Source organism: Colias eurytheme, chromosome 32, assembly GCF_061535395.1.
Source record: "Colias eurytheme isolate Ceu_HAF_F1 chromosome 32, ilColEury1 Martin Lab GWU primary, whole genome shotgun sequence".
NCBI lineage: Eukaryota > Metazoa > Arthropoda > Insecta > Lepidoptera > Pieridae > Colias > Colias eurytheme.
The window spans coordinates 677,973-822,151 of record NC_143011.1 but is presented as its reverse complement, the minus strand read 5'-3'; the positions used below and the strand labels follow the sequence as shown (position 1 = coordinate 822,151).

The following is a 144,179-nucleotide window of genomic DNA, read 5'->3' as shown; positions in this document are numbered from 1 at the left end:
GTTCACCTTCGAGGCTGCGCGGTGCGCGGGCAGCAAGCAGCCCGCGGCGCCGTCTTGCCGTTGCTATTCAATCACCCTTCCAACTATGGAAATTTCCATACAAAATTTTCGAAAAAAAAAAATTTCGCGTTTTACCAAAACTTCTTATATCCCTGGAAGCGGACCTGGTTTTGAAGCATTTTTTACTTCGGCGACCCCGACCTACCTGCCACCGGTTCAGAGAGCCGTTGAATTTCGTGATGTATGGAAAATGGAAACCGAGGGTCGGAGAGAAATTCTGAGTATGCAGTTTTGTAAATCTGGCCGATTAGAGCATAGAAGTCAATTTTCAGACCGATCGTAAAGTAACCGGCGCCACCATCTTGCTTTGAAAAATTGGCCATTTTTGAAAAAAAAAATGGCGTCCAATTTTTAATTTCTCCATTGCCCTGGTAGCGCCCCATGTTTCTGATCATTTTTTAGTTCTACACCCCCCACCTATCTGGCGCCGTTTCGGAGAGCCGTCGAATTTCGCGTTGTATGAAACTCGGAAACCAGCGATGGAAACTCGATGATGAGTATTCCAACGTAATGTGAGGCTCGATTAAAGCCCCTGTGCCAAGTTTCAGCGTGATGGGACCAGCGATGGCCGTTTTAGCATTTGTATGGCGGCGGCCATTTTTTACGCCATTTTGAATTTTTTTCACTATCTGTGGTAATTGCTCGAGGTCTACTACAAGTTTAGTTTGAGCACCCTAGATGTATCTGCTACCGTTTGCGCGGGCCGTTGACCGTCTCCGCGGGCTGTGAGAAAGTTCAAAATTTCGGATTTTTCTGGATATCCTGGGAGCTGGGCGAGTATGAATACATCATTGGTGTGTTTCTCCGTTGCGCCACCTCGTCTAAATTTACGTTTTTATGTTTGCGCCAAAAATGGAAAAATTCCAAAATCGAGCGACCCACTATGGCTCCCTGGTAGCGTCCCAAGGTGGTGATCATTTTTAGTTCCGACACCCCCCACCCAACTCGCACCGTTTCCGCGGGCCGTTGGATTTTCCAATGTATGAAAGTCGGAAACGGGAGCCCGGAGCCACTCGAACGGGGCACCGATCGATTCGCCGGCTCGAACAGAGCACGTGTGCCAAATTTGAGACGTAAGGATTCATAAACGGCGATTTTGGCAAAGTACGGCGGCCATCTTGTTTTCGCGAAAATCGCCATTTTTCCACCACCCCTGGTAATCGCCACCAGTTCCGAGCATTTTTTGTTCAGACACCCCCCCTCCAGGTATCACCGTTTTTGCGCACCTCCAGGGGTCCACTCGGTTTTCGAAGGTGATCGAGATCGCTATATTTTTCCTCTGGTCACTCGGCGCACCTCTACACGATCACGTCATTATCCCCCCCACTTTCCGCGTAGTTTCCGAGAAAACCGATGTCAGTCAGTCAGTGAGTCAGTGGTAGTGTAGCTTTATATATTATAACTAGCTGGTGCGTTGTGCGCGGGCTGCAAGCAGCCCGCGAGCCCCTTTTGCCCCTGGGTTGAAGCAATAGGGCAGTCATTAGAATATGTGTTAGAATTCCAAGTCCATTTATAATTTTCTGCTAACAGCGATTCCACAGTCAATCGGAAGTGCTTATAAATTTCCCATTCAAATATTTTCTATTCCGGGGGGCTGTCTACCTTCGAGGGTGCGTGGTGCGCGAGCTGCAAGCAGCTCGCGGCTCATCCCAGGGCAGAAATCTTCAGTCAGTTGAAAATGCATAAAAATTCCCCGTCAATTTGTTAATATCTGCTAACAGCGATTCCACAGTCAATCGGAAGTGCTTATAAATTTCCCATTCAAATATTTTCTATTCCGGGAGGCTGTCCACCTTCGAGGGAGCGTGGTGCGCGGGCTGCAAGCAGCCCGCGAAGCATCCCAGGGCAGAAATCTTCAGTCATTTGAAAATGCATTAAAATTCCCCGTCAATTTGCTATTATCTGCTAACAGCGATTCCACAGTCAATCGGAAGTGCTTATAAATTTCCCATTCAAATATTTTCTATTCCGGGGGGCTGTCTACCTTCGAGGGTGCGTGGTGCGCGAGCTGCAAGCAGCTCGCGGCTCATCCCAGGGCAGAAATCTTCAGTCATTTGAAAATGCATTTGAATTTCCTGTCCATTTGTTACATCTGCTAACAGCGATTCTACAGTCAGTCGAAACTGTTTATAAATTACTTATTGAAATATTGGTTAAATTATTGAAACGTGATCCCCGAATTTCATTATTTTGAGGTGTCTAATCGATAGCGGGCAGTGACTTTTCATAATAAACTGTTCAAGAGTTTACTTAACACGCTCGTCGCTTCGCTCCTCGCTACCTATTTGAATATTTACGCCGGCCGCTGACGTGACTTGCTCGCTTCGCTCGCTTGGCTAGTGCGGTAGTTCAAAAGTTAACCTAACTGGCTCGTCGCTTCGCTCCTCGCTACTTCTTTGAGTATTTACGCCGGCCGCTGACGTGACTTGCTCGCTTCGCTCGCTTCGCTCGCTTCGCTCGCTTGGCTAGTGCGGTAGTTCAAAAGTTAACCTTACTCGCTCGTCGCTTCGCTCCTCGCTACTTCTTTAAATATTTACGCCAGCCGCTGACGTGACTTGCTCGCTTCGCTCGCTTGGCTAGTGCAGTAGTTCAAAAGTTAACCTAACTCGCTCGTCGCTTCGCTCCTCGCTACTTCTTTGAATATTTACGCCGGCCGCTGACGTGACTGGCTCGCTTCGCTCGCTTGGCTAGTGCGGTAGTTCAAAAGTTAACCTAACTCGCTCGTCGCTTCACTCCTCGCTACCAATTTGAATATTTACGCCAGCCGCTGCCGTGATTCGCTCGCTTCGCTCGCTTGGCTCGTGCGGTAGTTCAAAAGTTAATAAATATTTTCTACTCCGGGAGGCTGTCGACCTTCGAGGTTGCGCGGTGCGCGGGCAGCAAGCAGCCCGCGGTGCCATCTTTTTCCGTTGCTATATTCCTATTACCCTTCCTACTATGGAAATTTCCATACAAAATTTTCGAAAAAAAAAATTTCGCTTTTTACCAAAAATTTTTATATGCCTGGAAGCGGACCAGGTTTTGAAGCATTTTTTACTTCGGCGACCCCGACCTACCTGCCACCGGTTCAGAGAGCCGTTGAATTTCGTGATGTATGGAAAATGGAAACCGAGGGTCGGAGAGAAATTCTGAGTATGCAGTTTTGTAAATCTGGCCGATTAGAGCATAGAAGTCAATTTTCAGACCGATCGTAAAGTAACCGGCGCCACCATCTTGCTTTGAAAAATTGGCCATTTTTGAAAAAAAAATTGCGTCCAATTTGAAATTTCTCCATTGCCCTGGTAGCGCCCCATCTTCCTGATCATTTTTTAGTTCTACACCCCCCACCTATCTGGCGCCGTTTCGGAGAGCCGTCGAATTTCGCGTTGTATGAAACTCGGAAACCAGCGATGGAAACTCGATGATGAGTATTCCAACGTAATGTGAGGCTCGATTAAAGCCCCTGTGCCAAGTTTCAGCGTGATGGGACCAGCGATGGCCGTTTTAGCATTTGTATGGCGGCGGCCATTTTTTACGCCATTTTGAATTTTTTTCACTATCTGTGGTAATTGCTCGAGGTCTACTACAAGTTTAGTTTGAGCACCCTAGATGTAGCTGCTACCGTTTGCGCGGGCCGTTGACCGTCTCCGCGGGCTGTGAGAAAGTTGAAAATTTCGGATTTTTCTGGATATCCTGGGAGCTGGGCGAGTATGAATACATCATTGGTGTGTTTCTCCGTTGCGCCACCTCGTCTAAATTTACGTTTTTATGTTTGCGCCAAAAATGGAAAAATTCCAAAATCGAGCGACCCACTATGGCTCCCTGGTAGCGTCCCAAGGTGGTGATCATTTTTAGTTCCGACACCCCCCACCCAACTCGCACCGTTTCCGCGGGCCGTTGGATTTTCCAATGTATGAAAGTCGGAAACGGGAGCCCGGAGCCACTCGAACGGGGCACCGATCGATTCGCCGGCTCGAACAGAGCACGTGTGCCAAATTTGAGACGTAAGGATTCATAAACGGCGATTTTGGCAAAGTACGGCGGCCATCTTGTTTTCGCGAAAATCGCCATTTTTCCACCACCCCTGGTAATCGCCACCAGTTCCGAGCATTTTTTGTTCCGACACCCCCCCTCCAGGTGGCACCGTTTCTGCGCACCACCAGGGGTCCACTCGGTATTCGAAGATGATCGAGATCGCTATATTTTTACTCTGGTCACTCGGCGCACCTCTACACGATCACGTCGTTATCCCCCCCACTTTCCGCGTAGTTTCCGAGAAAACCGATGTCAGTGAGTCAGTGAGTGGTAGTGTAGCTTTATATATATATGACTAGCTGGTGCGTTGTGCGCGGGCTGCAAGCAGCCCGCGAGCCCCTTTTGCCCCTGGGTTGAAGCAATAGGGCAGTCATTAGAATATGTGTTAGAATTCCAAGTCCATTTATAATTTTCTGCTAACAGCGATTCCACAGTCAATCGGAAGTGCTTATAAATTTCCCATTCAAATATTTTCTATTCCGGGGGGCTGTCTACCTTCGAGGGTGCGTGGTGCGCGAGCTGCAAGCAGCTCGCGGCTCATCCCAGGGCAGAAATCTTCAGTCAGTTGAAAATGCATAAAAATTCCCCGTCAATTTGTTAATATCTGCTAACAGCGATTCCACAGTCAATCGGAAGTGCTTATAAATTTCCCATTCAAATATTTTCTATTCCGGGAGGCTGTCCACCTTCGAGGGAGCGTGGTGCGCGGGCTGCAAGCAGCCCGCGAAGCATCCCAGGGCAGAAATCTTCAGTCATTTGAAAATGCATTAAAATTCCCCGTCAATTTGCTATTATCTGCTAACAGCGATTCCACAGTCAATCGGAAGTGCTTATAAATTTCCCATTCAAATATTTTCTATTCCGGGGGGCTGTCTACCTTCGAGGGTGCGTGGTGCGCGAGCTGCAAGCAGCTCGCGGCTCATCCCAGGGCAGAAATCTTCAGTCATTTGAAAATGCATTTGAATTTCCTGTCCATTTGTTACATCTGCTAACAGCGATTCTACAGTCAGTCGAAACTGTTTATAAATTACTTATTGAAATATTGGTTAAATTATTGAAACGTGATCCCCGAATTTCATTATTTTGAGGTGTCTAATCGATAGCGGGCAGTGACTTTTCATAATAAACTGTTCAAGAGTTTACTTAACACGCTCGTCGCTTCGCTCCTCGCTACCTATTTGAATATTTACGCCGGCCGCTGACGTGACTTGCTCGCTTCGCTCGCTTGGCTAGTGCGGTAGTTCAAAAGTTAACCTAACTGGCTCGTCGCTTCGCTCCTCGCTACTTCTTTGAGTATTTACGCCGGCCGCTGACGTGACTTGCTCGCTTCGCTCGCTTGGCTAGTGCGGTAGTTCAAAAGTTAACCTAACTTGCTCGTCGCTTCGCTCCTCGCTACTTCTTTGAATATTTACGCCGGCCGCTGACGTGACTTGCTCGCTTCGCTCGCTTGGCTAGTACGGTAGTTCAAAAATAACCTAACTCGCTCGTCGCTTCGCTCCTCGCTACTTCTTTGAATATTTACGCAGGCCGCTGACGTGACTTGCTCGCTTCGCTCGCTTGGCTAGTGCGATAGTTCAAAAGTTAACCTAACTCGCTCGTCGCTTCGCTCCTCGCTACTTCTTTGAATATTAACGCCGGCCGCTGACGTGACTTGCTCGCTTCGCTCGCTTGGCTAGTGCAGTAGTTCAAAAGTTAACTCGCTCGTCGCTTCGCTCCTCGCTACTTCTTTGAATATTTACGCCGGCCGCTGACGTGACTTGCTCGCTTCGCTCGCTTGGCTAGTGCGGTAGTTCAAAAGTTAACCTAACTCGCTCGTCGCTTCGCTCCTCGCTACCTATTTGAATATTTACGCCAGCCGCTGCCATGATTCGCTCGCTTCGCTCGCTTGGCTCGTGCGGTAGTTCAAAAGTTAATAAATATTTTCTACTCCGGGAGGCTGTCGACCTTCGAGATTGCGCGGTGCGCGGGCAGCAAGCAGCCCGCGGCACCGTCTTTTGCCGTTGCTATTCAATTACCCTTCCTACTATGGAAATTTCCATACAAAATTTTCGAAAAAAAAATTTCGCTTTTTACCAAAAATTTTTATATGCCTGGAAGCGGACCAGGTTTTGAAGCATTTTTTACTTCGGCGACCCCGACCTACCTACCACCGGTTCAGAGAGCCGTTGAATTTCGTGATGTATGGAAAATGGAAACCGAGGGTCGGAGAGAAATTCTGAGTATGCAGTTTTGTAAATCTGGCCGATTAGAGCACAGAAATCAATTTTCAGACAGATCGTAAAGTAATCGGCGCCACCATCTTGCTTTGAAAAATTGGCCATTTTTGAAAAAAAAATTGCGTCCAATTTGAAATTTCTCGATTGCCCTGGTAGCGCCCCATGTTTCTGATCATTTTTTAGTTCTACACCCCCCACCTATCTGACGCTGTTTCGGAGAGCCGTCGAATTTCGCGTTGTATGAAACTCGGAAACCAGAGGTGGAAACTCGATGATGAGTATGCCAACTTAATGTGCGTCTCGATTAAAGCCCCTGTGCCAAGTTTCAGCGCGATCGGACCAGCGATGGCCGTTTTAGCATTTGTATGGCGGCGGCCATTTTTTCCGCCATTTTGAATTTTTTTCACTATCTGTGGTAATTGCTCGAGGTCTACTACAAGTTTAGTTCGAGCACCCCAGATGTAGCTGCTACCGTTTGCGCGGGCCGTTGACCGTCTTCGCGAGATGAGGGAAAGTTTAAGATTTCGTATTTTTCTGGATATCCTGGGAGCTGGGCGAGTACGAACATGGTGTGAGTGTATTTCCGCGATGCGCCACCTCGGCTATATGCACCTTTTTATGTTTGCGCCAAAAATGGAAAAATTCCAAAATCGAGCGACCCACTATGGCTCCCTGGTAGCGTCCCAGGGTGGTGATCATTTTTAGTTCCGACACCCCCCACCCAACTCGCACCGTTTCCGCGGGCCGTTGGATTTTATGTTGTATGGAAGTTGGAAACTGGGGCCCGGAGCCACTCGAACGGGGCACCGATCGATTCGCCGGCTCGAACAGAGCACGTGTGCCAAATTTGAGACGTAAGGATTCATAAACGGCGATTTTGGCAAAGTACGGCGGCCATCTTGTTTTCGCGAAAATCCCCATTTTTCCACCACCCCTGGTAATCGCCACCAGTTCCGAGCATTTTTTGTTCTGACACCCCCCCTCCAGGTATCACCGTTTTTGCGCACCTCCAGGGGTCCACTCGGTTTTCGAAGATGATCGAGATCGCTATATTTTTCCTCTGGTCACTCGGCGCACCTCTACACGATCACGTCAAAATCCCCCCCACTTTCCACGTAGTTTCCGAGAAAACCGATGTCAGTCAGTGAGTCAGTCAGTGGTAGTGTAGCTTTATATATTATAACTAGCTGGTGCGTTGTGCGCGGGCTGCAAGCAGCCCGCGAGCCCCTTTTGCCCCTGGGTTGAAGCAATAGGGCAGTCATTAGAAAATGTGTTAGAATTCCAAGTCCATTTATAATTTTCTGCTAACTGCGATTCCACAGTCAATCGGAAGTGCTTATAAATTCCCAATTCATAAATTTTCTATTCTGGAATGGTGTCGACCTTCGAGGGTGCGTGGTGCGCGGGCTGCAAGCAGCCCGCGAGCCTCTTTTGCCTCTGGGTTGAAGCAATAGGGCAGTCATTTGAAAATGCATTCGAATTTTCTGTCCATTTGTTACATCTGCTAACAGCGAATCTACAGTCAGCCGGTAATGCTTATAAATTCCCCATTCAAGTATTTTCCACTCCGGGAGGCTGTCCACCTTAGAGGGAGCGTGGTGCGGAAGCATCCCAGGGCAGAAATCTTCAGTCATTTGAAAATGCATTAAAATTCCCCGTCAATTTGTTATTATCTGCTAACAGCGATTCCACAGTCAATCGGAAGTGCTTATAAATTTCCCATTCAAATATTTTCTATTCCGGGGGGGCTGTCTACCTTCGAGGGTGCGTGGTGCGCGAGCTGCAAGCAGCTCGCGGCTCATCCCAGGGCAGAAATCTTCAGTCATTTGAAAATGCATTTGAATTTCCTGTCCATTTGTTACATCTGCTAACAGCGATTCTACAGTCAGTCGAAACTGTTTATAAATTACTTATTCAAATATTGGTTAAATTCTTGAAACGTGATCCCCGAATTTCATCATTTTGAGGTGTCTAATCGATAGCGGGCAGTGACTTTTCATAATAAACTGTTAAAGAGTTTACTTAACACGCTCATCGCTTCGCTCCTCGCTACCTATTTGAATATTTACGCCGGCCGCTGACGTGACTTGCTCGCTTCGCTCGCTTGGCTAGTGCGGTAGTTCAAAAGTAAACTAACTCGCTCGTCGCTTCGCTCCTCGCTACTTCTTTGAGTATTTACGCCGGCCGCTGACGTGAGTTGCTCGCTTCGCTCGCTTGGCTAGTGCGGTAGTTCAAAAGTTAACCTAACTCGCTCGTCGCTTCGCTCCTCGCTACTTCTTTGAATATTTACGCCGGCCGCTGACGTGACTTGCTCGCTTCGCTCGCTTGGCTAGTGCGGTAGTTCAAAAGTAACCTAACTCGCTCGTCGCTTCGCTCCTCGCTACTTCTTTGAATATTTACGCCGGCCGCTGACGTGACTCGCTCGCTTCGCTCGCTTGGCTAGTGCGGTAGTTCAAAAGTAACCTAACTCGCTCGTCGCTTCGCTCCTCGCTACTTCTTTGAATATTTACGCCGGCCGCTGACGTGACTCGCTCGCTTCGCTCGCTTGGCTAGTGCGGTAGTTCAAAAGTTAATCTAACTCGCTCGTCGCTTCGCTCCTCGCTACTTCTTTGAATATTTACGCCGGCCGCTGACGTGACTTGCTCGCTTCGCTCGCTTGGCTAGTGCGGTAGTTCAAAAGTTAACCTAACTCGCTCGTCGCTTCGCTCCTCGCTACCTATTTGAATATTTAAGCCAGCCGCTGCCGTGATTCGCTCGCTTCGCTCGCTTGGCTCGTGCGGTAGTTCAAAAGTTAATAAATATTTTCTACTCCGGGAGGCTGTCGACCTTCGCGGTTGCGCCGTGTGCGGGCAGCAAGCAGCCCGCGGCGCCGTCTTTTGCTATTGCTATGCGATTACCCTTCCTACTATGGAAATTTCCATACAAAATTTTCGAAAAAAAAAAATTTCGCTTTTTACCAAAAATTTTTATATGCCTGGAAGCGGACCAGGTTTTGAAGCATTTTTTACTTCGGCGACCCCGACCTACCTGCCACCGGTTCAGAGAGCCGTTGAATTTCGCGATGTATGGAAAATGGAAACCGGGGGTCGGAGAGAAATTCTGAGTTTGCAGTTTTGTAAATATGGCCGATTAGAGCACAGAAGTCAATTTTCAGACCGATCGTAAAGTAACCGGCGCCACCATCTTGCTTTGAAAAATTGGCCATTTTTGAAAAAAAAATTGCGTCCAATTTGAAATTTCTCGATTGCCCTGGTAGCGCCCCATCTTCTTGATCATTTTTTAGTTCTACACCCCCCACCTATCTCGCGCCGTTTCGGAGAGCCGTCGAATTTCGCGTTGTATGAAACTCGGAAACCAGCGGTGAAAACTCGATTATCAGTATGCCAACTTAATGTGCGGCTCGATTAAAGACCCTGTGCCAAGTTTCAGCGCGATCGGACCAGCGATGGCCGTTTTAGCATTTGTATGGCGGCGGCCATTTTTTCGGCCATTTTGAATTTTTTTCACTATTTGTGGTAATTGCTCGAGGTCTACTACAAGTTTAGTTTGAGCACCCCAGATGTAGCTGATACCGTTTGCGCGGGCCGTTGACCGTCTCCGCGGGCTGTGAGAAAGTTCAAAATTTCGGATTTTTCTGGATATCCTGGGAGCTGGACGAGTACGATCGCGGTGTGAGTGTGTTTCCGCGATGCGCCACCTCGTCTAAATTTACGTTTTTATGTTTGCGCCAAAAATGGAAAAATTCCAAAATCGAGCGTCCCACTATGGCTCCCTGGTAGCGTCCCAGGGTGGTGATCATTTTTAGTTCCGGGACCCCCCACCCAACTCGCACCGTTTCCGCGGGCCGTTGGATTTTCCATTGTATGAAAGTCGGAAACTGGGGCCCGGAGCCACTCGAACGGGGCACCGATCGATTTGCCGGCTCGCACAGAGCACGTGTGCCAAATTTAAGACGTAAGGATTCATAAACGGCGATTTTGGCAAAGTACGGCGGCCATCTTGTTTTCGCGAAAATCCCCATTTTTCCACCCCCCCTGGTAATCGCCACCAGTTCCGAGCATTTTTTGTTCAGACACCCCTCCTCCAGGTACCACCGTTTTTGCGCACCTCCAGGGGTCCACTCTCTTATCCAGGGTGTTGGAGATGTCAATATTTTTCCGGTGGTCACTGGGAGCACCTCTACACGTCCACGTCGAAATCCCCCCAACTTTCCCCGTAGTTTCCGAGAAACCCGATGTCAGTGAGTCAGTCAGTGGTAGTGTAGCTTTATATATTATAACTAGCTGGTGCGTTGTGCGCGGGCTGCAAGCAGCCCGCGAGCCCCTTTTGCCCCTGGGTTGAAGCAATAGGGCAGTCATTAGAATATGTGTTAGAATTCCAAGTCCATTTATAATTTTCTGCTAACAGCGATTCCACAGTCAATCGGAAGTGCTTATAAATTTCCCATTCAAATATTTTCTATTCCGGGGGGCTGTCTACCTTCGAGGGTGCGTGGTGCGCGAGCTGCAAGCAGCTCGCGGCTCATCCCAGGGCAGAAATCTTCAGTCAGTTGAAAATGCATAAAAATTCCCCGTCAATTTGTTAATATCTGCTAACAGCGATTCCACAGTCAATCGGAAGTGCTTATAAATTTCCCATTCAAATATTTTCTATTCCGGGAGGCTGTCCACCTTCGAGGGAGCGTGGTGCGCGGGCTGCAAGCAGCCCGCGAAGCATCCCAGGGCAGAAATCTTCAGTCATTTGAAAATGCATTAAAATTCCCCGTCAATTTGCTATTATCTGCTAACAGCGATTCCACAGTCAATCGGAAGTGCTTATAAATTTCCCATTCAAATATTTTCTATTCCGGGGGGCTGTCTACCTTCGAGGGTGCGTGGTGCGCGAGCTGCAAGCAGCTCGCGGCTCATCCCAGGGCAGAAATCTTCAGTCATTTGAAAATGCATTTGAATTTCCTGTCCATTTGTTACATCTGCTAACAGCGATTCTACAGTCAGTCGAAACTGTTTATAAATTACTTATTGAAATATTGGTTAAATTATTGAAACGTGATCCCCGAATTTCATTATTTTGAGGTGTCTAATCGATAGCGGGCAGTGACTTTTCATAATAAACTGTTCAAGAGTTTACTTAACACGCTCGTCGCTTCGCTCCTCGCTACCTATTTGAATATTTACGCCGGCCGCTGACGTGACTTGCTCGCTTCGCTCGCTTGGCTAGTGCGGTAGTTCAAAAGTTAACCTAACTGGCTCGTCGCTTCGCTCCTCGCTACTTCTTTGAGTATTTACGCCGGCCGCTGACGTGACTTGCTCGCTTCGCTCGCTTGGCTAGTGCAGTAGTTCAAAAGTTAACCTAACTCGCTCGTCGCTTCGCTCCTCGCTACTTCTTTGAATATTTACGCCGGCCGCTGACGTGACTGGCTCGCTTCGCTCGCTTGGCTAGTGCGGTAGTTCAAAAGTTAATAAATATTTTCTACTCCGGGAGGCTGTCGACCTTCGAGGTTGCGCGGTGCGCGGGCAGCAAGCAGCCCGCGGTGCCATCTTTTTCCGTTGCTATATTCCTATTACCCTTCCTACTATGGAAATTTCCATACAAAATTTTCGAAAAAAAAAATTTCGCTTTTTACCAAAAATTTTTATATGCCTGGAAGCGGACCAGGTTTTGAAGCATTTTTTACTTCGGCGACCCCGACCTACCTGCCACCGGTTCAGAGAGCCGTTGAATTTCGTGATGTATGGAAAATGGAAACCGAGGGTCGGAGAGAAATTCTGAGTATGCAGTTTTGTAAATCTGGCCGATTAGAGCATAGAAGTCAATTTTCAGACCGATCGTAAAGTAACCGGCGCCACCATCTTGCTTTGAAAAATTGGCCATTTTTGAAAAAAAAATTGCGTCCAATTTGAAATTTCTCCATTGCCCTGGTAGCGCCCCATCTTCCTGATCATTTTTTAGTTCTACACCCCCCACCTATCTGGCGCCGTTTCGGAGAGCCGTCGAATTTCGCGTTGTATGAAACTCGGAAACCAGCGATGGAAACTCGATGATGAGTATTCCAACGTAATGTGAGGCTCGATTAAAGCCCCTGTGCCAAGTTTCAGCGTGATGGGACCAGCGATGGCCGTTTTAGCATTTGTATGGCGGCGGCCATTTTTTACGCCATTTTGAATTTTTTTCACTATCTGTGGTAATTGCTCGAGGTCTACTACAAGTTTAGTTTGAGCACCCTAGATGTAGCTGCTACCGTTTGCGCGGGCCGTTGACCGTCTCCGCGGGCTGTGAGAAAGTTCAAAATTTCGGATTTTTCTGGATATCCTGGGAGCTGGGCGAGTATGAATACATCATTGGTGTGTTTCTCCGTTGCGCCACCTCGTCTAAATTTACGTTTTTATGTTTGCGCCAAAAATGGAAAAATTCCAAAATCGAGCGACCCACTATGGCTCCCTGGTAGCGTCCCAAGGTGGTGATCATTTTTAGTTCCGACACCCCCCACCCAACTCGCACCGTTTCCGCGGGCCGTTGGATTTTCCAATGTATGAAAGTCGGAAACGGGAGCCCGGAGCCACTCGAACGGGGCACCGATCGATTCGCCGGCTCGAACAGAGCACGTGTGCCAAATTTGAGACGTAAGGATTCATAAACGGCGATTTTGGCAAAGTACGGCGGCCATCTTGTTTTCGCGAAAATCGCCATTTTTCCACCACCCCTGGTAATCGCCACCAGTTCCGAGCATTTTTTGTTCCGACACCCCCCCTCCAGGTGGCACCGTTTCTGCGCACCACCAGGGGTCCACTCGGTATTCGAAGATGATCGAGATCGCTATATTTTTCCTCTGGTCACTCGGCGCACCTCTACACGATCACGTCGTTATCCCCCCCACTTTCCGCGTAGTTTCCGAGAAAACCGATGTCAGTGAGTCAGTGAGTGGTAGTGTAGCTTTATATATATATGACTAGCTGGTGCGTTGTGCGCGGGCTGCAAGCAGCCCGCGAGCCCCTTTTGCCCCTGGGTTGAAGCAATAGGGCAGTCATTTGAAAATGCATCAAAATCCCCCGTCAATTTGTTATTATTTGCCAACAGCGATTCCACAGTCAATCGGAAGTGCTTATAAATTCCCAATTCAAATATTTTCTATTTTGAAATGCTGTCGACCTTCGAGGGTAGGTGGTGCGCGGGCTGCAAGCAGCCCGCGAGCCTCTTTTGCCTCTGGGTTGAAGCAATAGGAAAGTCATTTGAAAATGCATTCGAATTTCCTGTCCATTTGTTACATCTGCTAACAGCGATTCTACAGTCAGTCGGTAATGCTTATAAATTCTCCATTCAAGTTTTTTCCACTTCGGGAGGCTGCCCACCTTCGAGGGTGCGTGGTGCGCGGGCTGCAAGCAGCCCGCGAAGCATCCCAGGGCAGAAATCTTCAGTCAGTGGAAAATGCATAAAAATTCCCCGTCAATTTGTTAATATCTGCTAACAGCGATTCCACAGTCAATCGGAAGTGCTTATAAATTTCCCATTCAAACATTTTCTATTCCGGGGGGCTGTCTACCTTCGAGGGTGCGTGGTGCGCGAGCTGCAAGCAGCTCGCGGCTCATCCCAGGGCAGAAATCTTCAGTCATTTGAAAATGCATTTGAATTTCCTGTCCATTTGTTACATCTGCTAACAGCGATTCTACAGTCAGTCGAAACTGTTTATAAATTACTTATTCAAATATTGGTTAAATTCTTGAAACGTGATCCCCGAATTTCATCATTTTGAGGTGTCTAATCGATAGTGGGCAGTGACTTTTCATAATAAACTGTTAAAGAGTTTACTTAACACGCTCGTCGCTTCGCTCCTCGCTACCTATTTGAATATTTACGCCGGCCACTGACGTGACTTGCTCGCTTCGCTCGCTTGGCTAGTGCGGTAGTTCAAAAGTAACCTAACTCGCTCGTCACTTCGCTCCTCGCTACTTCTTTGAGTATTTACGCCGGCCGCTGACGTGACTTGCTCGCTTCGCTCGCTTGGTTAGTGCGGTAGTTCAAAAGTAACCTAACTCGCTCGTCGCTTCGCTCCTCGCTACTTCTTTGAATATTTACGCCGGCCGCTGACGTGACTTGCTCGCTTCGCTCGCTTGGCTAGTGCGGTAGTTCAAAAGTAACCTAACTCGCTCGTCGCTTCGCTCCTCGCTACTTCTTTGAATATTTACGCAGGCCGCTGACGTGACTTGCTCGCTTCGCTCGCTTGGCTAGTGCGGTAGTTCAGAAGTTAACCTAACTCGCTCGTCGCTTCGCTCCTCGCTACTTCTTTGAATATTTACGCCGGCCGCTGACGTGACTTGCTCGCTTCGCTCGCTTGGCTAGTGCGGTAGTTCAAAAGTTAACCTAACTCGCTCGTCGCTTCGCTCCTCGCTACCTATTTGAATATTTACGCCAGCCGCTGCCGTGATTCGCTCGCTTCGCTCGCTTGGCTCGTGCGATAGTTCAAAAGTTAATAAATATTTTCTACTCCGGGAGGCTGTCGACCTTCGGATTTGCGCGGTGCGCGGGCAGCAAGCAGCCCGCGGTGCCGTCTTTTTCAGTTGCTATTCCTGTTACCCTTCCTACTATGGAAATTTCCATACAAAATTTTCGAAAAAAAAAATTTCGCTTTTTAACAAAAAAAATTATATGCCTGGAAGCGGACCAATATTTGAAGCATTTTTTACTTCGGCGACCCCGACCTAAGTGCTACTGGTTCAGAGAGCCGTTGAATTTCGTGATGTATGGAAAATGGAAACCAGGGTTCGGAGAGAAATTCTGAGTATGCAGTTTTGTAAATATGGCCGATGAGAGCACAGAAGTCAATTTTCAGACCGATCGCAAAGTAACCGGCGCCACCATCTTGCTTTGAAAAATTGGCCATTTTTGAAAAAAAAATGGCATCCAATTTGCAATTTCTCAATTGCCCTGGTAGCGCCCCATCTTCCTGATCATTTTTTAGTTCTACACCCCCCACCTATCTCGCGCCGTTTCGGAGAGCCGTCGAATTTCGCGTTGTATGAAACTCGGAAACCAGCGGTGGAAATTCAATTATGAGTATCCCACCTTTATGTGCGGCTCGATTAAAGCCCCTGTGCCAAGTTTCAGCGCGATCGGACCAGCGATGGCCGTTTTAGAATTTGTATGGCGGCGGCCATTTTTTCCGCCATTTTGAATTTTTTTCACTATCTGTGGTAATTGATCGAAGTCTACTCCAAGTTTAGTTCGAGCACCCCAGATGTAGCTGCTACCGTTTGCGCGGGCCGTTGACCGTCTTCGAGAGATGAGGGAAAGTTTAAGATTTCGTATTTTTCTGGATATCCTGGGAGCTGGGCGAGTACGAATGCATCATTGGAGTATTTCTCCGTTGCGCCACCTCGTCTAAATTTACGTTTTTATGTTTGCGCCAAAAATGGAAAAATTCCAAAATCGAGCGACCCACTATGGCTCCCTGGTAGCGTCCCAGGGTGGTGATCATTTTTAGTTCCTGGACCCCCCACCCAGCTCGCACCGTTTCCGCGGGCCGTTGGATTTTACGTTGTATGGAAGTTGGAAACTGGGGCCCGGAGCCACTCGAACGGGGCACCGATCGATTCGCCGGCTCGAACAGAGCACGTGTGCCAAATTTGAGACGTAAGGATTCATAAACGGCGATTTTGGCAAAGTACGGCGGCCATCTTGTTTTCGCGAAAATCGCCATTTTTCCACCACCCCTGGTAATCGCCACCAGTTCTGAGCATTTTTTGTTCAGACACCCCCCCTCCAGGTATCACCGTTTTTGCGCACCTCCAGGGGTCCACTCGGTTTTCGAAGATGATCGAGATCGCTATATTTTTCCTCTGGTCACTCGGCGCACCTCTACACGATCACGTCAAAATCCCCCCCACTTTCCGCGTAGTTTCCGAGAAAACCGATGTCAGTCAGTCAGTGAGTGAGTGGTAGTGTAGCTTTATATATTATAATAATAATAATAACTAGCTGGTGCGTTGTGCGCGGGCTGCAAGCAGCCCGCGAGCCCCTTTTGCCCCTGGGTTGAAGCAATAGGGCAGTCATTTGAAAATGCATCAAAATCCCCCGTCAATTTGTTATTTGCCAACAGCGATTCCACAGTCAATCGGAAGTGCTTATAAATTCCCAATTCAAATATTTTCTATTTTGAAATGCTGTCGACCTTCGAGGGTGCGTGGTGCGCGGGCTGCAAGCAGCCCGCGAGCCTCTTTTGCCTCTGGGTTGAAGCAATAGGGCAGTCATTTGAAAATGCATTCGAATTTCCTGTCCATTTGTTACATCTGCTAACAGCGATTCTACAGTCAGTCGGTAATGCTTATAAATTCTCCATTCAAGTATTTTCCACTTCGGGAGGCTGCCCACCTTCGAGGGTGCGTGGTGCGCGGGCTGCAAGCAGCCCGCGAAGCATCCCAGGGCAGAAATCTTCAGTCAGTTGAAAATGCATAAAAATTCCCCGTCAATTTGTTAATATCTGCTAACAGCGATTCCACAGTCAATCGGAAGTGTTTATAAATTTCCCATTCAAATATTTTCTATTCCGGGGGGCTGTCTACCTTCGAGGGTGCGTGGTGCGTGAGCTGCAAGCAGCTCGCGGCTCATCCCAGGGCAGAAATCTTCAGTCATTTGAAAATGCATTTGAATTTCCTGTCCATTTGTTACATCTGCTAACAGCGATTCTACAGTCAGTCGAAACTGTTTATAAATTACTTATTCAAATATTGGTTAAATTCTTGAAACGTGATCCCCGAATTTCATCATTTTGAGGTGTCTAATCGATAGCGGGCAGTGACTTTTCATAATAAACTGTTAAAGAGTTTACTTAAAACGCTCGTCGCTTCGCTCCTCGCTACCTATTTGAATATTTACGCCGGTCGCTGACGTGACTTGCTCGCTTCGCTCGCTTGGCTAGTGTGGTAGTTCAAAAGTAACCTAACTCGCTCGTCGCTTCGCTCCTCGCTACTTCTTTAAATATTTACGCCGGCCGCTGACGTGACTTGCTCGCTTCGCTCGCTTGGCTAGTGCGGTAGTTCAAAAGTTAACCTAACTCGCTCGTCGCTTCGCTCCTCGCTACTTCTTTGAATATTTACGCCGGCCGCTGACGTGACTTGCTCGCTTCGCTCGCTTGGCTAGTGCTGTAGTTCAAAAGTTAACCTAACTCGCTCGTCGCTTCGCTCCTCGCTACTTCTTTGAATATTTACGCCGGCTGCTGACGTGACTTGCTCGCTTCGCTCGCTTGGCTAGTGCGGTAGTTCAAAAGTTAACCTAACTCGCTCGTCGCTTCGCTCCTCGCTACCTATTTGAATATTTACGCCAGCCGCTGCCGTGATTCGCTCGCTTCGCTCGCTTGGCTCGTGCGGTAGTTCAAAAGTTAATAAATATTTTATACTCCGGGAGGCTGTCGACCTTCGCGGTTGCGCCGTGTGCGGGCAGCAAGCAGCCCGCGGCGCCGTCCTTTGCCGTTGCTATTCAATTTCCCTTCCTACTATGGAAATTTCCGTACAAAATTTTCGAAAAAAAAATTTCGCTTTTTACCAAAAATTTTTATGTGCCTGGAAGCGGACCAAGTTTTGAAGCATTTTTTACTTCGGCGACCCTGACCTACCTGCCACCGGTTCAGAGAACCATTGAATTTCGTGATGTATGGAAAATGGAAACCGGGGGTCGGAGAGAAATTCTGAGTATGCAGATTTGTATATTTGGCCGATTGGAGCACAGAAGTCAATTTTCAGACCGATCGTAAAGTAACCGGCGCCACCATCTTGCTTTGAAAAATTGGCCATTTTTGAAAAAAAAAATGGCGTCCAATTTTTAATTTCTCCATTGCCCTGGTAGCGCCCCATGTTTGTGATCATTTTTTAGTTCTACACTCCCCACCTATCTGGCGCCGTTTCGGAGAGCCGTCGAATTTCGCGTTGTATGAAACTCGGAAACCAGCGATGGAAACTCGATTATGAGTATGCCAACTTAATGTGCGGCTCGATTAAAGCCCCTGTGCCAAGTTTCAGCGCGATCGGACCAGCGATGGCCGTTTTAGCATTTGTATGGCGGCGGCCATTTTTTCCGCCATTTTGAATTTTTTTCACTATCTGTGGTAATTGCTCGAGGTCTACTACACATTTAGTTTGAGCACCCCAGATGTAGCTGCTACCGTTTGCGCGGGCCGTTGACCGTCTCCACGGGCTGTGAAAAAGTTCAAAATTTCGGATTTTTCCTGATATCCTGGGAGCTGGGCGAGTATGAATGCATCATTGGTGTGTTTCTCCGTCGTGCCACCTTGGCTAAATTTACGTTTTTATGTTTGCGCCAAAAATGGAAAAATTCCAAAATCGAGCGTCCCACTATGGCTCCCTGGTAGCGTCCTTGGGTGGTGATCATTTTTAGTTCCGGCACCCCCCACCCAACTCGCACCGTTTCCGCGGGCCGTTGGATTTTGCGTTGTATGAAAGTTGGAAACCGGGGCCCGGAGCCACTCGAACGGGGCACCGATCGATTCGCCGGCTCGAACAGAGCACGTGTGCCAAATTTGAGACGTAAGGATTCATAAACGGCGATTTTGGCAAAGTACGGCGGCCATCTTGTTTTCGCGAAAATCCCCATTTTTCCACCCCCCCTGGTAATCGCCACCAGTTCTGAGCATTTTTTGTTCAGACACCCCCCCTCCAGGTACCACCGTTTTTGCGCACCTCCAGGGGTCCACTCGGTTTTCGAAGATGATCGAGATCGCTATATTTTTCCTCTGCTCACTCGGCGCACCTCTACACGATCACATAATTATCCCCCCCACTTTCCGCGTAGTTTCCGAGAAAACCGATGTCAGTCAGTGAGTGAGTGGTAGTGTAGCTTTATATATTATAACTAGCTGGTGCGTTGTGCGCGGGCTGCAAGCAGCCCGCGAGCCCCTTTTGCCCCTGGGTTGAAGCAATAGGGCAGTCATTTGAAAATGCATCAAAATCCCCCGTCAATTTGTTATTATTTGCCAACAGCGTTTCCACAGTCAATCGGAAGTGCTTATAAATTCCCAATTCAAATATTTTCTATTTTGAAATGCTGTCGACCTTCGAAAGTGCGTGGTGCGCGGGCTGCAAGCAGCCCGCGAGCCTCTTTTGCCTCTGGGTTGAAGCAATAGGGCAGTCATTTGAAAATGCATTCGAATTTCCTGTCCATTTGTTACATCTGCTAACAGCGATTCTACAGTCAGTCGGTAATGCTTATAAATTCTCCATTCAAGTATTTTCCACTTCGGGAGGCTGCCCACCTTCGAGGGTGCGTGGTGCGCGGGCTGCAAGCAGCCCGCGAAGCATCCCAGGGCAGTAATCTTCAGTCAGTTGAAAATGCATAAAAATTCCCCGTCAATTTGTTAATATCTGCTAACAGCGATTCCACAGTCAATCGGAAGTGCTTATAAATTTCCCATTCAAATATTTTCTATTCCGGGGGGCTGTATACCTTCGAGGGTGCGTGGTGCGCGAGCTGCAAGCAGCTCGCGGCTCATCCAAGGGCAGAAATCTTCAGTCATTTGAAAATGCATTTGAATTTCGTGTCCATTTGTTACATCTGCTAACAGCGATTCTACAGTCAGTCGAAACTGTTTATAAATTACTTATTCAAATATTGGTTTAATTCTTGAAACGTGATCCCCGAATTTCATCATTTTGAGGTGTCTAATCGATAGCGGGCAGTAAATTTTCATAATAAACTGTTAAAGAGTTTACTTAACACGCTCGTCGCTTCGCTCCTCGCTACCTATTTGAATATTTACGCCGGCCGCTGACGTGACTTGCTCGCTTCGCTCGCTTGGCTAGTGCGGTAGTTCAAAAGTAACCTAACTCGCTCGTCGCTTCGCTCCTCGCTACTTCTTTGAGTATTTACGCCGGCCGCTGACGTGACTTGCTCGCTTCGCTCGCTTGGCTAGTGCGGTAGTTCAAAAGTTAACCTAACTGGCTCGTCGCTTCGCTCCTCGCTACTTCTTTGAATATTTACGCCGGCCGCTGACGTGACTTGCTCGCTTCGCTCGCTTGGCTAGTGCGGTAGTTCAAAAGTAACCTAACTCGCTCGTCGCTTCGCTCCTCGCTACTTCTTTGAATATTTACGCAGGCCGCTGACGTGACTTGCTCGCTTCGCTCGCTTGGCTAGTGCGGTAGTTCAAAAGTTAACCTAACTCGCTCGTCGCTTCGCTCCTCGCTACTTCTTTGAATATTTACGCCGGCCGCTGACGTGACTTGCTCGCTTCGCTCGCTTGGCTAGTGCGGTAGTTCAAAAGTTAACCTAACTCGCTCGTCGCTTCGCTCCTCGCTACCTATTTGAATATTTACGCCAGCCGCTGCCGTGATTCGCTCGCTTCGCTCGCTTGGCTCGTGCGGTAGTTCAAAAGTTAATAAATATTTTCTACTCCGGGAGGCTGTCGACCTTCGAGGTTGCGCGGTGCGCGGGCAGCAAGCAGCCCGCGGCGCCGTCTTTTGCCGTTGCTATTCAATTACCCTTCCTACTATGGAAATTTCCATACAAAATTTTCGAAAAAAAAAATTTCGCTTTTTACCAAAAATTTTTATATTCCTGGAAGCGGACCAGGTTTTGAAGCATTTTTTACTTTGGCGACCCCGACCTACCTGCCACCGGTTCAGAGAGCCGTTGAATTTCGTGATGTATGGAAAATGGAAACCGAGGGTCGGAGAGAAATTCTGAGTATGCAGTTTTGTAAATCTGGCCGATTAGAGCACAGAAATCAATTTTCAGACCGATCGTAAAGTAACCGGCGCCACCATCTTGCTTTGAAAAATTGGCCATTTTTGAAAAAAAAATTGCGTCCAATTTGAAATTTCTCGATTGCCCTGGTAGCGCCCCATGTTTCTGATCATTTTTTAGTTCTACACCCCCCACCTATCTGGCGCCGTTTCGGAGAGCCGTCGAATTTCGCGTTGTATGAAACTCGGAGACCAGCGATGGAAACTCGATTATGAGTATGCCAACTTAATGTGCGGCTCGATTAAAGCCCCTGTGCCAAGTTTCAGCGCGATCGGACCAGCGATGGCCATTTTAGCATTTGTATGGCGGCGGCCATTTTTTCCGCCATTTTGAATTTTTTTCACTATCTGTGGTAATTGCTCGAGGTCTACTACAAGTTTAGTTCGAGCACCCCAGATGTAGCTGCTACCGTTTGCGCGGGCCGTTGACCGTCTTCGAGAGATGAGGGAAAGTTTAAGATTTCGTATTTTTCTGGATATCCTGGGAGCTGGGCGAGTACGAATGCATCATTGGTGTATTTCTCCGTTGCGCCACCTCGTCTAAATTTACGTTTTTATGTTTGCGCCAAAAATGGAAAAATTCCAAAATCGAGCGACCCACTATAGCTCCCTGGTAGCGTCCCAGGGTGGTGATCATTTTTAGTTCCGGGACCCTCCACCCAACTCGCACCGTTTCCGCGGGCCGTTGGATTTTACGTTGTATGGAAGTCGGAAACTGGGGCCCGGAGCCACTCGAACGGGGCACCGATCGATTCGCCGGCTCGAACAGAGCACGTGTGCCAAATTTGAGACGTAAGGATTCATAAACGGCGATTTTGGCAAAGTACGGCGGCCATCTTGTTTTCGCGAAAATCCCCATTTTTCCACCACCCCTGGTAATCGCCACCAGTTCCGAGCATTTTTTGTTCAGACACCCCCCCTCCAGGTAGCACCGTTTCTGCGCACCACCAGGGGTCCACTCGGTATTCGAAGGTGATCGAGATCGCTATATTTTTCCTCTGGTCGCTCGGCGCACCTCTACACGATCACGTCGTTATCCCCCCCACTTTCCGCATAGTTTCCGAGAAAACCGATGTCAGTCAGTCAGTGGTAGTGTAGCTTTATATATATATAATAACTAGCTGGTGCGTTGTGCGCGGGCTGCAAGCAGCCCGCGAGCCCCTTTTGCCCCTGGGTTGAAGCAATAGGGCAGTCATTAGAAAATGTGTTAGAATTCCAAGTCCATTTATAATTTTCTGCTAACTGCGATTCCACAGCCAATCGGAAGTGCTTATAAATTCCCAATTCATAAATTTTCTATTCTGGAATGCTGTCGACCTTCGAGGGAGCGTTGTGCGCGGGCTGCAAGCAGCCCGCGAGCCCCTTTTGCCCCTGGGTTGAAGCAATAGGGCAGTCATTTGAAAATGTATTCGAATTTTCTGTCCATTTGTTACATCTGCTAACAGCGAATCTACAGTCAGTCGGTAATGCTTATAAATTCCCCATTCAAGTATTTTCCTCTCCGGGAGGCTGTCCACCTTCGAAGGAGCATAGTGCGGAAGCATCCCTGGGCAGAAATCTTCAGTCATTTGAAAATGCTTTAAAATTCCCCGTCAATTTGTTATTATCTGCTAACAGCGATTCCACAGTCAATAGGAAGTGCTTATAAATTTCCTATTCAAATATTTTCTATTCCGGGGGGCTGTCCACCTTCGAGGGTGCGTGGTGCGCGAGCTGCAAGCAGCTCGCGGCTCATCCAAGGGCAGGAATCTTCAGTCATTTGAAAATGCATTCGAATTTCCTGTCCATTTGTTACATCTGCTAACAGCGATTCTACAGTCAGTCGAAACTGCTTATAAATTACTTATTCAAATATTGGTTAAATTTTTGAAACGTGAATCCGAATTTCATTTATTTGAGGTGTCTTATCAATAGCGGTGACTTTTCATAATAAACTGTTCAAGACAATAAATGTGTGAAAATGTATAAAACATATTGAAAACTTCAAGTCTTTTTAGTAGTGTCGTTTAAAATCAAATTCATTATGCTTTCGGCACTAAAAATATCTAAGCGAAAGCCATAGGACTACAGTCAAAGGGTGTATGGAATAAAATATCGTTACACTATAAAAATAACTACTTCAAAAACGGAAAAGTAAAAAATAATTAATTACTACATATTATTTAGTTGTGTTATTCACTATATAGGTTTGAAGTCGGTGCCAAGCACTAAGCACTAATTCAACTACGCTATTTTTTGATACAAGAACTACGATTATTTCGATACAAGAACTACCTACTTGCAATTCAATTACATTATTCGCAATACAAAACATTGGCTATTTTCGATATAAAAACTACACTACTCTTGGTGTAAGTCCTACGCTTATAAATCATCTCATTCACTCAATAAATGTGTGAAGATGTGTATATTATTACGTATTGAAAACTTCATTAGTAGCTTCGTTTAAAATCAAATTCAGTATGCTTTCGGCACTAAAAATAAGAACCTACTTTTCCGTTTTTGAAGTCGGTTTTTTTAATGTAGTTTTAATAGTTTTTAACTTACGTAGTTTTTTTGTTTGACTGGGAATCGCTCTAAAGTCGCTCGTCGTTCAAGAGTTTACTTAACACGCTCGTCGCTTCGCTCCTCGCTACCTATTTGAATATTTACGCCGGCCGCAGACGTGAATTGCTCGCTTCGCTCGCTTGGCTAGTGCGGTAGTTCAAAAGTTAACCTAACTCGCTCGTCGCTTCGCTCCTCGCTACTTCTTTGAATATTTACGCCGGCCGCTGACGTGACTGGCTCGCTTCGCTCGCTTGGCTAGTGCGGTAGTTCAAAAGTTAACATAACTCGCTCGTCGCTTCGCTCCTCGCTACTTCTTTGAATATTTACGCCGGTCGCGGACGTGACTTGCTCGCTTCGCTCGCTTGGCTAGTGCAGTAGTTTAAAAGTTAACCTAACTCGCTCGTCGCTTCGCTCCTCGCTACTTCTTTGAATATTTACGCCGGCCGCGGACGTGACTTGCTCGCTTCGGTCGCTTGGCTAGTGCAGTAGTTTAAAAGTTAACCTAACTCGCTCGTCGCTTCGCTCCTCGCTACTTCTTTGAATATTTACGCCGGCCGCTAACGTGACTGGCTCGCTTCGCTCGCTTGGCTTGTGCGGTAGTTCAAAAGTTAATCTAACTCGCTCGTCGCTTCGCTCCTCGCTACCAATTTGAATATTTACGCCAGCCGCTGCCGTGATTCGCTCGCTTCGCTCGCTTGGCTCGTGCGGTAGTTCAAAAGTTAATAAAAATTTTCTACTCCGGGAGGCTGTCGACCTTCGAGGTTGCGCGGTGCGCGGGCAGCAAGCAGCCCGCGGTGCCGTCTTTTTCCGTTGCTATATTCCTATTATCCTTCCTACTATGGAATTTCCATACAAAATTTTCGAAAAAAAAAATTCCGCTTTTTACCAAAAATTTTTATATGCCTCGAAGCGGACCAGGTTTTGAAGCATTTTTTACTTCGGCGACCCCGACCTACCTGCCACCGGTTCAGAGAGCCGTTGAATTTCGTAATGTATGGAAAATGGAAACCAGGGGTCGGAGTGAGATTCTGAGTATGTAGTTTTGTAAATCTGGCCGATTAGAGCACAGAAGTCAATTTTCAGACCGATCGTAAAATAACCGGCGCCACCATCTTGCCTCGAAAAATCGGCCATTTTTGAAAAAAAAATTACGTCCAATTTGAAATATCTCAATTGCCCTGGTAGCACCCCATCTTCCTGATCATTTTTTAGTTCTACACCCCCCGGCTATCTGGCGCCGTTTCGGAGAGCCGTCGAATTTTGCGTTGTATGAAACTCGGAAACCAGCGATGGAAACTCGATGATGAGTATGCCAACGTAATGTGAGGCTCGATTAAAGGCCCTGTGCCAAGTTTCAGCGTGATCGGACCAGCGATGGCCGTTTTAGCATTTGTATGGCAGCGGCCATTTTTTCGGCCATTTTTAATTTTTTTCACTATCTGTGGTAATTGCTCGAGGTCTACTACAAGTTTAGTTCGAGCACCCCAGATGTAGCTGCTACCGTTTGCGCGGGCCGTTGACCGTCTCCGTGGGCTGTGAAAAAGTTCAAAATTTCGGATTTTTCTGGATATCCTGGGAGCTGGGCGAGTACGAATGCATCATTGGTATATTTCTCCGTTACGCCACCTCGTCTAAATTTACGTTTTTATGTTTGCGCCAAAAATGGAAAAATTCCAAAATCGAGCTACCCACTATGGCTCCCTGGTAGCGTCCCAGGGTGGTGATCATTTTTAGTTCCGACACCCCCAACCCAACTCGCACCGTTTCCGCGGGCCGTTGGATTTTACGTTGTATGGAAGTTGGAAACTGGGGCCCGGAGCCACTCGAACGGGGCACCGATCGATTCGCCGGCTCGAACAGAGCACGTGTGCCAAATTTGAGACGTAAGGATTCATAAACGGCGATTTTGGCAAAGTACGGCGGCCATCTTGTTTTCGCGAAAATCGCCATTTTTCCACCACCCCTGGTAATCGCCACCAGTTCCGAGCATTTTTTGTTCCGACACCCCCCCTCCAGGTGGCACCGTTTCTGCGCACCACCAGGGGTCCACTCGGTATTCGAAGGTGATCGAGATCGCTATATTTTTCCTCTGGTCGCTCGGCGCACCTCTACACGATCACGTCGTTATCCCCCCCACTTTCTGCATAGTTTCCGAGAAAAGCGATGTCAGTGAGTCAGTGGTAGTGTAGCTTTATATATTATAATAACTAGCTGGTGCGTTGTGCGCGGGCTGCAAGCAGCCCGCGAGCCCCTTTTGCCCCTGGGTTGAAGCAATAGGGCAGTCATTTGCAAATGCATTCGAATTTCCTGTCCATTTGTTACATCTGCTAACAGCGATTCTACAGTCAGTCGGTAATGCTTATAAATTCCCCATTCAAGTATTTTCCACTCCGGGAGGCTGTCCACCTTCGAGAGTGCGTGGTGCGCGGGCTGCAAGCAGCCCGCGAGCCCCTTTTGCCCCTGGGTTGAAGCAATAGGGCAGTCATTTGAAAATGCATTCGAATTTCCTGTCCATTTGTTACATCTCCTAACAGCGATTCTACAGTCAGTCGGTAATGCCTATAAATTCCCCATTTAAGTATTTTCCACTTCGGGAGGCTGTCCATCTTCGAGGGTGCGTGGTGCGCGGGCTGCAAGCAGCCCGCGAAGCATCCCAGGGCAGAAATCTTCAGTCATTTGAAAATGCATTAAAATTCCCCGTCAATTTGTTATTATCTGCTAACAGCGATTCCATAGTCAATCGGAAGTGCTTATAAATTCCCCATTAAAATATTTTCTATTCCGTGGGGGGCTGTCCACCTTCGAAGGTGTGTGGTGCGCGAGCTGCAAGCAGCTCGCGGCTCATCCCAGGGCAGAAATCTTCAGTCATTTGAAAATGCATTAAAATTCTCCGTCAATTTGCTATTATCTGCAAACAGCGATTCCACAGTCAATCGGAAGTGCTTATAAATTTCCCATTCAAATATTTTCTATTCCGGGGGGCTGTCTACCTTCGAGGGTGCGTGGTGCGCGAGCTGCAAGCAGCTCGCGGCTCGTCCCAGGGCAGAAATCTTCAGTCATTTGAAAATGCATTCGAATTTCCTGTCTATTTGTTACATCTGCTAACAGCGATTCTATAGTCAGTCGAAACTGCTTATAAATTACTTATTCAAATATTGGTTAAATTTTTGAAACGTGATCCCCTAATTTCATTATTTTGAGGTGTCTAATCGATAGCGGGCAGTGGTTTAATGCTCTAAGGCGGGCAGTGACTTCATAATTTTATTTTTATTTTATTTTATTTATTAAAAAAGGTTCATCAATAGTTGTTACATACGTATCTTTCGCGTTAAACAGTTAAAATTAGATTTATAACTTATTATTATGCACAACAATTACAGATGAACACAACATTCACAGAATCTAATAATAAATTAGGCGATATCTATACACAATATATCTATACAATTAATTAGACAAAAAGAAATGTGTGTGCTCTTATGATAAACAAGTTCAGATTGAAATGATTTAATACAACAGGCGATATTAAAAATAATAAACTGTTCAAGAGTTAACCTAACACGCTCGTCGCTTCGCTCCTCGCTACCTATTTGAATATTTACGCCGGCCGCTGCCGCGACTCGCTCGCTTCGCTCGCTTGGCTCGTGCGGTAGGTAGTTCAAAAGTTAACCTAAGACGCTCGTCGCTTCGCTCCTCGCTACCTATTTGAATATTTACGCCGGCCGCTGCCGCGACTCGCTCGCTTCGCTCGCTTGGCTCGTGCGGTAGGTAGTTCAAAAGTTAACCTAAGACGCTCGTCGCAATTCGCTCCTCGCTACCTATTTCAATATTTACGCCGGCCGCTGCCGCGACTCGCTCGCTTCGCTCGCTTGGCTCGTGCGGTAGGTACTTCAAAATTTAACCTAAGACGCTCGTCGCTTCGCTCCTCGCTACCTATTTCAATATTTACGCCGGCCGCTGCCACGACTCGCTCGCTTCGCTCGCTTGGCTCGTGCGGTAGGTAGTTCAAAAGTTAACCTAAGACGCTCGTCGCTTCGCTCCTCGCTACCTATTTGAATATTTACGCCGGCCGCTGCCGCGACTCGCTCGCTTCGCTCGCTTGGTTCGTGTGGTAGTTCAAAAGTTAAACTTACACGCTCGTCGCTTCGCTCCTCGCTACCTATTTGAATATTTACGCCGGCCGCTGCCGTGACTCGCTCGCTTCGCTCGCTTGGCTCGTGCGGTAGTTCAAAAGTTAATAAATATTTTCTACTCCGGGAGGCTGTCGACCTTCGAGGTTGCGCGGTGCGCGGGCAGCAAGCAGCCCGCGGTACCACCTTTTGCCGTTGCTATTCAATCATCCTTCCTACTATGGAAATTTCCATACAAAATTTTCGAAAAAAAAAATTTCGCATTTTACCAAAACTTTTTACATCCCTGGAAGCGGACCAGGTTTTGAAGCATTTTTTACTTCGGCGACCCCAACCTACCTGCCACCGGTTCAGAGAGCCGTTGAATTTCGTGATGTATGGAAAATGGAAACCGGAGGTCGTAGAGAAATTCTGAGTATGCAGTTTTGTAAATATGGCCGATTAGAGCACAGAAGTCAATTTTCAGACCGATCGTAAAGTAACCGGCGCCACCATCTTGCTTTGAAAAATTGGCCATTTTTGAAAAAAAAATTGCGTCCAATTTGAAATTTCTCGATTGCCCTGGTAGCGCCCCATGTTTTTGATCATTTTTTAGTTCTACACCCCCCGGCTATCTAGCGCCGTTTCGGAGAGCCGTCCAATTTCACGTTGTATGAAACTTGGAAACCAGCGGTGGAAACTCGATAATGAGTATGCCATCTTAATGTGAGGCTCAATTAAAGCCCCTGTGCCAAGTTTCAGCGCAATCGGACGAACGATGGCCGTTTTAGAATTTGTATGGCGGCGGCCATTTTTTCCGCCATTTTGAATTTTTTTCACTATCTGTGGTAATTGCTCGAGGTCTACTACAAATTTAGTTTGAGCACCCCAGATGTAGCTGCTACCGTTTGCGAAGGCCGTTGACCGTCTTCGAGAGATGAGGGAAAGTTTAAGATTTCGTATTTTTCTGGATATCCTGGGAGCTGGGCGAGTACGAATGCATCATTGGTGTATTTCTCCGTTGCGCCACCTCGTCTAAATTTACGTTTTTATGTTTGCGCCAAAAATGGAAAAATTCCAAAATCGAGCGACCCACTATGGCTCCCTGGTAGCGTCCCAGGGTGGTGATCATTTTTAGTTCCGACACCCCCCACCCAACTCGCACCGTTTCCGCGGGCCGTTGGAGTTTACGTTGTATGGAAGTTGGAAACGGGGGCCCGGAGCCACTCGAACGGGGCACCGATCGATTCGCCGGCTCGAACAGAGCACGTGTGCCAAATTTGAGACGTAAGGATTCATAAACGGCGATTTTGGCAAAGTACGGCGGCCATCTTGTTTTCGCGAAAATCGCCATTTTTCCACCCCCCCTGGTAATTGCCACCAGTTCTGAGCATTTTTTGTTCCGACACCCCCCCTCCAGGTGTCACCGTTTTTGCGCACCTCCAGGGGTCCACTCGGTTTTCGAAGATGATCGAGATCGCTATATTTTTCCTCTGGTCGCTCGGCGCACCTCTACACGTTCACGTCATTATCCCCCCCACTTTCCCCGTAGTTTCCGAGAAAACCGATGTCAGTGAGTGAGTCAGTGGTAGTGTAGCTTTATATATTATAACTAGCTGGTGCGTTGTGCGCGGGCTGCAAGCAGCCCGCGAGCTCCTTTTGCCCCTGGGTTGAAGCAATAGGGCAGTCATTAGAAAATGTGTTAGAATTCCAAGTCCATTTATAATTTTCTGCTAACTGCGATTCCACAGTCAATCGGAAGGGCTTATAAATTCCCAATTCATAAATTTTTTTATTCTGGAATGCTGTCGACCTTCGAGGGAGCGTTGTGCGCGGGCTGCAAGCAGCCCGCGAGCCCCTTTTGCCCCTGGGTTGAAGCAATAGGGCAGTCATTTGAAAAGGCATTCGAATTTTCTGTCCATTTGTTACATCTGCTAACAGCGATTCTACAGTCAGTCGGTAATGCTTATAAATTCCCCATTCAAGTATTTTCCACTTCGGGAGGCTATCCACCTTCGAGGGAGCGTGGTGCGGAAGCATCCCAGGGCAGATATCTTCAGTCATTTGAAAATGCATTAAAATTCCCCGTCAATTTGTTATTATTTGCTAACAGCGATTCCGCAGTCAATCGTAAGTGCTTATAAATTTCCCATTCAAATATTTTCTATTCCGGGGGGCTGTCCACCTTCGAGGGCGCGTGGTGCGCGAGCTGCAAGCAGCTCGCGGCTCATCCCAGGGCAGAAATCTTCAGTCATTTGAAAATGCATTCGAATTTCCTGTCCATTTGTTACATCTGCTAACAGCGATTCTACAGTCAGTCGAAACTGCTTATAAATTACATTATTCAAATATTGGTTAAATTTTTGAAACGTGATCCCGAATTTCATTTATTTGAGGTGTCTAATCAATAGCGGTGACTTTTCATAATAAACTGTTCAAGACAATAAATGTGTGAAGATGTATAAAACATATTGAAAACTTCAAGTCTTTTTAGTAGCGTCGTTTAAAATCAAATTCATTATGCTTTCGGCACTAAAAATATCTAAGTGAAAGCCATAGGACTACTGTCAAAGGGTGTATCGATTAAGATATCGTTACACTATAAAAATAACTACTTTAAAAAAACCGAGTTCAAAAACGGAAAAGTAAAAAATTATTAATTACTACATATTATTGTTAGTGTTATTCACTACATAGGTTTGAAGTCGGTGCCAAGCACTAAGCACTTATTAAACTACGCTATTTTTTGATACAAGAACTACCTATGTACTTGCAATTCAATTAAATTATTCGCAATACAAAAAATTGGCTATTTTTGATACAAAAACTACACTACTCTTGGTGTAAGTTCTACGCTTATAAAGCGTGAACGATTGGCTCATTCACTCAACAAATGTGTGAAGATGTGTATATTATTACGTATTGAAAACTTCAGTATTTTTAGTAGCTTCGTTTAAAATCAAATTCATTATGCTTTCGGCACTAAAAATAAGAACCTACTTTTCCGTTTTTAAAGTCGGTTTTTTTAACGTAGTTTTAATAGTTTTTAACCTACGTACAGGTAAATTAGCTTGGAGAAATTTTTGCGTTTGTAGTAGTGTATGGTCAGCAAATAAAATAAAACAACATTTTATTTTTAGTTTTTATTTTATACAGGGTTACTTGTAAAACACCAGCAACCTCGCAGGACAAGATAAAACAAGGATTTTAAATTAAACTATATGTGTTTCTCCTCTGTAAAAGATGAGACTTTATTTTAATATTTGCACATTTAACATACATATAACTTTTACATTAACAATGTTACTAAAATGAAAAATTTACTAACCTGAAAAAGAAACGACATTTAAAGTTTAATTCTTTAGTTTGAGAAGTCAAAGGCTTGCCTCGACCATGTTTTAACACTGGAGCCATATTGAATTAACAATATAAAGTTACAACACTTACACACAAATTAAACACTAGTTATGGCCCTGCCTTCATACAAAACTGCTGAATACGCCGTTCGCACGGGAATAGAATGTGGATGCGATTTCCCTTAGTTAGCATCCAAGCTTACGTCTTTATAATTATTAAACTGTATAAATTCATTCTTTAACTCCGGTCTGCATCGTGCAGACATGGGTGTAAAAGTCTCATTTTAGCTATTAAATGTAGTTTTTAAGTACATCTGAGTTTTCATTTGGGGCCTCCGGCTGCGGGACATGTAATTCACTTCAACAAATATTATAACAATAATAACAAATAATAACAACAATCAACAAATACAAAATTTATCAATTAAACTACGTACATAATAATTATAATTTTTGAATGAAATGTGCTTTATGTTCTAACGGTACCAAACGACTGCACGTGGCACCTGCGGACAGCGTAAACTGGTTTATTCTGGTTTTGTGCGTGTTTCCACTTTCCACTATCAAGTGACGATTTATTTATTTGTTTTGTTTCGTAATTATTATGGTCAAATATTAATTATGAAACAAATTATTATGGACACGATATTTTATTGTTTCACGGTAGTCGCCTTGTCGTTTGCTCAAGGACGTAAAATTGAATGATATATTTTTTTTATAAAGTCAAAACCATTTTCTTTCAAATAAAAACTTGTTTTTATTGAAAACAAAAGTGTTGCTAGGAATAAGTATAAAATTAAATAGTAATGTTAGGATATCGAAACATTTTTGTATAGGCCAGAACGATATAGTGGAAACGCGCTCTAAGATCTGAGTAATATACACACCACTACATATGCAAAAATTTCTCCAAGCTAATTTACCTGTATAACAGCGATTCTACAGTCAGTCGAAAATGCTTATAAATTACTTATTCAAATATTGGTTAAATTTTTGAAACGTGATCCCGAATTTCATTTATTTGAGGTGTTTGTCTAAGATTCCAGAAAGTTATTAGTATTATTAATATTGAATAACTCAGACTGATTGACCCATTGATGGTATTATATTATAGATGAAAAATAGTAATAAAGTGTATAAATTTCAATTTGAATAACCATGATATCTCTGAAAACTTGATAGCTATTGCTACTGTACATTTTATACTTCTTACTATAATATACAGAATATACCTAATAAGTGAAAGCCGTCTACATTTTAAACAACATTGTTTGCTATAAGAAAAAAGGAACCGAGTATAATAATTTGGCCATACTCTTTATCAATTTTAATTCACCAAACATCATAAATTTAATATATTATTTAACCAAAAAATATCTTTCAAGAACAATGTAACTCGGGATCCCTGCAGAAGTCTTGACAAAAATATGAAATAAAAGTTACTGTATCATTAAAATATTAATTTAAACATAGTACCTATACCTACACCAATTCATGTTTATAATTAAAATTAAATAAATAGTTATCATATGGTTTGGATATTATGTTTTCAGTGTAAATATATTATAATGAAAACTTTTTAATGTGTTTCATTTTCTTATTAATCTAGTGTCTCTTAGTAATATTCATAAAGTAGAAAAAAATAATTTAAATTGCTTTCATATAATTTTTTAAAATACCTTTATTTTAATGTTAGATAACTTTGCATATAGCATGTAAGTATGTTAAAGTAAACTGTATTGATTTATAAAATTCTCATTGAATGCTTGTTGATTATGAATTTTTATTATTCCAATTTGATTTGAAATCATATACTTAAATATTTGAAGAGGGTGGGTAGGTACATTTTATTCACACTGAATTTTTATCACAACATTGGTGAAAGCTAAATGAAATAAAAAATCAGTATAAATAATTATTAATAGATAAATACTTATTACTATACATGTTTAATGTGATAGTATAGGTTCCACACTTATTCTACAGATCTTGAATATTAATGATTTAAAAATTTATAATTAAAAATAAAAATGTTCTATTCTTAAGAATCTGTACCCAAAGGGTAAAAAGGGGACCCTATGGGGACTGGCTGACTGTTTGTCCATCTGCCACCAGGCTGTATCTCATGAACCTTGATACCTACATTTGAAAATTTCAGAGATCATAATGTCGATGTCGCTTCAACAACAAAAATAATAAAAACCGTAGATTAGCAATCTTGGCAAGGTCTTATATTTAAGTTTCATACTTATACGGAAACCTTAGTGTTGTGTGAGAACCGTCCGTAGAGAATCTGTATAAAAATATGGTTGTTTAACCTCGATTTTTTACAATTTGTTTTAATAACATCAATAGAAATTACTCATCTCGGTTCGTTACCTATATTATTATATTATTATTCACAACTATGCGGATTCTTCAACTACGCTGGCGCGCGGAGAGCTAGTACAAAAATATATAGGTACAAAAATATATAGTTTTTTCAAGTTTCATTAAAACTTTTGATGTAAGTAACAATATAGGTAGGCAGGTCTATATTGATATCATCATCATCAAAAATTAACTAAGAAATTTCCTAATTGGCTAATTTTTTTTTAGGAAGTCGGATTATAATTTCCCAAGGTCGAATTGGTTCAAAATTTGGAATTGTGTCTGTATCGTATTGAATTTGAATAGCCTTTGTAGATATCTAACTACTTATTGGCTTAAATACCTATCTACAAATCTTCAGTCATTTGAAAATGCATTAGAATTTCCTGTTCATATTTTGTTACTATCTGCTAAAAGTGATCCACAGTCAGTCCGAAATGCTTATAAATTCCCTATTCAAGTTTTTTTTCTATTCCGGGAGGCCATCTTCCACCGAAGTTGCGTGGTGCGCGGGCAGCAAGCAGCCCGCGGCGCGTCCCAGGGCAGTAATCTTCAGTCATTTGAAAATGTATTACAATTCCCTGTCTATTTGCTTGATCTGCCATCAGCGATTCCACAGTCAGTTTGAACTGCCTATAAATTACTTATTCAAATATTTTCTACTCTGAGGCGCTGTCGACCTTCGAGGGTGCGCGATGCGCGGGCAGCAAGCAGCCCGCGGCGCCGTCTTTTGCCGTTGCTATTCAATTTCCCTTCCTACTATGGAAATTTCCATACAAAATTTTCGAAAAAAAAAATTTCGCTTTTTACCAAAAATTTTTATGTGCCTGGAAGCGGACCAGGTTTTGAAGCATTTTTTACTTCGGCGACCCCGACCTACCTGCCACCGGTTCAGAGAGCCGTTGAATTTCGTGATGTATGGAAAATGGAAACCGGGGGTCGGAGAGAAATTCTGAGTATGCAGTTTTGTAAATATGGCCGATTAGAGCACAGAAGTCAATTTTTAGACCCATCGTAAAGTAACCGGCGCCACCATCTTGCTTTGAAAAATTGGCCATTTTTGAAAAAAAAATTGCGTCCAAATTGAAATTTCTCGATTGCCCTGGTAGCGCCCCATGTTCCTGATCATTTTTTAGTTCTACACCCCCCGGCTATCTAGCGCCGTTTCGGAGAGCCGTCCAATTTCACGTTGTATGAAACTTGGAAACCAGCGGTGGAAACTCAATAATGAGTATGCCATCTTAATGTGAGGCTCAATTAAAGCCCCTGTGCCAAGTTTCAGCGCAATCGGACGAACGATGGCCGTTTTAGAATTTGTATGGCGGCGGCCATTTTTTCCGCCATTTTGAATTTTTTTTACTATCTGTGGTAATTGCTTGAGGTCTACTCCAAGTTTAGTTCGAGCACCCCAGATGTAGCTGCTACCGTTTGCGCGGGCCGTTGACCGTCTTCGCGGGCTGTGAGAAAGTTCAGGGTTTCATATTTTTCTGGATATCCTGGGAGCTGGGCGAGTATGAATGCGTCATTGGTGTGTTTCTCCATTGCACCACCTCGGCTATATGCACCTTTTTATGTTTGCGCCAAAAATGGAAAAAATCCAAAATCGAGCGTCCCACTATGGCTCCCTGGTAGCGTCCCAGGGTGGTGATCATTTTTAGTTCCGGGACCCCCAACCCAACTCGCACCGTTTCCGCGGGCCGTTGGATTTTACGTTGTATGGAAGTTGGAAACGGGGGCCCGGAGCCACTCGAACGGTGCACCGATCGATTCGCCGGCTCGAACAGAGCACGTGTGCCAAATTTGAGACGTAAGGATTCATAAACGGCGATTTTGGCAAAGTACGGCGGCCATCTTGTTTTCGCGAAAATCCCCATTTTTCCACCACCCCTGGTAATCGCCACCAGTTCCGAGCATTTTTTGTTCAGACACCCCCCCTCCAGGTATCACCGTTTTTGCGCACCTCCAGGGGTCCACTCGGTTTTCGAAGGTGATCGAGATCGCTATATTTTTCCGGTGGTCACTCGGCGCACCTCTACACGATCACGTCGTTATCCCCCCCACTTTCCCCGTAGTTTCCGAGAAAACCGATGTCAGTCAGTGAGTGAGTGAGTGGTAGTGTAGCTTTATATATTATAATAATAACTAGCTGGTGCGTTGTGCGCGGGCTGCAAGCAGCCCGCGAGCTCCTTTTGCCCCTGGGTTGAAGCAATAGGGCAGTCATTAGAAAATGTGTTAGAATTCCAAGTCCATTTATAATTTTCTGCTAACTGCGATTCCACAGTCAATCGGAAGGGCTTATAAATTCCCAATTCATAAATTTTCTATTCTGGAATGCTGTCGACCTTCGAGGGAGCGTTGTGCGCGGGCTGCAAGCAGCCCGCGAGCCCCTTTTGCCCCTGGGTTGAAGCAATAGGGCAGTCATTTGAAAAGGCATTCGAATTTTCTGTCCATTTGTTACATCTGCTAACAGCGATTCTACAGTCAGTCGGTAATGCTTATAAATTCCCCATTCAAGTATTTTCCACTTCGGGAGGCTATCCACCTTCGAGGGAGCGTGGTGCGGAAGCATCCCAGGGCAGATATCTTCAGTCATTTGAAAATGCATTAAAATTCCCCGTCAATTTGTTATTATTTGCTAACAGCGATTCCGCAGTCAATCGTAAGTGCTTATAAATTTCCCATTCAAATATTTTCTATTCCGGGGGGCTGTCCACCTTCGAGGGCGCGTGGTGCGCGAGCTGCAAGCAGCTCGCGGCTCATCCCAGGGCAGAAATCTTCAGTCATTTGAAAATGCATTCGAATTTCCTGTCCATTTGTTACATCTGCTAACAGCGATTCTACAGTCAGTCGAAACTGCTTATAAATTACATTATTCAAATATTGGTTAAATTTTTGAAACGTGATCCCGAATTTCATTTATTTGAGGTGTCTAATCAATAGCGGTGACTTTTCATAATAAACTGTTCAAGACAATAAATGTGTGAAGATGTATAAAACATATTGAAAACTTCAAGTCTTTTTAGTAGCGTCGTTTAAAATCAAATTCATTATGCTTTCGGCACTAAAAATATCTAAGTGAAAGCCATAGGACTACTGTCAAAGGGTGTATCGATTAAGATATCGTTACACTATAAAAATAACTACTTTAAAAAAACCGAGTTCAAAAACGGAAAAGTAAAAAATTATTAATTACTACATATTATTGTTAGTGTTATTCACTACATAGGTTTGAAGTCGGTGCCAAGCACTAAGCACTTATTAAACTACGCTATTTTTTGATACAAGAACTACCTATGTACTTGCAATTCAATTAAATTATTCGCAATACAAAAAATTGGCTATTTTTGATACAAAAACTACACTACTCTTGGTGTAAGTTCTACGCTTATAAAGCGTGAACGATTGGCTCATTCACTCAACAAATGTGTGAAGATGTGTATATTATTACGTATTGAAAACTTCAGTATTTTTAGTAGCTTCGTTTAAAATCAAATTCATTATGCTTTCGGCACTAAAAATAAGAACCTACTTTTCCGTTTTTAAAGTCGGTTTTTTTAACGTAGTTTTAATAGTTTTTAACCTACGTACAGGTAAATTAGCTTGGAGAAATTTTTGCGTTTGTAGTAGTGTATGGTCAGCAAATAAAATAAAACAACATTTTATTTTTAGTTTTTATTTTATACAGGGTTACTTGTAAAACACCAGCAACCTCGCAGGACAAGATAAAACAAGGATTTTAAATTAAACTATATGTGTTTCTCCTCTGTAAAAGATGAGACTTTATTTTAATATTTGCACATTTAACATACATATAACTTTTACATTAACAATGTTACTAAAATGAAAAATTTACTAACCTGAAAAAGAAACGACATTTAAAGTTTAATTCTTTAGTTTGAGAAGTCAAAGGCTTGCCTCGACCATGTTTTAACACTGGAGCCATATTGAATTAACAATATAAAGTTACAACACTTACACACAAATTAAACACTAGTTATGGCCCTGCCTTCATACAAAACTGCTGAATACGCCGTTCGCACGGGAATAGAATGTGGATGCGATTTCCCTTAGTTAGCATCCAAGCTTACGTCTTTATAATTATTAAACTGTATAAATTCATTCTTTAACTCCGGTCTGCATCGTGCAGACATGGGTGTAAAAGTCTCATTTTAGCTATTAAATGTAGTTTTTAAGTACATCTGAGTTTTCATTTGAAAGAAGAAGAAAGAAAGAAAAGAAAGAAAAAACATTTATTCCAACACACACAACACACATATAAAATAGCATTGTAAATTTTAAATAATATGTAATAGAAGACATAAATATATGTGTGGTTGCATGCGCTAAAAAAGGAAGCCACTCAGGATACCTGAGGCATAATACCTCAGCACTGATTTTCAGTGACCCCTTATGACATCCAGAATGTCAGCTGCTTTAAGTTCTGGATAATAATAAAAAATAAGGACAAAGTGATAAATAAATATAATTCGTGGAGTACACAAATAAGATACCATAATGCTTTAATGAATACGCTAATATTTTAATAAATAAACTTACATGTAATAAAAGATATGAATGGATATGTAATATGTAATAAAATATATGAATTAATATATATATGAATATATAATATGAATTAATCTAAGTAATCAAAATGGATACTTAGGTACTATTAGTTTATTCGTTACAGACGCATCGAAAGCTGTGGAACTTGCTGTTTCAAAACAAATTGCCTATATTTTAACCGGAAAGTAGTGACGGTTTTTGTTTCCCGCAGAGGAGGTGGTAAATTGTTCCAACATTTCGTTGCGCTGTAACGAAAACTGCCTCTAAAAGCTGCGGTATGATGTTTTGGTACAGATAATTTGACAAATGTGTTTCTGGTCCTATAAGTTGAATCTGAGTCACCTAACCAAGAAAGTTTATCATACAGATAGATGGGAACCCTGGAACGTATAACCGAGAACAGCAAAACCGCAAAGTGTAACTTCCGACGACTCTCCATGTTCAGCACCTTGGCATCATTTAGGTAAGGCGTAATGTGACTCCTCGCAGGAATGTTCCAGCAATAGCGAGCGCACGCGTTTTGAACACGCTGGATTGCATTCCTTGAGCGCGCAAGCATTCGCTGACCATATACGACATCACCATAATTAAATTTCGATAATACTAAGGTATCGCACAGCCTTACCCTTAGTGATGGTGCAATGTGATCTCTTATGCGATATAGTACTTTCAGTCGATAAAAGCAATTAGATATTGTTTTGTTTATATGTTTCTCGAATCTGAGAGACTCATCAAAAATAATGCCAAGGTTACGGGCTTCTCTTACACGCTCCAACGATCTTCCCTTTATAGCTACCGGTTGAAGCAAAAATTCTACTCTATTTATAAGAAGAGGAGTGCCAAGAATCATATACTTAGTCTTTCCCGGATTCAGCAACAAACCGTTCTGCTCGGACCAATCAGCTATCCGATCAAGGTCCGAGTTAAGTCTATCAATAGCCAGTTGCGTGTCTCCAGGATGGAAAGAAATATACAATTGGATATCGTCAGCATAAAGATGGTATTTACAGTTAAGTATACAATTTGTAATGTCCGACGTATAGAGAATAAAGAGCAGCGGTCCCAGAATGGAACCCTGAGGAACGCCTCGGGTAAGCCGTTTGCGTTGCGAATAACGCGCTTTGCCATCCTCTCCATTGACTACTACAGACTGATATCTTTTGCTAAAATAACTTTCAAACCACAGTACTGCTTGCGGACTAAAACCATAATGAACTAGTTTGGAAAGTAAAAGCTGTACATTAATGGTATCAAATGCCCGTGAGTAGTCGAGTAAGACTAAAATTGTGGCTTGACCCTGGTCTTGTAAGGCCAGCACATTATCAACAACATCGGCTAAGGCTGTTGTTGTACTTCGTCCTTTTCGAAATCCTGACTGCAGATGAGGCAATATATTTTCTGCTTCCAAGAACACAGTAATCTGTTGATGTACAATTTTCTCAACTATTTTAGAGAGACAGGGTAGCAGACTAATTGGACGAAGCCCCGTATAATCAACAGGATTACTGGTTTTCTTTATCGGTCGAACGATCGCCTCTTGCCACAGCTCAGGAAATGTACTTGTGCTAAAAGAAGTGTTGATTATTTGTACCATTCCTGGTATAATTATGGGCAATATTAGCTTTACCATATCCAACGATATACCATCGACACCCATTGCATTCGAATGAAGCGCCTTCAGTGCTTGAATAACGTTTTCTTCCGATATATTAGTGAAATGAAACATCGCATCACTGTCCTGATAGCGTTTTGCAATGAAATTATCGATAATATTCCGCTGGATATCTCCATTACCCGGTACATTAAGAAAATGGTTATTAATTTCATCAGGATCGCAAATATTTAATGGCAGATCAGCGTCATTGCTTTCCTTAATATTAACTTGATCTTTTATGTGCTTCCATAGAATCTTAGGATAATCAAAATTGGAATTAATGTATTTGTCGAAATATACATTTTTTTCTCTTACAATAGCCTCTTTCACATATTTCTTTAGCTCATTATAATATGTCCTATACTCAGCGCCTTGTCTAGCCCTGGCATGTGCTTCATCACGCCGCCTCATCATCAGTTTAATATTATATGTTATCCAGGGATAGCTTTTTTCTTTTAAATATTTAGTTTTATTAGGAGCATAGTAATCAAAAATGGAAAGTGTTAAATTTGTTAAAGCATTTACCATTTCATTAACATTTGATAGACAACGTATGAAATCCAAGTTTATATTGGAGACGAACCGGTTGAACTCCACAAAGTCTATATCCTTGAGAGGTCTGAAAGTAATCCATCTGGGTACTGGTTTCTCCTTTTTGACATTTATAACAGAACATATAAAAGCGTGATGACTGAGACTCGGAATATAGTCAACTATAACTTCTTTTATAGGAGAGTTACTACAAACTAGATCCAGTAGTGTTTGGGTTTCATCAACAAAATGAGTAGGTTCTGTAACATACTGATTAAGATTCATAGTATCTAAAAAATGTAATAACTTTTTTGAATTAGAAGTTTGTGTATTTAAATAATTGATATTGAAATCACCCAATAATATTACCTTATCGGACCACACAAACGAGGCCAGAGATTCGCTGATAGCGTCAAAAAATGTATCGCTATCCAACCAAGGCGGTCTATAGGCAGTACCAATAACAAGGATCTTGCCCCGGACAGCTAACTTAATCCACATCTGTTCCACAAGATCATTGGGGGGATGGGAGAGCAACGCGACTGCTAGACCTCGCTTGATATAAAACCCAACTCCACCTCCCCGATTTCGTATAGAAGCTGGTCGAGGGATGTGCTTGAGCCGATAGCCAGGCATTCGCGGCGCTCGCCCCTCCTCTCCCGCACGCAGCCAGGTCTCATTAAGTGCCAGAATATCTACATTATGCCGCCCTACGGCAACGATAAACTCTTCATGCCCCGTTCCCAGTGAACCCGGATTGAGAAAACCAATTTTCAAATTATTCCCATTCATCATTAAATAAATATAGATATATAAATGTAACTAAGATATAATAAGCAGTACATAAATATAATACTTTTAAAACCGCATTTTTAATATTTATAAATACGGGGGAAATACAAATATATTTATTGAAAGTATTTGGGGGGGCTTTCATAAAGGCAAACCGGCACACGACCACACATATTACGCTACAGACGATTAAACTATGACTACTAGGTAAGTTAGAATGACAAATCTTGTAATTGAATCTATTGTTACATGAGGGCACAACATACAAGTTTCCAACCAAAGTTTCTAAGTTAAAATACAGAATATGGCATATAAATTCAATTTTAAAATTACCAAAATATTTTTGTGCACAAAATATGTGATTACAAAAACAATACTTAAAAATATTTAGACAGTAAAATAACACTATTTTTATTATTTTGCTTAAAAAAATAAAAGTAATACATAACATTTTAACATCTATTACATGTTTTTCAATTTCAATAGAAAAATCTAATTGGAAAACGAGGAAAAAACCTTGCGCAGTTCAGTTTCAGACCGTATCCAATGGGATGACGATTTCGCATCGCGTCTCACAAAAATGCGTCCACCTCGCGTCCAGATGAAGCGCCAATTTTTAATATTCGCTTCTTCCCTAGCAAGGTAAAATAGGCGCCGATTAATGGAGGTCAAACGTTCGTTTACATAAAACCGCCTTGTCTCTCCTGGTATATCGGTCCCGGATGTGTCTGCCCCGCGTCGTACCCGTGCTGCCTTCAATAGTTCGTCGCGCAAGCTGCGCCGCACGAAACGCACAACAAGAGGTCTAGGACGTGCGGGGGCGGGGGTGGCGCCTTGCCCGTCCACGTGGGATGTGCGATCGCGCCTACCTCCAGCACGATGGGCGCTCATGATATCTCGCTCGTCAACATTTATTCCTAGTTTTTGCGAAAGAGTCATGATCAGGTGTGATGGATTTTCAGACGCACTTTCTGGCACGCCTGAAATTTCTAAATCGTTAAGTAATTGTGCTTGCTCACTTTCGTTTATCTGAATTTTAAGTGTTTCAACCGCATCGAAGATCTCGGCCTGTTCCGGGCGGCATTGTTCCAACTTCACAACTCTTTCCTCCACAGTGTCAAGCCTAGTATTAAAATCGCTGACAAGAGTTGTGAGTCGCGACAATTCCAGACGGAATGCCGATAGTTCCGTTCGAAGAAGATGGATCTCTTGTGCAAGGATGGGCGATTGGTTTACCGATTCGGAGACACAAGCATCCTCAGAAACGTCTCCACACTCATTTCTGTCCGTGCAAACTGTAGCAGGCGCCTTTGAAAATTTTATCTTACATGTTTTGCATTGCCAGTTCATATTAACTTTACTTTGCGGGCTTATGTTATTACACGCTTTATGAAATACTATATTGCATTTGGTACATTTGGCGCCATCTGTTGTCGAGAAGAATTTACCGCAACACGAACACTTGTTTGCCATGTCTACAACGGTAATCAATGCGGTTAATATATTGGTTTCACGTGCCAACGCTAGATGGCGTTAATTAAAATTTCATTCAAGACACGGAGAACTAAAAACAAATATTCAGTTTGTTTTAAATGTTTATATTATAAATAGATTGACCGCTACAATTCTTTATTTATTAGTATCTCATTGAGATTTGAGAGTTTAATATCCGTCTTTTATTAATTTTAACGTTTATAGTAACTTTTTATAGTGTGGGTACTTGCGTATAATGTGTCCATCAGCTGATCGTCAGCTGTGTGCTGTTTTAATTGATTGTTTATTTCACTTGGCACATAGAATTACTTGTGAGAACACTGTGACACACGCGACGTGTGGGCCTCCGGCTGCGGGACATGTAATTCACTTCAACAAATATTATAACAATAATAACAAATAATAACAACAATCAACAAATACAAAATTTATCAATTAAACTACGTACATAATAATTATAATTTTTGAATGAAATGTGCTTTATGTTCTAACGGTACCAAACGACTGCACGTGGCACCTGCGGACAGCGTAAACTGGTTTATTCTGGTTTTGTGCGTGTTTCCACTTTCCACTATCAAGTGACGATTTATTTATTTGTTTTGTTTCGTAATTATTATGGTCAAATATTAATTATGAAACAAATTATTATGGACACGATATTTTATTGTTTCACGGTAGTCGCCTTGTCGTTTGCTCAAGGACGTAAAATTGAATGATATATTTTTTTTATAAAGTCAAAACCATTTTCTTTCAAATAAAAACTTGTTTTTATTGAAAACAAAAGTGTTGCTAGGAATAAGTATAAAATTAAATAGTAATGTTAGGATATCGAAACATTTTTGTATAGGCCAGAACGATATAGTGGAAACGCGCTCTAAGATCTGAGTAATATACACACCACTACATATGCAAAAATTTCTCCAAGCTAATTTACCTGTATAACAGCGATTCTACAGTCAGTCGAAAATGCTTATAAATTACTTATTCAAATATTGGTTAAATTTTTGAAACGTGATCCCGAATTTCATTTATTTGAGGTGTTTGTCTAAGATTCCAGAAAGTTATTAGTATTATTAATATTGAATAACTCAGACTGATTGACCCATTGATGGTATTATATTATAGATGAAAAATAGTAATAAAGTGTATAAATTTCAATTTGAATAACCATGATATCTCTGAAAACTTGATAGCTATTGCTACTGTACATTTTATACTTCTTACTATAATATACAGAATATACCTAATAAGTGAAAGCCGTCTACATTTTAAACAACATTGTTTGCTATAAGAAAAAAGGAACCGAGTATAATAATTTGGCCATACTCTTTATCAATTTTAATTCACCAAACATCATAAATTTAATATATTATTTAACCAAAAAATATCTTTCAAGAACAATGTAACTCGGGATCCCTGCAGAAGTCTTGACAAAAATATGAAATAAAAGTTACTGTATCATTAAAATATTAATTTAAACATAGTACCTATACCTACACCAATTCATGTTTATAATTAAAATTAAATAAATAGTTATCATATGTATAAATTTATAAAGAATAGAAAAAATTCGATCACGAGGCGGGACTCGAACCCGCATCCTTCGCGCCATTCCGGGGCGGATGCCTCACCAACTCAGCCACTCGTGACCCGCCCGAGTGATCGAATTTATTCTATTCTTTCAGTTTTATGTGTCTGAAGGGACACACCGCGCGCCATCTATTGAGATGATTAACAACCATTTCAACCAATATGAAGCACTTTTCAGTGAATACAATATTGTAACGATGGAACACGACCTTTTTTGTTGAATTTATATTTTTGGTTTTATGGCATTCAAATGCTTTATAAATATAAATTTATAAAGAATAGAAAAAATTCGATCACGAGGCGGGACTCGAACCCGCATCCTTCGCGCCATTCCGGGGCGGATGCCTCACCAACTCAGCCACTCGTGACCCGCCCGAGTGATCGAATTTATTCTATTCTTTCAGTTTTATGTGTCTGAAGGGACACACCGCGCGCCATCTATTGAGATGATTAACAACCATTTCAACCAATATGAAGCACTTTTCAGTGAATACAATATTGTAACGATGGAACACGACCTTTTTTGTTGAATTTATATTTTTGGTTTTATGGCATTCAAATGCTTTATAAATATAAATTTATAAAGAATAGAAAAAATTCGATCACGAGGCGGGACTCGAACCCGCATCCTTCGCGCCATTCCGGGGCGGATGCCTCACCAACTCAGCCACTCGTGATCGAATTTTTTCTATTCTTTATAAATTTATATTTATAAAGCATTTGAATGCCATAAAACCAAAAATATAGTTATCATATGGTTTGGATATTATGTTTTCAGTGTAAATATATTATAATGAAAACTTTTTAATGTGTTTCATTTTCTTATTAATCTAGTGTCTCTTAGTAATATTCATAAAGTAGAAAAAAATAATTTAAATTGCTTTCATATAATTTTTAAAATACCTTTATTTTAATGTTAGATAACTTTGCATATAGCATGTAAGTATGTTAAAGTAAACTGTATTGATTTATAAAATTCTCATTGAATGCTTGTTGATTATGAATTTTTATTATTCCAATTTGATTTGAAATCATATACTTAAATATTTGAAGAGGGTGGGTAGGTACATTTTATTCACACTGAATTTTTATCACAACATTGGTGAAAGCTAAATGAAATAAAAAATCAGTATAAATAATTATTAATAGATAAATACTTATTACTATACATGTTTAATGTGATAGTATAGGTTCCACACTTATTCTACAGATCTTGAATATTAATGATTTAAAAATTTATAATTAAAAATAAAAATGTTCTATTCTTAAGAATCTGTACCCAAAGGGTAAAAAGGGGACCCTATGGGGACTGGCTGACTGTTTGTCCATCTGCCACCAGGCTGTATCTCATGAACCTTGATACCTACATTTGAAAATTTCAGAGATCATAATGTCGATGTCGCTTCAACAACAAAAATAATAAAAACCGTAGATTAGCAATCTTGGCAAGGTCTTATATTTAAGTTTCATACTTATACGGAAACCTTAGTGTTGTGTGAGAACCGTCCGTAGAGAATCTGTATAAAAATATGGTTGTTTAACCTCGATTTTTTACAATTTGTTTTAATAACATCAATAGAAATTACTCATCTCGGTTCGTTACCTATATTATTATATTATTATTCACAACTATGCGGATTCTTCAACTACGCTGGCGCGCGGAGAGCTAGTACAAAAATATATAGGTACAAAAATATATAGTTTTTTCAAGTTTCATTAAAACTTTTGATGTAAGTAACAATATAGGTAGGCAGGTCTATATTGATATCATCATCATCAAAAATTAACTAAGAAATTTCCTAATTGGCTAATTTTTTTTTAGGAAGTCGGATTATAATTTCCCAAGGTCGAATTGGTTCAAAATTTGGAATTGTGTCTGTATCGTATTGAATTTGAATAGCCTTTGTAGATATCTAACTACTTATTGGCTTAAATACCTATCTACAAATCTTCAGTCATTTGAAAATGCATTAGAATTTCCTGTTCATATTTTGTTACTATCTGCTAAAAGTGATCCACAGTCAGTCCGAAATGCTTATAAATTCCCTATTCAAGTTTTTTTTCTATTCCGGGAGGCCATCTTCCACCGAAGTTGCGTGGTGCGCGGGCAGCAAGCAGCCCGCGGCGCGTCCCAGGGCAGTAATCTTCAGTCATTTGAAAATGTATTACAATTCCCTGTCTATTTGCTTGATCTGCCATCAGCGATTCCACAGTCAGTTTGAACTGCCTATAAATTACTTATTCAAATATTTTCTACTCTGAGGCGCTGTCGACCTTCGAGGGTGCGCGATGCGCGGGCAGCAAGCAGCCCGCGGCGCCGTCTTTTGCCGTTGCTATTCAATTTCCCTTCCTACTATGGAAATTTCCATACAAAATTTTCGAAAAAAAAAATTTCGCTTTTTACCAAAAATTTTTATGTGCCTGGAAGCGGACCAGGTTTTGAAGCATTTTTTACTTCGGCGACCCCGACCTACCTGCCACCGGTTCAGAGAGCCGTTGAATTTCGTGATGTATGGAAAATGGAAACCGGGGGTCGGAGAGAAATTCTGAGTATGCAGTTTTGTAAATATGGCCGATTAGAGCACAGAAGTCAATTTTTAGACCCATCGTAAAGTAACCGGCGCCACCATCTTGCTTTGAAAAATTGGCCATTTTTGAAAAAAAAATTGCGTCCAAATTGAAATTTCTCGATTGCCCTGGTAGCGCCCCATGTTCCTGATCATTTTTTAGTTCTACACCCCCCGGCTATCTAGCGCCGTTTCGGAGAGCCGTCCAATTTCACGTTGTATGAAACTTGGAAACCAGCGGTGGAAACTCAATAATGAGTATGCCATCTTAATGTGAGGCTCAATTAAAGCCCCTGTGCCAAGTTTCAGCGCAATCGGACGAACGATGGCCGTTTTAGAATTTGTATGGCGGCGGCCATTTTTTCCGCCATTTTGAATTTTTTTTACTATCTGTGGTAATTGCTTGAGGTCTACTCCAAGTTTAGTTCGAGCACCCCAGATGTAGCTGCTACCGTTTGCGCGGGCCGTTGACCGTCTTCGCGGGCTGTGAGAAAGTTCAGGGTTTCATATTTTTCTGGATATCCTGGGAGCTGGGCGAGTATGAATGCGTCATTGGTGTGTTTCTCCATTGCACCACCTCGGCTATATGCACCTTTTTATGTTTGCGCCAAAAATGGAAAAAATCCAAAATCGAGCGTCCCACTATGGCTCCCTGGTAGCGTCCCAGGGTGGTGATCATTTTTAGTTCCGGGACCCCCAACCCAACTCGCACCGTTTCCGCGGGCCGTTGGATTTTACGTTGTATGGAAGTTGGAAACGGGGGCCCGGAGCCACTCGAACGGGGCACCGATCGATTCGCCGGCTCGAACAGAGCACGTGTGCCAAATTTGAGACGTAAGGATTCATAAACGGCGATTTTGGCAAAGTACGGCGGCCATCTTGTTTTCGCGAAAATCCCCATTTTTCCACCACCCCTGGTAATCGCCACCAGTTCCGAGCATTTTTTGTTCAGACACCCCCCCTCCAGGTATCACCGTTTTTGCGCACCTCCAGGGGTCCACTCGGTTTTCGAAGGTGATCGAGATCGCTATATTTTTCCGGTGGTCACTCGGCGCACCTCTACACGATCACGTCGTTATCCCCCCCACTTTCCCCGTAGTTTCCGAGAAAACCGATGTCAGTCAGTGAGTGAGTGAGTGGTAGTGTAGCTTTATATATTATAACTAGCTGGTGCGTTGTGCGCGGGCTGCAAGCAGCCCGCGAGCCCCTTTTGCCCCTGGGTTGAAGCAATAGGGCAGTCATTTGAAAATGCATCAAAATCCCCCGTCAATTTGTTATTATTTGCCAACAGCGATTCCACAGTCAATCGGAAGTGCTTATAAAGTCCCAATTCAAATATTTTCTATTTTGAAATGCTGTCGACCTTCGAGGGTGCGTGGTGCGCGGGCTGCAAGCAGCCCGCGAGCCTCTTTTGCCTCTGGGTTGAAGCAATAGGGCAGTCATTTGAAAATGCATTCGAATTTCCTGTCCATTTGTTACATCTGCTAACAGCGATTCTAAAGTCAGTCGGTAATGCTTATAAATTCTCCATTCAAGTATTTTTCACTTCGGGAGGCTGCCCACCTTCGAGGGTGCGTGGTGCGCGGGCTGCAAGCAGCCCGCGAAGCATCCCAGGGAAGAAATCTTCAGTCAGTTGAAAATGCATAAAAATTCCCCGTCAATTTGTTTATATCTGCTAACAGCGATTCCACAGTCAATCGGAAGTGCTTATAAATTTCCCATTCAAATATTTTCTATTCCGGGGGGCTGTATACCTTCGAGGGTGCGTGGTGCGCGAGCTGCAAGCAGCTCGCGGCTCATCCCAGGACAGAAATCTTCAGTCATTTGAAAATGCATTTGAATTTCCTGTCCATTTGTTACATCTGCTAACAGCGATTCTACAGTCAATCGAAACTGTTTATAAATTAACTACTTATTCAAATATTGGTTAAATTCTTGAAACGTGATCCCCGAATTTCATCATTTTGAGGTGTCTAATCGATAGCGGGCAGTGTCTTTTCATAATAAACTGTTAAAGAGTTTACTTAACACGCTCGTCGCTTCGCTCCTCGCTACCTATTTGAATATTATTTACGCTGGCCTCTGACGTGACTTGCTCGCTTCGCTCGCTTGGCTAGTGCGGTAGTTCAAAAGTAACCTAACTCGCTCGTCGCTTCGCTCCTCGCTACTTCTTTGAGTATTTACGCCGGCCGCTGACGTGACTTGCTCGCTTCGCTCGCTTGGCTAGTGCGGTAGTTCAAAAGTTGACCTAACTGGCTCGTCGCTTCGCTCCTCGCTACTTCTTTGAATATTTACGGCGGCCGCTGACGTGACTTGCTCGCTTCGCTCGCTTGGCTAGTGCGGTAGTTCAAAAGTAACCTAACTCGCTCGTCGCTTCGCTCCTCGCTACTTCTTTGAATATTTACGCAGGCCGCTGACGTGACTTGCTCGCTTCGCTCGCTTGGCTAGTGCGGTAGTTCAAAAGTTAACCTAACTCGCTCGTCGCTTCGCTCCTCGCTACTTCTTTGAATATTTACGCCGGCCGCTGACGTGACTTGCTCGCTTCGCTCGCTTGGCTAGTGCGGTAGTTCAAAAGTTAATCTAACTCGCTCGTCGCTTCGCTCCTCGCTACCTATTTGAATATTTACGCCAGCCGCTGCCGTGATTCGCTCGCTTCGCTCGCTTGGTTCGTGCGGTAGTTCAAAAGTTAATAAATATTTTCTACTCCGGGAGGCTGTCGACCTTCGAGGTTGCGCGGTGCGCGGGCAGCAAGCAGCCCGCGGCGCCGTCTTTTGCCGTTGCTATTCAATTACCCTTCCTACTATGGAAATTTTCATACAAAATTTTCGAAAAAAAAAATTTCGCTTTCTACCAAAAATTTTTATATGCCTGGAAGCGGACCAGGTTTTGAAGCATTTTTTACTTTGGCAACCCCGACCTACCTGCCACCGGTTCAGAGAGCCGTTGAATTTCGTGATGTATGGAAAATGGAAACCGAGGGTCGGAGAGAAATTCTGAGTATGCAGTTTTGTAAATCTGGCCGATTAGAGCACAGAAATCAATTTTCAGACCGATCGTAAAGTAACCGGCGCCACCATCTTGCTTTGAAAAATTGGCCATTTTTGAAAAAAAAATTGCGTCCAATTTGAAATTTCTCGATTGCCCTGGTAGCGCCCCATGTTTCTGATCATTTTTTAGTTCTACACCCCCCACCTATCTGGCGCCGTTTCGGAGAGCCGTCGAATTTCGCGTTGTATGAAACTCGGAGACCAGCGATGGAAACTCGATTATGAGTATGCCAACTTAATGTGCGGCTCGATTAAAGCCCCTGTGCCAAGTTTCAGCGCGATCGGACCAGCGATGGCCATTTTAGCATTTGTATGGCGGCGGCCATTTTTTCCGTCATTTTGAATTTTTTTCACTATCTTTGGTAATTGCTCGAGGTCTACTACACATTTAGTTTGAGCACCCCAGATGTAGCTGCTACCGTTTGCGCGGGCCGTTGACCGTCTCCGCGGGCTGTGAGAAAGTTCAAAATTTCGGATTTTTCTGGATATCCTGGGAGCTGGGCGAGTATGAATGCATCATTGGTGTGTTTCTCCGTTGCGCCACCTCGTCTAAATTTACGTTTTTATGTTTGCGCCAAAAATGGAAAAATTCCAAAATCGAGCGACCCACTATGGCTCCCTGGTAGCGTCCCAGGGTGGTGATCATTTTTAGTTCCGGGACCCCCCACCCAACTCGCACCGTTTCCGCGGGCCGTTGGATTTTCCAATGTATGAAAGTCGGAAACGGGGGCCCGGAGCCACTCGAACGGGGCACCGATCGATTCGCCGGCTCGAACAGAGCACGTGTGCCAAATTTGAGACGTAAGGATTCATAAACGCCGATTTTGGCAAAGTACGGCGGCCATATTGTTTTCGCGAAAATCCCCATTTTTCCACCCCCCCTGGTAATCGCCACCAGTTCTGAGCATTTTTTGTTCCGACACCCCCCCTCCAGGTGTCACCGTTTCTGCGCACCACCAGGGGTCCACTCTCTTGTCCAGGGTGTTGGAGATGTCAATATTTTTCCGGTGGTCACTGGGAGCACCTCTACACGTCCACGTCGAAATCCCCCCAACTTTCCCCGTAGTTTCCGAGAAACCCGATGTCAGTGAGTCAGTCAGTGGTAGTGTAGCTTTATATATTATAACTAGCTGGTGCGTTGTGCGCGGGCTGCAAGCAGCCCGCGAGCTTCCGTGTGCTCTAAGAGTTTTAATAAACGATGTTGTTTTTTTATCTATAATAATTATTCTAGCTATCATCAGCTCTTGGACTATAGCAATATAATTTCTAATTTTTATTTTGTCAGAAAAAAAAGTCCAAGACAACACTTACTCAATTAAACAAACAAGTACTTAATCGCAATTCATCGTTTCATAATCATAAAATATATATATATACATGTTTATATAGGGTATATTATGACAAAAAACGCTAAGAGATCATTGATGTAAAAAAAATACACCGAAATTGTACGTTTTTTCTATTATAATCATTATACAATTATACATGTTTCAACAACAGAATGTAATTGGCAATGTAATTTGTGTATTTTTGTTGTATGTACATACTTATAGTTGTACCAACTAAAAAGAAAATAACAAACTGACACATTTAAGTTAATTAAATGTAATACCTGTATATTTATACTGTGTTACATCAATCTTTAATATTGTTATTATGTTTCATAAACAAAAATTAGGCCAAAAATATAATTAACATACTTAACTGGTGATTCCATTTTGTACTGATACAAAGCCTGTTTTATATATACATATTATATATTGAAGAATAATAATTGAAAAAATAATGTTTAAAAATCTTACACCACCATACTTCATAATTTGATCGATATTCATTAATCATATAATATGTACTATGTACTACCCTATTTTTCTTATTTAATTAAAAGTATAAAAAAGCGAAATATAAGAAAAAATAAATAAATCAATGCTCAGTTTTCGAGCAGCCTAGTCTCTAAGATCCCAGCCGATAAATTACTTGTCTTTAAATATATATATTAAACATTATAATACAAAATTTAAATATCACTAATTTCTCTTTCAGTTTTGAACGACTTCGATAGTATAGAAAGCGATTGTTTTTAACAGAAGCAATAATGAAAATAGAAGATTGAAATTATTTAATGAAAAAATGATCTTGGCAAAACGTGTTTTTAAAAGATACAATACAAAATAAGATACCTAAATAATGTGTTTTAATTTCATTGAACATATTCATATACCTACAAATAATGATTACCTCTTGTCTTGTTTAAAAACTAACAAAAAACTGAATTATATAAACAAGTACTCCTGTGGAGTGTAGCTGATATTAAAATTAAATGTTAAGTAGGTAGGTAGGTAGTTCGTTATGTAAAACCTCGAAATAATAGTTTGTTATCGTTATTTTTTCTTATCTAGTTACATTAAATTGATTTGTTGATTTTTAATTGAAGTTGTTTTCTCAATATTTCTAGTCCCTTAGGTATTTTAGTAATTTAGCTGCAAGCCAATAATTTAAATAGTAGTTAGGACCAATAATATTACTTAGTTAAAATCTTAAAATTTTCATTTGTCAATATCATTCATCAGTGTTTTTTTTTTTTTTAATTCTATCATTTTATAATCCTCGTAGTGCCTTTTTTAATTTATGTACCTACCTACTGAATTAGGTGTTAGGAAGTTATACCTAAGTTTATTATAAAAAGATAAAAATATAGTTATTTATATCAGTTCCATCTGTCGGTTTGCAATGATTAATTTGTTAAGTTCTTCATACACTGTTTATTGAATCGAACATGTGAATAATGATTTTAGTAGTTCATTTCTATGTGTTTCTATGGCAAGTACTAAACATTGTCTTGTGTAGTAGATGATAGGCAATTTATCTAAACAAAACTTTAATTATTTCAATAATAAAACAGCTATCTTCATAGATTATTTACATATTATATCAAAATTTAGTTTCATAAAATCAATAATCATAATTATTTTTGAATTGCGAATAAAACAACAATAATTGAAACTAAAATGGTTTTATTAACATAACTATATTATTCAACTAATGGTAACAGTAATACATTTTTTCATACAACTTAAATAAAATCTATACATAAAAAAAACGTAGGAAAATACACTTGAATATTTTTTGGGTGCGATTTACAAAATAATAATCGAAGCAAAAAATATGCTACCCCGGGCTAGACGTAAACAGTAGTGCATGGATAAACTTAAAATTTTGAATAAATATTATAAAAACAGGTCGGATCAATATATTAAAGGCTAAACATAATATAATATAACATCTTGCTAAGACCAATAGGAGCGTAACAATGCGGATCTTCCACGGAGCACGATGGTGGTCTGTTTCGTGCTTTCACGTGTTTCTTCTTAGTGACGCTGCTTTGAGCACCTGGCGCGTCTGGCTGAAATTGTTTAAAATATGAATACATATTTTTGTTATCCTTTTTCACATGCATGAGTATGAGTATCAATCAAAAATCAAGAATAGTCCATAATAAAAATTAGATTGAAATTCAATTTATGAATAGATATAATATGAATTCTTGAAAGTCACAACTTTGGTTTTTAACAGCGATGTTTATTATAAAACTTATTGTTTGTGACGAGAGTTTTATAGTTAGAAATTAAAGATTTTAATGTATTTTACAACAAATATAGTTAAGTAATACTTAATAGTATGTATAAATTTATAAAAAAATATATTTTGTTCTAATAGTAACAGAGGTTGCATTGAGGAAACTATTTTTGATCAATACTTTATGTAGTTTGATCGTTTCATAAACAAAAATTAGGCCAAAAATATAATTAACATACTTAACTGGTGATTCCATTTTGTACTGATACAAAGCCTGTTTTATATATGTACAATATTTTGACTTCAATTATTCCTTTTATTTGTTGTGTCATTCCTCCTCTTGATGAAACTGTCTTTATGTTATAGAGTAATTTGTGGCATTTCTGAAAAAAAAAACCACATTTAATGAAAACCTTCAATTTGTCAAAACTAAATCAAATAATTGGGACCACCACATTGCAGGCAGCTTTCAAATAAAAAAAAAGAATTCTCAAAATCGGTTTTCCCAGTGAAAAATTATGATGTAACAAAGCGAAAAAGAGAATAAGTCCAATTTCGAAGTCGATTAAAATGTAAATTTAATCATGATGTGTTATTTATTATATTTATGCAGTTTAAATGTTTCACAAACAGGAATTAATTAGGTCAATAAATATATTATGTACTTAACTTGCTATTTTTTCTCATCAAAATTCTTCATCAAAACTTTATATGTACTTAATATGTAAAATATTTTGCCCTCAAGTCCTTTTATTGGTAAAATAAGTAGTATCTTTCTTCCTATGGATGAAACTGGTCTTTTATATTTTCCTATTTCAACTGGGATTCAATTGTGGCGTTTCTGAAAAAAAAAAAACATTAATCAAGATATTATGTTATTTTAATGCTCCTTTTTAGACAAACAGGAATTATGCCAAACAAATATAATATACTTAACTTGTGATTTAATGTTGTCATATTAAACCTATTCTTTTGTGTTGTTTGTCCGTCTTCTGCGATCTGGAAAATATGAAATATATAAGTTGTATCATAAATTTAGAAACATAATAAGAAGATTATAAAAGATAATATAAACCTATGACAAATATCCGCAAAAAGGAACACTGTTTTCAATTTTTTTGACTGGCAGCGAGGTGTTTCACATCATACTGAGCAAATTATATCTGAAACTTTCTGTATTAATGCAAAACTACCACCTCCTCCTTTATCCAGGCTTGGGACTGGCTGCGATGAGGTAGAATAAAATAATCTCATAAAATTTATTCTATTCACCCTCAAACACAGGCGGAGTTACCTAACTACCGTCTAAGTACTCGATATACACTAATTACTACTATTATACTTAACTATAAAAGAAATAAAAATTGTAAAGTGTGTTTATGATTGACACGTGTTTAAGTAAAGCGTTATGCGTGTAATAAAATAAAATTAAATAAATATAACCATGATTCTATCAAAAATACATACTTAGGTATACACGTAAATAAAATGTATGAATAAAATATCTACATTCTACATCAATAATTTACACGATCTAAATTAATTTACTCTAGTTTACTCTAGTCTATATACCTATAAACTAAACTTAATTGATTTTATGTACATAAAAATATAGTTTGTGTTGTGCATGTAAGTTTATGTTAAAAAACAAAATTGATTGATCTACATAGAAAATTGAAGCATAGCGAGACAAAATATTTAAATATTACTGTAAAATGCGCTCAGCGAATGTAAAAGTACGATATTAGAAGTAATGATGTAGCGCGTTGTACTGTAAATATACGTCGGACGTGATGCAATTTATAAAAATGAAATGATAGCCCTTCGAATATAGAATAACGATGGATCATGAAAGACGATAGCGGGCGCTTTTAGTCCAACGGAAGGAATGGATCCGCGGACGGTACCGGGCCGGTGTCGGGCGGAGCTGCGCGCGAGCGGCCTCGCTCGGCGGCGAGACGTGGCCGGGCCGGCGCGCGCCGCGGCGGGCGCAGGAGCGGCTCTGTCGCAGAGGTGAGTGCGGTGCGGTGAGGTGAGTGCGGTCGCTTTGCATTGGCGCTGCGTCGCGCCTGCAGTGATGGCGGTGGCTAGATGTAGACAGTGTCGAAACAATAGAATATTACGATTGATAATGCGGGGCGTTTCTCTCAAGTTGTGTGTATTAATATTTATATTACATTACATCTCATATAATATGTCATAATTGTGCTAACCTAACCAAAATATTTGCGTATTTGAAAAAAAAAATGGACAGATCACGGATACACAAAATAAAAACAATTTTATGTTCTTATAAATAATAGTTATTTATTCTAAGTATCAAATTTGATAAATGTTGAGTTATTATTTTATTAATATACCGTGAAATATTCACAAAACGAAAGATGTCGTTTACTTAAGTCAAAGCAGTATCATGAAAGGTCGGGAACCTTCAGAGGCTGGGAAACGTTGCCCAGGCTTTTTTTTCTCTTTTTCCTATAAATCGCATTTTACTTTTCCAAAAAGCTGGTAAATCTCAGTAAAATGAGCATTCTTTCGATTTCTTTTGCTGCAAAGATTTCGTAGTGGGATTATGTTGTAGGCAATAAAAAGACAAAAAGCAAAACAGAATATTGTTCATTGACAATTAAATAAAAATAATCATATTTTTACATTTAAGTTGTGCTTAAAATTCAGTGATTTAACTTTATTTACCATGGTTATTTCCGAGATACCAAATTAGGCTTATTTTTCCGAAATTAACCGAATAGAAATAATATTTATTAACTATCAAATTATGTGGTAATATAAAATGTGCTAACCCTAAGCTTTTTTTGATGCTGAGCAATGTTGTAAAATATAGATCGCTACATTATTAGGAAATTTTGCCCACCATTGTAACTCTTGTATAAAACAACCTTCAGTGGTAGTTATAATATTTCAAACGTTATTTAATAACATATTATGAGTAACCTGTGTTTTTGCCATCATGCACAAACATCAACTTGAATTTTCACTATTTTTGCCCGCGAAATCACACATGATATTCGACGAGTTACAACAAGTTGCTAATTTAAGTTAGCGACACATACGGCATGAGTGTTGTCAGATATAATGTTGCCAGTGTGAAGGTATTTTTGCAATTTAAAAATTTGCATATGAATTGATCTTCGGGCAAAGATATCCTTGGTAAAAAAATCACAATAAGACACTATGCATTTTCGAAGTAATTATGATATTGATTAATTGTTTTTGATAATATAGTTTTTTTTTTTGCGTTGAATTTTATATATATAAATATTCAAGAATATGGTTATCATACTAACAAAAGATGTTTTCAATTCTTAGAGTATTTCATACATTTTACATTGTCTTACTAAAATATTGTAAATAACAAAAACTTATAGGTGATACGTAAACATAAAAGTTCTACTTATGTATCTAAGAAAAACAAAAATTATATTTTATAGATATATTATATGCATGTGAAAAAAGCAATTGATTGTAGTTTACTAACAATTCTTCAGTCCTCGATTTAGGTTTGGAGTTTGTACGATAACAGTACTTACTACATAGTCACTTTAATTATTTTAAGCAAGCAAGCAATGAAATGTTACAAATTACAAAATAAATAACCAGTCGACCAGTTGTATTCCTACATTAGGTACATTAAGATGAAATGTATTTTACATAATGATAGTATGTAGGTACTCTATATACAATGAGTTCTTAATATTACAGGTTAACGTTGCCTTTTTTTAAATTACATAGTATAAACTATAACGTATTAAGAAGAATTTAGAGAAGATATAAAGAAGAGAAAAAAGAATAGGCACAGTGGTGTAATTAAATAACACGAAACGAAAAGGGCGAGTTACATAAGAAGGTATAGCGAAAAAATAGAAGAGTTGCCTGATACTTTAATTCAATAAAGTTTCTCTCAAAGAAGAGAAGGCAGAGTAAAAGTAAGGAAGAAAGTTTTTATTTTTGCAATACGAATTACAATATTATAACTTTAAAATTTATTGTAAAATAACTGTTGACAACGTAATTTGGGAATGTATGTTAATATTTTTTTTCTCATAAGTACTTACATAATAATCGACAACCAACATTTGTTTTAAACTTTTGTTCCATTTAAAACGAGATAAAAGAATAAATTTATACGAATACATTTTTTAATACTTAATTACTTATATAATAAATCTTGATCTTGCTTGATTGAGGTGATTCAAAATACTGGAATTACTAATTATACGCTATTCACATATCGAACTATTCCACCATACTTCAATACTGAATACAGTCAAGTATTTTTATGTAAATTAAAATTCATTAACTCCACTCGCTTGCAGGATCCGTGCGATCAACCCCACCGGGTGAGACCCTTTTGGGAAGCCCAGCGAGTGCGATCAGCAACCGGATAGAATTCATGTTCTTGTTTGGATGTCGTTTCAGAAAATATTATCATACAAATCAATCATAAAAGCATAGCCTTCAGTGTTTTATTTGATGTCGTTAATATTAGGATTTTAGTTTCATGTTCGTTCGGTTATAATTTGCACTTCAGTTTAGTTCCAAAACTATGTGACCTCACATTAAACGACGGCAACTGGATCATAATGCCATTTTGATGATTTCATGTTTGTTTGGCTATTGCGTCTGACCAATGTTTTCATTGTTCTCATTTCTACATATATTTCAGTACGAGACCGTATGACTGTTTATTATAATAGTAAAATGGCTATTTTAATTATATAACGTATGTAATTCCAGTATTTGTTTCTTGTTTCGTTGATGCGGCAAATATATTCTTGATGTTCTATCATAATTATTTTTTTCGTTTTTTTTTTTTTGGTATTTTTTTGTTTTTGTTCTTTTTTTTTGGCTTTTTTATATTTTTTGTTTTCTGATATTTTTTATGTATTTTTTTTGGTAGCTTTTGCTGTACAATTTGCTGTTTTAAATATAATTATTAAAAATATATTTAAATTTATACAAATTAAAGGCATACGAAATAATCTAAGAAGTGAAACTGCCACCCTATTATTTACGTTAGTAACAAATGCTTGAATTTATTCGATGTGATGAATAACCATATTCTTGTGACAATATTTTTTACATAAAATACTCGTAAGTGCATATGCATGCTTTGCGCAGGTGTGATTATTATAATACATAATCTGTAATCAAAGTTTCAATTTATGAGGATTCGGGTATAATTTACAATTTAAGTATTGAAAATGTGATGATTGGTGTACAATGGGTCATCAGCTTTGCTTTGAAGAACACTTCAAGCAAATTTTTATATTGCTAAAGTACCTTCATACTTCATACATTCAAAGTATTTGGTGTAAAATAGTTGGTTAATATGTCTGACAACACCGCCTATTGAGTGTGTCGCTAACTTAAATCAGCAACTTGTTGAAACTCGTGTGATTTCGCGGGCAAAGAATGGTGAAAGTTCAAGTGATAGTTTGATGGCTAGTTCAAGTGATGAAAACACAGGTTGCTTTTACTCATAATATGTTTTTTGATGCGACCATCGTTGATCTTAAGGCCCCAAAGATTTTCTATCGGGTTGAGGTCCGGCGATCTTGAGGGCCACTGAATTACCCTTACGTCAGTGTGTGAACGAAACCAGGCTCTTACGATCCTCGCATTATGAATTGAACAATTATCTTGAACAAAATCAAATTGTGGCACTTCGTTCTCCGGGTAAACATTACGGACTGTCGGTAGCATTGCATTCTGAAGCACGTCGATATAATTTACAGCCGTCGCTCGAGGAGGTAGAGAACACAATTCTCCTACACCATCCGCACTCATAAATATTTTCGGAAATTCGACCTGATTCTCTATTTGGGATTACATGATCATCTTTATACCGCGTTGAATTATCGCCAAAGGTGAAGACGTCCATGCTGACTGGATTTAAACGTTTTTTCATCACAAAACACTGTATTAGACCAATCAAACTCTAAGCGCTCTCTGGCGAAGTTCAGACGAGCAAGTCTGTGAGCATCCGTCAAATATATTTTCTTGACGTAATGCCTGTGGTGCAACCCCATGTAATGTAGATGATTCCATATTGTTTGGGCACTCACATCGAACATCTCCGCAAAATGTTTTGTGGGCTCTTCTCGTTCTCTATCGTTATTGGAGAGTGCAGGCCGGCGACCACTTCTTCTGTGATCCAACAAACTTCCCTCCTGTCCTTCACGATGAATCCAAAAGCGGACAGAATGCCTCGATATATTCAAATTCCGGGATATCGCACTGATACTGCTTCCCTCATTAAATTGGGCAATTATTTGTGCTCTTTCGGCAATGGTCAAGTTGGCAGGCATTGAGATGATTTTATATGCAGTTGATTGAAAAATAACACGGAAAATATATCGATTTTTTGCACATTTTTGCATATACATATTTGACAAAATGTCAATTGTCAGTTTTCTTTTTCAAATGGAATTCGGTTGTCTATTTAAATAGTTTTTATTACTTTTGTTTGGAAACATTTCAATTATTGCTTTGTAGAAAGTAATGTCCTTTTCATTTATACTAAAGGTTAAAATGTCATGTACTTATATGTGACATATGACGTATGAATACTAAATACATAGGTTTACGTCATGATAATGTTGTCTCTTTCAGTAATATCTTTTTATAACGAACCTTGTTGTAATTTTCGATAACCGGGAAACTAAATCAAAACTGGTACACCACTTTCTTGGATGACCGTACAATGATGGGCAAAATTACCTAATAATTATACAGTATAGTATATTAATAAACATGTCCATTTAAATTTTGTTTACATGATAGTGATAAAATTCACTCAACATTTTATCAAATTTGATACTTCGAATTAATAACAATTTATAGGAACATAAAATTAAAATTGTTTTTATTTTGTGTATCCATTTTTTTTCAAATACGTAAATATTTTGGTTAGGTGAGCACAATTATGACATATTATATGAGATGTAATATAAATATTAATACATACAACTTGAGAGAAACGCCCCGCATTATCAATCGTAATATTCTATTGTTTCGACACTGTCTACATCTAGTCACCGCCATCACTGCAGGCGCGACGCAGCGCCAATGCAAAGCGACTTAGGGCACCGCACTCACCTCTGCGACAGAGTCGCTCCTGCGCCTCCCACGGCCGGCCGCCGGCTCCGGAACTCACGACCTACCGCCTTGCAGAGGACTCTCGACACGCATTTCCACCTGTCACCGAGCCGATAAGGTCCAATCAAATCCATTTAAATTCCTATGAACCAAGCAGCTGCTATGACTTACGTATCCATGGCATTATTAAATATAAGAAAAGTTCAGTCAATTTTATAAATTACTGTCACCGCCACTGACATATAAATACTCGACAATACGCATACAACCTTAAAACCAATAACAAACTTATACATTCGCTCTCGCATTTTACTTTAATACAAATAATTTGTTACACAGTGTTTCAACTTTAACGTAGAATCAATTCGTTTTTTAATGTTAGCGTCGTGATGATAAGAGTTCATAAAAAAATACGCACAATGTAAACGTTGGCAACATGATTTGATTTTAATAATTGATTTCTGATATAGAACGGAGGTGAACAATTTCATTCCAGGAAGCCGAGTGTGTAATGCTTGCAAGTGTAACTCGTCAATCTACCAAGCAAAGTGAATAGTGTAATGCATGGTGGGAAATCCCTAAAGTAACTGTGGAATGACGACGTTATTAACGTAAGGTTTACCGTCTATTAATTTTTCCCTATGTACAAGAAGCATTAAATCGTTCCTATCCCGTACGCGACCTAATGCCACGTACAACTGTCCGTGACTGAAGACATCCGATCTTAAATCAATGCCAACCCTATTAATGGTTTGGCCTTGACTCTTGTGAATGGTCATTGCATAGCACACCTGAAGGGGAAATTGCAATCGACACATTTCTATCGGACTATTATGATCAATGGGGGCTTTGAACATGATTCGCGGTATAAAAAACAATTCGGCTATTCCCGGTTTCTGAACTGTTATCAATCGAGGTGAAGTCCCTACGATTATAACTTTCGTACCATTAACTAAATGATCCGAAAAACTAAGGTTACGTATTATCATGCAAATGCATCCTACTTTTAATGTGAGATCGTGTTCTGGTATACCTTTAGGGTGCATACCATTCAACACGTCCACGCCTAAATACAATTCGTCAGTGTCATCCGTGGCCGTTTTATCTACTGAATAGAAATGTAAAAGATCGCCTGGCAAACGGTCTAATACAGTTCTATTTATTTCCCTAATATTAGAATTGTGAGTTGAAAGAATGGCTCTACCTATGCAAACTTCTGGCTCGTGTTCTAATAGGAAATCCGAAAAAACAAAATTAATTAACTCATTTAAATCTGTAGTAAATGATAAAAGTGAAAGGTCTATTAAATTTTGACAAGATCTGCCGACCTTTACCGAATGTAAAGGCAAATTGTTAGAACCTATTTGAAGCAAAAAATCGGAAAATACACTATCTTCACTACACCTCTGAGGTGTAGTTAGTGAAAAAGTCTTTAAACTCTGCCATAAGGGCGATGATTTTACTGAGGCATTAAATATATCGGAATGACACTTGGCATTGGTAACTACTGGTGGAATCTGACGAAAGTCTCCGGCAAAGATGATAACCTTTCCCCCGAAACTTTTATTAGACTTTGTCAAGTCTTGCAAAGACCTATCTAACAAATGAATGAGGTACTTGTGTACCATCGGCGCTTCGTCGTAAATAATTAAATCGGAGTGTAGTATGAGTTCAGCTCTCTGGGTTCCGTTTGTTACATACCAATACCCTAAATCGTCAATAGCGCTCAACGGATACCTAAACATACTGTGCGCGGTCATACCGCCTACATAGTTCTGCGCGGCAATACCTGAACTCGCAGTGCACAAAACTACACCGTTTAGTACGCCCCTCACGTACGCTGCTATCGTATTTAAAAGCAACGTTTTACCAGTGCCTGCCGGACCGTCTATATAAATAGCACTTTCGTTACTATTGCGAAAAACATCATCAGTTAGCAAATTTTGCACATATTCGAACACTTGCCGCTGGTCATGAGACAGCTTGGGTGTCCAAATATCTACAAATTCGCGTAACCCGTCTGCATCGTGTAGAGCCTTCTCACGGCCTAATTCGGTAGTGTCATCGCGCGCGTCAGGCAAACCCTGCTCTAACAAACACGTACCATGTTTTCGCAATAGACGGTCAATTTGAACCAAGGCCTGGGTGTACGCTCTATCCGGATCGTTATCTACGCGGTTAAGGATGTCTTCAGCCAGCTCATTTTTAAATTTTTCCCACAGTGTCGCTACTGCTACCCCGTTAACAGCCAATAATACGAAAAAGTTACGCAGGCGTGGTCCGGTCAAAAAACATGAAGCTTCCTGCATAGCTATCTCGTATTCGGCTTCATCGTTGGCGATCCCAACGGCTTTAGCGGCTTCCTGGAATGTGTTACAATTTGGACCACCCAAATTATAAAGATCCCTGTAACTACGGCAGGGGTGTAAAGCTAACAGTAATCTTAAATAAAATTGTTCACCTCTGTTGGGCGCGACCCAAAATAAACGCGTCACTATTTCTCCCCTCTGTCTTTTAGTCAAAAATTTTCCGTTATTCATTTCGTAAATGATTGTATTTTTTGTTGAGGGGCGGCTTGAATGAACTATGTACCTCTCGTAAAAATCTAAATATGTTAACCTATCAAATTCTTCACCGAGGGGACGATTAAAATACGTGATGAGATCTGAATCTGAATTTTTAACCGCACGTTCTTCATTTCCCGCCTTAAAAAAAACAGACTGGTGATTTTCTAAATGAACATCTAACATTTTTACAGTAGGCTCACGTCCCGTGACGTCAAACTCAAAAACTCTCCAAGCAGCCTCACCAGAACCGATGTATCGTTTTGTGACGTACTGTTCTATTTCGTTATTTTTGTGTTCATCTGGAACAATGGCGACTCGAGCCTCGTCTGGACCTTTGGTCATATATTTGAAAAGATATTTAATTACAGTTCGAGTGGACACTGATTCTAAATTTAAATGACAATCGTATCTAAGGAGAAGGGCAGCGTTGTATGGTACTATCCACAAATCACTAATTTCTACATCCCTCCCTCTGTATTTAATGGTGGCTGTATTTTTACTATTACGCTTTAAATTTATAAACCCTTTATCATTACAGTGTGTGACCTCTGTCTCTGGTTTTGGGAAATAGCTTGTACATTTTTTTTTTTCACTATCCCAACATTTTAAATCTGTCCTATGCGGTGGACCGCATGGACCATGAACCATATAATCTAAAACGGCTTTCCTCAATTTTCCATCAGCTTCTGAAGCGTCAGGAATATCTGCTCTAATAAATTTATCTACATCAGTACCGTGAACGGGGCCACCACCCTCGACTGCAAAACAGATATGAGCGTGTGGTAATCCCCGTTTTTGGAACTCTATTACATATAAAATATAAACAATTTTACCAAACCAAACCCCTGTGCGAAGATCCCTCAAAAGTTGTTGTAATTTAATATTAAAAACTCTAGCACAAATTGAAGGCGTATTATGATGACCTGTTGTTGAATTTTGTATTTCAGGCCATTTGGGATTGCATGTTAAAGTTAAAAGAAAAGATGGCAATCCTAATCTGTTAACTACAGCCATAGCATCCATATACTTTTGCTTCATATATCTAGGCCCCCCCGTGTAACTACTCGGCAAATAAACTCTACCAGGCACAACCCCACCCTCTCCTCGAATAGTCTCATCTACACTGATTTGCTGTAAAACTGACTCTACTTCTCTTAATGGAGCGGAACGGAGAGCATTATCCGTGTTACCTTTTTGGATGTTATACAGGTAACGAAGTCTTTCTTCTAAAATCCTACATTGCATATCAACTAACCACTCTTCGGACAAACGATTATAATCGTTGAAACGGGGTTCGCTCAGAAGGAGACATCTAACGTATTTGTTCTGGGTTAGTTTTGCTCCATTATTGTCCGTTTTGTTAGGAAACCATCCAGGGTTACCGTGCGGATACAATAATGGATATTGAAAAGTTTCATATAAGGGGTGCATTATATCTACTGTGTGAGGCTTTTTGTCGCCAATTTTCCAGATTGCAATGGCGCGCGGAATATAGCGCTCCTGCTCATTACTAATAATGGCAGCAATCTCGTTGCCCAAAGGCATATCACCGAGAATGTTGCCATGTGTGCGTCGTGTGGTGTGTTCAAAAATGAGGTGTGCGTGGTCGGATGGTTCTTGGCTCAGCCGCTTGAAGCACTCTATATAAGGGTTATGACTATGCAAGAAATTAGTGATGGACCGAATGACTGTTAAATCTAGATTTAAATTTGAAGCGATGCTCTCTCGCTCACTGTTATTATAATATATAAAGCTACACTACCACTGACTGACTCACTGACTGACATCGGTTTTCTCGGAAACTACGTGGAAAGTGGGGGGGATTTTGACGTGATCGTGTAGAGGTGCGCCGAGTGACCAGAGGAAAAATATAGCGATCTCGATCATCTTCGAAAACCGAGTGGACCCCTGGAGGTGCGCAAAAACGGTGATACCTGGAGGGGGGGTGTCTGAACAAAAAATGCTCGGAACTGGTGGCGATTACCAGGGGTGGTGGAAAAATGGGGATTTTCGCGAAAACAAGATGGCCGCCGTACTTTGCCAAAATCGCCGTTTATGAATCCTTACGTCTCAAATTTGGCACACGTGCTCTGTTCGAGCCGGCGAATCGATCGGTGCCCCGTTCGAGTGGCTCCGGGCCCCAGTTTCCAACTTCCATACAACATAAAATCCAACGGCCCGCGGAAACGGTGCGAGTTGGGTGGGGGGTGTCGGAACTAAAAATGATCACCACCCTGGGACGCTACCAGGGAGCCATAGTGGGTCGCTCGATTTTGGAATTTTTCCATTTTTGGCGCAAACATAAAAAGGTGCATATAGCCGAGGTGGCGCATCGCGGAAATACACTCACACCATGTTCGTACTCGCCCAGCTCCCAGGATATCCAGAAAAATACGAAATCTTAAACTTTCCCTCATCTCGCGAAGACGGTCAACGGCCCGCGCAAACGGTAGCAGCTACATCTGGGGTGCTCGAACTAAACTTGTAGTAGACCTCGAGCAATTACCACAGATAGTGAAAAAAATTCAAAATGGCGGAAAAAATGGCCGCCGCCATACAAATACTAAAACGGCCATCGCTGGTCCGATCGCGCTGAAACTTGGCACAGGGGCTTTAATCGAGACGCACATTAAGTTGGCATACTCATCATCGAGTTTCCACCTCTGGTTTCCGAGTTTCATACAACGCGAAATTCGACGGCTCTCCGAAACAGCGTCAGATAGGTGGGGGGTGTAGAACTAAAAAATGATCAGAAACATGGGGCGCTACCAGGGCAATCGAGAAATTTCAAATTGGACGCAATTTTTTTTTCAAAAATGGCCAATTTTTCAAAGCAAGATGGTGGCGCCGATTACTTTACGATCTATCTGAAAATTGATTTCTGTGCTCTAATCGGCCAGATTTACAAAACTGCATACTCAGAATTTCTCTCCGACCCTCGGTTTCCATTTTCCATACATCACGAAATTCAACGGCTCTCTGAACCGGTGGCAGGTAGGTCGGGGTCGCCGAAGTAAAAAATGCTTCAAAACCTGGTCCGCTTCCAGGCATATAAAAATTTTTGGTAAAAAGCGAAATTTTTTTTTCGAAAATTTTGTATGGAAATTTCCATAGTAGGAAGGGTAATTGAATAGCAACGGCAAAAGACGGTGCCGCGGGCTGCTTGCTGCCCGCGCACCGCGCAACCTCGAAGATCGACAGCCTCCCGGAGTAGAAAATATTTATTAACTTTTGAACTACCGCACGAGCCAAGCGAGCGAAGCGAGCGAATCATGGCAGCGGCTGGCGTAAATATTCAAATAGGTAGCGAGGAGCGAAGCGACGAGCGAGTTAGGTTAACTTTTGAACTACCGCACTAGCCAAGCGAGCGAAGCGAGCAAGTCACGTCAGCGGCCGGCGTAAATATTCAAAGAAGTAGCGAGGAGCGAAGCGACGAGCGAGTTAACTTTTGAACTACTGCACTAGCCAAGCGAGCGAAGCGAGCAAGTCACGTCAGCGGCCGGCGTTAATATTCAAAGAAGTAGCGAGGAGCGAAGCGACGAGCGAGTTAGGTTAACTTTTGAACTACCGCACTAGCCAAGCGAGCGAAGCGAGCAAGTCACGTCAGCGGCCTGCGTAAATATTCAAAGAAGTAGCGAGGAGCGAAGCGACGAGCGAGTTAGGTTATTTTTGAACTACCGTACTAGCCAAGCGAGCGAAGCGAGCAAGTCACGTCAGCGGCCGGCGTAAATATTCAAAGAAGTAGCGAGGAGCGAAGCGACGAGCAAGTTAGGTTAACTTTTGAACTACCGCACTAGCCAAGCGAGCGAAGCGAGCAAGTCACGTCAGCGGCCGGCGTAAATACTCAAAGAAGTAGCGAGGAGCGAAGCGACGAGCGAGTTAGGTTACTTTTGAACTACCGCACTAGCCAAGCGAGCGAAGCGAGCAAGTCACGTCAGCGGCCGGCGTAAATATTCAAATAGGGAGCGAGGAGCGAAGCGACGAGCGTGTTAAGTAAACTCTTTAACAGTTTATTATGAAAAGTCACTGCCCGCTATCGATTAGACACCTAAAAATGATGAAATTCGGGGATCACGTTTCAAGAATTTAACCAATATTTGAATAAGTAATTTATAATTTTTGTCAAGACTTCTGCAGGGATCCCGAGTTACATTGTTCTTGAAAGATATTTTTTGGTTAAATAATATATTAAATTTATGATGTTTGGTGAATTAAAATTGATAAAGAGTATGGCCAAATTATTATACTCGGTTCCTTTTTTCTTATAGCAAACAATGTTGTTTAAAATGTAGATGGCTTTCACTTATTAGGTATATTCTGTATATTATAGTAAGAAGTATAAAATGTACAGTAGCAATAGCTATCAAGTTTTCAGAGATATCATGGTTATTCAAATTGAAATTTATACACTTTATTACTATTTTTCATCTATAATATAATACCATCAATGGGTCAATCAGTCTGAGTTATTCAATATTAATAATACTAATAACTTTCTGGAATCTTAGACAAACACCTCAAATAAATGAAATTCGGGATCACGTTTCAAAAATTTAACCAATATTTGAATAAGTAATTTATAAGCATTTTCGACTGACTGTAGAATCGCTGTTATACGTAGGTTAAAAACTATTAAAACTACGTTAAAAAAACCGACTTTAAAAACGGAAAAGTAGGTTCTTATTTTTAGTGCCGAAAGCATAATGAATTTGATTTTAAACGAAGCTACTAAAAATACTGAAGTTTTCAATACGTAATAATATACACATCTTCACACATTTGTTGAGTGAATGAGCCAATCGTTCACGCTTTATAGCGTAGAACTTACACCAAGAGTAGTGTAGTTTTTGTATCAAAAATAGCCAATTTTTTGTATTGCGAATAATTTAATTGAATTGCAAGTACATAGGTAGTTCTTGTATCAAAAAATAGCGTAGTTTAATAAGTGCTTAGTGCTTGGCACCGACTTCAAACCTATGTAGTGAATAACACTAACAATAATATGTAGTAATTAATTATTTTTTACTTTTCCGTTTTTGAAGTCGGTTTTTTTAAAGTAGTTATTTTTATAGTGTAACGATATCTTAATCGATACACTCTTTGACAGTAGTCCTATGGCTTTCACTTAGATATTTTTATAGTGCCGAAAGCATAATGAATTTGATTTTAAACGACGCTACTAAAAAGACTTGAAGTTTTCAATATGTTTTATACATCTTCACACATTTATTGTCTTGAACAGTTTATTATGAAAAGTCACCGCTATTGATTAGACACCTCAAATAAATGAAATTCGGGATCACGTTTCAAAAATTTAACCAATATTTGAATAATGTAATTTATAAGCAGTTTCGACTGACTGTAGAATCGCTGTTAGCAGATGTAACAAATGGACAGGAAATTCGAATGCATTTTCAAATGACTGAAGATTTCTGCCCTGGGATGAGCCGCGAGCTGCTTGCAGCTCGCGCACCACGCGCCCTCGAAGGTGGACAGCCCCCCGGAATAGAAAATATTTGAATGGGAAATTTATAAGCACTTCCGATTGACTGCGGAATCGCTGTTAGCAGATAATAACAAATTGACGGGGAATTTGAATGCATTTTCAAATGACTGAAGATATCTGCCCTGGGATGCTTCCACACCACGCTCCCTCGAAGGTGGACAGCCTCCCGAAGTGGAAAATACTTGAATGGGGAATTTATAAGCATTACCGACTGACTGTATAATCGCTGTTAGCAGATGTAAGAAATGGACAGAAAATTCGAATGCATTTTCAAATGACTGCCCTATTGCTTCAACCCAGGGGCAAAAGGGGCTCGCGGGCTGCTTGCAGCCCGCGCACAATGCTCCCTCGAAGGTCGACAGCATTCCAGAATAGAAAATTTATGAATTGGGAATTTATAAGCACTTCCGATTGACTGTGGAATCGCAGTTAGCAGAAAATTATAAATGGACTTGGAATTCTAACACATTTTCTAATGACTGCCCTATTGCTTCAACCCAGGGGCAAAAGGGGCTCGCGGGCTGCTTGCAGCCCGCGCACAACGCACCAGCTAGTCATAAATATAAAGTCCAGCCGGGTTAGTAGTTTCTGAGTACGCAAGATCGAAAACTCTGTGATAAACCCTCCCTTGAATTTTTAAAAATGATACCCCCGTTGTTGGATGCTGAAATCCGTGTGAAACACCTAACGCACTAAAAGCAAATAAATTATTATAAGCCCTTGGTTTATGCAAAAAGGAAGGGAAGCTATAAAATGGTTCATTTAAAGGCGGGAAATTCTGAACGTTATAAGCGCCAGCCCCACAACACCACTTGATACGATTCTTTTCCTCAAAGAACAATCTAGCATTACAGTACCTACACAAAAACGCTTCCCTATCTAATAATGAAATGTTTTTAAAACTATACAATTTGACGACAGTTAAGCCGTCGCCACTCTTTGTACCTATTAAATTGTTTGAATTCCGTAATTCAACGTCTAGATTTCGATTTACTTGATTGTACCTATCTACAGCTTGCCTATTAACCTGCGGATTAGATTGTGTATACTTTTGAACGGCTTGCCTATTAACTTCTGGATTACTTTTACTAAACTTTTGACTGGCCTGCCTATGAATCTCGGGATTATTCTTACTATATCTTTCGACTGCTCGTTTATTGATCTCGGGATTACTCTCATTATATTTTTTAACTGCCTGCCTATTAACCTCGGGATGATTCTTATTATATTTTGTGACCGCTTTTAAATGAGAATCTGCATCTATAGATCGCCTACCTGGTCGTCCCCTTTTACGTCCTACCTCTACTGAATTTATTGATGAACTATCATCCGAATCTAAATTGGCATTGTTTTGTTTGTGTGCTTTAGAATTATTTTTTTTAGCCGGTCTACCGCGTTTCCTACCTACATTACTAACGTCGGGTAATTTTGTGATGCAGACAACGGGTGTGAGTGTTGTTAGTTTAGGGTCGCGAATATTTTTCAGTAAAATTATTGGTTTTAGGGAATTTAGTTTAGGGTCATATTTTGGGGGTATACCTTTTTTAACTAAAACTACTGGCTTTAAAATAGATAATTTAGGGTCGTCTACACTAACTAATTGGTCGTCTACACTAACTAATTGGTCGTCTACACTAACTAATTGGTCGTCTACACTAACTAATTGGTCGTCTACACTAACTAATTGGTCGTCTACACTAACTAATTGGTCGTCTACACTAACTAATTGGTCGTCTACACTAACTGATTGGTCGTCTACACTAACAAATTGGTCGTCTACACTAACAAATTGGTCGTCTACATTAACTAATTCATTATTAATATTTACACTATGAAAATGATTTAAAATAATTTTATGGATTTGATATTGACTACCAAACGACGGATTCCAAAACAAAAATTTTGCAAGAGTATCTATATTGTCGCACTGAAAGAGACGTGCGGCTCCTACCGAATGCGGGTTATGGACGTATTTATTATTCGCGTCTACGTTATGGCTATTAAAAATAAAATATTTATTATTTGACCTCCAAAAAGATATTGTATTATTGGCGCCGGTGAAGAGGTAGCTATGTGTGGAGTCGTTGTGTGTAGTGTGAAATATTTTATTTTTTAGGATTAATTTTAACTGTAAAGTGTAAGTGGCTATGTCGCTGTCACATGTGGGAAACAGCCCGTTGTCGATCCAACTATCGTTGTCTGCCATCGATTTAATTTTAGCCAAATAGGTCCCTACACGTATATCAGAAGGCAATTCTTCAGGGTATAAATGAGGATGATTGTGCGCAACCCCAAGTGGTCTTATTTGAATATATAACATATCACCAAAGTCTAAAATAGTGTCTATATTTTCCTGAGAAAATACGGCCCTATTTAGAATAGAAGAATATACAGCCGCGCATGTTGCCATCGCGACACATTGTGCGTTGTTACCCTTAAACCGGGGATCGGCTTGATGCGTTGACCCTTTAATAATAATTTAACCGATTAAAATAATAATAAAAACAAAATGACATTTTATCAGGTCAGAAAAAACATAATATGAATATAGAAACATCTATTATGTAATATATGTTAAGCAAATTGAAATGTTCCAAACAAAGAATGCATTGTATGATTATAAAATAAAAATCCGTATGAAATAGGTATATTAAAGAAAGTATCCCTAGTGAAATTTCAAATTACCAGTCCATAAAATTTTTAACACAAAAATATCAAGTCGATTAGATAGATACCTATTGGTACGGGAGCCAGGTACAAATTTAGTTAATTATTTCCTCTCAAGAGATAATTCGTCAGACGCCTCAGAGTATAGTATTATAAAGCCTCGTGAACGTCAGCTGGCGCTCGGTCGGGGGGGGTGAGCAGTTGTAGCCTCCCACGCACGTAGGAAAAAAAAATACATTAATTCATTAATTTCCTCTCAGCAAAAAATTTGTCAAATTGTAGCTAACCCAATATCTCAACGAAAAAAAATAATCAGCTGGTTACAACATGGTGTATTATACGTCAGCTGGTGTCTCGAACATGAAAGTTAAATTTAAAGAAAAATTTATTTCCCGTGATTTCCTCTCAAACAAAAATTTACCTGATGATAGCTTATATGTAACTGTGGATAAATATATAGGTCAGCTGGCTGTATCTTGGTGAAAAAACCGTCAGCTGATACGGGAGGCTACAACCGCTCTTCCCCCCAACCGAGCTCCAGCTGACGTTCACGAGGCTTCATAATACTATACTTTGATGCATTTTACTAATTACGGCTTGAGAGGAACTTGGTCATAAAATCTGTTCCTGGCTCCCGTACCACTCTAAAAAATACGTAACTCGTTACGAAATACCTATGAATAGAAAATGTGGCGTCATTGTAGGTACCTACCCCGCAATCTATAAAAAAATATTCGCAACGAGACGTAGCAGTATACTATCTAATATCTAATATATATTATAAAGGCGAAAGTTTGTATGGATGTATGGATGTGTGGATGTTTGTTACTCTTTCACGTAAAAACTACTGAACCGATTACAATGAAATTTAGCACACATATAGAGGGTAACTTGGATTAACACATAGGATAGGTTTTATCCCGGAAATCCCACGGGAACGGGAACTATGCGGGTTTTCCTTTGCAAACGCGGGCGAAGCCGCGGGCGGTATTCTAATATCTAATATATCTAATATATATATGTATTATAAAGGCGAAAGTTTGTAAGGATGTATGGATGTTTGTTACTCTTTCACATAAAAACTACTGAACCGATTATAATGAAATTTAGCACACATATATAGGGTAACTTGGATTAACACATAGTATAGTTTTTATCCCGGAAATCCCACGGGAACGGGAACTATGCGGGTTTTCCTTTGCAAACGCGGGCGAAGCCGCGGGCGGAAATCTAGTACTCATATAATCAAAGATATCTAGAATTATTTAACATGTTCATTTTAATCCTATCAAAACTTACACTTACTATACCTATGTATTATTTTTATTACGCAATACGACGTATAATTTATGTAATATGTATCGGAAAGCATGTAACTCATTTTAGGTGAACTATTGTTTTTATAGGTAATAAGTCTTTAAACCTAACCTATTATTCTTTTATGGATAACATGGTACATAACTTTACTGTTATTGGCAATTATTAAGTCATAATACTTGGCTATAATTAACCGTATTAAATCAAAATCAAATCTTATTTATTACCTATCAATTAAAATTCTAGTAGGTATAGGTACTAAGTCGTTCTTCCGTCTCCAATAATATTCTAAAACCTGGTTTATAAATCTTGCTTTTAACTTTAAGAGTAGGTAGGTACCTACCTACAATAATTAATGTAAGTGTAAATTAACTTTGATACAAAATTTGAACAATGTGAAAAATGAAGTGGAATTAAACCGAAAATCAATATAAATATAAAACGTTCAATTACATACAAATATAAAAGCGTATCCGGGCCAATTTTAACTACTCACTGGCAGAAAGCTTTCATTGAAAAGAAAATAGGTATGGAATAATATGTCGGAGACAATATTATCATGATTTAATAAAATTATTATTTTTACTATATAATAATATTTAGGTAAAATTTTGAATATAATACTGAAGGAAGGAAAATATGGCGACCGACGCCGACAACCGCGGCTCATGGCTGTGCCCGCTCATCGCGCGACATTGCAGATCCGCGATTCCCGCGCATTATTTTACAACGAATTATGAAAAAAATATAGTACTGACACCTACCTAGTACTTACTATATTTATCTATACTTAAGAAAATTACTTTATTCTGTAATCGATTAGGTACATACGCAACTACATTATGAAAAATGTTTAACACTACTTGACAACGGCAATTACGTATAAGATGATAAGTATTAGATAGGTACCAATTTCACAAAAAAAAATCTTTGAATAATTATAAGAAATATCTACTTACCTACTTATTTAGAACATTTCAATTTGCACAAAAAAGAAAGATACAACCTGATTGATTACCTAACAGAGCCCTATGAAAATATGTACCTATGTTAATTATTAAATCTAATAAATTGAATAAAGCTTACCGGTAGCGATACACGCCATTGCCGCTGCGTTGCCGCCATTCTTGCTAGAAGATGCTTGGAACATGGTGAGAGCACGAGGTCAGGTAAAATCTCGAAGTTATCGAAAAGTTACTGAAAACGATACATGAATATTTTAAAACAAAGCATTAAACAAACATTACTCGTTTTCATTAAAATAATCAATCATCAATTCATTAAAACCATTGAAAAAAAAACAAAAGAATAAATCGTTATGAATAAGAATGAAGACTTTTTGTAATTACCTAAACTAAGTAATATATTTAATCGTTAGTTAATTATTAATTAGCAAAATATATAAAGAAAACAAACTCATTATTCACTCAATTCACTCAAAAACAAAGAATATACTACTCTCTAGCTCAAAGTACAATTATGAGAGCAATAATTAATGCTAATATGTAAATCGACTTACCCTGCGAACAGACGAAATGGTAATGAAAGAGGAATGGCGCGGGCACAGAATATATATACTCGGGGGAGAGCGCGAGCTTTTCGGTTAATTTTTAATTTCTAAACCACCGGAAGTAAAAATCCAGTCGCGACATATTGCAAACATTACGAAAAAGTGGGAATAGACAATTTCACAGTTTTGTAATTTTTTCATAATTAAAAATATATAATAATAAATTAATTAATATTTTGTGGTTACGTAGGTATTTTGAATATCTCTTATGTTTAATTAATATATGTATATAACAAAAAAATAATTTCAAAACAATCTGTATAATATTCATATGTAACCGGCTAATGGTATAAATATAATAATTCATACCTATGAATTATATTTATAAAAGTTTTTTACGAAAATATATTATGTATTATATTAAAATTAATAAATACTAATAATATTTAAAAAAATAGGTAGTGACTAATGTTTAATATAATTATTACAATTATTCAAATATTTATGCTACGGCCACACTACCGTGATAATTAGGCATGACGACAGTATCCATAATTAATGTTCGAATTGGTGATTTTAAGGGAAAATGTATTATATATAAATTAAAAATAGTGACTTAGAAATATTAAAAACATTAAGATTAATGAGATTATCAATAAAATAAAACATTGAAATTCTGCAGTCGGCCATTTTGACTGAAACACGCGTGACGTCACTTCTACGTAAACAACTCACAACAACTTCGCGGCAGGTGTATTTTGTTGTTATGAATATGCTGAGAATACGCATTTTTATTTATTTTCTATTTTTTCACGTATGCTTTATCGACTCAGGACAGAAATATAATTGCGAATTCACGAATATGTGGTTCGGGTTTCTCTGCGTCAAATTTATACAATCATTTCATATTATTTTCTCACTTTAAACTTACTTTAAAAATTACTAACACTTTTTTTGGGTATTATTTTTATGTAGATTCACATTGCAATACTGTACACCACTTATAAACTTTGAAATTAGATTCTATAACACTTTATTATTAAATATTTATTTAATTTTACTTCGCTATGCATACAGATAATTACGTATTTACGTACGAGTGACGTCACGCCTACGCCATGACACCTGTGAGCTGTTTTAGCACAGTTAATAAATATTTTTTGAAAAATGGCTTTTACCTTCGTTAAATTTAAGTATATTAGCGAAATATAGGTTTTTCTTGTTTAATAAACGTATACACACATTATGGAAGAGGTTTTGAAAATCTTTCGTCATGCCTATTATGCACACAACACCTAGGTGTAACCACGACTTATGGCCATAATTCTACAATGCCAATCAATATGACAAATGGCGGTAGGCAATAGCTCCGGCGGCGGTATTCTTTCGCACATCAAAGAAGATTACCGCGGTAATTATTGCGTATACGGCCACACTACCGTTTGTCCAGACTCCAGATTGCAATATGAGCTTACCGGTGACGCATGTATCGACCGACATGGAGTGGTCAAATGAAAAAGCACTCGATGGCGCTAATTTTTGGAATTCTTCTCTTTGGAATACCCGACAGAAGAACTATAAAAATCGCAATGTAAACAATGATGTGTGGCGTCGGATCAAACAAAATTTATCATTTCCAAGTACAATATATGATTTGACAAAGAAAAAATCCTTTTGAAAAAGAAATAATCCTTGATGAATTATTACAGAAAACATATTAATTATTAACTATTTTTTTTTTGCTGCGGTTAATGCCAATTATTACCGACATATCTAGGTAAACTCTAGTGTAACCACATCAGTTCATGCAGTAATTTAGATGGTAATATAATGCCATAATTATTGCGGTAACAGCACGGTAGACGGTAAGGTAGTGTGGCCGTAGCATTATAGAAGACTGTGTCTATGAATACCTAGAATAAATATTAAAGTCAATTAATGCTTTTTAAAAACATAATCAAGAAATCAATATTTTCAAAATTATTAAACACAACAATAATATTTATTAAATTATTCTAAAGTAGACAAAAAATGTATCGTCTTGATTAAATTGCTTAACAATTATTTTTATTCAAGTTTAATATGATTTGAGAAAAACCTATCCAATGCTGCCAACATTATATATTTTTTGGTCAAATTAGCAATGTATTTAATTTTAATGAACTTGGAAAAAGTTATATATGCTCGTAATTTTTGATTTTATTAAATCGGTTTTTTTTATGTCATTATATTTCTTTTAAAGATTTAACTAATAAAAGTCTCTCAATTGTTAATTTAATAATTATTATTGTCAATGTCAAAATGTAAATGATCATTGTAACGTCAAATCACAAATGAATATTAATTTTATGTCAACAAACAGCTTTCCGAAAACAAATAAGAAAACGGCTTCTTGTGTGTATAATTGTTAAATAATATAATGTGTTTTTTATGCATAACAAAAATATGTTTTGCCAATTTATCACTCTAAAAGTAAGAAGATAAGTGGATAAGAAGTTTTCATGTCATTGATCTACTCATTATATTAATAAAATTTTTAATTCTAATAAGTGACGATACTATAACGTTTGATTCCAATAAGTAATCAAAATAAAACAACGATTAACAATGAATAAAAATATACATTTTGTGATGAAAGAAGACTAAAATGCGTTAAACAAGTGAAATCTAATAAGATCAGAGTATGAAAATAAAGAAAAACCAAATTTGAATTTACCAAACATAAAGGAAATGGTTTATGATTTGCAGATGCTCACATTTTACATTTATTGAAGATTCCAGAAAGTTATTAGTATTATTAATATTGAATAACTCAGACTGATTGACCCGCATTGATGGTATTATATTATAGATGAAAAATAGTAATAAAGTGTATAAATTTCAATTTGAATAACCATGATATCTCTGAAAACTTGATAGCTATTGTTACTGTACATTTTATACTTCTTACTATAATATACAGAATATACCTAATAAGTGAAAGCCGTCTACATTTTAAAACAACATTGTTTGCTATAAAAAAAATGAACCGAGTATAATAATTTGGCCATACTCTTTATCAATTTTAATTCACCAAACATCATAAATTTAATATTACTATCCAAAAAATATCGTTCAAGAACAATGTAACTCGGGATCCCTGCAGAAGTCTTGACAAAAATATGAAATAAAAGTTACTGTATCATTAAAATATTAATTTAAACATAGTACCTATACCTATACCAAGTCATGTTTATAATTAAATTAAATAAATAGTTATCATATGGTTTGGATATTATGTTTTCAGTGTAAATATATTATAATGAAAACTTTTTAATGTGTTTTATTTTCTTATTAATCTAGTGTCTCTTAGTAATAATATTCATAACATAAAGTAGAAACAAATAATTTAAATTGCTTTCATATAATTTTTTAAAATACCTTTATTTTAATGTTAGATAACTTTATAACTTTGCATATAGCATGTATGTTAAAGTAGGTAAACTGTATTGATTTATAAAATTCTCATTGAATGCTTGTTGATTATTAATTAACATTAAAATTTAGGGTGGGTGGGTACATTTTATTCACAATTACATTGGTGAAAGCTAAATGAAATAAAAAATCAGTATAAATAATTATTAATAGATAAATATACTTATTACTATACATGTTTAATGAGATAGTATAGGTTCCACACTTATTCTACAGATCTTGAATATTAATGATTAAAATTTATATTCTTATATCTTATATATAAAAATGAATCGCAAAATGTGTTGGTAAGCGCATAACTCGAGAACGGCTGAACCGATTTCGATAATTCTTTTTTTATTATATTCCTTGAAGTACGAGGATGGTTCTTATGTAGAAACGTAAATATTATGTACCACGGGCGAAGCCGGGGCGGACCGCTAGTTAAAAATAAAAATGTTCTGTTCTTAAGAATCTGTACCCAAAGGGTAAAAAGGGGACCCTATTACTGACTGGCTGACTGTTTGTCCATCTGCCACCAGGCTGTATCTCATGAACCTTGATACCTACATTTGAAAATTTCAGAGATCATGATGTCGATGTCGCTGCAACAACAAAAATAATAAAAACCGTAGATTAGCAATCTTGACAAGTTCTTAAATTGAAGTTTCATACTTATACGGAAACCTTAGTGTTGTGTGAGAACCGTCCGTAGAGAATCTGTATAAAAATATGGTTGTTTAACCTCGATTTTTTACCATTTGTTTTAATAACATCAATAGAAATTACTCATCTCGGTTCGTTACCTATATTATTACATATATTATTATTCGCAACTATGCGGATTCTTCAACTACGCTGGCGCGCGGAGAGCTATTACAAAAATATATACCTATAATTATTCACAAATCACATTCAAGTGTTTTCAAGTTTCATTAAAACTTTTGATGTAAGTAACAATTTAGGTAGGCAGGTCTATATTGATATCATCATCATCAAAAATTAACTAAGAAATTACCTAATTGGCTAATTTTTTTAGGAAGTCGGTTAATAACTTCCCAAGGTCGAATTGGTTCAAAATTTGGAATTGTGTCTGTATCGTATTGAATTTGAATAGCCTTTGTCTAATCTAACTACTTATTGGCGTCTTTTTCTCTAATTTTATTTTAAAATTCATATAATAAAAGCTTATGAAGTATGGTCCCATAAACGTGAGGATTAAAGACAGATAAATAGATACCTATCTACAAATCTTCAGTCATTTGAAAATGCATTAGAATTTCCTGTCCATATTTTGTTACTATCTGCTAAAAGCGATTCCACAGTCAGTCCGAAATGCTTATAAATTCCCTATTATAGTTTTTTTTCTTCTCCGGGAGGCCATCTTCCACCAAAGTTGCGTGGTGCGCGGGCAGCAAGCAGCCCGCGGCTCGTCCCAGGGCAGTAATCTTCAGTCATTTGAAAATGTATTACAATTCCCTATCCATTTGTTATTAAGTATCTGCTAACAGCGATTCCCCAGTCAGTTGAAACTGCTTATAAATTACTTATTCAAATATTTTCTACTTCGGGAGGCTGTTCACCTTTGAGGTTGCGCGGTGCGCAGGCAGTAAGCAGCCCGCGGCGCCGTCTTTTGCCGTTGCTATTCAATATCCCTTCCTACTATGGAAATGTCCATACAAAATTTTCGAAAAAAAAAATTCGCTTTTTACCAAAAATTTTTATGTGCCTGGAAGCGGACCAGGTTTTGAAGCATTTTTTACTTCGGCGACCCTGACCTACCTGCCACCAGTTCAGAGAACCATTGAATTTCGTGATGTATGGAAAATGGAAACCGGGGGTCGGAGAGAAATTCTGAGTATGCAGTTTTGTAAATCTGGCCGATTAGAGCATAGAAGTCAATTTTCAGACCGATCGTAAAGTAACCGGCGCCACCATCTTGCTTTGAAAAATTGGCCATTTTTGAAAAAAAAATTGCGTCCAATTTGAAATTTCTCCATTGCCCTGGTAGCGCCCCATCTTCCTGATCATTTTTTAGTTCTACACCCCCCGGCTATCTGGCGCCGTTTCGGAGAGCCGTCGAATTTCGCGTTGTATGAAACTCGGAAACCAGCGATGGAAACTTGATGATGAGTATGCCAACTTAATGTGCGGCTCGATTAAAGCCCCTGTGCCAAGTTTCAGCGCGATCGGACCAGCGATGGCCATTTTAGCATTTGTATGGCGGCGGCCATTTTTTCCGCCATTTTGAATTTTTTTCACTATCTGTGGTAATTGCTCGAGGTCTACTCCAAGTTTAGTTCGAGCACCCCAGATGTTGCTGCTACCGTTTGCGCGGGCCGTTGACCGTCTTCGCGGGCTTTGAGAAAGTTCAGGGTTTCATATTTTTCTGGATATCCTGGGAGCTGGGCGAGTATGAATGCGTCATTGGTGTGTTTTTCCATTGCACCACCTCGGCTATAGGCACCTTTTTATGTTTGCGCCAAAAATGGAAAAATTTCAAAATCGGGCGACCCACTATGGCTCCCTGGTAGCGTCCCAGGGTGGTGATCATTTTTAGTTCCGGGACCCCCCACCCAACTCGCACCGTTTCCGCGGGCCGTTGGATTTTCCATTGTATGAAAGTCGGAAACGGGGGCCCGGAGCCACTCGAACTGGGCACCGATCGATTCGCCGGCTCGAACTGAGCACGTGTGCCAAATTTGAGACGTAAGGATTCATAAACGGCGATTTTGGCAAAGTACGGCGGCCATCTTGTTTTCGCGAAAATCCCCATTTTTCCACCTCCCCTGGTAATCGCCACCAGTTCCGAGCATTTTTTGTTCAGACACCCCCCCTCCAGGTATCACCGTTTTCGCGCACCTCCAGGGGTCCACTCGGTTTTCGAAGGTGATCGAGATCGCTATATTTTTCCTCTGGTCGATCGGAGCACCTCTACACGATCACGTCGAAATCCCCCCAACTTTCCACGTAGTTTCCGAGAAAAGCGATGTCAGTGAGTGAGTCAGTGAGTGGTAGTGTAGCTTTATATATTATAACTAGCTGGTGCGTTGTGCGCGGGCTGCAAGCAGCCCGCGAGCTTCCGTGTGCTCTAAGAGTTTTAACAAACGATGTTGTTTTTTTTATCTATAATTATTCTAGCTATCATCAGCTCTTGGACTATAGCAATATAATTTCTAATTTTTATTTTGTCAGAAAAAAAAGTCCAAGACAACACTTACTCAATTAAACAAACAATCGCATTTCATCGTTTCATAATCATAAAATATATATATATATATATATATATACATGTATATATAGGGTATATTATGACAAAAAACGCTAAGAGATCATTGATGTAAAAAAAATACACCGAAATTGTACGTTTTTAGGGTTCCGTAGCCAAAATGGCAAAAACGGAACCCTTATAGTTTCGTCATGTCCGTCTGTCCGTCTGTCCGTCTGTCCGTCTGTCACAGCCGATTTACTCGGAAACTATAAGTACTACAGTGATGAAATTTGATGGGAATATGTGTTGTATGAACCGCTACAAAAATATGACACTAAATAGTAAAAAAAAGAATTGGGGGTGGGGCCCCCCATACATGTAACTGAGGGATGAAATTTTTTTTTTCGATGTACATACCCGTGTGGGGTATCAATGGAAAGGTCTTTTAAAATGATATAAAGTTTTCTAAAAAACATTTTTCTTAAAGTGAACGGTTTTTGAGATATCAGCTCTCAAAGTCGTAAAAAGTATGTCCCCCCCCCTCTATTTTTATAACTACGGGGTATAAAATTCTAAAAAAAATAGAGGTGATGCATGCTAATTAACTCTTTCAACGATTTTTGGTTTGATCAAAGTATCTCTTATAGTTTTTGAGATAGGTTGATTTAACTGTAATTTATTATATTTGCTGCTACGGAACCCTTTGTGCGCGAGCCCGACTCGCACTTGGCCGGTTTTATTTCTATTATAATCATTATACAATTATACATGTTTCAACAACAGAATGTAATTGGCAATGTAATTTGTGTATTTTTGTTGTATGTACATATACTTATAGTTGTACCAACTAAAAAGAAAATAACAAACTGACACATTTAAGTTAAATATATGTAATACCTGTATATTTATACTGTGTTACATCAATCTTTAATATTGTTATTATGATATATTGAAGAATAATAATTGAAAAAATAATGTTTAAAAATCTTACACCACCATACTTCATAATTTGATCGATATTCATTAATCATATAATATGTACTATGTACTACCCTATTTTTCTTATTTAATTAAAAGTATAAAAAAGCGAAATATAAGAAAAAATAAATAAATCAATGCTCAGTTTTCGAGCAGCCTAGTCTCTAAGATCCCAGCCGATAAATTACTTGTCTTTAAATACATATATTAAACATTATAATACAAAATTTAAATATCACTAATTTCTCTTTCAGTTTTGAACGACTTCGATAGTATAGAAAGCGATTGTTTTTAACAGAAGCAATAATGAAAATAGAAGATTGAAATTATTTAATGAAAAAATGATCTTGGCAAAACGTGTTTTTAAAAGATACAATACAAAATAAGATACCTAAATAATGTGTTTTAATTTCATTGAACATATTCATATACCTACAAATAATGATTACCTCTTGTCTTGTTTAAAAACTAACAAAAAACTGAATTATATAAACAAGTACTCCTGTGGAGTGTAGCTGATATTAAAATTAAATGTTAAGTAGGTAGGTAGTTCGTTATGTAAAACCTCGAAATAATAGTTTGTTATCGTTATTTTTTCTTATCTAGATACATTAAATTGACTTTGTTGATTTTTAATTGAAGTTGTTTTCTCAATATTTCTAGTCCCTTAGGTATTTTAGTAATTTAGCTGCAAGCCAATAATTTAAATAGTAGTTAGGACCAATAATATTACTTAGTTAAAATCTTAAAATTTTCATTTGTCAATATCATTCATCAGTGTTTTTTTTTTAATTCTATCATTTTATAATCCTCGTAGTGCCTTTTTAGGGTTCCGTAGCCAAAATGGCAAAAACGGAACCCTTATAGTTTCGTCATGTCCGTCTGTCCGTCTGTCCGTCTGTCCGTCTGTCACAGCCGATTTACTCGGAAACTATAAGTACTACAGTGATGAAATTTGATGGGAATATGTGTTGTATGAACCGCTACAAAAATATGACACTAAATAGTAAAAAAAAGAATTGGGGGTGGGGCCCCCCATACATGTAACTGAGGGATGAAATTTTTTTTTTCGATGTACATACCCGTGTGGGGTATCAATGGAAAGGTCTTTTAAAATGATATAAAGTTTTCTAAAAAACATTTTTCTTAAAGTGAACGGTTTTTGAGATATCAGCTCTCAAAGTCGTAAAAAGTATGTCCCCCCCCCTCTATTTTTATAACTACGGGGTATAAAATTCTAAAAAAAATAGAGGTGATGCATGCTAATTAACTCTTTCAACGATTTTTGGTTTGATCAAAGTATCTCTTATAGTTTTTGAGATAGGTTGATTTAACTGTAATTTATTATATTTGCTGCTACGGAACCCTTTGTGCGCGAGCCCGACTCGCACTTGGCCGGTTTTATTTCTATTATAATCATTATACAATTATACATGTTTCAACAACAGAATGTAATTGGCAATGTAATTTGTGTATTTTTGTTGTATGTACATATACTTATAGTTGTACCAACTAAAAAGAAAATAACAAACTGACACATTTAAGTTAAATATATGTAATACCTGTATATTTATACTGTGTTACATCAATCTTTAATATTGTTATTATGATATATTGAAGAATAATAATTGAAAAAATAATGTTTAAAAATCTTACACCACCATACTTCATAATTTGATCGATATTCATTAATCATATAATATGTACTATGTACTACCCTATTTTTCTTATTTAATTAAAAGTATAAAAAAGCGAAATATAAGAAAAAATAAATAAATCAATGCTCAGTTTTCGAGCAGCCTAGTCTCTAAGATCCCAGCCGATAAATTACTTGTCTTTAAATACATATATTAAACATTATAATACAAAATTTAAATATCACTAATTTCTCTTTCAGTTTTGAACGACTTCGATAGTATAGAAAGCGATTGTTTTTAACAGAAGCAATAATGAAAATAGAAGATTGAAATTATTTAATGAAAAAATGATCTTGGCAAAACGTGTTTTTAAAAGATACAATACAAAATAAGATACCTAAATAATGTGTTTTAATTTCATTGAACATATTCATATACCTACAAATAATGATTACCTCTTGTCTTGTTTAAAAACTAACAAAAAACTGAATTATATAAACAAGTACTCCTGTGGAGTGTAGCTGATATTAAAATTAAATGTTAAGTAGGTAGGTAGTTCGTTATGTAAAACCTCGAAATAATAGTTTGTTATCGTTATTTTTTCTTATCTAGATACATTAAATTGACTTTGTTGATTTTTAATTGAAGTTGTTTTCTCAATATTTCTAGTCCCTTAGGTATTTTAGTAATTTAGCTGCAAGCCAATAATTTAAATAGTAGTTAGGACCAATAATATTACTTAGTTAAAATCTTAAAATTTTCATTTGTCAATATCATTCATCAGTGTTTTTTTTTTAATTCTATCATTTTATAATCCTCGTAGTGCCTTTTTAGGGTTCCGTAGCCAAAATGGCAAAAACGGAACCCTTATAGTTTCGTCATGTCCGTCTGTCCGTCTGTCCGTCTGTCCGTCTGTCACAGCCGATTTACTCGGAAACTATAAGTACTACAGTGATGAAATTTGATGGGAATATGTGTTGTATGAACCGCTACAAAAATATGACACTAAATAGTAAAAAAAAGAATTGGGGGTGGGGCCCCCCATACATGTAACTGAGGGATGAAATTTTTTTTTTCGATGTACATACCCGTGTGGGGTATCAATGGAAAGGTCTTTTAAAATGATATAAAGTTTTCTAAAAAACATTTTTCTTAAAGTGAACGGTTTTTGAGATATCAGCTCTCAAAGTCGTAAAAAGTATGTCCCCCCCCCTCTATTTTTATAACTACGGGGTATAAAATTCTAAAAAAAATAGAGGTGATGCATGCTAATTAACTCTTTCAACGATTTTTGGTTTGATCAAAGTATCTCTTATAGTTTTTGAGATAGGTTGATTTAACTGTAATTTATTATATTTGCTGCTACGGAACCCTTTGTGCGCGAGCCCGACTCGCACTTGGCCGGTTTTTATTTAATTTATGTACCTACTGAATTAGGTGTTAGGAAGTTATACCTAAGTTTATTATAAAAAGATAAAAATATAGTTATTTATATCAGTTCCATCTGTCGGTTTGCAATGATTAATTTGTTAAGTTCTTCATACACTGTTTATTGAATCGAACATGTGAATAATGATTTTAGTAGTTCATTTCTATGTGTTTCTATGGCAAGTACTAAACATTGTCTTGTGTAGTAGATGATAGGCAATTTATCTAATCAAAACTTTAATTATTTCAATAATAAAACAGCTATCTTCATAGATTATTTACATATTATATCAAAATTTAGTTTCATAAAATCAATAATAATAATTATTTTTGAATTGCGAATAAAACAACAATAATTGAAACTAAAATGGTTTTATTAACATAACTATATTATTCAACTAATGGTAACAGTAATACATTTTTTCATACAACTTAAATAAAATCTATACATAAAAAAAAACGTAGGAAAATACACTTGAATATTTTTTGGGTGCGATTTACAAAATAATAATCGAAGCAAAAAATATGCTACCCCGGGCTAGACGTAAACAGTAGTGCATGGATAAACTTAAAATTTTGAATAAATATTATAAAAACAGGTCGGATCAACATATTAAAGGCTAAACATATAATATAACATCTTGCTAAGACCAATAGGAGCGTAACAATGCGGATAAAGCCACGGAGCACGATGGTGGTCTGTTTCGTGCTTTCACGTGTTTCTTCTTAGTGACGCTGCTTTGAGCACCTGGCGCGTCTGGCTGAAATTGTTTAAAATATGAATACATATTTTTGTTATCCTTTTTCACATGCATGAGTATGAGTATCAATCAAAAATCAAGAATAGTCCATAATAAAGATTAGATTGAAATTCAATTTATGAATAGATATATATATGAATTCTTGAAAGTCACAACTTTGGTTTTTAACAGCGATGTTTATTATAAAACTTATTGTTTGTGACGTGAGTTTTATAGTTAGAAATTAAAGATTTTAATGTATTTTACAACAAATATAGTTAATAGTATAAATTTATAAAAAAATATATTTTGTTCTAATAGTAACAGAGGTTGCATTGAGGAAACTATTTTTGATCAATACTTTATGTAGTTTGATCGTTTCATAAACAAAAATTAGGCCAAAAATATAATTAACATACTTAACTGGTGATTCCATTTTGTACTGATACAAAGCCTGTTTTATATATGTACAATATTTTGACTTCAATTATTCCTTTTATTGGTTGTGTCATTCCTCCTCCTGATGAAACTGTCTTTATGTTATAGAGTAATTTATGGCATTTCTGAAAAAAAAATCCACATTTAATGAAAACCTTCAATTTGTCAAAACTAAATCAAATAATTGGGACCACCACATTGCAGGCAGCTTTCAAATAAAAAAAAGAATTCTCAAAATCGGTTTTCTCAGTGAAAAATTATGATGTAACAACGCGAAAAAGAGAATAAGTCCAATTTCGAAGTCGATTAAAATGTAAATTTAATCATGATGTGTTATTTATTACATTTATGCAGTTTAAATGTTTCACAAACAGGAATTAGGTCAATAAATATATTATGTACTTAACTTGATATTTTTTCTCATCAAAACTTTATATGTAATGTAAAATATTTTGCCCTCAAGTCCTTTTATTGGTAAAATAAGTAGTATCTTTCTTCCTATGGATGAAACTGGTCTTTTATATTTTCCTATTTCTACTGGGAATCAATTGTGGCGTTTCTGAAAAAAAAAACATTTATAAAATATTTGATTATCCTCATTTTTTATCACTGGCAATAATTTTAAACGTTTTAATACACTTTTTTTTAAATTTATTGAGAGTTTTGCATCCATACTTTTGTTATCTAAACTTAATCAAGATATTATGTTTTTTTAATGCTCCTTTTTAGACAAACAGGGAATTATGCCAAACAAATATAATATACTTAACTTGTGATTTAATGTTGTCATATTAAACCTATTATTTTGTGTTGTTTGTCCGTCTTCTGCGATCTGGAAAATATGAAATATATAAGTTGTATCATAAATTTAGAAAGATAATAAGAAGATTATAAAAGATAATATAAACCTATGACAAATATCCGCAAAAAGGAACACTGTTTTCAATTTTTTTGACTGGCAGCGAGGTGTTTCACATCATACTGAGCAAATTATATCTGAAACTTTCTGTATTAATGCAAAACTACCACCTCCTCCTTTATCCAGGCTTGGGACTGGCTGCGATGAGGTAGAATAAAATAATCTCATAAAATTTATTCTATTCACCCTCAAACACAGGCGGAGTTACCTAACTACCGTCTAAATACTCGATATACACTAATTACTACTATTATACTTAACTATAAAAGAAATAAAAATTGTAAAGTGTGTATATGATTGACACGTGTTTAAGTAAAGCGTTATGCGTGTAATAAAATAAAATTAAATAAATATAACCATGATTCTATCAAAAATACATACTTAGGTATACACGTAAATAAAATGTATGAATAAAATATCTACATTCTACATCAATAATTTACACGATCTAAATTAATTTACTCTAGTTTACTCTAGTCTATATACCTATAAACTAAACTTAATTGATTTTATGTACACAAAAATATAGTTTGTGTTGTGCATGTAAGTTTATGTTAAAAAACAAAATTGATTGATCTACATAGAAAATTGAAGCATAGCGAGACAAAATATTTAAATATTACTGTAAAATGCGCTCAGCGAATGTAAAAGTACGATATTAGAAGTAATGATGTAGCGCGTTGTACTGTAAATATACGTCGGACGTGATGCAATTTATAAAAATGAAATGATAGCCCTTCGAATATAGAATAACGATGGATCATGAAAGACGATAGCGGGCGCTTTTAGTCCAACGGAAGGAATGGATCCGCGGACGGTACCGGGTCGGTGTCGGGCGGAGCTGCGCGCGAGCGGCCTCGCTCGGCGGCGAGACGTGGCCGGGCCGGCGCGCGCCGCGGCGGGCGCAGGAGCGGCTCTGTCGCAGAGGTGAGTGCGGTGCCCTAAGTCGCTTTGCATTGGCGCTGCGGCGCGCCTGCAGTGATGGCGGTGGCTAGATGTAGACAGTGTCGAAACAATAGAATATTACGATTGATAATGCGGGGCGTTTCTCTCAAGTTATATGTATTAATATTTATATTACATCTCATATTATAATATGTCATAATTGTGCTAACCTAACCAAAATATTTGCGTATTTGAAAAAAAAAAATGGACAGATCACGGATACACAAAATAAAAACAATTTTATGTTCCTATAAATAATTGTTATTTATTTTAAGTATCAAATTTGATAAATGTTTTTATTTTTTTATTTTTATTAAGAATTTCCAACAAAGAAAACATAATTTATAAACTCTTAATAGTTAATACTAAAATAGCTTATCGTATAATAACAATATATGTTTCTTTACTTATAGGAAATTACAACAATCGTATATTTAAACGGATAACAATATCATGTTAGTTTAATGAAAAAATGAAATACAATTTCTGATGCAGGAAATACAAACAAACAAATAATAATTTACCAAAGTAGATCCAAAACAAATTTGCAATAATATCGTTTTTACTAATATTACTAATTACTAATTAAAAAACTAATGCTGACTACTATTATTTGTAAATAGTATGGTGCTTATCGACATGTTTCATTGAAATGTTTATTAAGAATACGCTTGAATACCGCAAGTGAATTGTGAAATATATCAATTTCACGCGACTTTGCTGCAACAACGTTGTACTCATGGGTAAGTCTAACTATTGGGGAATGCTTTCATAAGTTTGTTCGAAATGGAGGAGTTCTGAGTATAGCGCAGGGATATCGAGGGATCCTGGCGGGGACATTAATACATATTCTGCCCAATAATTCAGAAGAATCAATACAATTATTAATTATTTTATATAACAAAAATATATCTAACATTGTACGTCGAGATTTTAAGCTCAACATCTTGAAGTTATTGAGTCTGTCCAGATAACTTGTGCAGGTTTTACCAATTCCAGTTCTGAATGCTAGACAACGGACCAGTAATTTTTGTAAACGCTCGATCCGAATTATATGCGTTTGATAAGATGGGTTCCAGACTGTACAACAATACTCCAGACGACTACGAACGAAGTTGTTGTAAAGTACAAGCGCTGTTTTAGGATCCTTGAATTCTTTGGAGCACCATAGGATGAAGCCAAGCGATCGATATGATGCAGCCAATATGTTGTAGTAGTGAGATGTAAAACGTAATTGTTGAGTGAATGTTATCACTATCATGTAAACAAAATTTAAATGGACATGTTTATTAATATTATTTTATTAATATACCGTGAAATATTCACAAAACGAAAGATGTCGTTTACTTTAAAAGTCAAAGCAGTATCATGAAAGGTCGGGAACCTTCAGATGCTGGGAAATGTTACCCAGGCATTTTTTTTTCTCTTTTTCATATAAATCGCATTTTACTTTTCCAAAAAGCTGGTACATCTCAGTAAAATGAGCATTCTTTCGATTTCTTTTGCTGCAAAGATTTCGTAGTGGGATTATGTTGTAGGCAATAAAAAGACAAAAAAAGCAAAACAGAATATTGTTCATTGACTATTAAATAAAAATAATCATACTTTTACATTTAAGTTGTGCTTTAAATTCAGTGATTTAACTTTATTTATGGTTATTTCCGAGATACCAAATTAGGCTTATTTTTCCGAAATTAACCGAATAGAAATAATATTTATTAACTATCAAATTATGTGGTAATATAAAATGTGCTAACCCTAAGCTTCTTTTGATGCTGAGCAATGTTGTAAAATATAGATCGCTACATTATTAGGTAATTTTGCCCATCATTGTAACTTTTGTTTAAAACAACCTTCAGTGGTAGTTATAATATTTCAAACGTTATTTAATGACATATTATGAGTAAAAGAAGCCTGTGTTTTCGCCATCATGCACAAACTATCAACTTGAATTTTCACCATTTTTTTTTCCCGCGAAATGACACATGATATTCAATGAGTTACAACAAGTCGCTGATTTAAATTAGCGACACACACAATAGGCAGTGTTGACAGACAAATTAACCAACTATTTTACACCAAATACTTTGAATGTTGCCAAAGTATGAAGGTATTTTTGCAATTTAAAAATTGACTTATGAATTGATCTTCGGGCAAAGATATCCTTGGTAAAAAAATCACAATAAGACACTATGCATTTTCGAAGTAATTATGATATTGATTAATTGTTTTTGATAATGTAGTTTTTTTTTTGCGTTGGAAAATATTCAAGAATATGGTTATCATACTAACAAAAGATGTTTTCAACTCTTAGAGTATTTCATACATTTTACATTGTCTTAATAAAATATTGTAAATAACAAAAACTTATAGGTGATACGTAAACATAAATGTTCTACTTATGTATCTAATAATAAAAACCGGCCAAGTGCGAGTCGGGCTCGCGCACAAAGGGTTCCGTAGCAGCAAATATAATAAATTACAGTTAAATCAACCTATCTCAAAAACTATAAGAGATACTTTGATCAAACCAAAAATCGTTGAAAGAGTTAATTAGCATGCATCACCTCTATTTTTTTTAGAATTTTATACCCCGTAGTTATAAAAATAGAGGGGGGGGGACATACTTTTTACGACTTTGAGAGCTGATATCTCAAAAACCGTTCACTTTAAGAAAAATGTTTTTTAGAAAACTTTATATCATTTTAAAAGACCTTTCCATTGATACCCCACACGGGTATGTACATCGAAAAAAAAAATTTCATCCCTCAGTTACATGTATGGGGGGCCCCACCCCCAATTCTTTTTTTTACTATTTAGTGTCATATTTTTGTAGCGGTTCATACAACACATATTCCCATCAAATTTCATCACTGTAGTACTTATAGTTTCCGAGTAAATCGGCTGTGACAGACGGACAGACGGACAGACGGACAGACGGACATGACGAAACTATAAGGGTTCCGTTTTTGCCATTTTGGCTACGGAACCCTAAAAACTAAAATTATATTTTATAGATATATTATATGCATGTGAAAAAAGCAATTGATTGTACTTAGTTAGTATAACAATTCTTCAGTTCTCGATAGGTTTGGAGTTTGTACGATAACCGTACTTACTACATAGTCACTTTAATTATTTTAAGCAAGCAAGCAATGAAATGTTTCAATTTACAAAATAAATAACCAGTCGACCAGCTGTATTCCAACATTAGGTACATTAAGATAAAATGTATTTTACATAATGATAGTATGTACTTTATATACAATGAGTTCTTAATATTACAGGTTAACGTTGACTTTTTTTTAAATTACACATAGTATAAACTATAACGTATTAAGAAGAATTTAGAGAAGATATAAAGAAGAGAAAGAAGAATAGGCACAGTGGTGTAATTAAATAACACGAAACGAAAAGGGCGAGTTACATAAGAAGGTATAGCGAAAAAATAGAAGAGTTGCCTGATACTTTAATTCAATAAAGTTTCTCTCGAAGAAGAGAAGGCAGAGTAAAAGTAAGGAAGAAAGTTTTTATTTTTGCAATACGAATTACAATATTATAACTTTAATTTATTTTAAAATAACTGTTGACAACGTAACGTGTATGTAAATATTTTTTTTTTTCATAAGTACATAATAATCGACAACCAACATTTGTTTTAAACTTTAGTTCCATTTAAAACGAGATGAAAGAATAAATTTATACGAATACATTTTTTTATAATAAATTATAAAATAAATCTTGATCTTGCTTGATTGAGGTGATTCAAAATACTGGAATTACTAAATAAACGCTATTCACATATATATCGAACTATTCCACCATACTTCAATACTGAATACAGTCAAGTATTTTTATGTAGGTAAATTAAAATTCATTAACTCCACTCGCTTGCAGGATCCGTGCGATCAACCCCACCGGGTGAGACCCTTTTGGGAAGCCCAGCGAGTGCGATCAGCAACCGGATAGAATTCATGTTCTTGTTTGGATGTCGTTTCAGAAAATATTATCATACAAATCAATCATAAAAGCATAGCCTTCAGTGTTGTATTTGATGTCGTTAATATTAGGATTTTAGTTTCATGTTCGTTCGGTTATAATTTGCACTTCAGTTTAGTTCCAAAACTTTGTGACCTCACATACGACGGCAACTGGATCATAATGCCATTTTTTTTAATTACATATATTATATTTACCGTGAACTTTCACTGTGATAGTCAATTTTCTTTGGCTTTTATCAAGGATTTTGTCCACTTACGACGTTTCCTTTGGTGAACAGAAAATTTCTTTTGTCAGCTTCGAGACATTTTTGGAGTGAGAAAAAGTCATCATGTCACTCATGTTTGTTTGGCTATTGCGTCTGACCAATGTTTTCATTGCTTTCTATAATAGTAAAATGGCTATGACTGTTTATTATAATAGTAAAATGGCTATTTTAATTAGATAACGTATGTAATTCCAGTATTTGTTTCTTGTTTCGTTGATGCGGCAAATATATTCTTGATGTTCTATCATTATTATTTTTTCGTTTTTTTTTTTTGTTATTTTTTTTTTTGTTCTTTTTAGTGTTTTTTTTTTGTCTTTTTTTGTATATTTCTTTTTTTCTGATATTTTTTTTTTGTTTTTGTTTTTTTTTGTATATTTCTTTTTTCTGATATTTTTTTGGTAGCTATTAAACAATTTGCCGTTTTAAATAGAATAATTAAAAATACATTTTAATTTATGAAAATTAAAGGCATACGAAATAATCTAAGAAGTAAAAATTCCACCCTTTATATTATTTACGTTAGTAAACAACGCTTGAATTTATTCGATGTGATGAATAACCATATTCTTGTTACAATATTTTTTACATAAAATACTCGTAAATGCATATGCATGCTTTGCGCAGGTGTGATTATTATAATATATAATCTGTAATCAAAGTTTCAATTTATGAGGATTCGGGTATAATTTACAATTTAAGTACTGAAAATGTTGTATATTATTATACCCAATCATAAGCTTTGCTTTGAATAGAAAAGAGGAGACAAGATGTACCTCTTATGTTTTATGGTGCTGAGTTTATATTTCGATACTTATAATAAAATAATGTTGATGATTGTTCCTTTATCTCCTCAAGAAGCATAGGGCTTCAGTATATAGTTCATTCAGTAGATAAATAATAAATTAATACTAATAAAATATTCATAGATAAATTAATATAGTGGTTGGGTACTGAAAATGTGATGATTGGCGTACAGGGGGTCATCAGCTTTGCTTTGAACAACACTTCAAGCAAAGAGAGACAAGATGTGCAACCAATGCTTTATGGTATCGAGTGTATTTTGATAAATAATAAATTAATACTAAAAAAATATTCATAGGTAAATTAATATAGTGGTTGGGTACTGAAAATGTGATGATTGGCGTACAATGGGTCATCAGCTTTGCTTTGAAGAACACTTCAAGCAAAGAGAGACGAGATGTGCTACCAATGCTTTATGGCATCGAGTTTGTATTTTGATAAATAATAATACGAATAAAATATTCATAGATAAATTAATAAAGTGATTGGGTACTGAAAATGTGATGATTGGCGTACAATGGGTCATCAGCTTTGCTTTGAAGAACACTTCAAGCAAAGAGAGACAAGATGTGCTACCAATGCTTTATGGTATCGAGTGTATTTTGATAAATAATAAATTAATACTAAAAAAATATTCATAGGTAAATTAATATAGTGGTTGGGTACTGAAAATGTGATGATTGGCGTACAATGGGTCATCAGCTTTGCTTTGAAGAACACTTCAAGCAAAGAGAGACGAGATGTGCTACCAATGCTTTATGGCATCGAGTTTGTATTTTGATAAATAATAATACGAATAAAATATTCATAGATAAATTAATAAAGTGATTGGGTACTGAAAATGTGATGATTGGCGTACAATGGGTCATCAGCTTTGCTTTGAAGAACACTTCAAGCAAAGAGAGACAAGATGTGCTACCAATGCTTTATGGTATCGAGTGTATTTTGATAAATAATAAATTAATACTAAAAAAATATTCATAGGTAAATTAATATAGTGGTTGGGTACTGAAAATGTGATGATTGGCGTACAATGGGTCATCAGCTTTGCTTTGAAGAACACTTCAAGCAAAGAGAGACAAGATGTGCTACCAATGCTTAATGGTATCGAGTTTGTATTTTGATAAATAATAAATTAATACTATAAAAAAATATTCATAGGTAAATTAATATAGTGGTTGGGTACTGAAAATGTGATGATTGGCGTACAATGGGTCATCAGCTTTGCTTTGAAGAACACTTCAAGCAAAGAGAGACGAGATGTGATACCAATGCTTTATGGTATCGAGTTTGTATTTTGATAAATAATAAATTAATACTAAAAAAATATTCATAGGTAAATTAATATAGTGGTTGGGTACTGAAAATGTGATGATTGGCGTACAATGGGTCATCAGCTTTGCTTTGAAGAACACTTCAAGCAAAGAGAGACGAGATGTGCTACCAATGCTTTATGGCATCGAGTTTTATTTTGATAAATAATAAATTAATACTAAAAAAATATTCATAGGTAAATTAATATAGTGGTTGGGTACTGAAAATGTGATGATTGGCGTACAATGGGTCATCAGCTTTGCTTTGAAGAACACTTCAAGCAAAGAGAGACGAGATGTGCTACCAATGCTTTATGGCATCGAGTTTGTATTTTGATAAATAATAATACGAATAAAATATTCATAGATAAATTAATAAAGTGATTGGGTACTGAAAATGTGATGATTGGCGTACAATGGGTCATCAGCTTTGCTTTGAAGAACACTTCATGCAAATTTTTAAATTGTTAAAATACCTTCATACTTTGGCAACATTCAAAGTATTTGGTGTAAAATAGTTGGTTAATTTGTCTGTCAACACTGCCTATTGTGTGTGTCGCTAATTTAAATCAGCAACTTGTTGTAACTCATTGAATATCATGTGTCATTTCGCGGGAAAAAAAAAATGGTGAAAATTCAAGTTGATAGTTTGTGCATGATGGCGAAAACACAGGTTTCTTTTACTCATAATATGTCATTAAATAACGTTTGAAATATTATAACTACCACTGAAGGTTGTTTTAAACAAAAGTTACAATGATGGGCAAAATTACCTAATAATGTAGCGATCTATATTTTACAACATTGCTCAGCATCAAAAGAAGCTTAGGGTTAGCACATTTTATATTACCACATAATTTGATAGTTAATAAATATTATTTCTATTCGGTTAATTTCGGAAAAATAAGCCTAATTTGGTATCTCGGAAATAACCATAAATAAAGTTAAATCACTGAATTTAAAGCACAACTTAAATGTAAAAGTATGATTATTTTTATTTAATAGTCAATGAACAATATTCTGTTTTGCTTTTTTTGTCTTTTTATTGCCTACAACATAATCCCACTACGAAATCTTTGCAGCAAAAGAAATCGAAAGAATGCTCATTTTACTGAGATGTACCAGCTTTTTGGAAAAGTAAAATGCGATTTATATGAAAAGGAAAAAAAAATGCCTGGGTAACATTTCCCAGCATCTGAAGGTTCCCGACCTTTCATGATACTGCTTTGACTTTTAAAGTAAACGACATCTTTCGTTTTGTGAATATTTCTCGGTATATTAATAAAATAATATTAATAATCATATGCATTTAAATTTTGTTTACATGATAGTGATAACATTCACTCAACATTTATCAAATTTGATACTTAGAATAAATAACAATTATTTATAGGAACATAAAATTGTTTTTATTTTGTGTATCCGTGATCTGTCCATTTTTTTTCAAATACGCAAATATTTTGGTTAGGTTAGCACAATTATGACATATTATATGAGATGTAATATAATAAATATTAATACATACAACTTGAGAGAAACGCCCCGCATTATCAATCGTAATATTCTATTGTTTCGACACTGTCTACATCTAGTCACCGCCATCACTGCAGGCGCGACGCAGCGCCAATGCAAAGCGACTTAGGGCACCGCACTCACCTCTGCGACAGAGTCGCTCCTGCGCCTCCCACGGCCGGCCGCCAGCTCCGGAACTCACGACCTACCGCCTTGCAGAGGACTCTCGACACGCATTTCCACCTGTCACCGAGCCGATAAGGTCCATTCAAATCCATTTAAATTCCTATGAACCAAGCAGCTGCTATGACTTTACATATCCATTATAACATTATTATATATAAGAAAAGTTCAGTCAATTTTATAAATTACTGTCACCGCCACTGACATATAAATACTCGACAATGCGCATACAACCTTAAAACCAATAACAAACTTATACATTCGCTCTCGCATTTTACTTTAATACAAATAATTTGTTACACAGTGTTTCAACTTTAACGTAGAATCAATTCGTTTTTTAATGTTAGCGTCGTGATGATAAGAGTTCATAAAAAAATACGCACAATGTAAACGTTGGCAACATGATTTGATTTTAATAATTGATTTCTGATATAGAACGGAGGTGAACAATTTCATTCCAGGAAGCCGAGTGTGTAATGCTTGCAAGTGTAACTCGTCAATCTACCAAGCAAAGTGAATAGTGTAATGCATGGTGGGAAATCCCTAAAGTAACTGTGGAATGACGACGTTATTTACGTAAGGTTTACCGTTAATTAATTTTTCCCTATGTACAAGAAGCATTAAATCGTTCCTATCCCGTACGCGACCTAATGCCACGTACAACTGTCCGTGACTAAATACGTCCGATCTTAAATCTATGCCGACCCTATTAATAGTTTGACCTTGACTCTTATGAATGGTCATTGCATAACACACCTGAAGGGGAAATTGCAATCGACACATTTCTATTGGACTATTATGATCAATGGGGGCTTTAAACATGATTCGCGGTATAAAAAACAATTCGGCTATTCCCGGTTTGCGAACTGTTATTAATCGAGGTGAAGTCGCTACGATTATAACTTTTGTACCATTAACTAAATGATCTGAAAAACTAAGGTTACGAATTATTATACAAATACATCCTACTTTTAAAGTGAGATCGTGTTCTGGTATACCTTTAGGGTGCATACTATTCAACACGTCTACGCCTAAATACAATTCGTCAGTGTCATCCGTAGCCGTTTTATCTACTGAATAGAAATGTAAAAGGTCGCCTGGCAAACGGTCTAATACAGTCCTATTTATTTCTCTAATATTTGAATTGTGAGTGGAAAGAATGGCCCTACCTATACAAACTTCTGGCTCGTTTTCTAAAAGGAAATCCGAAAAAACAAAATTAATTAACTCATTTAAATCAGTAGTAAATGATAAAAGTGAAAGGTCTATTAAATTTTGACAAGATCTACCGACCTTTACCGAATGTAAAGGCAAATTATTTGAACCTATTTGAAGCAAAAAATCGGAAAAAACACTGTCTTCACTACACCTCTGAGGTGTAGTTAGTGAAAACGTCTTTAAACTCTGCCATAAGGGCGATGATTTTACTGACGCATTAAATATATCTGAATGACACTTGGCGTTGGTAACTACGGGTGGAATCTGACGAAAATCTCCAGCAAAAATGATAACCTTTCCCCCAAAACTTTTATTAGACTTTGTCAAGTCTTGCAAAGACCTATCTAACAAATGAATGAGGTACTTGTGTACCATCGGCGCTTCGTCGTAAATAATTAAATCGGAGTGTAGTATGAGTTCAGCTCTCTGGGTTCCGTTTGTTACATACCAATAGCCTAAATCGTCAATAGCGCTTAACGGATACTTAAACATACTGTGCGCAGTCATACCGCCGTCATAGTTCTGCGCGGCAATACCTGAACTCGCTGTGCATAAAACTACACCGTTGAGTACGCCCCTCACGTACGCTGCTATCGTATTTAATAGCAACGTTTTACCAGTGCCTGCCGGACCGTCTATATAAATAGCACTTTCGTTACTATTGCGAAAACCGTGATCAGTGAGCAAATTTTGCACATATTCGAACACTTGCCGCTGGTCATGAGACAGCTTGGGCGTCCAAACATCCACAAATTCGCGTAACCCGTCTGCATCGTGTAGAGCCTTCTCACGACCTAGTTCGGTGGTGTCATCGTGCGCGTCAGGCAAACCTTGCTCTAACAAACACGAACCATGTTTTCGCAATAGACGGTCAATTTGAACCAAGGCCTGGGTGTACGCTCTATCCGGATCGTTATTTACGCGGTTAAGTATATCTTCAGCTAGCTCATTTTTAAATTTTTCCCACAGTGTCGCTACTGCTACCCCGTTAACAGCCAATAATACGAAAAAGTTACGCAGGCGTGGTCCGGTCAAAAAACATGAAGCTTCCTGCATAGCTATCTCGTATTCGGCTTCATCGTTGGCGATACCAACGGCTTTAGCGGCCTCCTGGAATGTGTTACAATTTGGACCACCCAAGTTATAAAGATCCCTGTAACTACGGCAGGGGTGTAAAGCTAACAGTAATCTTAAATAAAATTGTTCACCTCTGTTGGGCGCGACCCAAAATAAACGCGTCACTATTTCTCCCCTCTGTCTTTTCGTCAAAAATTTGCCGTTGGTCATATTATAAATGGTTGTATTTTTTGTTGAGGGGCGGCTGGAATGAACGATATACCTCTCGTAAAAATCTAAATATGTTAAACTATCGAATTCTTCACCGAGGGGACGATTAAAATACGTGATGAGATCCGAATTTGAATTTTGAACAGCACGCGATTCATTTCCCGCCTTAAAAAAAATAGACTGATGATTTTCTAAATGAACATCTAACATCTTTACAGTGGGCTCACGTCCCGTAACGTCAAACTCAAAAACTCTCCAAGCAGCCTCACCAGAACCGATGTATCGTTTTGTGACGTACTGTTCTATTTCGTTATTTTTTAGTTCTTCCGGAACAATGGCGACTCGAGCCTCGTCTGGACCTTTAGTCATATATTTAAAGAGATATTTAATGACTGTTCGAGTGGACACTGATTCTAAATTTAAATGGCAATCATATCTAAGAAGAAGTGCAGCGTTGTATGGTACTATCCACAAATCACTAATTTCTACATCCCTCCCTCTGTATTTAATGGTGGCTGTATTCTTACTATTACGCTTTAAGTTAATAAACCCTTTATCATTACAATATGTGACCTCTGTCTCTGGTTTTGGGAAATAGCTTGTACATTTTTTTTTTTCACTATCCCAACATTTTAAATCTGTCCTATGCGGCGGACCGCATGGACCATGTACCATGTAATCTAAAACAGCTTTTCTTAATTTTCCATCAACTTCTGAAGCGTCAGGAATATCTGCTCTAATAAATTTATCCACATCAGTACCGTGAACGGGGCCACCACCCTCGACTGCAAAACAGATATGAGCGTGTGGTAATCCCCGTTTTTGGAACTCTATTACATATAAAATATAAACAATTTTACCAAACCAAACCCCTGTGCGAAGATCCCTCAAAAGTTGTTGTAATTTAATGTTAAAAACTCTAGCACAAATTGAAGGCGTATTATGATGACCTGTTGTTGAATTTTGTATTTCAGGCCATTTGGGATTGCAAGTTAAAGTTAAAAGAAAAGATGGCAATCCTAATCTGTTAACTACTGCCATAGCATCCATATACTTTTGCTTCATATATCTAGGCCCCCCCGTGTAACTACTTGGCAAATAAACTCTACCAGGCACAACCCCACCCTCCCCTCGAATAGTCTCATCTACACTGATCTGCTGTAAAACTGACTCTACTTCTCTTAATGGAGCGGAACGGAGAGCATTATCCGTGTTACCTTTTTGGATGTTGTACAGGTAACGAAGTCTTTCTTCTAAAATCCTACATTGCATATCAACTAACCACTCTTCGGACAAACGATTAAAATCGTTGAAACGGGATTCGCTCAGAAGGAGACATCTAACATATTTGTTTTGGGTTAGTTTTGCTCCATTATTGTCCGTTTTGTTAGGAAACCATCCAGGGTTACCGTGCGGATACAATAATGGATATTGAAAAGTTTCATATAAGGGGTGCATTATATCTACTGTGTGAGGCTTTTTGTCACCAATTTTCCAGATTGCAATGGCGCGCGGTATGTAGCGCTCCTGCTCATTGCTTATAATGGCAGCAATCTCGTTGCCCAACGGCATATCACCGAGAATGTTACCATGTGTGCGTCGTGTGGTGTGCTCAAAAATGAGGTGTGCGTGGTCGGATGGTTCTTGGCTCAGCCGCTTGAAGCACTCTATATAAGGGTTGTGATTATGCAAGAAATTTGTAATCGATCGAATGACAGTTAAATCTAAATTTAAATTTGTAGCGAGGCTCTCTCGCTCACTGTTATCATAGATGTAAAGTCCAGCCGGGTTAGTAGTTTCTGAGTACGCAAGATCGAAAACTCTGTGATAAACCCTCCCTTGAATTTTTAAAAATGATACCCCCGTTGTTGGATGTTGAAATCCGTGTGAAACACCTAACGCACTAAAAGCAAATAAATTATTATAAGCCCTAGGTTTATTCAAAAAAGTTGGAAAGCTATAAAATGGTTCATTTAAAGGCGGGAAATTTTGAACGTTATAAGCGCCAGCCCCACAGCACCACTTGATACGATTCTTTTCCTCAAAGAACAATCTAGCATTACAGTGCCTACATAAAAACGCCTCCCTATCTAACAATGAAATATTCTTAAAACTATACAATTTGACGACAGTTAAGCCGTCGCCACTCTTTGTACCTATTAAATTGTTGGAATCCCGTAATTCCACGTCCAGATTTCGATTTACTTGATTGTACCTATCTACTGCTTGCCTATTAACCTCTGGATTACTCTGACTATACTTTTGAACGGCTTGTCTATTCACTTCTGGATTACTTTGATTATACTTTTGAACGGCTTGCCTATTAACCTCTGGGTTACTTTGACGATACTTTTGAACGGCTTGCCTATTAACTTCTGGATTACTCTGACTATATTTTTGAACGGCTCGCCTATTAACTTCTGGATTACTTTGACTAAACTTTTGACTGGCCTGCCTATGGATCTCAGGATGTTTCTTATTATATTTTGTGACCGCTTTTAGATGAGAATCTGCGTCTATAGATCGCCTACCTGGTCGTCCCCTTTTACGTCCTACTTCTACTGAACTTACTGATGAACTATCCGAATCTACGTTTATATTGTTTTGTTTGTGTGCTTTAGATTTATTATATTTAGCCGGTCTACCGCGTTTCCTACCTACATTACTAACGTCGGGTAATTTTGTGATGCAGACAACGGGTGTGAGTGTTGTTAATTTAGGGTCGCGAATATTTTTAAGTAAAACTTTTGGTTTTAAGGAATTTAATTTAGGGTCATATTTTGGGGGTATACCTTTATTAACTAAAACTATCGGTTTTAAATTAGATAATTTAGGGTCGTCAATATTAACTAATTGGTCGTCTACACTAACTAATTGATTAATAAGATCTACACTATGAAACTGATTTAAAATAATTTTATGAATTTGATATTGACTACCAAACGACGGATTCCAAAACAAAAATTTTGCAAGAGTATCTAAATTGTTGCATTGAAAAAGACGAGCGGCTCCTACAGAATGCGAGTTATGGACGTATTTATTATTTGCGTCTACTTTATGGCTATTAAAGATAAAGTATTTATTATTTGACCTCCAAAACGATATTGTATTATTAGCGCCGGTGAAGAGGTAGCTATGTGTGGAGTCATTGTGTGAAGTGTTAAATATTTTATTTTGCAGGATTAATTTTAATTGTAAAGTGTAAGTGGCTATGTCGCTGTCACATGTGGGAAACAGCCCGTTGTCGATCCAACTATCGTTGTCTGCCATTGGTTTAATTTTAGCCAAATAGGTCCCTACACGTATGTTCAAGAACTCTGAAGTTAGCAGCGTACCTACGTCGTTCAGCGGTGTGGCGGCAACACCGGTGGGACTCGGGCCTAACTTCACGTTAATGAAAAACGAATGTGCTTAATCATGGAACCTCGCGTCATTCTCTTTTCTTGTAACCTTGTAACTAACAGCACAAAATGTAATCGTTATAATTAAAATCATATTTTTTTTATTCTCGTTTTCATTTTAATAACCTTTAAAGTAAAGTAATAAAGGAAGAATCAACCTCAATATCAAACATGGTCCATTCGGAGCCGAATCATTAATTTGAAGCATCATCATCATCACCACATGCACATGGCGAGGAGTCGCAAGAGGATTATGCTGGATTGCCGTCGAGTCGCATCCGGTCAGGTTACGATACCCATCCTTCTTCTCTCCATCTCCTGTGCGTTTTAATTTGCGTTAATATCGTTATTTTCACGTTTCAGTTATCCGTGCACGTGTTGAGCAGCGCGGCGCTGTGCTGATGCTTAACGGGAATTTGTAAGTACTCTTGTTTTCTATAATCTGCCAAAATGAGTGACTGTGAAGATACAATCGGTGGTAATTCTAAATCTCCTCGTTTAGGTATTTGTAAAAGTATAAATATGCAGCTCGCTGACTTAAAGAGACAGCGTGGCACGTTAAAAGGCAGGCTAACATTGTTTGAAAGATATATTTCTAAACTAGACAAATCAGAATTAAATTTCAATAGCAAAACTGAATTAGAATTACGAATAGAGTCCGCTTGTACACTTTTTCAAAGTTACAATGAAATTCAGAGTAAAATTGAACAATTAGTTGAAGATTCGGATATAGCAGCTCAATTAGAATACCGAGAATTGTTTGAACAGCAGTATTTTTCTATTATGGCTAACGCGAAGTGCTTGGTAAATCCTAACAGTAGTGAAAAAACACAATCTATTTGTCATCAGGTTTGTAATAATTCTATGTCTATTAAATTGCCAGTTATAAAGCTACCTGTCTTTGAGGGTGCTTATGATCAGTGGTTGGAGTATAGGAATTCATATCTCACCATGATACACAGTCGTGATGATCTTAATGATATACAGAAATTTCATTATTTAAAATCTTCCCTCAGTGGTTCTGCTTCTCATGTTATTAGTGCATTAGAGTTCACGGCTGAAAACTACTCACACGCATGGGATTTATTAGAAAATAGGTTTCATAATAATCGATTATTAGTACAAAATCATGTCAAGGCACTCTTTAATGTTCAGGCACTACAAAGCGAATCGTTTGTTCACATTAGAAGGTTAATAGATTCAACATTACGTAATTTACGTGCATTAAAATCATTAAACGAACCCACCGATTCTTGGGACACTTTGGTTGTCTATTTAATTGTGTCCAAGCTCGATCAGTCCACAGAGCGTGAGTGGGAGACGCATAAAGGTACTTTATTGTCAAAAAATGAATCAAGAAACATTAAATTAGGCGATCTATTAGAGTTTCTTGGAAACCGAGCTGATATGTTAGAAATGATAAAAACGAATAATGTGCGCGGTGTTTCTTCTAATAAACATAACAATAATAATTATATTAACTCGAATAACAATCATAAATATTTTAGTAAGCCTAAAAACTTGTCGCAACCTCTCACACATACACATGTAGTTAATTCATCTCGTAACAAATCTAAATTCGATATCAATGTAAAAGAACGTGTTTGTGTTGACTGCGGCGGTGAACATTATTTGTATTCATGTCCGAAATTCTTAAACAGGCCTGTGCAGGAGAGACATGTTCTTGTAAAAAATAAAAACCTTTGTCGTAATTGTATTCGCACTGATAGCCATTTAGCAAACGATTGTTCATATGGTCCATGCAAATTATGCAAAAGGAACCATAATACACTACTTCATACTACTTATCTTAGTTCTAGTGAAGAATTAAGTATTCCCGCGTCTATACCTAGTTCGCATAAATCAGCTGATACGGGAGTGCATTCCGAGCGTATAAATGTACTCACGTGCAATGCCGCTGCCGCTATACAACCCGTGTTGCTTTCGACAGCGCTCATTGACGTTTCTGACTCGAGTGATAATTATCACACAGTTAAGGCGCTCCTTGACAACGGAAGTCAGAATTGTTTTATTACAGAATCGTTGTGTAATCGTTTACAAATACCAATAATACAGTCCACTATACATATTTCAGGTGTTGGGCAAAGCGTATCAAAATGTTCTCACACCTGTAAAGTAAATATTCGTTCTAAAGTTAATCATTTTAATATAAATATTCAATGCTTGGTTCTTCCTCGTATTACATCAAAGTTACCTTCGTTATCAATTAAATCTCAAAGGTTTCAAATACCTAAACACATTTCACTCGCGGACCCTACGTTTAGTGTGCCGTCGGATATCGATATCCTTATAGGAGCGGATGTATTTTGGGATTTATTAAATAGTGATAAGATTAAACTTATTAATGGTCCTTATCTATATGATTCAAAATTAGGATGGATAATTTCTGGGCCTATTTATAATAGTCATTCGTTTAAGACTGAAAGAGTTCAGTGTAACTTAGTTCAGATAAATACTCAACTGAAAAAATTTTGGGAGTTAGAAGAATTGACTGACTTATCTTCTCCCATGCCTAAAGATGATCGTTATTGTGAAACGTTATTTAAAGAGACTACAAAACGTGACAAACACGGTAGATTCTCTGTTCGCATTCCTCTAAAGGACTCACCTGAGTTATTAGGTGATTCGTACACTATGGCTAAAAATCGTTTTTTATCACTCGAAAGAAAGTTGGATCGTTTACCTAATTATAAAACACTTTATAGCGATTTTATTAAAGAATATGAAACACTTGGTCATATGACTCTAATTGAAACAAAGAATATTCCAGATTTATTAAGTAAACCACATTATATATTACCTCATCACGGTGTCTATCGTGAGGATAGTTTAACTACAAAATTACGTGTTGTGTTCGACGCGAGCGCGAATACATCAAACAACAAATCGTTAAATAATATACAGTATACAGGACCTCCATTACAAAATGATATATTCTCAATTTTACTTAGATTTCGTCAATATAAATACGTTGCCTGCGCAGATATTCAAAAAATGTACAGACAGATTTTAATTCAATCGGATCAACGTAATTTACAGCTGATATTGTGGAGGAATAATCGAAACCTACCTTTACAGTTATATATGTTAAATACAGTGACGTATGGAACGGCGTCAGCACCGTTTCTCAGTATGCGTTGTTTAAAACAATTGGCTTTAGACTGTAATGATGAATTAGTTGCAAGAACAATTAACGAGGATTTTTTCGTTGACGATTTAATTACGGGGAGTAATGACCTTAAATCTTTAATGGAATTGTGTAATAAAATATCCAAGTTGTTGAAACAGGGTTGTTTTCCGCTGCATAAATGGACATTTAATTGCGACGTATCTCCTGAAATGTATAAAGACCTAAACATTGATGTAAATCATTCATCCAAAACGTTAGGTTTAGGCTGGTGTACACAAAAGGATGAATTTTATTTTACAACTAAATTTACAAATCATGACTCGATAGTTACGAAGCGTGTCATATTATCCACCATTGCACAAATATATGATCCATTAGGTTTATTAACGCCCGTAGTAATTAAAGCTAAGTCATTGTTACAAAAATTGTGGCTACAAAAATTGGATTGGGACGACGAAGTTCCCGAAACCATTGCAATTGCATGGCATAAGTTTCTGTGTGATTTGCAACATTTACATACTATTAGACTACCTCGTTGTGTTATTGATGATAATAGTTACAAGGAGCTTCATATATTTACTGACGCTTCTCAAGATGCCTACGGTGCGTGCGCGTACGTTAGGTTGTGTAATAATAACGGTGATTTACCAGTTTCAGTGCATTTATTATGTGCAAAAAGTAAATTAGCACCGATAAAGATAGTAAGTGTTCCGAGACTCGAACTGTGCGGGGCTTTGGTAGGTGCTAGATTATATATTAAAATAAAACAATCCCTCCGTTTAAATTTCGATAAAATATATTTTTGGACTGACTCAACTATTGTGCAAGGCTGGTTGAGTATGTCGCCGCATTTACTTAAAACCTTCGTTCAAAATCGCGTTGCACAAATAAATGAATTAACATGTGATACAATTTGGCGACATGTTAAGGGAACCGAAAACCCTGCGGATATTATAACTCGCGGCACGACGTTAGACACGCTGAAGTATGATAGTAATCATAATTGGTGGTGTGGCCCTGCCTTCTTACGCGATATAAGTAGTAAGTGGCCAGACAATAGTAACATCTTTATTTCGCCATATAGTGAGTTGCCTGAAATTAAACATAACACTGTTCATTTACATTCTACTCAATTATTTTCAATATTTGATTTTGAACGTTATTCGTCATTTATTCGTTTGCAAAGGATTTGTGCATATTTATTGCGATTCATTGATAATGTCAGAGTACCTATTGTCAATGGCAAGGTCAATGGCATTCGTGTGCGACAAACCGGTTCCTTATCTGTAGATGAGTTACAGCGATCACTTGATACATTAACACGGTTTGCTCAACAAGAATCATTTAGTGAACAATATTATAGATTAAAAAATAAGTTATCATTAAATAATAGTAAAAATATTAAAAATAAATTGATATATAACAAAATAGCCGGTTTAAATATTTTTCTAGATGAATCAAATATTATTCGTGTCGGTGGTAGGTTATCTAACGCGAATGAATTTGATTATAATAAAAAACATCCCGTATTGCTTAGTGGGAAGCATCGCTTTTCAAGATTATTATGTGAATATGAACATAAACGATTGCTTCATGCTGGTCCTCAGCTTCTAGTATATTCCATGCGTGAAAGGTGGTGGATTTTGAGGGCTCGCGATTTAGCTAAACAAGTTGTTCATAATTGTATCGTATGCAAACGCATGAAAGGCAGGACATTGACCCCTCTCATGGGCAACTTACCTTCGGAAAGATTAGAACAAAATTTTCCTTTTATGAATTGTGGAGTTGATTATGCCGGGCCCCTGCTCATTTTGGACCGAAAGGGCAGGGGTGCAAAATTAATAAAATCATACATTTGTTTATTCGTTTGTTTTAGTACAAGGGCTATACATTTAGAACTGGTAGGTAGCTTGAGTACACATGATTATATTCTAGCATTAAATCGGTTCATAGCACGGCGTGGAAAGCCTTATCAAATCTTTTCAGACAATGGAAAAAATTTCGTTGGTGCTGAAAAGGAATTATCAGTAATTTTTAATAATGGTAGTGATATTTCTGATTTTCTTAGTCATAATCAAATTCGTTTAACATTTATACCACCGTACAGTCCTCATTTTGGCGGGTTGTGGGAAGCAGGAGTCAAGTCCTGTAGGCATCATTTGCGGCGGGTGCTGGGCAATGCTAGGTTAACACGTGAAGAGTTTGAAACGGTATTAACGCAAATTGAAGCCGTCCTGAACTCTCGCCCTCTGTCTCCTCTGTCCTCAGATCCTCATGACTTTCTCCCACTTTCTCCAGCCCATTTCCTGATCGGTCGACCACTAACTGCACCTATATGCGAAAACCTGACGATGATTAAGCCTACGCGATTGGGACGCTATGACCATGTGGAGCAACTTCGACAACATTTTTGGCAGCGTTGGTCGAAAGAATACATTTCAGAGCTCCAACAGCGAATTAAATGGAAAACTAACAATGAGGACCTCAAAGAGAATAGCTTAGTTCTGATCAAGGAGGATAATGTTCCTCCTTTGAAATGGAAACTGGGTCGAGTGATGCACGTCTTCCCGGGGACTGATGGGATTTCCCGAGTGGCTGAAATACGGACAGCGCACGGCATCATACGCCGATCGTTTGCAAAGATTTGCCCGTTATAACCCTCATGATCCAGCTTCACTGACGAGTGCTTCATGTTGGAAGCCTTTCCTGAGTTCTTCCAAGGCGGGCGGTATGTTCAAGAACTCTGAAGTTAGCAGCGTACCTACGTCGTTCAGCGGTGTGGCGGCAACACCGGTGGGACTCGGGCCTAACTTCACGTTAATGAAAAACGAATGTGCTTAATCATGGAACCTCGCGTCATTCTCTTTTCTTGTAACCTTGTAACTAACAGCACAAAATGTAATCGTTATAATTAAAATCATATTTTTTTTATTCTCGTTTTCATTTTAATAACCTTTAAAGTAAAGTAATAAAGGAAGAATCAACCTCAATATCAAACAACGTATATCAGAAGGCAATTCTTCTGGGTATAAATGAGGATGATTGTGCGCAACCCCAAGTGGTCTTATTTGAATATATAACATATCACCGAAGTCTAAAATAGTGTCTATATTTTCCTGAGAAAATACGGCTCTATTTAGAATAGAGGAATAAACAGCCGCGCATGTTGCCATCGCGACACATTGTGCGTTGTTACCCTTAAACCGGGAATCGGCTTGATGCGTTGACCCTTTAATAATAATTTGATCGATTAAAGTAATAATACAAATAAAATGATACTTTATCAGGTCAGAAGTAACATAATATTTATATAATGCCGCACAATTTATTTATAATTTGTTAAGCAAATTGAAATGTTCCAAACAAAGAATAATGCATTGTACCTATAATTATAAAATACAAATCCGTATGAAATATGTTAAAGAAAGTATCCCTAGTGAAATCACTACTTCATTTCTAAAATTTCGTAACACAAAAATATTAAGTCGATTAGAGATGGGTTCAGAATGAGATCCAAGATGAAAAAGGAGTCGAAACTACTCTAAAAAAATACTAAGCTCGCTACGAAATACGAATAGAAAATGTGGCGTCATTCTACCTTACCCCGCAATCTATATAAAAAATATTCGCAACGATCTATGTTTCAGTATAATATTATTCTCGTATAATCAAACATATCTAGAATTATTTATCATGTTAATTTTAATCCTATCAAAACTACGTACTTACGTAATATGATGGAATGTTATTATTTTATGGAAATAGTTTACATACTGTTATTGGCAATTATTAATTAATCATGTAGGTATACATATAACTTATATATTTGTAATATCAAATCAAAATTAATCTCATTACCTATCAAGTAAAATTCTAGACTCTAGTAGGTATATGATACAACTTAGTCGTCCTTCCGTCTCCTATGTAATTCTAAAACCTGGTTTATAAATCTCACTTTAATGTTGAAAGTAAGTACCTACCTACATCACTATCACTACATAGTATAAAACAAAGTCGCTTTCTCTGTCCCTATTTCCTTATGTCCCTTTGTATGCTTAAATCTTTGAAACTACGCAACGGATTTTGATGCGGTTTTTTTTAATAGGTAGATGATAAGAGTGATTCAAGAGGAAGGTTTATATGTATTATAACATCCATTAAAATAGTGGAGAAGTACTGTTATTTTTGAGGTTTCTAATATGATGTCACAAATAATTTTTTCAAACGCATTTTTTCCGCTTACATTGCAAACGCAGGCTGAACCCTACGAGTTTTATCAAAATAGTATACTAATTACTAAGTATTGTAAACATTGAAAAGGTCTATAGAAAAGTCCGTGATGGTTATATATAATATGTATATGTCTAACTCTTATGGATAACCCACAATAACTTTTTTCTGTCATTTACTTTTTACGACAAATAATGGTTAATTTTCGAAGCGATTTTAACTAATACAGCATTAATCCTTAACCAATTAAATACCTTGAATACATTGTTCATTTAATATAGATCTATATGGCCCTTTACACCGTATGATTTAAGTGAATATTTTCGAAAATATTACAGATTTAAAAATTGCGGGACATAGCGTTTGCGGCGGTACCGGCCGGCCGCCATTGCACCCGTGCGAAGCCTGGGTCGCTAGTTTTTTTTTTTTCTAATATAATAGTGTAAATTAACTTCGCTACATAATGTGAAGAATGTGAATAATTAATTGAAATTAAACCGAAAATATCAATACTTTATCTATACCCACAGATAAGTTAAAAATAAATAAATATAAAATAAAATACATATATAATATACCTACGTTCAATTACATACAAATTTTCAAAGCGTCTGGACCAATTTTAACTACTCACTGGCAGAAAGCTTTCATTGAAAAGAAAATAGGTAGGTATGTATCCTTATAACATACGTTAAAATACAGAACATTGATATACCTAACATATGTTTGAATGATCAGAGACAATTTCATGATTTATAATAATTAATATTTTTACTATATTTTAAGAATATTTACAATTTTAAATGAATTACCTAATATCTAATTTATTTTTATAATAAATATATCTATCACACAAAATGGCGACGACGCACAGTGGATCCAAATTCAAGTTTCATGGACCTAGGATTCAATATCGGTCTATCGCGCTGATTTTTTTTTTCAAGGCAGATAATTGAACACCGATCAACTTTTTCTTATGGTAAAAATCCCCTAGGCGTATAGTTTTTGAGAAAAAAAATTGTTGAGTTTTTTTTGTATGGAGAAAAATCTTTATTATTTTTTTTCTCGCGTTGCTTTAAATTACGAATGCTTAGATTTATATATTAAGTAAGTCCGGATGCTATAGTATCCAGAAAAAAATAAAATATCTGCATCGACTTGCAGCCCCGCGCAGGAATGATCGATAAAAATTTCAATTTTCCAATGCTCTTTTCTCTTGTATTACCTGCGTTTTGTTGCTCAATACTTGCTTATTCGTACTCCTTACATGACATTAATGAATATTGAGAACATTTCAGCCCACTAAATACGTTAAGTTATATTTTTATATCTTAAAAATTTTCAAAAACAGGCAATTATAAAATAAGTCACAGTACAACGTAACCCGTGCCTAGAAACCAATTAGGTAACGACAACAACCTATCTGGAATGCGGTGTTAGTCCCAGTTAGTTCCGAGTATATAAACAACCTCGTTAGTGCCCAATCGTTAACGATGTACAAGTACATAAACAACCTCGTTAGCTTTAACGAGGTTGTTTATATACTTGGAAAGATTAAGAGATGTTAAAACAGCCAAGGATTTGTCTTCAGGAATGTCTTGCTTCTTTTTAATTAACAAAAATTCTGATACACTTGGTAGTATCAGGGTATTTTTCCAAATGCTCTAAAATTTTCGCAAAAGCTGCTTTGCCGTGAGCTTTTAACTTTTCAGAAAAGCAATAAAAAAGTTCCTCTTCATTTTTTTCACTCATAGTAGAGTCGGATCGTCGTTTTTTTTTTGTTTATTGCTCAAATCTTGGAATGGAACTCTAGATATCTTTTCAGTGGATGTACTTGCTTCAGCAGTGGACGTTGATGGAACTGATTCAACTATAAAAGAAGAAAAGTTGGTCTGAGTTTCTGCATCTACATCCGCACAATCACCAAACAAAACATTTAAGTCCACCGAATCACAAGTAGGCCACTGGATGTCAGATTCCAACCACCTTTTATTGTTTTCCCGAGTCAGAAACGTCTTCAGAGATCGGCTTGACTTAGACCATTTTTTCGTTATAATGTGTATAACTACGAGAAAAATCTTTGTGTTTACTGACTTCTTCAGACAGTTCATATGGGATTTTTGAGATGATAATTTCAAACAAATGGTTGAAATTCTTCAAATCACCAAATTTCCTCATAATCAGGAACATATCCAAATTAGTACTCAAGCCAGCCATTGTATAGTATTCGTAAATGTCGGAAATATAATGGAGCTCAGTTTAATGTGCGGCTTATTTATATAAATTAAGAGTACTCAGGTACTAAGGGCATGCAGGATTAAATGCGACCGAGTACATAAACAACCTCGTTAAAGCTAACGAGGTTGTTTATGTACTTGGACCTCGTTAACGATTGGGCACTAACGAGGTTGTTTATATACTCGGAACTAACTGGGACTAACACCGCATTCCAGATAGGTTGTTGTCGTTACCTAATTGGTTTCTAGGCACGGGTTACGTTGTACTGTGACTTATTTTATAATTGCCTGTTTTTGAAAATTTTTAAGATATAAAAATATGACTTAACGTATTTAGTGGGCTGAAATGTTCTCAATATTCATTAATGTCATGTATGGAGTACGAATAAGCAAGTATTGAGCAACAAAACGCAGGTAATACAAGAGAAAAGAGCATAGGAAAATTGAAATTTTTATCGATCATTCCTGCGCGGGGCTGCAAGTCGATGCAGATATTTTATTTTTTTCTGGATACTATATCATCCGGACTTACTTAATATATGAATCTAAGCATTCGTAATTTAAAGCAACGCGAGAAAAAAAATAATAAAGATTTTTCTCCATACAAAAAAAACTCAACAATTTTTTTTCTCAAAAACTATACGCCTAGGGGATTTTTACCATAAGAAAAAGTTGATCGGTGTTCAATTATCTGTCTTGAAAAAAAAAAATCAGCGCGATAGACCGATATTGAATCCTAGGTCCATGAAACTTGAATTTGGAACCACTGTGCGACGCCGCCCGCGGCGCGTGGCGCGCCCGCTCGGCGCGCGCGTTTATTCGCGATTCCCGCGCATTTCGATTTAGTACAACTTAGTACCACAACAAATACTACGATTTAGTACAACAAATTAGGAAAAAAATATATTACCGACTTATTACCTACTACATTTATACATATTATTATATTTAAAATATTATCTTCTATTCTATTTTATGTTAAAGAAAATGACTTTATTCTGTAACCTATAAGGTACATAGACACACATGACAACAACGGTAATTACGTAGGTATTAAGATGTTAAACATTAGATATCAATTTTATAAAAAAAATCTTTTTTATTAAAAGTAGGTATCAACTTATTCAGAACATTTCAATTTGCACAAAAAAAAGATAAAAGTGATTGATTACCTACCTAACAGAGCCTTATGAAAATATAAGTAGGTATATTAATTGACTTTAAACCTAATAAATTGAATAAAGCTTACCGGTAGCGATGCACGCCATTGCCGGCGCCGCTGCGTTGCCGCCATTGTTGCTAGATGATGCTTGGAACATGTTGAGGCACGAAGTCACGTAGAATCTCGAAGTTACTAAAAACGATAAATGAATATTTAAAAAAACAAAGCATTAAATAACAGACATCACTTGTTTTATTAAACCATTGAAAAAAAAAACAAAAGAATAAATCGTCATGAACTGAAATGAAGTCTTTTTATATTTTATAATTACCTATATTAATATATTTAATTGTTAGTAAGAATAAGAAAAATGTATAAAGACAACAATCAAACTCAAATCATTATTCACTCCAAGTACATTATGAGACCAATAATTAAAATAGATGTAAATGGACTTACCCTGCGAACAGACGAAATGTTAATGGAAGAGAATTGGCGCGGGCGCGGGGCGTTTTATTCTTAATTTCCCACCGGAAGTAGAAATGCAAACATTACGAAAAAAGTGGGAATAGACAATTTCACAGTTTTGTATTTTTTTTTCTTATCTTAATTAAAATATATTTTAATTAATAAGCGATATTTAAAATACGTAATCTAATCTAAAAAATATATTGACGTAACGATAAAATAATTTAGAAACATAATATGTATTAAATTAATATCCAACTGTTAGTAAGGGGTTTAATTTATGTTTTATTATTTTCATATTTAATTATTTTTCGAAAATATGCTTTAGAATATATTCAATACAAATATATATTTTTTAATAATAATAACAACTAACTATGTAATGTTTAATTTATTTTTAATATTACACAATAATTATAGAAGACTGTCTATGAATACCTTGAATACGTAAAGCGTCGTATTCACGGTCCATCTTGACGTACGTCCCGCCAAGGTCATACACGATGCACGACGCAAAACGACAGTTAATAGTGTTGACGTACGTCAATAATTATTATTATTATCTTGCTGGATGTGCACGACCAATTTTTCATCCAGCGAGCACCCCCACCACAGCGAACGTCGTGCAGATGGACAGTGAATAGCGCGGACGTACAGCAGATCAGTGTTGCCAACAGAAATTAATGTAAATATGTACTTGGAAACGTGGCTTATTGATATGATTTTTTTGTGAAAACCTAGTGAGTACCTACATGAGCAAGCAAGAAACAGTTATTTTATATTTTTATGTACACAGGAAATACCCAATTATCATTAATTTTGGATCAACCTAGTACACATGGACAGTTTATATTCAGAAGTTAATATCCTAACGAATTTGTTCGTTTAAAAAAATGATTAGCTATATACTCTCTGTTCCCGCCACTTCAGCATTTACTGAAAGAGTCTTTTCGGTCATGAATGTGAAGTGGAGGGAAGAGAGAAACCGAGCTTCATTAAAAATTAATTAAAAATGAGCTCTTGAAATATATAAATTTAGATTTGGAATGTTTGGATTCATATAATTCAATTAAAAATAATGAAAAATTGTTAGGTACTGCAAAAAGTACAAAAAAATACATTTTTAAAAATATTTATTTACTCTTTATTTACCTCCTTTAAAATCAGATATACTCTATATCTTCAAATAAAAGTTGGCAACCCTAGCCATGCCTGATGCGCGCACGATCGTCAGTAGGATACATCCAGCACCACGACCTTGAGCTGACATACGTCGGGGATGGACCGTGAATACGACGCTTTATATTGTTTTCAAAATTCAAATATAAAAATCAAATTATGCTTTTTATAAACATAACTAAGAAATCAATATTTTTATAATTATTAAACACAACTAAAATATTTATGAAATTATTTTAAAGTAAACAAAAAACGTATCGTCATAATTAAATTGTATTCAAGAATTTTATTCAAGTTTATTCTGATTTGAGAAAAATATATCCAATGCTGCCAACATTATATATTTTTTGGTCATAATAGCAATGTTTTAATTTAAATGCACTTGGAAAAAAGTTATGCGTGCTCGTAATTTTTTATTTCATTAAATCTGTTTTTTTTGTATGTTATTATATTTCTTTTATATATTTAATTAATTAAAGTCTCTCAATTATTGTTAATTTAATGCACTTTTTTTACTCATTAGTTGTCAAAATAAAAATGATAATTGTAACGTCAAATTAATAGTTATGTCAACAAACAACTTTCCGAAAACAAATAAGAAAACGGCTTCTTGTGTGAAATGTAAAATATTGTGTTTATTATGCATAGCAAAAATATGTTTTGCAATTTTATCACTTCAAAAGTAAGAAGATAAGAAGTTTTCATATCATTGATCTACTCATTATATTTAATTCTAATAAGTGTGGATACTATAACGTGTGATTCCAATAAGTAATAAAAATAAAACAACGATTCAATGAATTAAAACATACATTTTTGTGATCAAAGAAGACTACAATACCAAGTGTAAAACAAGTGAAATCTAATAAGATCAGAGGGTATGAAAATAAAGAAAAACAAAAGTTGAATTTACCAAACATAAAGGAAATGTTTTATGATTTGCAGATGCTCACATTAGTGACATATTATTACATTTATTGAAGATTCCAGAAAGTTATTTGTATTATCAATATTGAATAACACAGACTGATTGACCCATTGATGGTATTATGTAGATCATAATTATTATAGATGAAAAAATAATAATAAAGTGTATAAATTTCAATTTGAATAACCATGATATGTCTGAAAACTTTATAGCTATTGTTACTGTATTTCTTAGTTCTTACTATAATATGAAGGAAATACCTAATAAGTAGAAGCCGTCTACATTTTTAACATCATTGTTTGCTTTCAAAAAAAGGAGCCGAGTCCAGTAATGTGGCCGTCCTCTTTATTAATTTAAATTCACCAAACATAATAAATTTAATGTATCTATCCAAAAAATGTCTTGCAAGAACAATGTAACTCGGGATCCTAGAAGTATTGACAAAAATATGTAATAGAAGTTACTATGTCATTTAAATATTGATTAAAACATGATATATACCAAGTCATGTTAATATTATTTATGCCAATACAATATAATATGTACCAACTTTAAATTAAATAAATATCACTGTTGTATATTATGTTTTCAGTGTAAATATATAATGACAAAACTTTTTCATGTGTTTCATTTTCTTATTAATCTTGTTTTATTAGTTAGTTAAATATTCATAAAGTAAAAACGAATGATTTTTTTTAATTATTTATAATATATATTGCTATTCATATAATTTATCTTATTGCATTTCATATTAGATACCATTGCTTATAGTAAATGTTAAAGTATTAATTTGAGTATGAAATTCTCATTGAATGTTTGATAATCTTATAATATATAAAAATGAATCGCAAAATGTGTTGGTAAGCGCATAACTCGAGAACGGCTGAACCGATTTCGATAATTCTTTTTTTATTATATTCCTTGAAGTACGAAGATGGTTTTTATGTAGAGAAAACGTAAACATGTACCACGGGCGAAGCCGGGGCGGACCGCTAGTTTATAATAATTTTATGTTTATTTAATATAATTATTCCAATTTGAAATCATATACATATTATTATAGTTATTTGAAGTGAGTAGGTATGTATATTTTATGCACACTTCATTTCATTCATTGTTTATATTGTTGAAATAAATTAATGAAATAAAAATCTGTTATCTATACTAATATTATAAAGAGGAAAAGTTTGTAATTATGTATGTATGTATGTATGTATGGTTTTCACGCATAAACTACTGGACCGATTTCAAAAATTCTTTTACCATTAGAAAGCTGCATCTTCACTGAGCAACATAGGCTATATTGCATTTTCAAAAAAATTAGAGATACTTACCAAAAATGCAATAATGTAACCCAAGGTGTAAAAAATTCCTTAATAAAAATGCTGATCATCGCGTGCGCTGCGGAATTTATTGAAGATAGAACAAAAAAATGTTCTACAGTATTATAGAATGGATCAATATCTACAAGAAAGTCCGCGATACCATATGTCCATCTTCAGTAGTTATGTTACTACAACAACTTTTTTACGTTTTCAAAGTAAATAGAAGTGCCGACAGTAACCAAACCATGTTATCCATACACATATTATATTAATCCTTATCCCATTAATTAATGATGTTTTATTAAAGACTGTTTCAATACCAGCAAAATACTTTACTTTCAATAAAAAAATTGGATATTCCATTCAAAAGATATAACGAATTTTTAAAAGTGTCAATCTACAGAAAATAGTAGGTATAATGAGCAGGCGTAGTGCGGGACGGGGTGAAGGTGATTTTCATGTGATTAAAAATTAAACCTATAGTCCGACCTATAGGTATAGTAGACTTTTCACTGTCACGATATCGCTATCTATGCGGGTGAAACCGTAGGGCATTGCTAGTAATAAATAATAGGTAAATATTAGACATGTTTAATGATATACATACTTAGTAATTAGTATATATTATATTTTAGATCTTTTAATATTAAGAGCCAACAAAATGAGTGAGAGAATTAAAAATAAGGTTTTCCTAATATTTATTGTTGTCACGCTATGCCTCAAGCCTCCCCCCGTAGAGCGCGACAGGGACAACTGCAGCTCGGACCGAAAATACCTAGGAAAATTATCGCTAATTCAAGTTCCGTAGTCCCTTGTTTCCTACTCCAATACTGGACCGATTTAATTACATACTTTTTTCATAATTTAGTAGAGAAAATACGTACCTACCTATAGGCTATGTTCCTACGTTTTGCTTTTTAAAGTGAAACTTTTATTACATCGTCTCAAACTTTTTGGTCTGTGTAGCACATGTCGCGTGACGGTCGGCTGCCGAGTAGGTATAAAAGCAGTGTTCGGAGTCATTATCGTACAAATACGATAATTTTGTGCCTAAAGTTTCACTTTTACCGTGGTTTCATAAAACCACACAACATTTTTTTATATAATGTTCAAAAATTAGTTTTATGGAAGTCGGAACATAAATCCGTCCTATTTCTTACGTTTTCAAAGATTCATATCTCTTTAAACAATTAAGATAATTTGACAAAAAGGATAACGTAGAAATATGGCTAAAGTTACCATAGATTAATCTTAATCTTAATATACCTAATATAATAAATCTCGTGTCACAATGTTTGTCCTCAATCGACTCCTAAACCACTAAACCGATTATAATAAAATTCGCACACCATGTGCAGTTCGATCCAACTTGAGAGATAGGATAATTTAAACATGTAGGTACCACGGGCGAAGTCGGGGCGGACCGCTAGTAGTATAGTAAAAAATATATTGCTCTAGTGGCACAATCAAGAATTTGTTTTATTTTAGGGTTCTGTACTCAAATGGTAAAAGGGGGACCCTATTACTATAAAAAGTTATACTATGCTATTACTGACTTTTGTTTCTGTCTGTTCATCTGCCACCAGGTTCATGTAGTTAAGCAATGTTGTCAAGGTTTTATATTGAATGGGTGACCATTTTTTTTCAGTTTCATATTTATACGGAAACCAACATGTTTTGAGTCCAACTCGCACTTGACGCTTTTTTTAAATATACCTACACCTACACCTACTTAACATAAAATAAAAAGTAAACAGTCTGTTTGAGCTGCACATCAAATATTTTTTACAAAGAGCAATTGCTTTGCTAATACAATACGCTTGTTTTATAAGCCCCAAAGCAATCGTGAGTATTCACACGACCACTGATCCAGCCAGAGAAGATCGTGAGGTACCTAATCAGAATACCGAAGAGTCAAAAGTTCGACTACATGTCCATTTTCGAATCCCAGCTGGTTCCACTTGGTGAGCGAAAACGAAAGAATCCAGCAGGTTTATGATAAAAAAAAAATATGACCGAACTTACCGCAGCGGACTTCTATAATTTGATAGCATTTTATTGAATTAGGTACTTATCATTCGTTCAAAAAATGTGATATTCATTTGATAGTACATAAATTTATACTAATTAATGTTTTATTTTGTTAATGTGAATGTTAATGTTTTAGGTTGTTTAGTAACCTACTGCAAAAAAGATGACAAAGTCAGCATGTTAAGTGCATAATAATTTTTAGTCACTTCATAATGAATTGCCATAACCTGTTTATTGTAGGTAATTTGCGAAAAACGATATCGAAGCTGCAACCAGCCCGCGGCAGAAAGCGGCAGTCATTTGAAAATTAATTGTAATTCCCAGTCCATTTGTTGTTATCTGCTTACAGCGATTCCACAGTCAGTCGGAAATCCTTATAAATTCCTCATTCAACTACTACTACTACTTCCTCATCTACTACTACTTCCTCATCTACTACTACTTCCTCATCTACTCCGGGATGCCGTCTCCCACCGAAGTTGATTGGTGCGTATCCCGTATATGCGGCGTATCCCAGGGCAGACATCTCCAGTCATTTGAAAATGAATTGTAATACCCTGTCCATTTGTTACTATCTGCTAACAGCGATCCCACAGTCGGTCGGAAATGCTTATAAATTCCCCATTCAAGTTTTTTTTTGCTCCAGTAGGCTTTCTTCCACCGAAGTTGCGTGGTGCGCGTCCCAGGGTAGAAAATTTCAGTCATTTGAAAATGCATTAGAATTCCCTATCCATTTGTTATTATCTGCTAATAAAAAACAGCGATTCCACAACCAGTCGAAACTGCTTATAAATTACTTATTCAAATATTTTCTACTGCGGGAGGCTGTCGCCTTCGAGGTTACGGGCAGCAAACAGCCCGCGGCGCCGTCTTTTGCCGTTGCTATTCAATTACCCTTCCTACTATGGAAATTTCCATACAAAATTTTAGAAAAAATAAATTTCGCTTTTTAACAAAAAAAATTATATGCCTGGAAGCGGACCAAGTTTTGAAGTATTTTTTACTTCGGCGACCCCGACCTACCTGTCACCGATTCAGAGAACCGTTGAATTTCGTGATGTATGAAAAATGGAAACCGGGGGTCGGAGAGAAATTCTGAGTATGCAGTTTTGTAAATATGGCCGATTCAAGCACAGAAGTCAATTTTCAGACCGATCGTGAAGTAACCGGCGCCACCATCTTGGTTTGAAAAATTGGCCATTTTTGAAAAAAAAATTGCGTCCAATTTGAAATTTCTTGATTGCCCTGGTAGCGCCCCATCTTCCTGATCATTTTTTAGTTCTACATCCCCCACCTATCTGGCGCCGTTTCGGAGAGCCGTTGAATTTCGCGTTGTATGAAACTCGTAAACCAGCGATGGAAACTCGATGATGAGTATTTCAACGTAATGTGAGGCTCAATTAAAGCCCCTGTGCCAAGTTTCAGCGCGATCGGCCCAGCAATGGCCGTTTTAGAAATTGTATGGCGGCGGCCATTTTTTCCGCCATTTTGAATTTTTTTCACTATCTGTGGTAATTGCTCGAGGTCTACTCCAAGTTTAGTTCAAGCACCCCAGATGTAGCTACTACCGTTTGCGCGGGCCGTTGACCGTCTCCGCGGGCTGTGAGAAAGGTCAAAATTTCGGATTTTTCTGGATATCCTGGGAGCTGGGCGAGTACGAATACATCATTGGTGTATTTCTCCGTTGCGCCACCTCGTCTAAATTTACGTTTTTATGTTTGCGCCAAAAATGGAAAAATTCCAAAATCGAGCGACCCACTATGGCTCCCTGGTAGCGTCCCAGGGTGGTGATCATTTTTAGTTCCGACACCCCCCACCCAACTCGCACCGTTTCCGCGGGCCGTTGGATTTTCCAATGTATGAAAGTCGGAAACGGGGGCCCGGAGCCACTCGAACGGGGCACCGATCGATTTACCGGCTCGAACAGAGCACGTGTGCCAAATTTGAGACGTAAGGATTCATAAACGGCGATTTTGGCAAAGTACGGCGGCCATCTTGTTTTCGCGAAAATCGCCATTTTTCCACCACCCCTGGTAATCGCCACCAGTTCCAAGCATTTTTTGTTCAGACACCCCCCCTCCAAGTGCCAGAGTTTCTGCGCACCACCAGGGGTCCACTCGGTATTCGAAGGTGATCGAGATCGCTATATTTTTCCTCTGGTCACTCGGCGCACCTCTATACGATTACGTCGTTATCCCCCCCACTTTCCACGTAGTTTCCGAGAAAAGCGATGTCAGTCAGTGAGTGAGTGAGTGAGTGGTAGTGTAGCTTTATATATATGTAATAATAACTAGCTGGTGCGTTGTGCGCGGGCTGCAAGCAGCCCGCGAGCCCCTTTTGCCCCTGGGTTGAAGCAATAGGGCAGTCATTAGAATATGTGTTAGAATTCCAAGTCCATTTATAATTTTCTGCTAACAGCGATTCCACAGTCAATCGGAAGTGCTTATAAATGTCCCATTCAAATATTTTCTATTCCGGGGGGCTGTCTACCTTCGAGGGTGCGTGGTGCGCGAGCTGCAAGCAGCTCGCGGCTCATCCCAGGGCAGAAATCTTCAGTCAGTTGAAAATGCATAAAAATTCCCCGTCAATTTGTTAATATCTGCTAACAGCGATTCCACAGTCAATCGGAAGTGCTTATAAATTTCCCATTCAAAAATTTTCTATTCCGGGGGGCTGTCTACCTTCGAGGGTGCGTGGTGCGCGAGCTGCAAGCAGCTCGCGGCTCATCCCAGGGCAGAAATCTTCAGTCAGTTGAAAATGCATAAAAATTCCCCGTCAATTTGTTAATATCTGCTAACAGCGATTCCACAGTCAATCGGAAGTGCTTATAAATTTCCCATTCAAAAATTTTCTATTCCGGGGGGCTGTCTACCTTCGAGGGTGCGTGGTGCGCGAGCTGCAAGCAGCTCGCGGCTCATCCCAGGGCAGAAATCTTCAGTCAGTTGAAAATGCATAAAAATTCCCCGTCAATTTGTTAATATCTGCTAACAGCGATTCCACAGTCAATCGGAAGTGCTTATAAATTTCCCATTCAAATATTTTCTATTCCGGGGGGCTGTCTACCTTCGAGGGTGCGTGGTGCGCGAGCTGCAAGCAGCTCGCGGCTCATCCCAGGGCAGAAATCTTCAGTCATTTGAAAATGCATTTGAATTTCCTGTCCATTTGTTACATCTCCTAACAGTGATTCTACAGTCAGTCGAAACTGTTTATAAATTACTTATTCAAATATTGGTTAAATTCTTGAAACGTGATCCCCGAATTTCATCATTTTGAGGTGTCTAATCGATAGTGGGCAGTGACTTTTCATAATAAACTGTTAAAGAGTTTACAAACACGCTCGTCGCGTCGCTCCTCGCTACCTATTTGAATATTTACGCCGGCCGCTGACGTGAATTGCTCGCTTCGCTCGCTTGGCTAGTGCGGTAGTTCAAAAGTTAACCTAACTGGCTCGTCGCTTCGCTCCTCGCTACTTCTTTGAATATTTACGCCGGCCACTGACGTGACTTGCTCGCTTCGCTCGCTTGGCTAGTGCGGTAGTTCAAAAGTAACCTAACTCGCTCGTCGCTTCGCTCCTCGCTACATCTTTGAATATTTACGCAGGCCGCTGACGTGACTTGCTCGCTTCGCTCGCTTGGCTAGTGCGGTAGTTCAAAAGTTAACCTAACTCGCTCGTCGCTTCGCTCCTCGCTACTTCTTTAAATATTTACGCCGGCCGCTGACGTGACTTGCTCGCTTCGCTCGCTTGGCTAGTGCGGTAGTTCAAAAGTTAACCTAACTCGCTCGTCGCTTCGCTCCTCGCTACCTATTTGAATATTTACGCCAGACGCTGCCGTGATTTGCTCGCTTCGCTCGCTTGGCTCGTGCGGCAGTTCAAAAGTTAATAAATATTTTCTACTCCGGGAGGCTGTCGACCTTCGAGGTTGCGCGGTGCGCGGGCAGCAAGCAGCCCGCGGCGCCGTCTTTTGCCGTTGCTATTCAATTACCCTTCCTACTATGGAAATTTCAATACAAAATTTTCGAAAAAAAAAAATTCGATTTTTATATGCCTGGAAGCGGACCAAGTTTTGAAGCATTTTTTACTTCGGCGACCCCGACCTACCTGCCACCGGTTCAGAGAGCCGTTGAATTTCGTGATGTATGGAAAATGGAAACCAGGGGTCGGAGAGAGATTCTGAGTATGCAGTTTTGTAAATATGGCCGATAAGAGCACAAATGTCAATTTTCAGACCGATCGTGAAATAACCGGCGCCACCATCTTGCCTCGAAAAATTGGCCATTTTTGAAAAAAAAATTGCGTCCAATTTGAAATTTTTCCATTGCCCTGGTAGCGCCCCATCTTCCTGATCATTTTTTAGTTCTACACCCCCCACCTATCTGGCGCCGTTTCGGAGAGCCGTTGAATTTCGCGTTGTATGAAACTCGGAAACCAGCAATGGAAACTCGATGATGAGTATGCCAACGTAATGTGAAGCTCGATTAAAGCCCCTGTGCCAAGTTTCAGCGTGATCGGACCAGCGATGGCCGTTTTAGCATTTGTATGGCGGCGGCCATTTTTTCCGCCATTTTGAATTTTTTTCACTATCTGTGGTAATTGCTCGAGGTCTACTCCAAGTTTAGTTCGAGCACCCCAGATGTAGCTGCTACCGTTTGCGCGGGCCGTTGACCGTCTTCGCGGGCTGTGAGAAAGTTCAGGGTTTCATATTTTTCTGGATATCCTGGGAGTTGGGCGAGTATGAATGCGTCATTGGTGTGTTTCTCCATTGCACCACCTCGGCTATAGGCACCTTTTTATGTTTGCGCCAAAAATGGAAAAATTCCAAAATCGAGCGACCCACTATGGCTCCCTGGTAGCGTCCCAGGGTGGTGATCATTTTTAGTTCCGACACCCCCCACCCAACTCGCACCGTTTCCGCGGGCCGTTGGATTTTACGTTGTATGAAAGTTGGAAACTGGGGCCCGGAGCCACTCGAACGGGGCACCGATCGATTCGCCGGCTCGAACAGAGCACGTGTGCCAAATTTGAGACGTAAGGATTCATAAACGCCGATTTTGGCAAAGTTTGGCGGCCATCTTGTTTTCGCGAAAATCGCCATTTTTCCACCTCCCCTGGTAATCGCCACCAGTTCCGAGCATTTTTTGTTCAGACACCCCCCCTCCAGGTACCACCGTTTTCGCGCACCTCCAGTCCATTTGTAATTTTCTGCTAACTGCGATTCCACAGTCAATCGGAAGTGCTTATAAATTCCCCATTCAAATATTTTCTATTCTGAAATGCTGTCGACCTTCGAGGGCGCGTTGTGCGCGGGCTGCAAGCAGCCCGCGGTACATCCCAGGGACAAAAATCTTCAATCAATTGAAAATGCATTAAAATTCCCAGCCAATTTGTTATTATCTGCTAACTGCGATTCCACAGTCAATCGGAAGTGCTTATAAATTCCCCATTATAATATTTTCTATTCCGGGAGACTGTCCACCTTCGAGGGTGCGTGGTGCGCGGGCTGCAAGCAGCCCGCGAAGCATCCCAGGGCAGAAATCTTCAGTCAGTTGAAAATGCATAAAAATTCCCCGTCAATTTGTTAATATCTGCTAACAGCGATTCCACAGTCAATCGGAAGTGCTTATAAATTTCCCATTCAAATATTTTCTATTCCGGGGGGCTGTCTACCTTCGAGGGTGCGTGGTGCGCGAGCTGCAAGCAGCTCGCGGCTCATCCCAGGGCAGAAATCTTCAGTCATTTGAAAATGCATTTGAATTTCCTGTCCATTTGTTACATCTGCTAACAGCGATTCTACAGTCAGTCGAAACTGTTTCATCATTTTGAGGTGTCTAATCGATAGTGGGCAGTGACTTTTCATAATAAACTGTTAAAGAGTTTACTTAACACACTCGTCGCTTCGCTCCTCGCTACCTATTTGAATATTTACGCCGGCCGCTGACGTGAATTGCTCGCTTCGCTCGCTTGGCTAGTCCGGTAGTTCAAAAGTTAACCTAACTCGCTCGTCGCTTCGCTCCTCGCTACTTCTTTGAATATTTACGACGGCCGATGACGTGACTGGCTCGCTTCGCTCGCTTGGCTAGTGCGGTAGTTCAAAAGTTAACCTAACTCGCTCGTCGCTTCGCTCCTCGCTACTTCTTTGAATATTTACGCCGGCCGCGGACGTGACTTGCTCGCTTCGCTCGCTTGGCTAGTGCAGTAGTTTAAAAGTTAACCTAATTCGCTCGTCGCTTCGCTCCTCGCTACTTCTTTGAGTATTTACGCCGGCCGCTGACGTGACTTGCTCGCTTCGCTCGCTTGGCTAGTGCGGTAGTTCAAAAGTTAACCTAACTCGCTCGTCGCTTCGCTCCTCGCTACCAATTTGAATATTTACGCCAGCCGCTGCCGTGATTCGCTCGCTTCGCTCGCTTGGCTCGTGCGGTAGTTCAAAAGTTAATAAATATTTTCTACTCCGGGAGGCTGTCAACCTTCGAGGTTGCGCGGTGCGCGGGCAGCAAGCAGCCCGCGGCGCCGTCTTTTGCCGTTGCTATTCAATTACCCTTCCTACTATGGAAATTTCCATACAAAATTTTCGAAAAAAAAAAATTCGCTTTTTACCAAAAATTTTTATGTGCCTGGAAGCGGACCAGGTTTTGAAGCATTTTTTACTTCCGCGACCCCGACCTACCTGCCACCGGTTCAGAGAATCATTGAATTTCGTGATGTATGGAAAATGGAAACCGGGGGTCGGAGAGAAATTCTGAGTATGCAGTTTTGTAAATATGGCCGATAAGAGCACAAAAGTCAATTTTCAGACCGATCGTGAAATAACCGGCGCCACCATCTTGCTTTGAAAAATTGGCCATTTTTGAAAAAAAAAATTGCGTCCAATTTGAAATTTCTCGATTGCCCTGGTAGCACCCCATCTTCTTGATCATTTTTTAGTTCTACACCCCCAAGCTATCTTGCGCCGTTTCGGAGAGCCATCGAATTTTGCGTTGTGTGAAACTCGGAAACCAGCGGTGGAAACTCGATTATGAGTATGCCAACTTAATGTGCGGCTCGATTAAAGCCCCTGTGCCAAGTTTCAGCGTGATCGGACCAGCGATGGCCGTTTTAGAAATTTGTATGGCGGCGGCCATTTTTCCGCCATTTTGAATTTTTTTCACTTTCTGTGGTAATTGCTCGAGGTCTACTCCAAGTTTAGTTCGAGCACCCCAGATGTTGCTGCTACCGTTTGCGCGGGCCGTTGACCGTCTTCGCGGGCTGTGAGAAAGTTCAGGGTTTCATATTTTTCTGGATATCCTGGGAGCTGGGCGAGTATGAATGCGTCATTGGTGTGTTTTTCCATTGCACCACCTCGGCTATAGGCACCTTTTTATGTTTGCGCCAAAAATGGAAAAATTCCAAAATCGAGCGACCCACTATGGCTCCCTGGTAGCGTCCCAGGGTGGTGATCATTTTTAGTTCCCGGACCCCCCACCCAACTCGCACCGTTTCCGCGGGCCGTTGGATTTTACGTTGTATGGAAGTCGGAAACGGGGGCCCGGAGCCACTCGAACGGGGTACCGATCGATTCGCCGGCTCGAACAGAGCACGTGTGCCAAATTTCAGACGTAAGGATTCATAAACGGCGATTTTGGCAAAGTACGGCGGCCATCTTGTTTTCGCGAAAATCCCCATTTTTCCACCCCCCCTGGTAATCGCCACCAGTTCTGAGCATTTTTTGTTCCGACACCCCCCCTCCAGGTGTTACCGTTTTTGCGCACCTCCAGGGGTCCACTCGGTTTTCGAAGGTGATCGAGATCGCTATATTTTTCCGGTGGTCACTGGGAGCACCTCTACACGATCACGTCGAAATCCCCCCAACTTTCCCCGTAGTTTCCGAGAAACCCGATGTCAGTGAGTGAGTCAGTCAGTGGTAGTGTAGCTTTATATATTATAACTAGCTGGTGCGTTGTGCGCGGGCTGCAAGCAGCCCGCGAGCCCCTTTTGCCCCTGGGTTGAAGCAATAGGGCAGTCATTAGAAAATGTGTTAGAATTCCAAGTCCATTTATAATTTTCTGCTAACTGCGATTCCACAGCCAATCGGAAGTGCTTATAAATTCCCAATTCATAAATTTTCTATTCTGGAATGCTGTCGACCTTCGAGGGAGCGTTGTGCGCGGGCTGCAAGCAGCCCGCGAGCCCCTTTTGCCCCTGGGTTGAAGCAATAGGGCAGTCATTTGAAAATGTATTCGAATTTTCTGTCCATTTGTTACATCTGCTAACAGCGAATCTACAGTCAGTCGGTAATGCTTATAAATTCCCCATTCAAGTATTTTCCTCTCCGGGAGGCTGTCCACCTTCGAAGGAGCATAGTGCGGAAGCATCCCTGGGCAGAAATCTTCAGTCATTTGAAAATGCTTTAAAATTCCCCGTCAATTTGTTATTATCTGCTAACAGCGATTCCACAGTCAATAGGAAGTGCTTATAAATTTCCTATTCAAATATTTTCTATTCCGGGGGGCTGTCCACCTTCGAGGGTGCGTGGTGCGCGAGCTGCAAGCAGCTCGCGGCTCATCCAAGGGCAGGAATCTTCAGTCATTTGAAAATGCATTCGAATTTCCTGTCCATTTGTTACATCTGCTAACAGCGATTCTACAGTCAGTCGAAACTGCTTATAAATTACTTATTCAAATATTGGTTAAATTTTTGAAACGTGAATCCGAATTTCATTTATTTGAGGTGTCTTATCAATAGCGGTGACTTTTCATAATAAACTGTTCAAGACAATAAATGTGTGAAAATGTATAAAACATATTGAAAACTTCAAGTCTTTTTAGTAGTGTCGTTTAAAATCAAATTCATTATGCTTTCGGCACTAAAAATATCTAAGCGAAAGCCATAAGACTACAGTCAAAGGGTGTATGGAATAAAATATCGTTACACTATAAAAATAACTACTTCAAAAACGGAAAAGTAAAAAATAATTAATTACTACATATTATTTAGTTGTGTTATTCACTATATAGGTTTGAAGTCGGTGCCAAGCACTAAGCACTTATTCAACTACGCTATTTTTTGATACAAGAACTACGATTATTTCGATACAAGAACTACCTACTTGCAATTCAATTACATTATTCGCAATACAAAACATTGGCTATTTTCGATATAAAAACTACACTACTCTTGGTGTAAGTCCTACGCTTATAAATCATCTCATTCACTCAATAAATGTGTGAAGATGTGTATATTACTACGTATTGAAAACTTCATTAGTAGCTTCGTTTAAAATCAAATTCAGTATGCTTTCGGCACTAAAAATAAGAACCTACTTTTCCGTTTTTGAAGTCGGTTTTTTTAATGTAGTTTTAATAGTTTTTAACTTACGTAGTTTTTTTGTTTGACTGGGAATCGCTCTAAAGTCGCTCGTCGTTCAAGAGTTTACTTAACACGCTCGTCGCTTCGCTCCTCGCTACCTATTTGAATATTTACGCCGGCCGCAGACGTGAATTGCTCGCTTCGCTCGCTTGGCTAGTGCGGTAGTTCAAAAGTTAACCTAACTCGCTCGTCGCTTCGCTCCTCGCTACTTCTTTGAATATTTACGCCGGCCGCTGACGTGACTGGCTCGCTTCGCTCGCTTGGCTAGTGCGGTAGTTCAAAAGTTAACATAACTCGCTCGTCGCTTCGCTCCTCGCTACTTCTTTGAATATTTACGCCGGTCGCGGACGTGACTTGCTCGCTTCGCTCGCTTGGCTTGTGCGGTAGTTCAAAAGTTAATCTAACTCGCTCGTCGCTTCGCTCCTCGCTACCAATTTGAATATTTACGCCAGCCGCTGCCGTGATTCGCTCGCTTCGCTCGCTTGGCTCGTGCGGTAGTTCAAAAGTTAATAAAAATTTTCTACTCCGGGAGGCTGTCGACCTTCGAGGTTGCGCGGTGCGCGGGCAGCAAGCAGCCCACGGTGCCGTCTTTTTCCGTTGCTATATTCCTATTATCCTTCCTACTATGGAATTTCCATACAAAATTTTCGAAAAAAAAAATTCCGCTTTTTACCAAAAATTTTTATATGCCTCGAAGCGGACCAGGTTTTGAAGCATTTTTTACTTCGGCGACCCCGACCTACCTGCCACCGGTTCAGAGAGCCGTTGAATTTCGTAATGTATGGAAAATGGAAACCAGGGGTCGGAGTGAGATTCTGAGTATGTAGTTTTGTAAATCTGGCCGATTAGAGCACAGAAGTCAATTTTCAGACCGATCGTAAAATAACCGGCGCCACCATCTTGCCTCGAAAAATCGGCCATTTTTGAAAAAAAAATTACGTCCAATTTGAAATTTCTCAATTGCCCTGGTAGCACCCCATCTTCCTGATCATTTTTTAGTTCTACATCCCCCGGCTATCTGGCGCCGTTTCGGAGAGCCGTCGAATTTTGCGTTGTATGAAACTCGGAAACCAGCGATGGAAACTCGATGATGAGTATGCCAACGTAATGTGAGGCTCGATTAAAGGCCCTGTGCCAAGTTTCAGCGTGATCGGACCAGCGATGGCCGTTTTAGCATTTGTATGGCAGCGGCCATTTTTTCGGCCATTTTTAATTTTTTTCACTATCTGTGGTAATTGCTCGAGGTCTACTACAAGTTTAGTTCGAGCACCCCAGATGTAGCTGCTACCGTTTGCGCGGGCCGTTGACCGTCTCCGTGGGCTGTGAAAAAGTTCAAAATTTCGGATTTTTCTGGATATCCTGGGAGCTGGGCGAGTACGAATGCATCATTGGTATATTTCTCCGTTACGCCACCTCGTCTAAATTTACGTTTTTATGTTTGCGCCAAAAATGGAAAAATTCCAAAATCGAGCTACCCACTATGGCTCCCTGGTAGCGTCCCAGGGTGGTGATCATTTTTAGTTCCGACACCCCCAACCCAACTCACACCGTTTCCGCGGGCCGTTGGATTTTACGTTGTATGGAAGTTGGAAACTGGGGCCCGGAGCCACTCGAACGGGGCACCGATCGATTCGCCGGCTCGAACAGAGCACGTGTGCCAAATTTGAGACGTAAGGCTTCATAAACGGCGATTTTGGCAAAGTACGGCGGCCATCTTGTTTTCGCGAAAATCGCCATTTTTCCACCACCCCTGGTAATCGCCACCAGTTCCGAGCATTTTTTGTTCCGACACCCCCCCTCCAGGTGGCACCGTTTCTGCGCACCACCAGGGGTCCACTCGGTATTCGAAGGTGATCGAGATCGCTATATTTTTCCTCTGGTCGCTCGGCGCACCTCTACACGATCACGTCGTTATCCCCCCCACTTTCTGCATAGTTTCCGAGAAAAGCGATGTCAGTGAGTCAGTGGTAGTGTAGCTTTATATATTATAATAATAACTAGCTGGTGCGTTGTGCGCGGGCTGCAAGCAGCCCGCGAGCCCCTTTTGCCCCTGGGTTGAAGCAATAGGGCAGTCATTAGAATATGTGTTAGAATTCCAAGTCCATTTATAATTTTCTGCTAACAGCGATTCCACAGTCAATCGGAAGTGCTTATAAATTTCCCATTCAAATATTTTCTATTCCGGGGGGCTGTCTACCTTCGAGGGTGCGTGGTGCGCGAGCTGCAAGCAGCTCGCGGCTCATCCCAGGGCAGAAATCTTCAGTCAGTTGAAAATGCATAAAAATTCCCCGTCAATTTGTTAATATCTGCTAACAGCGATTCCACAGTCAATCGGAAGTGCTTATAAATTTCCCATTCAAATATTTTCTATTCCGGGAGGCTGTCCACCTTCGAGGGAGCGTGGTGCGCGGGCTGCAAGCAGCCCGCGAAGCATCCCAGGGCAGAAATCTTCAGTCATTTGAAAATGCATTAAAATTCCCCGTCAATTTGCTATTATCTGCTAACAGCGATTCCACAGTCAATCGGAAGTGCTTATAAATTTCCCATTCAAATATTTTCTATTCCGGGGGGCTGTCTACCTTCGAGGGTGCGTGGTGCGCGAGCTGCAAGCAGCTCGCGGCTCATCCCAGGGCAGAAATCTTCAGTCATTTGAAAATGCATTTGAATTTCCTGTCCATTTGTTACATCTGCTAACAGCGATTCTACAGTCAGTCGAAACTGTTTATAAATTACTTATTGAAATATTGGTTAAATTATTGAAACGTGATCCCCGAATTTCATTATTTTGAGGTGTCTAATCGATAGCGGGCAGTGACTTTTCATAATAAACTGTTCAAGAGTTTACTTAACACGCTCGTCGCTTCGCTCCTCGCTACCTATTTGAATATTTACGCCGGCCGCTGACGTGACTTGCTCGCTTCGCTCGCTTGGCTAGTGCGGTAGTTCAAAAGTTAACCTAACTGGCTCGTCGCTTCGCTCCTCGCTACTTCTTTGAGTATTTACGCCGGCCGCTGACGTGACTTGCTCGCTTCGCTCGCTTCGCTCGCTTCGCTCGCTTGGCTAGTGCGGTAGTTCAAAAGTTAACCTTACTCGCTCGTCGCTTCGCTCCTCGCTACTTCTTTAAATATTTACGCCAGCCGCTGACGTGACTTGCTCGCTTCGCTCGCTTGGCTAGTGCAGTAGTTCAAAAGTTAACCTAACTCGCTCGTCGCTTCGCTCCTCGCTACTTCTTTGAATATTTACGCCGGCCGCTGACGTGACTGGCTCGCTTCGCTCGCTTGGCTAGTGCGGTAGTTCAAAAGTTAACCTAACTCGCTCGTCGCTTCGCTCCTCGCTACCAATTTGAATATTTACGCCAGCCGCTGCCGTGATTCGCTCGCTTCGCTCGCTTGGCTCGTGCGGTAGTTCAAAAGTTAATAAATATTTTCTACTCCGGGAGGCTGTCGACCTTCGAGGTTGCGCGGTGCGCGGGCAGCAAGCAGCCCGCGGTGCCATCTTTTTCCGTTGCTATATTCCTATTACCCTTCCTACTATGGAAATTTCCATACAAAATTTTCGAAAAAAAAAATTTCGCTTTTTACCAAAAATTTTTATATGCCTGGAAGCGGACCAGGTTTTGAAGCATTTTTTACTTCGGCGACCCCGACCTACCTGCCACCGGTTCAGAGAGCCGTTGAATTTCGTGATGTATGGAAAATGGAAACCGAGGGTCGGAGAGAAATTCTGAGTATGCAGTTTTGTAAATCTGGCCGATTAGAGCATAGAAGTCAATTTTCAGACCGATCGTAAAGTAACCGGCGCCACCATCTTGCTTTGAAAAATTGGCCATTTTTGAAAAAAAAATTGCGTCCAATTTGAAATTTCTCCATTGCCCTGGTAGCGCCCCATCTTCCTGATCATTTTTTAGTTCTACACCCCCCACCTATCTGGCGCCGTTTCGGAGAGCCGTCGAATTTCGCGTTGTATGAAACTCGGAAACCAGCGATGGAAACTCGATGATGAGTATTCCAACGTAATGTGAGGCTCGATTAAAGCCCCTGTGCCAAGTTTCAGCGTGATGGGACCAGCGATGGCCGTTTTAGCATTTGTATGGCGGCGGCCATTTTTTACGCCATTTTGAATTTTTTTCACTATCTGTGGTAATTGCTCGAGGTCTACTACAAGTTTAGTTTGAGCACCCTAGATGTAGCTGCTACCGTTTGCGCGGGCCGTTGACCGTCTCCGCGGGCTGTGAGAAAGTTGAAAATTTCGGATTTTTCTGGATATCCTGGGAGCTGGGCGAGTATGAATACATCATTGGTGTGTTTCTCCGTTGCGCCACCTCGTCTAAATTTACGTTTTTATGTTTGCGCCAAAAATGGAAAAATTCCAAAATCGAGCGACCCACTATGGCTCCCTGGTAGCGTCCCAAGGTGGTGATCATTTTTAGTTCCGACACCCCCCACCCAACTCGCACCGTTTCCGCGGGCCGTTGGATTTTCCAATGTATGAAAGTCGGAAACGGGAGCCCGGAGCCACTCGAACGGGGCACCGATCGATTCGCCGGCTCGAACAGAGCACGTGTGCCAAATTTGAGACGTAAGGATTCATAAACGGCGATTTTGGCAAAGTACGGCGGCCATCTTGTTTTCGCGAAAATCGCCATTTTTCCACCACCCCTGGTAATCGCCACCAGTTCCGAGCATTTTTTGTTCCGACACCCCCCCTCCAGGTGGCACCGTTTCTGCGCACCACCAGGGGTCCACTCGGTATTCGAAGATGATCGAGATCGCTATATTTTTACTCTGGTCACTCGGCGCACCTCTACACGATCACGTCGTTATCCCCCCCACTTTCCGCGTAGTTTCCGAGAAAACCGATGTCAGTGAGTCAGTGAGTGGTAGTGTAGCTTTATATATATATGACTAGCTGGTGCGTTGTGCGCGGGCTGCAAGCAGCCCGCGAGCCCCTTTTGCCCCTGGGTTGAAGCAATAGGGCAGTCATTAGAATATGTGTTAGAATTCCAAGTCCATTTATAATTTTCTGCTAACAGCGATTCCACAGTCAATCGGAAGTGCTTATAAATTTCCCATTCAAATATTTTCTATTCCGGGGGGCTGTCTACCTTCGAGGGTGCGTGGTGCGCGAGCTGCAAGCAGCTCGCGGCTCATCCCAGGGCAGAAATCTTCAGTCAGTTGAAAATGCATAAAAATTCCCCGTCAATTTGTTAATATCTGCTAACAGCGATTCCACAGTCAATCGGAAGTGCTTATAAATTTCCCATTCAAATATTTTCTATTCCGGGAGGCTGTCCACCTTCGAGGGAGCGTGGTGCGCGGGCTGCAAGCAGCCCGCGAAGCATCCCAGGGCAGAAATCTTCAGTCATTTGAAAATGCATTAAAATTCCCCGTCAATTTGCTATTATCTGCTAACAGCGATTCCACAGTCAATCGGAAGTGCTTATAAATTTCCCATTCAAATATTTTCTATTCCGGGGGGCTGTCTACCTTCGAGGGTGCGTGGTGCGCGAGCTGCAAGCAGCTCGCGGCTCATCCCAGGGCAGAAATCTTCAGTCATTTGAAAATGCATTTGAATTTCCTGTCCATTTGTTACATCTGCTAACAGCGATTCTACAGTCAGTCGAAACTGTTTATAAATTACTTATTGAAATATTGGTTAAATTATTGAAACGTGATCCCCGAATTTCATTATTTTGAGGTGTCTAATCGATAGCGGGCAGTGACTTTTCATAATAAACTGTTCAAGAGTTTACTTAACACGCTCGTCGCTTCGCTCCTCGCTACCTATTTGAATATTTACGCCGGCCGCTGACGTGACTTGCTCGCTTCGCTCGCTTGGCTAGTGCGGTAGTTCAAAAGTTAACCTAACTGGCTCGTCGCTTCGCTCCTCGCTACTTCTTTGAGTATTTACGCCGGCCGCTGACGTGACTTGCTCGCTTCGCTCGCTTGGCTAGTGCGGTAGTTCAAAAGTTAACCTAACTTGCTCGTCGCTTCGCTCCTCGCTACTTCTTTGAATATTTACGCCGGCCGCTGACGTGACTTGCTCGCTTCGCTCGCTTGGCTAGTACGGTAGTTCAAAAATAACCTAACTCGCTCGTCGCTTCGCTCCTCGCTACTTCTTTGAATATTTACGCAGGCCGCTGACGTGACTTGCTCGCTTCGCTCGCTTGGCTAGTGCGATAGTTCAAAAGTTAACCTAACTCGCTCGTCGCTTCGCTCCTCGCTACTTCTTTGAATATTAACGCCGGCCGCTGACGTGACTTGCTCGCTTCGCTCGCTTGGCTAGTGCAGTAGTTCAAAAGTTAACTCGCTCGTCGCTTCGCTCCTCGCTACTTCTTTGAATATTTACGCCGGCCGCTGACGTGACTTGCTCGCTTCGCTCGCTTGGCTAGTGCGGTAGTTCAAAAGTTAACCTAACTCGCTCGTCGCTTCGCTCCTCGCTACCTATTTGAATATTTACGCCAGCCGCTGCCATGATTCGCTCGCTTCGCTCGCTTGGCTCGTGCGGTAGTTCAAAAGTTAATAAATATTTTCTACTCCGGGAGGCTGTCGACCTTCGAGATTGCGCGGTGCGCGGGCAGCAAGCAGCCCGCGGCACCGTCTTTTGCCGTTGCTATTCAATTACCCTTCCTACTATGGAAATTTCCATACAAAATTTTCGAAAAAAAAATTTCGCTTTTTACCAAAAATTTTTATATGCCTGGAAGCGGACCAGGTTTTGAAGCATTTTTTACTTCGGCGACCCCGACCTACCTACCACCGGTTCAGAGAGCCGTTGAATTTCGTGATGTATGGAAAATGGAAACCGAGGGTCGGAGAGAAATTCTGAGTATGCAGTTTTGTAAATCTGGCCGATTAGAGCACAGAAATCAATTTTCAGACAGATCGTAAAGTAATCGGCGCCACCATCTTGCTTTGAAAAATTGGCCATTTTTGAAAAAAAAATTGCGTCCAATTTGAAATTTCTCGATTGCCCTGGTAGCGCCCCATGTTTCTGATCATTTTTTAGTTCTACACCCCCCACCTATCTGACGCTGTTTCGGAGAGCCGTCGAATTTCGCGTTGTATGAAACTCGGAAACCAGAGGTGGAAACTCGATGATGAGTATGCCAACTTAATGTGCGTCTCGATTAAAGCCCCTGTGCCAAGTTTCAGCGCGATCGGACCAGCGATGGCCGTTTTAGCATTTGTATGGCGGCGGCCATTTTTTCCGCCATTTTGAATTTTTTTCACTATCTGTGGTAATTGCTCGAGGTCTACTACAAGTTTAGTTCGAGCACCCCAGATGTAGCTGCTACCGTTTGCGCGGGCCGTTGACCGTCTTCGCGAGATGAGGGAAAGTTTAAGATTTCGTATTTTTCTGGATATCCTGGGAGCTGGGCGAGTACGAACATGGTGTGAGTGTATTTCCGCGATGCGCCACCTCGGCTATATGCACCTTTTTATGTTTGCGCCAAAAATGGAAAAATTCCAAAATCGAGCGACCCACTATGGCTCCCTGGTAGCGTCCCAGGGTGGTGATCATTTTTAGTTCCGACACCCCCCACCCAACTCGCACCGTTTCCGCGGGCCGTTGGATTTTATGTTGTATGGAAGTTGGAAACTGGGGCCCGGAGCCACTCGAACGGGGCACCGATCGATTCGCCGGCTCGAACAGAGCACGTGTGCCAAATTTGAGACGTAAGGATTCATAAACGGCGATTTTGGCAAAGTACGGCGGCCATCTTGTTTTCGCGAAAATCCCCATTTTTCCACCACCCCTGGTAATCGCCACCAGTTCCGAGCATTTTTTGTTCTGACACCCCCCCTCCAGGTATCACCGTTTTTGCGCACCTCCAGGGGTCCACTCGGTTTTCGAAGATGATCGAGATCGCTATATTTTTCCTCTGGTCACTCGGCGCACCTCTACACGATCACGTCAAAATCCCCCCCACTTTCCACGTAGTTTCCGAGAAAACCGATGTCAGTCAGTGAGTCAGTCAGTGGTAGTGTAGCTTTATATATTATAACTAGCTGGTGCGTTGTGCGCGGGCTGCAAGCAGCCCGCGAGCCCCTTTTGCCCCTGGGTTGAAGCAATAGGGCAGTCATTTGAAAATGTGTTAGAATTCCAAGTCCATTTGTAATTTTCTGCTAACTGCGATTCCACAGTCAATCGGAAGTGCTTATAAATTCCCCATTCAAATATTTTCTACTCTGGGGGGGCTGTCCACCTTCGAGGGAGCGTGGTGCGGAAGCATCCCAGGGCAGAAATCTTCAGTCATTTGAAAATGCATTAAAATTCCCCGTCAATTTGTTATTATCTGCTAACAGCGATTCCACAGTCAATAGGAAGTGCTTATAAATTTCCTATTCAAATATTTTCTATTCCGGGAGGCTGTCCACCTTCGAGGGTGCGTGGTGCGCGAGCTGCAAGCAGCTCGCGGCTCATCCCAGGGCAGAAATCTTCAGTCATTTGAAAATGCATTCGAGTTTCCTGTCCATTTGTTACATCTGCTAACAGCGATTCTACAGTCAGTCGAAACTGCTTATAAATTACTTATTCAAATATTGGCTAAATTTTTGAAACGTGATCCCGAATTTCATTTATTTGAGGTGTCTGTCTAAGATTCCTGAAAGTTATGTATTATTAATATTGAATAACTCATTATTATTATATTGACCCATCGATGGTATTGTATTATAGATGAAAAATAGTAATAAAGTGTATAAACTTCAATTTGAATAACCATGATATCTCTGAAAACTTGATAGCTATTGCTACTGTACATTTTATACTTCTTACTATAATATACAGAATATACCTAATAAGTGAAAGCCGTCTACATTTTAAACAACATTGTTTGCTATAAGAAAAAAGGAACCGAGTATATTAATTTGGCCATACTCTTTAGTCTTTATCAATTTTAATTCACCAAACATCATAAATTTAATATATCTATCCAAAAAATATCTTTCAAGAACAATGTAACTCGGGATCCCTGCAGAAGTCTTGACGAAAATATGAAATAAAAGTTACTGTATCATTAAAATATTAATTTAAACATAGTACCTAATACCTATACCTACACCAAGTCATGTTTATAATTAAATTAAATAAATCTAGTTATCGGTTTGGATATTATGTTTTCAGTGTAAATATATTATAATGAAAACTTTTTAATGTGTTTCATTTTCTTATTAATCTAGTGTCTCTCAGTAATAATATTCATAAAGTAGAAAAAAATAATTTAAATTGCTTTTATATAATTTTTTAAAATACCTTTATTTTAATGTTAGATAACTTTGCATATAGCATGTATGTTAAAGTAAACTGTATTGATTTATAAAATTCTTATTGAATGCTTGTTGATTATGAATTTTTATTATTCCAATTTGATTTGAAATCATATAAATATTTGAAGAGGGTGGGTAGGTACATTTTATTCACACTTAATTTTTATCACAACATTTGCATTGGTGAAAGCTAAATGAAATAAAAAATCAGTTTATATAATTATTAATAGATAAATACTTGTTACTATACATGTTTATTGTTTAATGTGATAGTATAGGTTCCACACTTATTCTACAGATCTTGAATATTAATGATTTAAAAATTTATAATTAAAAATAAAAATGTTCTATTCTTAAGAATCTGTAGGTACCCAAAGGGTAAAAAGGGGACCCTAATAATTACTGACTGGCTGTCTGTTTGTCTATCTGCCACCAGGCTGTATCTCATGAACCTTGATACCTACAGATCTTATATGATCTTATATACTTGATACCATCAGAGATCATGATGTCGATGTCGCTTCAACAACAAAAATAATAAAAAACCGTAGATTAGCCATCTTGGCAAGGTCTTATATTGAAGTTTCATACTTATACGGAAACCTTAGTGTTGTGTGAGAACCGTCCGTAGAGAATCTGTATAAAAATATGGTTGTTTAACCTCGATTTTTTACAATTTGTTTTAATAACATCAATAGAAATTACTCATCTCGGTTCGTTACCTATATTATTATATTATTATTCACAACTATGCGGATTCTTCAACAATTGACGCGTGAGCGTAGAACCGAGGGGTCCTGGGTTCGATTCCCGGTGGAGACGAAGAAAAAAAAATGTCTCGGTCTGGCAGGACACAGAAGGCTGATCACCTACTTGTCCCAAAGAAAATCGATCAGTGAAACAGATGTATGCATAATGCATCTGCCCATTACCCCACTTGGGGACACGGGACTTCACTTTAATAGAAATTACTCATCTCGGTTCGTTACCTATATTATTATATTATTATTCACAACTATGCGGATTCTTCAACTACGCTGGCAAAGCCGCTAGCGCGCGGAAAGCTAGTACAAAAAAAAATATATTATATACCTATAATTCACAAATCACATTCAAGTGTTTTCAAGTTTCATTAAAACTTTTGATGTAAGTAACAATTTAGGTAGGCAGGTCTATATATTGATATCATCATCATCAAAAATTAACTAAGAAATTACCTAATTGGCTAATTTTTTTAGGAAGTCGGTTTATAACTTCCCAAGGTCGAATTGGTTCAAAATTTGGAATTGTGTCTGTATCGTATTGAATTTGAATAGCCTTTGTATATATCTAACTACATATTGGCGTCTTTTTCTCCAATTTTATTTTAAAATTCATATAATAAAAGCTTATGAAGTATGGTCCCATATAAACGTGAAGATTAAAGACAGATAAATACCTATCTACAAATCTTCAGTCATTTGAAAATGCATTAGAATTTCCTGTCAATATTTTATTACTATCTGCTAAAAGCGATTCCACAGTCAGTCCGAAATGCTTATAAATTCCCTATTCAAGTTTTTTTTCTACTCCGGGAGGCCATCTTCCACCGAAGTTGCGTGGTGCGCGGGCAGCAAGCAGCCCGCGGCGCGTCCCAGGTCAGTAATCTTCAGTCATTTGAAAATGCATTACAATTCCCTATCCATTTGTTATTAAGTATCTGCTAACAGCGATTCCCCAGTCAGTTGAAACTGCTTATAAATTACTTATTCAAATATTTTCTACTTCGGGAGGCTGTTCACCTTCGAGGCTGCGCGGTGCGCGGGCAGCAAGCAGCCCGCGGCGCCGTCTTGCCGTTGCTATTCAATCACCCTTCCAACTATGGAAATTTCCATACAAAATTTTCGAAAAAAAAAAATTTCGCGTTTTACCAAAACTTCTTATATCCCTGGAAGCGGACCAGGTTTTGAAGCATTTTTTACTTCGGCGACCCCGACCTAAGTGCCACCGATTTAGAGAGCCGTTGAATTTCGTGATATATGAAAAATGGAAACCAGGGGTCGGAGAGAGATTCTGAGTATGCAGTTTTGTAAATATGGCCGATAAGAGCACAAAAGTTAATTTTTAGACACATCGTAAAGTAACCTGCGCCACCATCTTGCTTTGAAAAATTGGCCATTTTTAAAAAAAAAAATGGCGTCCAATTTTAAATTTCTCCATTGCCCTGGTAGCGCCCCATCTTCCTGATCATTTTATAGTTCTACACCCCTCACCTATCTCGCGCCGTTTCGGAGAGCCGTCGAATTTCGCGTTGTATGGAACTCGGAAACCAGCGGTGGAAATTCAATTATGAGTATCCCACCTTAATGTGCGGCTCGATTAAAGCCCCTGTGCCAAGTTTCAGCGCGATCGGCCCAGCGACGGCCGTTTTAGAATTTGTATGGCGGCGGCCATTTTTTCCGCCATTTTGAATTTTTTTCACTATCTGTGGTAATTGCTCGAGGTCTACTCCAAGTTTAGTTCGAGCACCCCAGATGTAGGTGCTACCGTTTGCGCGGGCCGTTGGCCGTCTTCGCGGGCTGTGAGAAAGTTCAGGGTTTTTATATTTTTCTGGATGTCCTGGGAGCTGGGCGAGTATGAATGCGTCATTGGTGTGTTTCTCCATTGCACCACCTCGGCTATATGCACCTTTTTATGTTTGCGCCAAAAATGGAAAAATTCCAAAATCGAGCAACCCACTATGGCTCCCTAGAAGCGTCCCAGGGTGGTGATCATTTTTAGTTCCGGGAACCCCAACCCAACTCGCACCGTTTCCGCGGGCCGTTGGATTTTACGTTGTATGGAAGTCGGAAACGGGGGCCCGGAGCCACTCGAACGGGGTACCGATCGATTCGCCGGCTCGAACAGAGCACGTGTGCCAAATTTGAGACGTAAGGATTCATAAACGGCGATTTTGGCAAAGTACGGCGGCCATCTTGTTTTCGCGAAAATCCCCATTTTTCCACCACCCCTGGTAATCGCCACCAGTTCCGAGCATTTTTTGTTCAGACACCCCCCCTCCAGGTACCACCGTTTTTGCGCACCTCCAGGGGTCCACTCGGTTTTCGAAGATGATCGAGATCGCTATATTTTTCCTCTGGTCACACGGCGCACCTCTACACGATCACGTCGTTATCCCCCCACTTTCCGCGTAGTTTCCGAGAAAAGCGATGTCAGTGAGTGAGTCAGTGGTAGTGTAGCTTTATATATTATAACTAGCTGGTGCGTTGTGCGCGGGCTGCAAGCAGCCCGCGAGCCCCTTTTGCCCCTGGGTTGAAGCAATAGGGCAGTCATTTGAAAATGTATTCGAATTTTCTGTCCATTTGTTACATCTGCTAACAGCGAATCTACAGTCAGTCGGTAATGCTTATAAATTCCCCATTCAAGTATTTTCCTCTCCGGGAGGCTGTCCACCTTCGAAGGAGCATAGTGCGGAAGCATCCCAGGGCAGAAATCTTCAGTCATTTGAAAATGCTTTAAAATTCCCCGTCAATTTGTTATTATCTGCTAACAGCGATTCCACAGTCAATAGGAAGTGCTTATAAATTTCCTATTCAAATATTTTCTATTCCGGGGGGCTGTCCACCTTCGAGGGTGCGTGGTGCGCGAGCTGCAAGCAGCTCGCGGCTCATCCAAGGGCAGGAATCTTCAGTCATTTGAAAATGCATTCGAATTTCCTGTCCATTTGTTACATCTGCTAACAGCGATTCTACAGTCAGTCGAAACTGCTTATAAATTACTTATTCAAATATTGGTTAAATTTTTGAAACGTGAATCCGAATTTCATTTATTTGAGGTGTCTTATCAATAGCGGTGACTTTTCATAATAAACTGTTCAAGACAATAAATGTGTGAAGATGTATAAAACATATTGAAAACTTCAAGTCTTTTTAGTAGCGTCGTTTAAAATCAAATTCATTATGCTTTCGGCACTAAAAATATCTAAGTGAAAGCCATAGGACTACAGTCAAAGGGTGTATGGAATAAAATATCGTTACACTATAAAAATAACTACTTAAAAAAACCTACTTCAAAAACGGAAAAGTAAAAAATAATTAATTACTAAATATTATTTAGTTGTGTTATTCACTATATAGGTTTGAAGTCGGTGCCAAGCACTAAGCACTTATTCAACTACGCTATTTTTTGATACAAGAACTACGATTATTTCGATACAAGAACTACCTACTTGCAATTCAATTACATTATTCGCAATACAAAACATTGGCTATTTTCGATATAAAAACTACACTACTCTTGGTGTAAGTCCTACGCTTATAAATCATCTCATTCACTCAATAAATGTGTGAAGATGTGTATATTATTACGTATTGAAAACTTCATTAGTACAGGTAAATTAGCTTGCAGAAATTTTTGCGTTTGTAGTAGTGTATGGTCAGCAAATAAAATAAAACAACATTTTATTTTTAGTTTTTATTTTATACAGGGTTACTTGTAAAACACCAGCAACCTCGCAGGACAAGATAGCTAACATCATAAATAACAACATTTGTTCTACGACTTTTGGCATAACGCAATAAATTATTTTTAAATGATTTTTTAAACTTTTATTGTACTCTCCTTACATTTGTAAGTCTATGTTCTATTAATTATCGGATGGACGACGCGACGCCCCCTTCCCCCTCTCGTTCGCTTTTTGTTTACGTAATTTTTGGGAGGCGTAGAGTTTATAATATTCAGACGGAAAATTAAATGAATATTTATTTTTGTATGAAAATAAAATCTAACAAATTATCAAAAGTCGAAATGTTGTTACTTATGATGTTAGCTATCTTGTCCTGCGAGGTTGCCGGTGTTTTACAAGTAACCCTGTATATATAAGGGATTTTAAATTAAACTATATGTGTTTCTCCTCTGAAAAAGATGAGACTTTATTTTAATATTTGCACATTTAACATACATATAACTTTTACATTAACAATGTTACTAAAATGAAAAATTTACTAACCTGAAAAAGAAACGACATTTAAAGTTTAATTCTTTAGTTTGAGAAGTCAAAGGCTTGCCTCGACCATGTTTTAACACTGGAGCCATATTGAATTAACAATATAAAGTTACAACACTTACACACAAATTAAACACTAGTTATGGCCCTGCCTTCATACAAAACTGCTGAATACGCCGTTCGCACGGGAATAGAATGTGGATGCGATTTCCCTTATAGCATCCAAGCTTACGTCTTTATATTTATTAAACTGTATAAATTCATTCTTTAACTCCGGTCTGCATCGTGCAGACATGGGTGTAAAAGTCTCATTTTAGCTATTAAATGTAGTTTTTAAGTACATCTGAGTTTTCATTTGGGGCCTCCGGCTGCGGGACATGTAATTCACTTCAACAAATATTATAACAATAATAACAAATAATAACAACAATCAACAAATACAAAATTTATCAATTAAACTACGTACATAATAATTATAATTTTTGAATGAAATGTGCTTTATGTTCTAACGCTACCAAACGACTGCACGTGGCACCTGCGGACAGCGTAAACTGGTTTATTCTGGTTTTGTGCGTGTTTCCACTTTCCACTATCAAGTGACGATTTATTTATTTGTTTTGTTTCGTAATTATTATGGTCAAATATTAATTATGAAACAAATTATTATGGACACGATATTTTATTGTTTCACGGTAGTCGCCTTGTCGTTTGCTCAAGGACGTAAAATTGAATGATATATTTTTTTTTATAAAGTCAAAACCATTTTCTTTCAAATAAAAACTTGTTTTTATTGAAAACAAAAGTGTTGGTAGGAATAAGTATAAAGTTAAATAGTAATGTTAGGATATCGAAACATTTTTGTATAGGCCAGAACGATATAGTGGAAACGCGCTCTAAGATCTGAGTAATATACACACCACTACATATGCAAAAATTTCTCCAAGCTAATTTACCTGTAGCTTCGTTTAAAATCAAATTCAATATGCTTTCGGCACTAAAAATAAGAACCTACTTTTCCGTTTTTGAAGTCGGTTTTTTTAATGTAGTTTTAATAGTTTTTAACTTACGTAGTTTTTTTGTTTGACTGGGAATCGCTCTAAAGTCGCTCGTCGTTCAAGAGTTTACTTAACACGCTCGTCGCTTCGCTCCTCGCTACCTATTTGAATATTTACGCCGGCCGCAGACGTGAATTGCTCGCTTCGCTCGCTTGGCTTGTGCGGTAGTTCAAAAGTTAACCTAACTCGCTCGTCGCTTCGCTCCTCGCTACTTCTTTGAATATTTACGCCGGCCGCTGACGTGACTGGCTCGCTTCGCTCGCTTGGCTAGTGCGGTAGTTCAAAAGTTAACATAACTCGCTCGTCGCTTCGCTCGTCGCTACTTCTTTGAATATTTACGCCGGCCGCGGACGTGACTTGCTCGCTTCGCTCGCTTGGCTAGTGCAGTAGTTTAAAAGTTAACCTAACTCGCTCGTCGCTTCGCTCCTCGCTACTTCTTTGAATATTTACGCCGGCCGCTGACGTGACTGGCTCGCTTCGCTCGCTTGGCTTGTGCGGTAGTTCAAAAGTTAATCTAACTCGCTCGTCGCTTCGCTCCTCGCTACCAATTTGAATATTTACGCCAGCCGCTGCCGTGATTCGCTCGCTTCGCTCGCTTGGCTCGTGCGGTAGTTCAAAAGTTAATAAATATTTTCTACTCCGGGAGGCTGTCGACCTTCGAGGCTGCGCGGTGCGCGGGCAGCAAGCAGCCCGCGGCGCCGTCTTTTGCCGTTGCTATTCAATTACCCTTCCTACTATGAAAATTTCCATACAAAATTTTCGAAAAAAAAAATTTCGCTTTTTACCGAAAATTTTTATATGCCTGGAAGCGGACCAGGTTTAGAAGCATTTTTTGCTTCGGCGACCCCGACCTACCTGCCACCGGTTCAGAGAGCCGTTGAATTTCGTGATGTATGGAAAATGGAAACCGAGGGTCGGAGAGAAATTCTGAGTATGTAGTTTTGTAAATCTTGCCGATTAGAGCATAGAAGTAAATTTTCAGACCGATCATAAAGTAACCGGCGCCACCATCTTGCTTTGAAAAATTGGCCATTTTTGAAAAAAAAATTGGGTCCAATTTGTAATTTCTCCATTGCCCTGGTAGCGCCCCATCTTCCTGATCATTTTTTAGTTCTACACCCCCCACCTATCTGGCGCCGTTTCAGAGAGCTGTCGAATTTTGCGTTGTAT

The 144,179-nt window shown here is 39.0% G+C and overlaps 1 protein-coding gene and 3 long non-coding RNA genes across 6 annotated transcripts; 1 reads left to right on the top strand and 3 right to left on the bottom strand.

Annotated features, from left to right (window-relative positions):
* Positions 1 to 41,431: 41,431 nt before the first annotated feature.
* LOC149895097 (uncharacterized) lies at positions 41,432 to 42,785 on the bottom strand. The gene has a single exon (XM_090119267.1). It carries the CDS (start codon positions 42,427 to 42,429, stop codon positions 41,449 to 41,451), a length of 981 nt encoding a protein of 326 aa, XP_089975393.1. The 5' UTR covers positions 42,430 to 42,785; the 3' UTR covers positions 41,432 to 41,448.
* A 9,866-nt stretch (positions 42,786 to 52,651) lies between these two features.
* On the bottom strand, positions 52,652 to 73,941 carry LOC149895096 (uncharacterized). 2 transcript variants are annotated; one of them, XR_016458511.1, is made up of 5 exons: positions 73,926 to 73,941; positions 73,493 to 73,603; positions 53,901 to 54,229; positions 53,470 to 53,613; positions 52,652 to 53,057 (listed from the first exon to the last, which is right to left on the bottom strand). It is a non-coding gene; the product is annotated as an uncharacterized LOC149895096 (long non-coding RNA). The 2 variants fall into 2 exon arrangements; XR_016458510.1 differs by lacking the exons at positions 53,901 to 54,229; positions 73,493 to 73,603; positions 73,926 to 73,941 and having other exon boundaries at positions 53,470 to 53,894.
* Positions 73,942 to 84,979: 11,038 nt separating this feature from the next.
* Positions 84,980 to 112,902, bottom strand: LOC149895094 (uncharacterized). 2 transcript variants are annotated; one of them, XR_016458528.1, is made up of 4 exons: positions 112,887 to 112,902; positions 112,515 to 112,619; positions 85,783 to 86,633; positions 84,980 to 85,384 (listed from the first exon to the last, which is right to left on the bottom strand). It is a non-coding gene; the product is annotated as an uncharacterized LOC149895094 (long non-coding RNA). The 2 variants fall into 2 exon arrangements; XR_016458527.1 differs by having other exon boundaries at positions 84,980 to 85,380.
* LOC149895095 (uncharacterized) lies at positions 101,555 to 107,728 on the top strand. Its single transcript, XR_016458495.1, has 2 exons — positions 101,555 to 101,928; positions 102,011 to 107,728. It is a non-coding gene; the product is annotated as an uncharacterized LOC149895095 (long non-coding RNA).
* Positions 112,903 to 144,179: the final 31,277 nt, after the last annotated feature.

Excerpts from the sequence above, each read along its gene's own strand:
- LOC149895097 (XM_090119267.1), bottom strand. The coding sequence starts at position 42,429 with ATGGCAAACAAGTGTTCGTGTTGCGGTAAATTCTTCTCGACAACAGAT.